General features: G+C 52.1%; 13 protein-coding genes across 33 annotated transcripts; 8 read left to right on the plus strand and 5 right to left on the minus strand.

Annotated features, from left to right (window-relative positions):
• The first annotated feature begins 9,783 nt into the window (after positions 1-9,783).
• LOC117639677 (calpain-1 catalytic subunit-like) lies at positions 9,784-13,130 on the plus strand. The gene is made up of 9 exons (XM_034375553.1): positions 9,784-9,981; positions 10,466-10,552; positions 11,320-11,489; positions 11,568-11,874; positions 11,960-12,045; positions 12,134-12,227; positions 12,311-12,422; positions 12,502-12,626; positions 12,714-13,130. The coding sequence occupies exons 1-9, from the start codon at positions 9,784-9,786 to the stop codon at positions 12,987-12,989; spliced, it is 1,455 nt and encodes a 484-aa protein (XP_034231444.1). The 3' UTR covers positions 12,990-13,130.
• A 108-nt stretch (positions 13,131-13,238) lies between these two features.
• On the plus strand, positions 13,239-15,144 carry LOC117639186 (INO80 complex subunit B). The gene is made up of 6 exons (XM_034374613.1): positions 13,239-13,427; positions 13,524-13,662; positions 13,737-13,854; positions 13,969-14,190; positions 14,280-14,449; positions 14,539-15,144. The coding sequence occupies exons 1-6, from the start codon at positions 13,382-13,384 to the stop codon at positions 14,678-14,680; spliced, it is 837 nt and encodes a 278-aa protein (XP_034230504.1). The 5' UTR covers positions 13,239-13,381; the 3' UTR covers positions 14,681-15,144.
• On the minus strand, positions 15,140-25,765 carry LOC117639185 (poly(A) polymerase type 3). 6 transcript variants are annotated; one of them, XM_034374610.1, is made up of 16 exons: positions 25,663-25,765; positions 25,467-25,576; positions 24,466-24,920; positions 23,689-23,794; positions 23,398-23,593; positions 23,047-23,305; positions 22,866-22,970; positions 22,599-22,749; positions 22,295-22,506; positions 22,011-22,216; positions 21,464-21,930; positions 21,305-21,374; positions 21,175-21,226; positions 20,898-21,089; positions 20,648-20,824; positions 18,778-20,575 (listed from the first exon to the last, which is right to left on the minus strand). In XM_034374610.1, the coding sequence occupies exons 5-16, from the start codon at positions 23,568-23,570 to the stop codon at positions 20,468-20,470; spliced, it is 2,172 nt and encodes a 723-aa protein (XP_034230501.1). In that variant the 5' UTR covers positions 23,571-23,593; positions 23,689-23,794; positions 24,466-24,920; positions 25,467-25,576; positions 25,663-25,765; the 3' UTR covers positions 18,778-20,467. The 6 variants fall into 6 exon arrangements, with proteins under 6 accessions (XP_034230503.1, XP_034230502.1, XP_034230501.1 ...); XM_034374612.1 differs by lacking the exons at positions 18,778-20,575; positions 24,466-24,920 and adding exons at positions 15,140-18,119; positions 18,205-18,293 and having other exon boundaries at positions 25,467-25,754; XM_034374611.1 differs by lacking the exons at positions 18,778-20,575; positions 24,466-24,920 and adding exons at positions 15,140-18,119; positions 18,205-18,296 and having other exon boundaries at positions 25,467-25,754.
• A 410-nt stretch (positions 25,766-26,175) lies between these two features.
• Positions 26,176-33,603, plus strand: LOC117639413 (ubiquitin carboxyl-terminal hydrolase MINDY-1-like). 2 transcript variants are annotated; one of them, XM_034375031.1, is made up of 11 exons: positions 26,176-26,519; positions 27,029-27,126; positions 27,204-27,722; positions 27,811-27,917; positions 28,028-28,218; positions 28,304-28,446; positions 28,529-28,564; positions 28,681-28,868; positions 29,188-29,292; positions 29,668-29,905; positions 30,024-33,603. In XM_034375031.1, exons 2-11 carry the CDS (start codon positions 27,052-27,054, stop codon positions 30,036-30,038), a joined length of 1,617 nt encoding a protein of 538 aa, XP_034230922.1. In that variant the 5' UTR covers positions 26,176-26,519; positions 27,029-27,051; the 3' UTR covers positions 30,039-33,603. The 2 variants fall into 2 exon arrangements, with proteins under 2 accessions (XP_034230922.1, XP_034230923.1); XM_034375032.1 differs by lacking the exon at positions 29,188-29,292.
• A 3,208-nt stretch (positions 33,604-36,811) lies between these two features.
• LOC117639456 (solute carrier family 41 member 1-like) lies at positions 36,812-51,808 on the plus strand. 5 transcript variants are annotated; one of them, XM_034375121.1, is made up of 11 exons: positions 36,812-37,130; positions 47,925-48,258; positions 48,364-48,543; positions 48,630-48,774; positions 48,861-49,007; positions 49,106-49,253; positions 49,335-49,543; positions 49,682-49,711; positions 50,195-50,343; positions 50,428-50,632; positions 50,709-51,808. In XM_034375121.1, the coding sequence occupies exons 1-10, from the start codon at positions 36,847-36,849 to the stop codon at positions 50,611-50,613; spliced, it is 1,812 nt and encodes a 603-aa protein (XP_034231012.1). In that variant the 5' UTR covers positions 36,812-36,846; the 3' UTR covers positions 50,614-50,632; positions 50,709-51,808. The 5 variants fall into 5 exon arrangements, with proteins under 5 accessions (XP_034231012.1, XP_034231013.1, XP_034231014.1 ...); XM_034375123.1 differs by lacking the exon at positions 36,812-37,130 and adding an exon at positions 40,637-40,857; XM_034375124.1 differs by lacking the exon at positions 36,812-37,130 and adding an exon at positions 46,426-46,544.
• A 2,272-nt stretch (positions 51,809-54,080) lies between these two features.
• Positions 54,081-70,658, plus strand: LOC117639801 (adenosine receptor A2a). The gene is made up of 5 exons (XM_034375719.1): positions 54,081-55,195; positions 67,248-67,459; positions 67,539-67,865; positions 67,950-68,178; positions 68,252-70,658. Exons 1-5 carry the CDS (start codon positions 54,622-54,624, stop codon positions 68,581-68,583), a joined length of 1,674 nt encoding a protein of 557 aa, XP_034231610.1. The 5' UTR covers positions 54,081-54,621; the 3' UTR covers positions 68,584-70,658.
• A 715-nt stretch (positions 70,659-71,373) lies between these two features.
• Positions 71,374-73,179, minus strand: LOC117639802 (kelch domain-containing protein 10). The gene is made up of 2 exons (XM_034375720.1): positions 72,237-73,179; positions 71,374-72,150 (listed from the first exon to the last, which is right to left on the minus strand). The coding sequence occupies exons 1-2, from the start codon at positions 72,993-72,995 to the stop codon at positions 71,653-71,655; spliced, it is 1,257 nt and encodes a 418-aa protein (XP_034231611.1). The 5' UTR covers positions 72,996-73,179; the 3' UTR covers positions 71,374-71,652.
• A 219-nt stretch (positions 73,180-73,398) lies between these two features.
• On the plus strand, positions 73,399-78,355 carry LOC117639800 (kinesin-like protein KIF11-A). Its single transcript, XM_034375717.1, has 17 exons — positions 73,399-73,665; positions 73,751-73,898; positions 73,976-74,122; positions 74,205-74,362; positions 74,453-74,602; positions 74,687-75,116; positions 75,224-75,406; positions 75,502-75,773; positions 75,852-75,988; positions 76,077-76,192; positions 76,264-76,446; positions 76,526-76,693; positions 76,809-77,069; positions 77,156-77,326; positions 77,408-77,630; positions 77,719-77,846; positions 77,945-78,355. Exons 1-17 carry the CDS (start codon positions 73,592-73,594, stop codon positions 78,143-78,145), a joined length of 3,150 nt encoding a protein of 1,049 aa, XP_034231608.1. The 5' UTR covers positions 73,399-73,591; the 3' UTR covers positions 78,146-78,355.
• Positions 78,356-78,498: 143 nt separating this feature from the next.
• LOC117639803 (alpha-tocopherol transfer protein-like) lies at positions 78,499-95,661 on the minus strand. Of its 4 annotated transcripts, none has more exons than XM_034375724.1 (9): positions 92,252-92,403; positions 90,015-90,118; positions 85,453-85,606; positions 80,439-80,533; positions 80,171-80,324; positions 79,680-79,873; positions 79,480-79,590; positions 79,254-79,404; positions 78,499-79,168 (listed from the first exon to the last, which is right to left on the minus strand). In XM_034375724.1, the coding sequence occupies exons 2-9, from the start codon at positions 90,072-90,074 to the stop codon at positions 79,134-79,136; spliced, it is 954 nt and encodes a 317-aa protein (XP_034231615.1). In that variant the 5' UTR covers positions 90,075-90,118; positions 92,252-92,403; the 3' UTR covers positions 78,499-79,133. The 4 variants fall into 4 exon arrangements, with proteins under 4 accessions (XP_034231615.1, XP_034231612.1, XP_034231614.1 ...); XM_034375721.1 differs by lacking the exon at positions 92,252-92,403 and adding an exon at positions 91,735-91,810; XM_034375723.1 differs by lacking the exons at positions 90,015-90,118; positions 92,252-92,403 and adding an exon at positions 95,534-95,661.
• Positions 95,662-96,473: 812 nt separating this feature from the next.
• On the plus strand, positions 96,474-100,796 carry LOC117639812 (fanconi-associated nuclease 1-like). The gene is made up of 12 exons (XM_034375747.1): positions 96,474-96,976; positions 97,108-97,203; positions 97,343-97,494; positions 97,568-97,787; positions 98,071-98,251; positions 98,537-98,776; positions 98,860-98,997; positions 99,063-99,276; positions 99,351-99,595; positions 99,668-100,094; positions 100,182-100,304; positions 100,387-100,796. The coding sequence occupies exons 1-12, from the start codon at positions 96,682-96,684 to the stop codon at positions 100,504-100,506; spliced, it is 2,451 nt and encodes an 816-aa protein (XP_034231638.1). The 5' UTR covers positions 96,474-96,681; the 3' UTR covers positions 100,507-100,796.
• A 214-nt stretch (positions 100,797-101,010) lies between these two features.
• Positions 101,011-106,173, minus strand: LOC117639815 (inosine triphosphate pyrophosphatase-like). 6 transcript variants are annotated; one of them, XM_034375757.1, is made up of 4 exons: positions 105,866-106,173; positions 105,099-105,216; positions 104,577-104,727; positions 101,011-102,057 (listed from the first exon to the last, which is right to left on the minus strand). In XM_034375757.1, exons 2-4 carry the CDS (start codon positions 105,186-105,188, stop codon positions 101,732-101,734), a joined length of 567 nt encoding a protein of 188 aa, XP_034231648.1. In that variant the 5' UTR covers positions 105,189-105,216; positions 105,866-106,173; the 3' UTR covers positions 101,011-101,731. The 6 variants fall into 6 exon arrangements, with proteins under 6 accessions (XP_034231648.1, XP_034231642.1, XP_034231643.1 ...); XM_034375751.1 differs by lacking the exon at positions 101,011-102,057 and adding an exon at positions 102,318-104,110; XM_034375752.1 differs by lacking the exons at positions 101,011-102,057; positions 105,866-106,173 and adding exons at positions 102,318-104,110; positions 105,727-105,861.
• Positions 106,174-106,268: 95 nt separating this feature from the next.
• LOC117639813 (golgin subfamily A member 1) lies at positions 106,269-113,412 on the plus strand. 3 transcript variants are annotated; one of them, XM_034375748.1, is made up of 11 exons: positions 106,269-106,417; positions 106,870-107,315; positions 107,393-107,481; positions 107,568-107,696; positions 108,632-108,922; positions 109,006-109,185; positions 110,623-110,970; positions 111,047-111,148; positions 111,220-111,375; positions 111,448-111,744; positions 111,845-113,412. In XM_034375748.1, exons 2-11 carry the CDS (start codon positions 106,877-106,879, stop codon positions 111,998-112,000), a joined length of 2,187 nt encoding a protein of 728 aa, XP_034231639.1. In that variant the 5' UTR covers positions 106,269-106,417; positions 106,870-106,876; the 3' UTR covers positions 112,001-113,412. The 3 variants fall into 3 exon arrangements, with proteins under 3 accessions (XP_034231639.1, XP_034231641.1, XP_034231640.1); XM_034375749.1 differs by lacking the exon at positions 106,269-106,417 and adding an exon at positions 106,481-106,623; XM_034375750.1 differs by lacking the exons at positions 108,632-108,922; positions 109,006-109,185.
• Positions 113,345-114,605, minus strand: LOC117639816 (uncharacterized protein C9orf85 homolog). Its single transcript, XM_034375758.1, has 3 exons — positions 114,446-114,605; positions 113,796-114,272; positions 113,345-113,698 (listed from the first exon to the last, which is right to left on the minus strand). The coding sequence occupies exons 2-3, from the start codon at positions 114,262-114,264 to the stop codon at positions 113,415-113,417; spliced, it is 753 nt and encodes a 250-aa protein (XP_034231649.1). The 5' UTR covers positions 114,265-114,272; positions 114,446-114,605; the 3' UTR covers positions 113,345-113,414.
• Positions 114,606-126,160: the final 11,555 nt, after the last annotated feature.

The raw sequence follows: 126,160 nt of genomic DNA on the forward strand, positions 1-126,160 counted from the left end.
CGTCCCGTACAGGTGCGAGAGAGACAGAGCGACGAAAGCGACTCTCGGAATCAGTGTGCTGGCGGAGGGACGGATGGGACGACTCGACGATCAGTAACTCTTAGGGCCAGCCACGGCTGCGTGCGCCTCTCTTAAGACCGTATTGCACTTTTCAAAGTTATTTGTTGTTGTTACTGCTCTTCCGTCCGTGAACACTCAATTTGAGGAGTGTGTTTTAGAGGCGCTGCCTGTGGCGGCGTAGGGGCGTGCACACCAGTGCGCACACACACAGAGAGATGACCGGTGCGCAAAAAGGGCACCACGCATGCCGTGGGAGAGGGAGGGGTAGTCATGCCATCTCGCCGGCCGCTGGTATGCTCCGTGTGTGTGTGTGTGTGTGTGTGTGTGTGTGTGTGTGTGTGTGTGTGTGTGTGTGTGTGTGTGTGTGTGTGTGGCCGCGCACGGAAAGGGAGACGCCGAGACTGACCGGCCGCAACGCCATGATGTCATCCTCGCCGAAAGGTACCTCCTCCCGCTGCCCCAGCTCCGGGCTGCTTCTGCGCAGCGGGTCGCTGGGCAGGGGCTCCACAGTGGGCCAGAAGACCGGTGGAGGCGGCCCAAACTCCAGACGCGTTTTGAGTCCCAGAGTCGCTAAATGGGACTCGAGCCGAACGTGTGACCCCACCAATGAATTGCTCTCCGAACGGGAATCCATTGGTGGGGTCCACGTCGTGTTCTAGTCTTTCAGCGACTCGGAGCTCAAAACGCCAGAGTTTTTTCCCCGCCCCGCTCCGGTCTTCTGGCCCGCTGGGGGCTCCCCCCCGTGTGAACTCTCTGGAGGTCGGGTCGGGTCGGGCCAGCGGGCGGCGAGGGCCGGCACACTGGAAGGCCAGGAAGGCCGATTGGCCAATGAGATGGGCCTTTGGCAGCCATGGGCCGTCCGGTCCGGGCATGAGGTCCGCGGCCCGGGAGCCCCAAAGAAGTCCTGCAAGGCCCGCTCCCATAAATAACCATCGAGCAGAAAAGCGCCAAAGCCACAAATCACCATCGCACTGACGCGCGCAGAATTTGGTCACGCCTACGTTGTCATGAGCGAGGGGCGGGGATAATAAATAAAAAAAGAGGAAAGTAGAAAAAAAAGAATATAAATAAAACGGAAATGAGAGGTGGTGTGTGACAAGTGGCGAGCAGGCCCGTATTACGCGAGCCGACCAAAAAAAAACCGCGTGCACGGCGTTTGCGAAGCCAGTCCGCCAGCCTTTAGAGAGTTTTTCACGCATTTCTACGAGTTCCTCTCGCTCTGATCTGCTGGCCCTGCCGGGCAGCTTGCCATCCGGGCGCGGGCAGAGAGCGCGCTCACACACACACACACACACGACATGGCGTGCCGCCCGCAGTTTGTTATTTCCCTAACACGGTCGTGCGGATCGGCGCGCCGCGGCGCCGCCTCCTTGCTTAGGGCGAGAGGCATTGACCTAGACCTCCCCTCCCCCTTCTCCCCCTCCCCCCCCCCCCGCGGATCGCCGGGAGAGCCTCCCAGGTGAGCTCCAGAAAGGAATCCAGGCAGCTGCAGTAGCTGCAGCCGCCTCCAGTTAGAGCAAAAACGATCCAGGGACGCGGGGAGGGGGGAGAGTCGGCAGCAGGGACGCGCGTTTGGTGGCCTGCACCCCGGGCGCGAAGAGACATGGTCGCTTCCCGCTCACCGCCTTCACCGGTCTTCTGGCCCACTGTGGACTGCAGTGCAGAAGAATCAAATCGGGATGAGAGTGCGGATGGCCACAGCGACATGTGAGCGTCGTCCGCGTCGTCGCCTCCCGAAATAGACGCGGTCATCACCGCCCAGCTTCGTCCAGCCCGTCCAGCGTGCCGGCGGCCTGCGACAGGCGGGTACGGCGTGTCAAACTGGACGGGAACCACTTCCCGGCAAATAGCAGGATAGCAGGAGGAGGGGGCCGAGAGGAGAGAGAGATAAATTGATAAAAGGCGCTTTGCTCGGTGAGGTTAGGTTTGCGGGACGTGATTCACTCAGCGCTAATTCGGGTGCTGACCAGGCGGACGCCGTTCCACACGTCGCGCCGTCTCTCTCGCACTCATGGGGCGGCCCGCATCGGTGCGAGAGAGACAGAGCGACGGAAACGCTCTACGGGATCAGTCTGCAGGTACCAGGTGGGAGGTGGCTCAGAGCATTGCAGGGAGGAAGGTTAGATTTGGGGCAGACGAGTACGGTGTCTTAATGTGCAAGAGACCCGTCAGGCGGTGCTTGAAGTTGTACGGGTTGCGTCTCTATCCATCACCACCGCGTTAACCTGGGATGGGTACCACGCACGGCGTCATAGAGGTTTCGCAACTAATTATCGCACCCAATACAGTGATTAACGATCGTTTAATTGGCCTCTGCGCAAAGCAAACGGACGTAACGTAACAATTAGCCAGGGCTCGCTCGGCGTAGAGAGTTTCTTTATTTTGGTCTCCCAAGATCACTCACTCGCCGCTTACTCTGTATTTTGTTCCTGTTGTTGTTTCATGCGTGTTTTTCTCAACACAAAATTGAGAAATCAAATTCGTTTCAACTATGACATTTTTCTAAAAGTGTGCCTTGAAATTGTGGTGGAAGCTCGGCGGTGACGTCAGGCGGAGGCAGTGCAGTGACCGGCAGATAGCCAAAGCCGGCCGTCGCGCCACGCCACGCCCCGCCCCGCCACGCCCCCATCTCCCTGGACGCAGTGTAGCTGCAGTGCCAAGGTGGGCGCACAGCGCAGGCAGGGGCACCACCGCCACGCAAATTCAATCGCATCATGTCCCCCCCCCCCTCGGCTCGCCAGGCCTGCTAGACTGGCCATTCGCCGCGGACAAATAGCGACCTTCACATTAGACCCTCTTCCTCGTCCGAGTCCTCGTCGCCGTGGTCGCCGTGGTCCGTGCCGTCGCGCGTGCAGTCCGGGGCCCTTCTTGGCTGCCACGCTTGCAGTGCTTGCAGCCTGGCGGTTTTTCACGCGGCCTCTTCGTAAGCCGGGGGGTATGGTCATCTCGGGCCTGCTTAACCCAGCCCACTGTGGCTAGCTAGTTTTCCGGTAAGTTCCCTGAAACTCTTCCCGCCGCCGCGGCTGTGGGTTAGCCCTGCGGCCTGGGTCGATGCGCTACTTGTTAATTTACTCTCGGCCCCCGGGGCGGCCAGGGCCCTTGCCAGTGCCGCCACCGCCCGGTGCATAACGGGGGCAGTATCAATTAATCCTGCAACCAGTGCGATAGCACACGAGAAGGCGGAAACTTGCCGCGATGCACCAGCATGGCACTAATGTCGGAAGGGTGGCCTGCCAACCTCAGCGTGCCTACTAGGTTAGGTTAGGTTGGACTAGGTTAGGTTAGGTTGGCCACGGCTGCTCCGTGCGTGGCTGTGTGTCCGCGGGGCCGTGTCCGCGGGGGCCGTGTCCGCGGGCCCAGCACGCCGAGCCTGACGTGACGTCACCACCGAGCTGCGCTGAGCTCACCCGCTCCTTCACCCGGCGGTACCTCACCACCTTACCTTCGGGTGCCTCAGCCTCACGGCGGCCTCAGCCTCACGGCGGCGTCGCAAGGTCGTCCCTGGCCGCTGCCTGCCTTGCCGCCCAGAGATTCCGCAAACGCCGCCGAAAAAATGGTCGGCCCCGTCGCGCCGGTTCAAACGCCATCCGTCATTCTTATTTACTTTTACCGCGTTCGGCGGGGGCGGCCGGGGGCGGCGACGCGGCGGGAAGGCCGGTGGCGTCACCGGGGCGTGCATAAACCCTCTGGTTTGCTCACTGAAAGTGGCCGGGGCTCCGCGGCACAGTGGGCCAGAAGACCAGTGGAGGCAAGCGTCCCCTCAAATTGGCGGAGGCCGTGTCGTGGCTGTAATTGCCACCCACGACACTCTACGGCATTCATTAGGACCTGCTCGGCACGGCACTGGCGCGCAATTAGTTTGCGTGTTAAAATTCTTCAAATATATTCCGCCATAGACTTTCTCAAAAACCAACTTAAGATTAAAGGCTTTTGGTGAGCTTCCTCAAGGCTTTTACAAAAGTTCCTTTGGTGCGTCTGGATGTTAAGCAGGCGCCGACAGGAATAAAGAGTCTTGTTGTTGTTGTTGTTGTTGTTGTCCCAAAAGACGGATGCTGGCCTTGCCAGGGCCACGGCAGGGCCTGCAAGTTTGGCTCACCTTGCCACAACTGACCCTCCTCCCCCTCCACCACCAGAGATGCGACGCTCGGCAGAGACTCTCGGGTCAAAAGGGTCAAGCGGCTGGCGGCGGCGGTATCGAGTGCGAGTGAGAGAGAAAGAGAGAGAAAGAGAGGAGGAGGAGCAGGGAATACGATGACTTCATGCGGATCGTGGAATCCGAACGAAGCAGGAAGTTTTCGCGGAGATAGATGCCCCTGCACACGAGGCGCCCGAGGCTGACTCCGAACGGCACGGTCTCGCCGCTCCGTCTCTCTCGCACTCACGGGGCGTCCCGGGCCGCCGAAGGGGTGCGAGAGAGACGGAGCGACTGCAGACGGTCGGGCGGTCAAGCGAAATGCGCAGCTGATGAGAGGGACAAGTGATAAATAGAGTGAGGCCGGCGTGCTTTATTGATGATCGCAGCCTCGGGGTGTCCGAGGAGTGTCTGAGTGAGTCTGAAAGGTGGCGCAGCGTTTGCGAGGACCGCGCCGGCCGAGTTTGATCGTTGGCCGCGCGGCCACGAGGGTAGCCCGTGTAGCCCAGGCGCAGGGAGGCAGGAACCATCGAGAAAACGCGACCCGTCTCGTGTACAGCATCCTGGAGTCAGATTCCTGCCGCTCCGTCTCTCTCGCACCCCTTGGACCGTGCGTGCTGGTCCCTAGGGTAACTGGGGCCCGCTCGGGCCGGGCGACACCTCGCGACGCGCGACCTTATCCCCTTGGTTACGGTGACCTCACCTGCTTGCGTGAGAGGTTGAGGCACACAGCGTGTGAGTGTGAAGGTGAGTGTGTGAGTGAGGGTGTCATCACGTCGCTGCGCACCGAGCCAAAACACGCTCGATAAAAATCTGAATCGACCCCAGTGTCCGCCACCGTCTTGGCCGGCCACACCGCGCCGTGACACACTGCCAGGTAAGGCTGGGGATGAAAAGGCGTCGAGCGAGGACGCGCGAGGATGCAGTGTGTAAACTGTGCCGTCAACGCCGTCCTGACGTCAGGCCGCGTCAGGCTTTGGAGGGTCTCTGTCGGCTAGGAGCTCTTTCTAGTTAGCCTGTCGGACATGGCCAGAGGTGATGTCAGCACACACAGACACACGCACACACGCGCGCGCGCACACATGCAGACAAACACACACACACAGACGCAGTGGTTCGATCCTGGACCAGCGAGGCAAAGCCATGGCGAAGCTGTGATGCGCTTCCGAGCTGACCCCGCACCCGCGCAGCCCATGACCCAGGGACACCGATTCAGGCACACAGATGAGCACACTCACACACACACACACACACACACACTCACACTCAGGGCGAGGGTGACGAAGCTACTTCGCGGTGCTTCGCGGCGCGTTGCGTCTCCTCCTGGAAAACAGCACCAAGGTCCTTTCCTCCCGGTGAAAAGAAAGACGCATTCTTTCGTCCCTCCGGGAACGACTCTCAGTCTGGCTTCTCTGTTCGCCACTCACTGCGGCGTGCGCTGCCGGCACTGCGAGGGACTTCCCCGTGTTCGTATACCGCTGGGTTTCCTTGTCAGCGTTTCGGAATCGGTGCTTTCCTGTGAAAACACGCGCATCACGCTTCGAGCTCTCGCTCTCGCCGGCGGAGGCCGAGAGCGCCTGCCAGACGCACGCGGCAGGCCCGTCGAGCGCCGCTGCCGAGCGGGTTGCCTACCTCTCGGCGCCCCGCTCGAAAAAAAAACAATAAACAAGACTGTTGGGTGAGGCTGATATGAATCAAATTTGTAACGGAGAAAAAAATGAAAGAAATGGCGGTGGCAGGTGGCAGGCCTTGTTCTGAATTTGCCACCCCTGGCGTTCGCGGCGTTCCCTCCCCTGCTGCGTGCCAGCCCGACCCGACCCTCTACGAGGAGGAAAGCCGAATGGCCGGAAGCACCACGCGGAAGTTGTGTGAGAGAGAGAGAGAGAGAGAGAGAGAGAGAGAGAGAGAGAGAGAGAGAGAGAGAGAGAGAGAGAGAGAGAGAGAGAGAGAGAAGAGGCTCCTTTACACTATTCTGAGATGTGCCCTCAAAGGGAAGAGGTGGGTGGAAGTCGGGGAGAGCGTTGTCGTGCGGCGTGGTGTCGAAGTAATGGGGTCGGTGGCGAGAGTGTTGCGTGGACTGGCACGCAAGACAGGGGAGGCCCCCCCCCCTCCCCTCGGGCACTTGTAGAGGGCTGCGTTTAAGAAGGCCGAACAGGAGGGGGCGGAGGAGGGGCGGAAAAAGGAAAGGAAGCGTAAGGGGTGGAGTGTGGTGCTCGAAGCGTGAACCACCCCGGCGGCTTGGCGGTGGTGGGCCCTGGTGGGCCCTGGTGGGGGCAGCGCGGTGGGGCCCATTGTGCCGCTCGGCCCGTGGCCAGTCCGTCAGTCCAGCCCTCCAGCTCCGGGGCGGAACGCGTCGACCGAGCAGCCCTACAGCCCCCTGGTGCGGGCGGCGGTACGGACGCGCGGCGAAGCGTGGCTCGCGGCTCGCCCGGGCCAGGCAGGCCGGCCCAGACCGTCTCAAGGGCCGTCCGGCGCGCGCGGCCACGCCGTCGGCCAGCCCTCGGCCAAGCCCTCGCCCTCGGCCAGGCGGTCGCGGTCGATGCGTGCGGCGGTGCGGCCGGCAGCAGCAGGTTCGTTACTCCGTCACTCCGTCACGGCGACGCCAAGCAGTGCAAGCAGCACGAGCAGCGCGTGGCCGCGGAGCCGCGGAACCGCGGTCAGCTGGGCCTCCCCGAGCACATTTGTTACCGTTTCGACAAACTTTGCTGCAATACTGCTCCCAAACTAAGGCGGCTAATCGCACTCCGTAACAAAGGTGTTGTAAAGGAAGGCCCAAAGAGTACCCACCCGTTGAGGGAGAACGATTAGGCGCCTTAGATCAGACGCAGTGGCTGCCTAAAGTCAGCCCAAACCACGACTTCTACACATTTATTACCGTTTCGACAAACTTTGCTGCAATACTGCTCCCAAACTAAGGCGGCCAATCGCACTCCGTAACAAAGGTGTTGTAAAGGAAGGCCCCAAGAGTACCCACCCGTTGAGGGAGAACGATTGGGCACCTTAGATCAGACGCAGTGGCTGCCTAAAGTCAGCCCAAACCACGACTTCTACACATTTATTACCGTTTTGACAAACTTTGCTGCAATACTGCTCCCAAACTAGGGCGGCCAATCGCACTCCGTAACAAAGGTGTTCTAAAGGAAGGCCCCAAGAGTACCCACCCGTTGAGAGAGAACGATTGGGCACCTTAGATCAGACGCAGTGGCTGCCTAAAGTCAGCCCAAACCACGACTTCTACACATTTATTACCGTTTTGACAAACTTTGCTGCAATACTGCTCCCAAACTAGGGCGGCCAATCGCACTCCGTAACAAAGGTGTTCTAAGGAGCCAAGAGTACCACCCGTGAGGGAGAACGATTGGGACCTTAGCGCGGTGGCTGCCGGCCCAACCCGACACAATTTGTTACCGTTTTGACAAACTTTGCTGCAATACTGCTCCCAAACTAGGCGGCAATCGCACTCCGTAACAAAGGTGTTGTAAAGAAGGCCCCAAGAGTACCCACCCGTTGAGGGAGAACGATTGGGCACCTTAGATCAGACGCAGTGGCTGCCTAAAGTCAGCCCAAACCACGACTTCTACACATTTATTACCGTTTTGACAAACTTTGCTGCAATACTGCTCCCAAACTAGGGCGGCCAATCGCACTCCGTAACAAAGGTGTTCTAAAGGAAGGCCCCAAGAGTACCCACCCGTTGAGGGAGAACGATTGGGCACCTTAGATCAGACGCAGTGGCTGCCTAAAGTCAGGCCAAACCACGATTTCTACACATTTGTTACCGTTTCGACAAACTTTGCTGCAATACTGCTCCCAAACTAAGGCGGCCAATCGCACTCCGTAACAAAGGTGTTGTAAAGGAAGGCCCAAAGAGTACCCACCCGTTGAGGGAGAACGATTGGGCACCTTAGATCAGACGCAGTGGCTGCCTAAAGTCAGCCCAAACCACGACTTCTACACATTTATTACCGTTTTGACAAACTTTGCTGCAATACTGCTCCCAAACTAGGGCGGCCAATCGCACTCCGTAACAAAGGTGTTGTAAAGGAAGGCCCAAAGAGTACCCACCCGTTGAGGGAGAACGATTAGGCACCTTAGATTAGACGCAGTGGCTGCCTAAAGTCAGGCCAAACCACGATTTCGAGTCCGGCAGTCGTTAGGTTGGCATCAATTGCAGTGTACTTTCCGGTCGGGGAGTTCGGGGAAGATGGTGGCCCTCTCGGCGGTGCTCCCTAGCCCGCCCGGCCTGCGCTGCGCTGCGCGGCCCCGGCGCTCTATCAGCGTGGTTTTCCCGCCCCCATAGATCCTCCACCGAGTCCTCCACCCACTTGGTCACGCAAGGGATGCGGCCCCCGCCCCGCCCCCAATCCCTGCCCGTCATGCATAAAGCACACGCCCGCTGCATGCAAGACATTAGATCGGAACAACGCCTCGCCTTGCCTCTCGCTCCAACTCACTGGAAGGTCAAGGGTCGCAGGGCGCGCCCACGGGTTGCCCACGGCTTGACCACTGGGCAAATCGCTCGCAGCTTCAGGGGCGCACTCGTTACACTGTTCCATTTTCGGGCGACGCGAAGTGAGATCGAATTGCCTCTTTTAGACCGCTTTTCGCGTAATGTTGGTTACCCGCTCGCCGTTTGCGAGACACAAACGCCTCAACTTTAGAGCTGTAAGTGGGGAGGATATTTCCTTTTTTCCCTTGAGCGCGCCGCCGTGCCGCGCCGCGCCGTGCCTCGCCAGGCCGCGTCCCTCCGCCACGCCGCCATCGATTGCTCGAAGGGCGAACAGCACACGAAAACTTGGTGTAAGTCGCAATGGGCCAGGCCAAGCCCGCCAAGCCGCCAAGCCGGCCCGACCCGAGCCCCGGGGCCCTGGGGCTGGGCCTGGGGCTGGGCCTGGGGCTGGGCCAAGGAGGCCGATACACCACTCTGACTCCGAGAGTCGTTTCCGTCGCCCTGTCTCTCTCGCGCCTGCACGGGACGCCCCTTGAGTTCGAGAGGGACGGACGGAGTCGGCCTGCAGTCTCGTCGATGCAAGTTCGCGGTGGACGGCCAGGGGCCAGGCCCGCGCTGCGGCCTTCGGCTTCAATAATTCACAGCGGCGCCCGGACTGTCTCCCTCGCACCCTGCGAAGCGCTCCGTGAGTGTGACAGAGACAGCCTACTGAGATCGAAATCCAAAGTAAAAATAAAGGCGGCCACTTCGACACGTCACCCTGTGGGTCTGTGGAGGGCGATGCATCGGCCGGCCGTGGCGCCAAAGTCGAAGCCGAAGGCGAAGGCTGATCGGCGGCTAGCGTGCCGGACCCACATCCCGCCCCCGCCCCGCCCCGCCCCGCCTCGCCTCCACCCCAACCAGGCCCCAGCCGGGCAGGGCGCCGACTAGACCCCCAGCTAGCACCCCGCGCTGCCCCGCCCCGCCCCGCCCCCCGGGCTGCAATGTTAATGTCTTGCGATAAGTCGCCGCGCAAAGAAGTCAAGGGAAGTGGGCAAAAGGAGGAGACGAAAGACTTGGTCGGCGGGCCCGGACGGTGCGGGAAAGGGTTCCCATCTCGCCCCGCTCTCCAAAGCCTTGACGAGGACGTGCTTCTGCAGGTATGGGGTGCGCCTCCAGCTCGTACTCGGCCGTCAAGCTGTCCAGCAGCCTGGGCAAGGGCCTGGGCAAGGGCCTGGGGGTGACGCCGACCTCCAGCACCAGCTCCAGCGAGCACGACGCCGCCAGCCCGCTGCACCTGCTCAGCGGGCCGCGCCGCCTGTCCATGCGCCCGCACTCCCTGGAGACCCGCATCCTGCAGGTGAGCCGCAGCCGCGGGTTCGAATCCCGCCCGGGGCCGCACAGCCGAGCCCTTTTTCTCGAGTGTATTTCGCGTTTTTCAATGTTCTCGCCGAGCAGCCCGGCTCAATAAAGCCCTCGGCGTGTCCTGCACACTGCGCGCAGAGTGCAATTTCCCCGAATGCAACATGTGACAAGTCCCGCGTTGAGTTACTGCGCGCTGTCGGCGTGGTAATGAGTGGCTGGCCGCGGGGCTGGCCTCCGCGTTGCACTTTAGTTTATCAGAGCGGGGCACGCCAAGTCCGCCGCGCACGCCAGGAAGGGGTAGAGGGCTGTGCCAATTTCTACGAAATATTGTCCAGACGAACAACCAGCACAAAGATTCCGAACGGTGCCCCCGTCGCTCTGTCTCTCTCGCACTCATGGGGTGTCGTAGGGGTGAGAGAGAGAGCGAAGAAGCACAGTGAGGACAGGAGCTCCCGGACCAACTTCCTCGCCTGTTGCAGATTGACCAGGTGGACACGGTGCTGCTGGACCCGCCATACAGCAGCGAGCCTGAAGCCCCGTTCGTGGACGGCCAGTTGGGGCTGCGGGTGAGTAGCGCTCAGCACTCTGGGGCGCTGCACTGTCGGAGTCGGGCCTACGGTCGCAAGGGGAATGACCCGGCGATACTCCAGCCTTCGAAGTCGCTCGGGCGCAGAGTATCGCCCGGTCATTCCCTGCGACTGGCAGCGTCAGCGCGACGCTTCGAGGTGGTCGAGGAGTGACAACCAGAAGGGGCTTCTTCGCAGGACCTCTCGCCCTCGTCCTGGCCGCCGGGGGCGCCGTTCTGCGACGCGGACTTCCCCGCGGACGGCGAGGAGGTCGGGTCGCCGCCCGGGACGCGCTGGCTCCGACCGACGGTACGCACGCCCGCCTCCGCTCAGGGGTCGGAAGCCCGGACGCGTTTCGAGCTCCAGAGTCGTGTGACCCCACCAATGGATTGCTCTCCAAACGAGGAATCCATTGGTGGGGTCACATGTTCGATTAGAGTCCCACTTAGCGACTCTGGAGTTCAAAACGCGTCTAGAATTTTGGCCGCCTCCTCCGGTCCTCTGGCCCACTGTGCGCCGCCAGCAGGAAGCTGTCACCGAGTCTGGACTGTGCAGGAGCTGGGTGCGGGTGGTGCGGGCAGCGGGCCGCTCTGGACGGGGGAGTGCCGAGGGCGCCTGCGCGTCGGCGCCTTTCACGACCGCTGGCTGGCGGAGGCCATCGCCATCGTCTCCCAGAAGCCCCAGTTGCTGGACAAGGTCGCCGTGCGCCAGCTAGCCTAGCAGCTCGAAAGCCCCGAGCCTGGTCCTCACTGCTCCTTCTGCCCCAGGTGTTCGGCGCGGAGGTGCCGGGGGTGCAGGGCGCCGTCCGCGTGCGGCTGTGGCGGTTCGGGCGCTGGGAGACGGTGCTGGTGGACGACAGGCTGCCCACGCCCTACTGCATCTCCTCGGACGCGCCCGGCGAAGTGTGGCCCGCCCTCTTGGAGAAGGCCTTCGCCAAGTACGGACTGGACCAGAGAGGGCGCGCGTCGTCCCGCTCTGAGCTGAGTGTGTTTCTGAGGACGGCGGTGCGTTGCAGGATCCACGGTGGCTACTCCGGGCTGTCCGGCGGGGACGTGCTTTGGGGCCTCGAGGACCTCACCGGGGGCGTCTCCCAGCGGCTGCTCGTCGGCGGCGGGGAAGGCGTGTGTGACGCGGCGTCTGCCGACACGGCGGCCACCAAGGCCGGCAACCAGGGCCAACAGGGCCAGCAGGGCCAGCAGGGCCAGCAGGGCCACCCCGCGAGGGCGCGCGAGTCTCTGTACCTCCTACTGTATCGCCCGATTGTTCAAGCGCTCCGAATCGGTGCCCTCATCTCTTGTACACCGGTGCCAGTTCAAATTCACGTAAGTTCCGTTCTTTTCTTTTGACTTAAAAGAAGTTTATTGTGATTGCTATTCTGTGAAATGCGATTTCATTGCACTGTTTCAGAATCACGAAGTACATATTAGCATAGTAGTGGATACAAAGTTGACAATCAGAGGTCCTCAGATTTGTGTTCATGATAACATGAGAAGGTAAGCGAATAAAAGCCATAATTTGAGAAGGCTGTAATGTTGAGTGGTTGGTGTGATTGTGGACTAAAATTTGCTTTATTCGGAACAGTGTTTCAAATCATTGGATGGACCTAGAGGGCTTCGCAGCAGCTTATACGAATATCATTGTCACCACATTGGATACGGGATCAGACCACCTACAGGTTGGGTGTGAACAACCCATTTTGATGATTCAGTCTTAACTTCATTCATAACTTAATTTAAAATGCAATCTAAAATTTTCTAGGTTGAAGAAATATTTGGTTGGTGGGAAGCAGGAATAAGCGCAGGAGGCAGTAGGAATAACTTGGAAAAATTTGCAACCAATCCCCAATACATTCTTACAATCACTCAACCAGGTAAAATAAAGCAACCACCCTGTGTACATGGAATCCATTTAGTCTTGAAATATTTTTAACTATTACCTCGACTTCACAGATGAGCATGAAGAAAATAAGGATTTTGGCCGTTGTTCTCTGTTGCTAGCGTTGATGCAGGAACATAGAAGGAGCGCACGTGCATGTAGACCTCCAATGTTACCAATAGCGTACTTTATTTATAAGGTATAAGAGCTCTGGGTTTATGCATTGAAAGCTCAACAACATTATTTTTATTTAATTGTGTTTATTATTCAATTATTTTTACAACAGGCTGATACACCAGGAGAGCGACTCAGTGCTGAATATTTTCTATGCGTTCCTGAAGAGGTAGATACTGGTCCATTTGTCAACAAGAGAGAAATAGCCCATCGTGCAGAACTAGAGCCAGGAAACTACATAGTGGTCCCTGCCACATGGTCAGCTGGCTATCAAGGAGCCTTCCTGTTGAGAATTTGCACATTACGAAAAATAACATTCAAAGCTCTCCCCCCTTATGAGCCCATAAGTGCAATGCTCCCAACATGGGTGCCAGCAACAGAAATTTGAATGCCAAAAATGGAAGTAGGGGTTGCAAAATAAAGACAGGGTAAATGTGGGAGAAAAATCTACTTCCTCAGCCAAACTTGTGATATGGTTTCAAACTCATTGTTACATTAATAAATAAATATAAAATATAAAGCATGTGTTTCTTTACTTATTCTGTGGTGCCTACAATTTTGGACCATCCTCGGAACAGCTCTGAGCAGGTTTGAAATGATGGCCGAAGCGCGCCAATTTCTACTATTCACACTTGCGTTACTATTCGCACTAAATTCAAGTTCATGTAAACACAAACATAATCAACATAATGTGATGTATTTCTTTGCAAAGTGACAAGTCGCACTATGTGCATAACACGAAATATCTTCCCCGATTTCAAGGAATTTTAACGTCAAAAGATGGGTAAACGCAAAGAAATACGAATGGAAGAGCAAATAGATGTTGGTAAGGTTAAGCTAGGTTTAGCACAAATGTATTAAATGTTCTATTTCAGCGACTGTGTGAACGATAATGAATAATAATTAAATCTTTACATCTCAGGTACGTCTGAGTCATCACACAGAAAGAAACACAAGAAACATAAGCATAAAAAGCACAAGAGGTCAAAACATGAAGAGGTTGACTCCCCTCCTTATGAAGAACCTCCACCTTTGGTTATTGCTCCTGCTCCTATCAAAGGGTAAAGTTTGTCAAGCATCTAATTAATAATCAAGTGTTGATCATTTTTTTTAAAAATTCTTATTCTCTGTTAAGTATTAGTGACAAAGCAATACCAACCAATAAGAAAAGCAAAAAGTCTCGGCGGGATAGCGGAACTTCAAGTGAAGAAGAACGATGGCTTGATGCGATTGAATCAGGAAAGCTAGAAGAGGTATGTTTGATTTCCTCTGTCATGTTTGTAAAGCTGATCTGAAATAAGACCATTTGCAAGAAAGATGGTAGATCACCACTACTGATTGCTATATGTTTGTAAAATTGCTTTTAGGTCGATGATGAACTTATGAAAATGAAACCAAAGGATCCCAAGCTTATGACTGCACGTCAACGAGCCATGTTAAAAACTGAGACACCCAATACTGAGGAGACCCTATTTGCTTTACCATCAGGTTACAAAGAGAAAGTTATGACTGAAGAAATGGCTCAGAAGGCAGCCTTGAAATCACAACGTCGTAAGCAACAAGCAGATGAAAAGAGGGAAAAGGACAAAGTAAGAACCTTTCTATTCAAAATCTTTAATTTTAGCACTAGTTTTGTACTCCTGTTTTTAAGCCAGCTGTTTTAATTTTGATTTTTTAGAAAAAAACAATGGAACGCTTATTAAAGAAGCAAGAGTCTAAAGCAGGCAAGGCAGGTCAGAAAGGGAAAAGTAAAAAACAAGTTCCTCGTATTTCTTACCACATTACTGCAAATATTTCAACAATCAACATACCTTTAGGATTTGAATTCCCTCTGCAACCAGTTGTCAAGTAAGATTACCATGTTGACTTTTAGTGGATGTTGTGAGTTCATAAAATTTGATCAAATTTTCTATTTTAACTATAATTTTAATTTACAGACAAGAGAAACCTGATATTACGTATTGCGGTGTAGATGGCTGCTCTGAGAAAAAGAAGTATGCCTGCTCTAGAACTGGAATCCCTCTCTGTAGCTTAGCCTGCTATCGCAAAAATCTTTCAGGTACAGAGTTTGATCATTAAGTTTAAGTCCTCACAATTATAGTACAATTGTGACTTTTTGTATGAATTAAGTGTCTAATTTGATTTTGTGATAATAGTTAAGTAAATCTTGTTAACTGGTACTCTCCAAAACTCAAATACAATATAAAATAATTACAGAATGTATTAATGATGTGTGACGAGACCTAATGGATGTATGCACCACATTGGGTAATGTCTTATTTATATCAGATTCTTATTGTCAAGCTGACTTTTTTATGGGAAAAATAACTCCCTACATTCATGAAGTAATTGCAAGAAAACCTTGGACTTGGTCTAGAGTTTTCTTGTCCATTCATTTATTCGTTTTGGCTCAGACTTACTTCACAATTTTATTTCAGTTGATGATATAATTCACAATTCAAGTGTGTGACATGAAATCAAGATTATTTAGTTTGATCTTTCTTATTGTAAGGGGGAGGTAGTAATAAATACAAAAACGATGATTCAGTGTTCTTTTTATTTTATTTTTCCCCTTTTAGACATGTTACAAGACAATTAAAGGATTCTCTGAAAGAATAGTACAAGAAGTCCTATTATAACATTAACTGTAGTCTCACAGAACCTGGAGGCAAAAAGAGAAGCATCCTGACGAACTCCGTGGAAAAAGTTAACATCTGGATTATATGATGAAAACGTTATGGAAGATTTGGCTGAAATTTAGTTGACTGAAGCTAGTTAAGGACCCTCATAAGAGAGCTGCTAGCTTTCAGTATGAGCCATGACATATTTTGAATTCTCAACCCTGACCCTTATCACAGGGAAGAGAAAGAAATGGAAAGGAAAACGAAAGAATGACAAATATATGACAGTCCAGAAGACCACTTCAAGCCTATTTAAACACATGGTAAATCTCTTTCATAATTAGGACTTGTGACTCCAAGCTTTTCTTAATATGATCCAAAGCACAAGGTGCCAACAGAACACTTGCAAAAGTCGACATGTCAAGGTACAATGGACAAGGAGTGGAAAGAAGAATAAAAGAGAAAAAGGAAAGAAAAAACAAGAAACCAGCCATGTTTAAAACTAACACAATGAAAATACCTGAAAATTAGAAAACATGAAAATGACTTTTGAGAAAACATTAAACAATAAGCTGCATCTCAAAATCTTTCCCAGCTTGCTTTTATGTATAAACAGGATTAAATACTTCTGTGAATTCTCCTAAAGACCACAGCAGTCAAACAAAAGGAACATGTATGAACAATGTAAGACAGGTCATAATTGTTTTTTAACCACAAAGGCTAACTGTAACAGTATGAAGAGCAAGGAATGAGATGAGGAAAGGATACCTGCAAGACCAATAATACTATATGTAGCTCTTTAGAGCACACTGGAGACTGGAAGAAAAAGAAGATTGTGATCTAGATTGTTCAGCATGTGACAATTGAGACTGAAATCTGGAAACATACTAACATGCATCATACAGTACTGTACAGAGAAAAAGATTGCTGAACATCTAAAAATCACAACCACAAAAATAGCTCACAAGTGCTGCAGCAAACAGAGTTAAGTATGTGGAAGGACACATGAGATTTTAATCACTACCCAATTATGTACATACATCCAATTCACAAGCAGTCAAAAAAATTGCCCTATGAACAAACTGACATAGGATTGAACAGAAGGTCCATCCAGACCAATGCAGAAAAGTTAAAAACAATTGAGAGAGAAATTAATTAGGCAATAGTTTAAAGCACCATCTTTCCCCCTTTCAACCGTTCTGTGCTTCAGCATCTTCTGTAGTGTTCAGTTGATAAGCTTGGGAGTGAACAGAAATCAAAGAATCAACACCTTCAAAGAAAAATGGAACAAGGCATGGTCTTTTGGCAAGTACAGTACATATCATTATCAAATTGCACAGCTGTCACCTTTCCAGACAACTCAGGTCAGGAGAACTCAGTCAAAACAAGCCAACGGGATAGGACAAGGACAGTTCTTAATTGCAATATTAAAAAAAGAAAAAAAATAATAAATAAAATTAAAACTGATGGGGCGCTATGAGATGATACAGTGACACTTAACACTCTCTTCACCAGCACACCAAATAATTTACAAGGAATTACTTCAATTCAGCGTCATTGATCACACAAAACAAAATAAATTGGTGGTTGTTTTCACAGAGTGACATGATTTCTGTGAATAATTAACAAAAAAGATTTATCAAAAAAGTGGGTAAATAATCCAAAGTAACTAATTTTAACTGTGTCTAACAATAAGAAAAACACTTCATGCCACTTTTGTACCTACTCCAAATGATCTAAGTTACAAAAGCCAGTGGCAATCTTTAAAATTTTTTTTTTTTATGAATGGCATTTTGCAATAAGGTCAATGAAAGATACTCACTAAGTCTAGCCAAGAGGAGTAAAATGTCTCATACTCCAGAGGTATCAAATCCAAAAGATATAGCGCACAAAGTCAATTTTAAGAGAGACTGTGGCTGGAAAAAAAACCTTAATCTTGCATTATTTGTGTTGATGAAATAGATCATTCAAAAAATGCATTGATCCACACACATGTGCCCTTAACTTTTCATTAAAATCAAAACAGGTTACAATCCAAAGTACACACCAATATTTCTATCAAAATTCTGAAATTCCGTACTTTTGAGTGCATTGTTATTTCTGCCACAAAGTTTCACAAGAAGCTTGAAAGGTAGTCATTAAAAAAAAAAAAAAAAAAAAAAAAACAAGCACTCAAACATGTACAACAACAAAATTAACACTTCACCTATAGATACCACCCTTGACTACTATAAAAGGAGGCATTATGTCACTCATATCACCATTGAGCAACTATACAGAACCATCAGATATAAGCTCAATACTACACCAAATATACAAAGAACTCAAAACCCCTCCCCCTTTTTATCTTTTTTTGCCATTTTCTTTTTTGAACGAGTAAGGATCAAGTAGAAAGAGACTTTGATGAAGAGGTTACATTCATAATCTTTAATATTACATAAATTCTCATGACATAAATCCATTGTTGAATTTTTAGTCACTACGTCAAAGAATAATGGAAATAATGCCTTTTCAGCACATCAGAGCACGCCAATACATGGCAGGTTAGCTCCTTTCCACATTCAAATTATTTACATTTATGAAGTGTACAACTTCACATTTCTTCTTGAACCTTAATAACTTAACAAAATAATTTCCTAACTCATCTCAAAATAGTCTTTGTACAGGCTACAGATGATAATATGATGAGTGCAAGATCACCTGACTAATTGTTGGCTTTGTATAAATTACCAACTCATAATAATATGATAGATTTACATTTTCACTTGTGACAAGCATTTGCTTGAATGGTGAACAATTAAGTCAAATGTACAGGTCCTCAATGAGGAATCACAGGCTCTTTAGGAGGGCCAATAGACATTCCTTTCTCAGATTCATGTGCTTTTGTAAGTCTGGGTCTGGAAAGGACATGGAAGATGGTGAGGAGGTCGGTAATGACCAGAGATAAGACAATTTTGATGGCTGATTGCAATCCATACTTACTGTGGTTTCTTGAACTCAACAGGGTGAACATCACCCTTCTTGATTGGTCATGTACAGATGAATCCTTCATGTAAAACACTTGATGTGTCCTGCTGACAGAGAAGAAAATAAATTACATCTGCACATCTTTCACATAAAACCTACATACTGACTGAATGGCTGACCAATCACAAAACAGGTTCAATGCTTTCAAAATTGACATAAACATTCTTGATTCAGATGCATCACTTGACTAGGCTGATGGTTTAAATGTAATCAGATTACAATACTATAAAAACAAATGCAACAGCAGTTTTGAAGTAAAAGCTACAGTTCTCCAGCTACTCAAAAGAATCCCAAGACTTTTGACAGCAGAAATGTTCAAGTGATTTCTCAATGCTGCCCTGCGACATAATCTGATGATGATCAGGTGATGTTTTGAACAACAAATAGCTGTTTTGATAATATTATTTGGTGCAATATTCACAAGCTCGTTGTTATATAGCAGTTATTGGGAAGATAATAAATCAACTCAACCATAGTCAGTTGAGATACCAAGTGTAATGCAGCCACAAAAAGCAATAACCACACCAATTCAGGTTACAGGTACGATAATTTATTGTGAAACATATCACTGCTTGAAATCTTCATACAGCGCTTCAACAAATATTTGTCACAAATGTAAGTTTATATCACGAAAAACAAGAAAGGTAGAGAGATTACACAACAGAACTTTGGAATCATAAACAATAAGAAAGAAAAAGCAAAAATACAAACATATAAATTTGAAGAAAAGAAAGATTTAGAAATAGTGAAAATTTAATTAAAACCCAGCATTAGCTATAAGCTCCTGTTAACTGCCAGATTTACTACATTGAAAGTGCGTTAAAGGAGATAGCAATCAATGTGACATTCTGTGTTTTGAAGCGAAAGCCACAGAACACACTGGAGCTGAGTCTTTAGAATTAATAAATACATCATGCTGCAAAGTATTTAGTTGAAGGTCAATTTGACAGTTGACAGGAGGTGGAATGTCAATGGCCTGAATTAAATAGATATTGAACATAAAACAACAAAAGTTCGGACAAATTCTGGGAGAAAAGATATGACCCAAGTTAAGATCATTAACAACGGTGCACAATAAACAATTTACGTGCATTTCTTAGAATACATTGTCAAAAGAAAAAACAGTCAGTTAAAAGAGCACAGTTAGCTTACTAAGTCTTTCACCATCACCATGAGGGAGAAGAAATGAAAAATAGCACCAACAAGATTTCAGAATGCCAAGTGCACTCCATTAAGTCCAATTTTCACACTTTAACTTCAATGGTATTAAAATTAAAAATACAAGATACAAAAGTTATGCCAACAGAGAATCAGTTACCAAATGTATTAGCATGTTACAGTCTAAAAATTAGATGCTAGGTTGTGTTTAAAGCTTCATCAAAAAACAGCCAACAAGAGATCAAAGCATTCCACTCTTTATTTAGTGTAAGTGGTTAAGTTAAAGGCTATAATATGATCATTAGCAGAAAGAAGTGGAACATGATAATGGGAATCAGACCTCCTCACTCAAACTTAAAAAAAAAAAACAGTGATAATCTGAAGCAATACCATGCCACTTGCCATTGATTTTCACGAGAATGATTAAAAGTTAACTCTTGATCGGACCAAAACTTCATTCCCCACAAGAAACAAAACCCAACAGTACAAACAATAATAGACTTATAAAGAAAATGAAGATCATGAATGGTCAGCTTAAATAATAAGAATAACTGGGAAGAGAGATAGGACAAGATAAATAAAAATGGCAAAAGAGTTAGATAGGACGGACATTAATCATACCGCAAAGTTAAGTCACCAGAAATTAGCCTTTGTAGATAGAACTAACGGTGAGGGAGCAATTTTGTATCAAAGTACTCCATGTTCACTCAAGGAACTCATAAATTGTTATCTTAGTCTCAACATCTAACAAAGTTCAAATAAAAATAAAGAAGAGGACATGCGACACGATTTCTTACAATGTACACCTAAAAAAATAAGGTGTTTTAAATTAAAGGATTTAAATTTAAATGTTCAGAAGTGAATAACAAATCAGAACTCAGGAAGTTCTATGACAATTACTTTGCCTGTCTCTTCTCTTCACAAACACGGCACCAGTCAATTATTACACTAACACTATGATGAAATCAGCTAAAGCACTTCCGTAGAGATCAATGTTCAACAAAACTGAGGCACACTCTACCTCCTTCACAAAAATTTGATACGCTTTGAATTTGAATAGTCAGAGGGAACCTAAGTAATGGTCATCTTCACAACATGAAGTTGCTAGAAGTCTTTTATGTTGCTTGGAAATCGGATCGATGATAATAAAAGTGGAGGAAAACAAAAGCTTGACAGAAACAATTTACACACACTGGTTAAGACAAAGTCGTTCAGTATTTATAGCTATAACATGGCATACCTCTTTTGTCAGTGCTGCACTATTGCTGGCTCCAACTATCTGAGAGCCTGCTGTTTCTGTACTCTTGTGTGTTTCACCAATGTTTACATAGGTATTTGAAGATTCGTCCAAGGAATATGAAGTTGAGTTTGAATCTTCTCCGCCTTGTACTATAGACTGATTAGGTGATTCATCTCCCTGAAAGCACGATGCATGTCCAAACTTCACAGAAGGAAAAGGAGAAACTCAATAGAATTAAGATGATGTTTACCTGCCCACTGGTTTCATCACCCATCTTAGCCTTTTTAAAATAGCCATCACACGAATTTTCAGAAATTCGCTTCTTATTTGAAGCACCATTATTGGCAGTACTGGATTTGTTGGATTCACTAGTTGGGGACATCATAGGTGTAGCAGTTCCATTTCTTGGAGTTTGTGAAGGATTTGAGTTTGATGTACTTGTCTGAAATTATATATACAGATTATTAGGTGTTAAGCCTTAAACCATAACATGGGACACTTAAAGAAGAATGTAATGTTTGAGATACCTTGCGTTCTCTTTTAAGAAGATTAGGGGGCACATAGCTTTGCAGTTGTTTCCTACAAAGAATGAAATTCAATGAAAACGGATGAATGATATGGTAATAATCAACCACAGTTATGACAATGATTCCATACCTTTTCACATAGCGGGCTTCAATTTTCATACCATCTTTCATCATTTTAATTTGCATGGCTTGTCGATGGACTACAAAAAGGAGAGCATAAAGACGAAACATGTCGAACCAAATCTTTTGAAATTAAAAGAAAAGAACCATAATACAACATCCAAATTACCTGTTTCAGTAAAAGACTGAATGTCATAAGTGAGATCCACGTTCAAGTGCTCAGTCTTCTCAAAAACAAGTCCAATAAACCACATAGAACCTAGTCCTTCTTTCCCTGGTTTAGATGATGTGTTGGGTGTGCTTGGTGGAGGAGTAGGTGTTGGAGTTGTTACTCCTGGACTTGTCACATTGGGGGCCGGAGGGGTTTCAGCCACAGGATTACTGTCTGAGACAGCTGTTTTTTCGGTTACTTCAGTGCTGCTAGTGTCTGAAGGACTTGGTGTTGCTGGTTGAGCGGTTGATGATTGTTCATTACTTTCATAGTGAGGAAAGCACTCAGGATTGACATGAGCCAACTTGATATGTTGATTGCGCTCCAAATTTCCAATTAAGTGTCGAATTTTGGATTCTACTAAACCACTCCACTCAAGCTGGTCTTCAGGTGTGTCAGCACTTGCTAAAAGCACTATGTAATGCCTGAAATTTACACAAACAAAGTCATTCTAGGAAGCAAACAGCAAAGAAACATAATGCCCACTCTTAAGAGCAACACTCACTTATATTTGGTAAAAAAATTTGGAGGTTCAAATAACTTGTCCCATGTAGCACGACCAACCATGATATCATCTGTGATAGCAAGTCCGTTTTTAAACTCATCTTCCATAATAGTCCGGGTGGACATTGAAACGTTGAAAGTGGAATTTTGTTGAGGATATGCTGGAGTGATTATAGGCATGAGGTGATATCTATCTGCTATGTTTACCTGGAAACCAGAGAAACATGTAGTACAATTTACAATTGGAACATCAATTTAAAAAAGTGGATGCAGAAAGAAACTTACACGAGGATCCCATACTGTGAAGCCCAAGTTAACAACATCCAACTGTTTCAGCAATACTGGCTGAGGCCATTTCCATTTAGAAAATACCAAAAAGAATTTGTGAACTAAAGTAGCAGCTACAGCATTAGGATATAACTGACATGTCCGTGCCACAAGCATAGCCCATGACACACCTCCAAGGTATCCAAGTGCATTACTGTAGATACCATGTTCTGAGAGAAAACAGAAAAGAACAAACGTGACAGTAAGATCAGTAATCTACAAATGATTATTATAGGAGTTATTAAAAGAAATATTAGCTCACTTTTGGCCCAAAGCTTAATTGCTCTTAAAGCTAATCTGAAATTTTCTACATTAGGAACAAGACGAAGGATTTCATCAGTTACTCTACATCCATTTAGGCTTCTGACACATTTTGGATCGAGGTTTTTAAGGAGAATATCCTCTTGAAGATCCTGAAATAAAAGAACAAACACAATTTAAATCATCAATCAGAATTGCAAGGCCCACTGCTGCCAATAAATAGTGATGCTTAACCTAGCAAAATTCTGAAAAAATGTAATAAAATTACCATGGAGTCAGGAATTTCCCTAAGAGCTAGTCTAGCAAACAACATATCAATTTCTATTCCATCAAAGTTCATCTTTATGACTGGCACAAACGCCTCTGGAACAGCCTGAAAAATAGAATGGGTTGAGATTCTTATTCTAATATGGCCACATACAAGGAATTTGATTCAAACCAAAGCTCACCCGAAGATCAGTGACCTCCTTTTGTTCTTTAAGTTTATCGAAGAATGAAGTGAAATAATCAGACCGGTCTACATGTCTTGGAGCTACACAGAGTGCGTCAATATCAGCACCTTTATGATGTACACCTAAACGGTACGATCCAAAGGTATAGATTTTCCCTCCTACTTGTTCAGCAACATTGGGAGGCATGTTGCGGTTAATACTTGTTTCTTTAATCCATTCTTTCACTAAGTTATTTAGCTTGCTTAATATTTCCATCCTGAAAATAAAAAAATAAACAACATTGGCAACTTTAAGTAAATCAAGGCAGGCCCAGGAATCACAGGCAACAATGTTGAAACAATGACAGACCTATGATTTAGTTCTTGCTCAGTCACTGAAACATTGTAAAGCTCAAGAGTTTCAATAAGTTCATCAGTCCTGTCGTGATCGAGCTGCTTGGGTCCAGCCATGGTGATGGCTGACGTCATGCCAAGTGTGCGCTGTTGCTGAGACATGTTTTGCTGCTGTTGAGGTGACCACATTTTTGTATTTATGAGTATACAATCTAAAAGAGGAAGATCAGACAATAGCATTTAAGAGCCAGAAGTTAAACACCATAATATATTTTACACCTAAAAATAACAAACCAATTCAACATACCTGGGAAAAACCAAGTATTGAAGTCAGACAACAAGCCAACTCGAAGGATGAAGGGATTAGCAATCCCCTATCTCATAGTATAAATTAAAATTGATAGGAAATCCATCTGAAAATGCATCAAATTCATCAAACTTATGGTATATCAGAAAAGTAGAAACAAAAACTGGTTGGCTGGGGCCTAACGCAGTCACAACCATAGATTCAAATGCCGCCAGTAACAGTGAGTAACTGTAACATACAATTTGAATGGAATGTATTCAATCCATTAATATAAGCATCTGTGCAAGGGAAATATGCCAAGCAAATCCACAGCCAAGAATGGTCAGAAGACTCAAAAATGTTAAGCATAACAGGCACTACCTTACAGATTAACCCCAATCATAAGCTGATGATTTTAGTGCTTTTTTGTAGAATTCTACGGCCCTGCAAGATGAGTTTGTTGACGAATCTCTCACTAACTCAGTTCAATTGTGGATTGTTGAAGGAAAGTACCAAGAATATTTCCAAATTAGCAGAATAAAGAAATGGAACAATATAAATATAAACAAGGTTTGCTTATAAGTACACTGAAGACAATTTAACTACTTCAGACCAGCAAGATGACTAAATTGGATTTTAATTGGCCATGAAAGAAGCAACTACCCATATTTGTCAGTGGTGAGAATTCATATCCTTAATGTAATATCTTAATATATGTACAAAGTGAGGAAATTTGTAAGTGTTTGTCTAGACCAAATCTAATTTGCATGCCACAAATGCATAAACGACATTACTTACACATCACCTTGTAGAATTTAAATTGTCACTGACCAAACAAAGCAAATTTTGATCAAAACCAATACAGGTTTCATTTCAAACCAAACTTTATAAAACTTCTTGTACTTCCAGAATTTATCTTTGTACAGGAGTGAGACTAGTAGTTATGTCAGTAGATGATCCTACAACACTACAGACAATTTTGGTCTGGTGTTACAAGTTAGCTTCTCGCACGATCTTCTTCAGCTGCTCAATGTTCGAGGACAATTTGTGTATGGCAACTTCAAGCTCATGCTGTCTTTTCTCTATTTTCTTCAATTGTTCAGCATTATTCTCCATACTTCTCAAAAGTGCTTCCCCTCTAATCAGGTGCCTTTTCACGTCAGGCTTTTCGACAATCTCTACACAAGGGACACATTGCATTGCAACCAATCATAGGTCCTCCATGCTGGTGCTTCAATGCACAAATTGGAGTCCTGCTGAGCAAAGAATTGACTGTCACTGACTGAGACAAAAGTACCAAAATGCCTACCACATTCAGAAGTTCAAAACATAGGAAACAATGAAGAAATCTGTCTTTGACTGGATTTCAAGATTGCAATAATCATTTGGCAAAGGAGTTGCACTTGACCATTTTATCAATCACACACTAGCTGACGGTTCCAAATTACACCACATAAAAGATGCTTAGAATTCTCAACAAAACTGGGGATGTTAAAAACTGTTGTCAGTGCCAATTGGAGATCTGCTGACAAAGACGAAATTGCTCACACCACAACTGATGTTTCAAGAATGGCGAATTAAGACCAGATTTCTCACACACACGCATTTGATTTTTGTTTCTCTCATTGAGAAATGGACTAAAACTTCAAGAAAACATAAAGACGTTGTCATCAAAAACAGAACGCGCTGTGGAAGGCAGCACTACGCTGACGGTACACAAATACCAAGATCCTTGCGTGTCGAAAACAATTATACAGACAAGACGAAAATGCTTAAAAGTGTCAAAGCACGATACTCACAATATCGACCTTCCTCTGGTTAGAAATAAGGGTAGAAGTTTCTTAATACCGCCCCTACACGGAGTCAGAACCAGCACAGGCTGAAGCCGATTCGTGATTACGGTTGGCTCCTACACACGTTCAGGTTTTTAAATACAAAATCTGTAAAGCAGCTTTCACTGAGCACAACATTGACGGTGATTCAGATAAATCTCACCGCGAATGTAACACGAATTGAGTGAATTTGGTCCCCTGACGCACACAGTCATACAAAAGAAGATTCACAATGCCAATATCCAATATGGCGTCGCGATGTCAACAATGTTAACACAACAACGACAATTCTCTAAGAGAGGAAGCCTTTGAATCGAAGATCGACATCTGTGTTGAACGGGTTATTTTGAATGGGACAAACTAAAAAATGTCATTGAATATCATATAACGACCCCAAATCATCTGAAATAAATAAAATTAAAACAAAATTCGTCTTCACTTTTAGTTGGCACCCCTATCCAGCGCCTTGTCAAAATATCCCATGGGAGAAATAATGCCGTGTTTAAAAAGTTGATTAAACGAAAACGAGGCGTTTCTAATGGTTAAACAGAACTCGCTTATACGCCATTAGAGCACGACTTAATTTTGGCCCCCATCCACTCATTCACAATCTGTCCTCATGGACAAAACTGTCCACGCTCCTCAACTGATGCCAGGAATTCAAACTTCCCGCCTCGAGGGATGAGGCTAGCCAAATTTAAGAGGGAGGGAATGTGAATGGGCGTGATAGAGAGACGTTCAAGTTCATAGTATTGAGTTTATTTGTCGTGAAGATAATCGCGTTGTTCATCATTGTCATGCCCAGCAAAGTGAAGGGTACCCAGTAAATGTTTGAAATCAGTCGGAGGCGACAACAGTAGCTGGAGGAAAATGTCCGTGGAAGGCCAATAAATCTGTCCCAGTGACGTGCTTGTGTTTTGGTTGGTTTCCATCAACGAACCGAGTACCTCCTCCCCTCAGTCTGTCGCGAACGCTTCATTGTCATTGCCACGCGGAATTGACATGATTGTAATTTAATCGGTAAGTACTTTGGCCCTCCCCTATGCTTTCGATTCGGACGCGCAGTCGCTGCGACCCTGCGCCTCCCTTTGTTTTCTGTGCCTCTCAATTTTGAACCTTGTAAAACCCTACCCTTACCTGTGACTTGGCTTGTTTCGGATGTCCTCAGTCATACTCCTTAACTTTCTTTCTTCGAATGGTCAGAATTTGAACCATAACGTACGATCGAATTGATGAAACATGGAAGTTTCTAAACTGACGTTCTAAGACCTAACCCAACTTTCCGACCACTTTTGTGATTTTGCGTCGTATTTCGTCGGAAAGGGCTGTACATGTCAAGAGTTGAATTATGCTGAGGAAATAATATTTTTCAATAAATTTCAACCAATATTCTACCTTGTTCTCTCTCTTCAACGTGTTGTTATTGGTGTACTAATAAACAGAAGTTTGGAGGAGATTTTCTCAATGAATGTTTGATTTGGTTTGATAATAATACAAAGGGAAGTGAGTGAATAATCTGCCTGCATTAGTTGCAGGACAAGCCAACGCCAACATGGATGAGTCATCCCTGGACATTCATCCTGCCAAAGGCTTCACAGATGAAGTTGGGAATTGTCAACCATCTGTGGTAAGTATTTTTTCTACTCTAATGAAAAGAACAAAATCACCGTTAATTGTACTCCATCTCTTATTTCTTACTTGTAGCTTCAGTCTGAGTCATCATCCTCAAATTCCTCACCTGCTGAAATGGGAAGAACTGCCATTGCCTCTGCCATAAATGAAGGAGACACTCAATCCAGCGGCGCTCATACAGCCAAAAGTATTTCGCCTGCTTCACCAGATAGTACAGAATTAAAAGTACAAATTTGCACTTCTCAAGAAGATGGTGTTCTAGAAACTACAGCTCAGAAAATGAACTCACTATCAATTGAGCCTGTGGCCAGTTCTGAAGCCAACATTAAGACCAGCAAGAAGTCTTCATCAGAAAGCAGCCCTGTCTCATCAAGTAAAGGTCCTGAAGAATACCAGTTGAAGTGGATTATGTGGCATGAACACAAAACTCCCATCATAACACAGAACCAGAATGGACCTTGCCCGTTGATAGCTATTGCAAATATCCTCCTCCTTCGGGGTAAAATGAAGCTCTCGGCAAATGCATCAAGTATCACGTCGGAGGAACTTCTGACTCATGTTGCAAACAACATTGTTGAAAGTAGACCAGAGGTGACATATTCAACATAGACATCGATTTATTTTTAGCTTTTGACTAACTTGAGTCTTTCATTAAATTTCCTTTTATTATTTTTTTAAGGATAATTCTGAAGAGATAATGCGGAACTTTGAACAAAACATGCATGATGCAATGTCTCTGCTCCCTCAGCTGCATTCTGGCCTTGATGTCAATGTTAAATTTACGGGGTATGTTCAGTGTGACTTTGTGTCCCTGTGACCATTCCTTGAAAATATTGCTACTCTGGGTCAAGCCTATCATGTCAATAACAACCATTTTTCTCTCTTTACAAATGTAGGGTTACTCATTTTGAGTTTACTGAGGCATGCACTGTGTTTGATTTACTCGACATTTCCCTGTACCATGGCTGGGTTGTCGATCCTCAAGCAACTGAGACGGTAACAGCTCTAGGACATATGGGATATAATCAGTTAGTGGAGATGATCATTCAGGATAAGATGGCTGATGATTCTACTAAAGTTACCAGAGGTATGTATATTCTGACTTGAATTGCTAACTCTGGCCGACTTATGCTTCAGTTGTTATTCTCTTCGTTCTCTCTTTTGCCCCTCAGCTTTATTGGCAGAACAATTTCTTGAAAGCAGCGCCTCCCAGTTGACATATCATGGATTATGTGAACTGAACTCTGTTATGGCTGATAATGAGCTGGCTGTTATCTTCAGGAACAACCATTTCAGTACAATATTCAAACGAAGGGTATGCCCTCTCAATTGTTACTAAAACATATTGAATTCCCAAAAGAGGAGTACATCATTTGTTATTCTCTCCTTGATTTTAGGTTCCAACATCAAGTAGACAGCAGAGCACTCAACAAGTAAATGCATCATGAGAACTTGCCTTCTCTCTTTTCTCTCCTTTATTCTAACTCAATTTTTTTGCTAATAATTTATTTTTGTCTGAGACGTTATTTTTTTTATTTATGTATTTCAGGTGCAAAATGAACTTTTTCTACTAGTGACAGACCAAGGTTTCCTCCATGAGTATAATGTGGTTTGGGAAATGTTTTGCAATATTGAAGGCGACTCCATGTTTGTGGATAGTGACTTCAAAAATGTCCCACCAAAGACAACATCAGATTTCTCCCCTGCAGCAACAACTATGTCTCAGATTGATCAAGAGTAAGTAATGCTTTAAAATGCTGCAGTGCAAGTGTGATCAAGTACACGTCCTATTTGGGTTCAGATTGAGTGAATGCTTCCACCTCCTGTCCCTTCGCAACTGTCCTCTCCAGTTTCCTCCCAGCTCCTTGCCTTTTCCTTCTTTTAATTTTTCCTGTGCCCATTAAATGTGACCTTGGGATTGCATGTTTCGGAATGCATTTTTTTGTTTTTGAACACTGCAAATTTCTTGTCTTGTCTGTAAAATTATTTTATTGTTAGTGTTGGGTTTGTGGAGTTGAATGTAATGGTGGCATTGGCTTCAACTTTCCTTGTCTAGCTATATGGTGGCTTTGGCATTGCAAGAAGATATGCAGCGTCTTGATGAATCATGGGATGATGTTAAAAAGTCTCATCCCGATGAGGACCTGTCTGAACTTTCAGAGTGAGTCTTGCCAGTTAATTTCTTTAAAAGCATGTTTACTTTCTGATTTTCAATTTATTTTCACACTGTGGCATTCAACATAGTAGAGTTGGGCAAATATTGTATGATGTTCATATTAAATTAAATGATGGCAAATTTTCTTAAAACATTAAATTTTAGTCAATCCACTTTTTTAAGTGCATGAATTTAATATTAGACTATTTGTTGAACTCTTTTACTATACTCGTGCCCTGATTCTTCTGATCAGATGTTTTGGATCAACAGACGCTTTTCTGATATTGATGCTCTACTTTACTGTCTGGTTTGGGGTAAACATATGTTCAATAATCATATAACGACTCTTATTTTTCTTTTGTGTTTGTTTTAACTTAATAGTGAGGAGTTGGCTCGTTTGCTGCACAAACAAGAGTTGGATGGAGTTGCAGAAGAAGAAAGAGTTAATAAACAACTTTTGGAGCAGACACAACAGGCCCCATTGAAAAGTTCTCAGGCATCACCACCATGCTCTTGCAATCCATCTGAATGCAATCATGGAACCCCTGTTCGCAGTGTTGAGACCTGCTCTCCTAATCCAGCAGGTTCCCCCACATCCTCATCCCACAAAAAGAATGCTGTGAGTTTCAGCCCAAATATTTCCACTCCATCGTCTTCATAGACTTCCATTATATGTTGTAAATATTGTATTGCTTTGCATTGTACTTAACATGCTGCTTTTACTGTATGTGTTACAGTGCTCGGTGCTCTGATAAATGCTTTCCAGGCCTGCATTTACCTAATGCATGGCTTGGAGGTGAAACTACGAAGGTAACAAGTGCTCTCACGCAGCAAATCAATTTTGTGCATCTTCAGGGGCAAAGGAGGAATATTTTATCTGAGCTATATTGAATTGGAAATCACAAGCTGATTTGTTGCCTTGTTTTGTGTCTTAGTTAATGTTAAGTGTATAGGCTGGCGACTTCGTTTACTTGTTATAGTGCATGTAATATAGCTTTAATAACATATGGAGCAGATCGACACAACCAGCACATCTGCTATTTTTTACAAGCTCCGTGCTTGCTCTTTTTAAAATCCTTTTCTGGATATATTTTATTTTTTTCTATCTGCATTTCAATTTGCTTTTTAATGTGAAGCTGTTACTCTACTGACATGGTTGAGGGCTTTCATTAACAAAAAAAATAACTGCAGGAGTTTGTGACGAAAGCAACTGCAACCCTTGTTTATTAGTCTTTTCATCATAGCCACCGGCTGAAAGAGGAGAAAATATTTGCAGTTTTGCATTGAAATCCATTGTGCTTTGTGTCAAATAATGTGTCCCACTTTCATTGAATCAGTTCTGACCTGTTCTCCAGAGGTGGTCATTTGGACCTTCTTGTTCTTGGCTGAGTGCGGCCGAGCCTAGTGCAAAAGTGCAGTTTCATCATAGTGACTTTTGGTCATTGCTGTTTGGAAGGCCAGGCTTGGAGCTTAAATCATATATTTGGCATTTATTTGTGAACCTCCAAACAGCGCTTTTTGTTATTGCAAGTTATATTGTTGAAATTCATCTGTAGGTTGTCTTGGTTAGATATTTGTGGGCGCTGCACTGAGAAATAGAATTAAGCTTTTTGATTAGTTGTAATTCTAAGTTCGTTATAAAAAAGAGATTTTACAAATGTTGATATCTTCAAGTTACTCAAAATCTTTGTGTCATGTTTTGAGTGTGCCAGAGGTGTTCATTTTATCTAAACTTCGATTGATTGTGATGTCCTAGATCTGTAGAACCTACAATGTTTACCTATCTACCAGTAATTACTCTATCTGTTAGATTTCAGATTTGTTTCTTCTGTTGCCTTGTGTGGCATATTGTTGGATCAATGTTGTTGGTTCTCGGGATAGCTGTTCAATTGATGTTTCAGAATGACACCAAACAAATAGCTATGTGCCTTATTTAAATTTTAGCTCTTCTTATAATATAGTGAGTGATAATATCATCTGTTGAATCATAAGAATTTTTATCTATTTCGTGTGTTATATATATATGTAGCCAAAGAAATCACTTAATTTTGTAAACCATTTTGATTACTCCATGTGCTATAAAATTTAATTGTGACTAGCTGACCTGTTCTGTGATGAATATGAGCTCAGCTGACAAACATTATCCCCCGTTAAGTAATTACCTTGTCTTTTTTGTTTTTCCCCTTCATGTAGAAAGTGCGTATGGTATGTGTGAATTTGTCTGGCTAGTTGGTTGAAAGTTATTGGTAACTTATGCAATATGCAAACAGCAATATTTATGAAAAATGAGTTGAAATATGTTTTTCACATTAGAGTGCTGTGAAATATACAGGGTATATTTTCATGATTATTTGTCTGTGATTTTTGTCATCAATGAAGATTGAAAAGGTGGAGTACACTTTGTATACTGTTAAAACTTTTAAGAAGCCCTGCTATGTTTTAAGGGTGCTTTTAGCTAACTACAGTCTCTTTTTGTTAATTCAAGTAAGCCAGGTTCTATTTTGCTAAAAGACCTCTTCACACATGCAATTTGTTTGTCAGCTCAGCTCCTAAGCATCTTGTTTGAAAAAGCAATATGTGATGGTGTTGTGTTCATTGCTTGCTAATGTAAAAGTATAGTGAACTTCAGGGTTAAAGGAAATAATTCCTTCTGATTATAAGATTCCAAACCATTGTTTGGAAGGTATAAAATATTTTACAAGCTATGCAATTACTGAATGAATGTAGAGCTGCTATGTCAATTTAAAACAAAGAGTGAGCAACACCACGTGTGTTTTATCGCTGTTTAAAACAACAACAAAAAAACAGTTAATTATTTGAAGTATGCGGCCTTGTCCTGAGAGTTGTACTGTTGCCAACCCATTTTTTTTTTTTTTTTTTAATCGGACTTTGTTAATTGACAAAGAGTTTTGTGAAAAACAACAAATTGTGTAACTTGACCCTACATAGAACAGGATCGTTGTGCTTTTTAGTGCATAATAGATGTACTGGCAAATATATTAAATGATGAATGAATAAATGTTGCCACTACATGAAGTGTGATGATTATTGTTTTTTTGTTTTGATTAAAATTTGTTTCTAAAGGAACTAGTGGATGTTTGTAGTGCTCTTGTTCTGAGTGAGATAGATCTTTTCAATCAATTTTGTTTTCTTATGCCTCCCTCTTATCTTTTGTTAATTAAAGGGTGTATGTTCGTCTTTGAATGTAGTAAGTTATTGGAAAGAAGTGTTGGTTTTAGAATAGCTCCTTAATAAGATTTGTGTAAGTTGCCTTTTTCAAAAACTAATAAGAAACAAAAAAAAACCTTCTTTCAAAAAGGAAGGTTATTGTAGAAACAGTTTTATTGATTTGAAATTCAAGCGTGCATAGTAAATGCTTTCTACAATCAAACCACATTTTGTACTTGGTTCACACTAGAGTCTCATGCTGAGCCTTCTCATTTCCATATCTCTGAACTCACCTGTGGACGCACCCTACTCTTGTGTCTCAGTGATTGCCTTATTATAAACAGCTTGATAAATCCCTCAAAATTGATTGATTACAATCGTTCAGGATTAAAGGCATACTCTAGAAGATGAGGTGAAAATAGCGTCAATAGATCACTCTGTATTTACCACTGTAGATTTATTCTTTGTCAAATTTTTCCTTGCCAATGGAGAGACATTTAAAAAGTGGTATAGGACAGTCTATATGTGAGATGGTCTCCTGCAATTTGTATGCACTTAATTTCTAACTTTCTGTTTCTGTTCTTTGTCATTAGCTCAGAAAACCGTTTGGGATTGGAAGCTAAACATTTCTATTTAATATTTCTGTATAAACTGTGATGAATTGCTATTCAGAGTTAATTGTACCACATTTAATTAAGCTTTTGAATACCTAGTTAAGATGTCTGCCAGAAAAAGATGCATGTAAGTCGCTCATTGGAGGTCTTCTAGTTCAGCAAAATGTCCTACTAAATCAAGTAAATGTACCAACTCCAAGCTTATCCCTTATAATTCATGCACCATAAGTGCCAGTGTTATGCAAAGATGTTAAAAGTCAGTTATAATAAATTATTTTCAGTATTATGTATACTTAAAAATTCAGAGGTATGTTTTGTTAGAGTTTTTAAGGTAGCTTTTGAAGTAAACCTACTATTTTTATGATTGTCTCATCTAGTCAGATTAAGTTAAAGACAACTCAAGGAATTGAATTGTAATTCAAACTGGATGATGTGTCACGTGCATGGTTATTTGTGGATCCGTTACTGAGCTTATTTTCTTCATACTTCTTGTTGCATTCAAAAATTTAAAAAATAAACAAAATTAATCAGCAAATTCTGGTTTGTTTCTCTGGTCATCTCCATCACATTATTCTAGCCTTCTTCTCGCACTTACATATTTGAGTGGAGGAAGTCAAGTCAAGAAGGCACCATGTCAGCTGGGTTGCCTAGCCATCCGTTGACAGGGGCGCTGCCCGCGCTCCCTCAAAGACCGCGACTGAGATGACTCCGGCGCGGCGATGCCTAGCGGTCCGCGTCAAGACAAACTTCCCGGTGAGAGCCGATTCAATTTTCCCGCGCGAATCGTTGGGCCTTCCCCGCCGCGGCCTTCCTGGCGTGGGGCTTCCCGGTGTGGGCACTGGAAGGGCGGCACTCCCTCCAGCACACTGGAGACGCTCCAGCCCGGATGGCGGACCTGCGGGCCCGCCTGGAGTGCCTGGAGGTGTGAAGGAGAGGTGTCACTATTTCGGTCAGGGTCCACTTGATGGCCGGCTTGATAATAGCCACAATGGTGTCGCAGTTTATCCAATCAAACGCGGCGGCCCCATGGATGCTGCCGTGCCGGGGGAGGGGGAGGGGGGGCTGGGAGTCGGGCGTCACCAGAACACGGCACGGTGGCGAGCACACCTCAGCGGCCCCGCCATCGCCACCTCCTGGGGGATGCAGGCAAGCAGACAGAGCTAGGTGAAGTCCACGCCGTGCGCAGACAGCCCTCTCGCTCTCTCGCACCCCCAGCGGCACGCCTGGCACGCCCTGCGAGCGCGAGAGAGACAGAGCAGTGTAGGCCCGGCAGCCACGGCAGCGCGCATCCTATGCTAATCCCGCTAATGCCGCCCGTCAAACGACGAAACGAGACCAGTTTTCACGAATTGACCGTCACGGAGTGTCTTGTGTCTTTTGCCGCGGCGTGGCGGCGGCGCGACGCGGCGCGCCAAACTGCTGGAACGGAGGCGGCGGAGCGGGGCGGGGCGGGGAGGTGCAATTTGGTCACGAGAAAACACGGCGTCACTTCCACATCCTGGCTGCTTAGCAGAGCTTAGCCCTGGCTTAGCCTTAAGGCTTCGGATCGCTGGGCGGAGGGGGCCCTGCGGGGCCCTGGCGGGGCCTTACCGGGCCGAGGACGAAGACGAGGGACGCGAGGCGCGGCGCGGCGGCGACCAAGACCGCGACCGCGACAACCCCCCACGCCGCCGCACCCCGCGCCAGACCCCGCGCCGCGCCCGAAGGGAAGGACTATCACAGCGACACCACATGACACAGTGATAAATCTTAATCCCGCCTTCGCGCCTTCGCGCCTTCGCGCCTTCGCCCGGACGACGGGGCGGACGGGCGGACGGGCGGACGGGATCGGGCGGAGGGATTCATGGACGCGAAGCGCGAAAGCATGCACGACGCGGGGCCGGCCTCGCGCCAGGACGGCCAAATGTCTGGAAACTTATTTGGGCTGACTTTGGCCGACCACTGCTTCCAATCCAGTCCGGCTTATCGCACTCCCTCTACAGTGCGCCGGTATTGGACCTTCCTTGGCATGTCCTTGCTAGGGTGCGCGAGCAGCCGTCTTGGTTTCGGAGCAGCGTTGTCGAGCGGGGAGAGGAACAAGCAACACAAGTGCACGCGAACCTGCCCCAGTGGTTCCTGCCTTGCCCTCGGCCTGTCCTGCCCTGCAGCCTGGCACTGCTTGTCGCGCTGTCTCTCTCGCACCCTTGCGGGGCGCCCCATGAGTGCGAGAGAGACAGAGCGACGAAAGCATTGTTCGGAGCCAGCCTGCTGCCACCGCCGCTCTGGGAGAGACAACGTTCCAATTGGCCGCGCCGTGTGCCACTGCGCCCGAGACTGCGCCCCGTTGCCCCTGTCGAGGACTTGGTCTGGCCCTGGACGCCGGCCCCGGACGCCGGCCCTGACCGGTCCTGGACCGTCCTGAACGCACGCACGCCCCTGCAGGTTACGGCCTTAACGCGCGACTGAGCCCGAGCAGTCTATCGGCCGCATCAACTCAAGTCTCTGGCCTTCGCCCTTTATCTTTCATTTGTCTTCATCCCACACCCTTTGTCTTTTATACTACACACTGCTAAGAGGAATGTCAACGCTGTCATGCTGTGTGTCTCGTAAAGAATAAGGTGACATCATTTCCCTCAAATTTCCTATTTCCTTTCCATTTTTGAATGTATTGGTAGAAATACTGTACATCCAGTTGGAAAATTGGAGCTCCTCGTTCTCCGTCCACGACCCCAAGTCACACTGTCGGGAAGGCCACCCGTAACTTGAGTCGCAGGTTGCAACTGGTGCCGTCAGGGCGACTGACGGCAGTGTAGCGGCGGTGCAGACATTTCTCCGCTAGAAATGGACTTTTTCACCCACGCGGACACCGCGACCACACCGCGACGCGTTGCCTCGCATTATCCCTTTTCGCCATCCCCGCGCTCGTCCCCGCCATCCCCCATTACCCTGTTTGCAGACCCTCTGTCTCCATGATTACCACCCCGCCCCTCCCCCGCAATCCGTTCTCCCAATCGTCTACCCCTCCCCCTCCCCTCCTCCCCTGCCCCGGTGCCCCGGTGCGCCGTGGGGCCGTTTGGCGTTGGGCCGTGCGGCGTGTCCGAGACCGTCCGAGACACAGCGTGTCCCAGACACAGTGGCCGTGCCGTGGACGTCGCGCTGGACTCGTCGGACTTGGACTCGGCGCTGCTCCCCGCGGACTCGTGCTGGCCCTCGTCCTGGCCCTCGCGCTGCAGCCCAGCCTGCCCAGCCTGAGGCTGAGCCTGCCCACTGCCCAGCGCCGCGGCGCGTGCACCAGTGTAGTGGCGCGGACGGGCGTGTGACTCGCTCGTCACCACCACGCCGTAACGACCACGCCGTCGTGCCGCGAGTGCGCGCGCCCCAATCACGCTGCAGCACCGACCGCGTGCCGCGAGCTCGACAACCACCGCAGGCCGCAGGTCCGCAGCCCCGATGCCCGCGGGCCGACGAGGGCTTGCCGGGCACGTGCAGAGGGACTGAAGTACCGCCGCAAGGGGACGGCGCGGCTGGGCTGCCGACGGCGCTGACGGCCGACCAGGGCCAGGGCGGCCAGGGCGGTCCGACGGGGTGGCTCGGGCCGCGCTTGGCCTCGCCGAGGGCCGCGTCGAGGGCCGTGGCCGACTCACCCTGTACTGGCCCGCTCGGCCAGGATGGACAGGACTCTGTGCGGCGAATGCGTGCCGAAAAGGACGCCGATGACGTTCCCAGTGCCGTGCCCGCCGCGTCCGCGTGCTCGGGGGGCCGTGCGTGCAGTGCGGGCAAGCACCACGAGCAGTGCGAGATGACGTCCGCCGCGCGGCAGCACGCCCATGGGCCCCAAGGGCCCCACCACCAAGGCGCCCACCAGGGCAACCTCCAGGGCCACCTGCAGGGGAGCGTCCAGGGGAACGCCCTCGGGAACGCCCACGGGAACGCCCACGGGAACGCCCTGGGGAACGCCCACGGGAACGCCCTGGGGAACGCCCAAGGGAACGCCCACGGTAACGCCCACGGGAACGCCCAAGGGAACGCCCACGCACCGCCGGCCTGCAGCTGCGAGTCTAGCGGAGACGGAACACACGCAGGGTAAGTGGCTCACTCGAGCAGCCAGCAGCGAGCTAGTGTGTACCATGTTTTGCCGTTTTTTGCAAGGCCTGCAGTTGCATTTATATATTGTTGTGGTTGGCTGAGAGTGAAAGGAAAAGCCGGGGGAGGGGGCACTCAGTTGAGCGAGTACAGTGCACACACGAAGTACTGCCGAGCGGGTGTTCCAGACTTGAGGAAACAAGGTTTCTTCCAACCAATTTTTTCGCAGCCTCCTACTGACCCTCTGAGGCGTCCAACGAGGCATCAACACTTGGCGTCCCCCGCGACGACGTCAACACGGCGACGACGCTGGCAAAGGGGGGAAGGGGGGGGGGTAGTAGTCAGCGGCGCGTCCCCCGCGCCCCCGCCCACGCAGCGCGTGCGAGAGAGAGAAAGAGAGAGACCGGGGTTGACTGGTTGACCGGGCAGACGGGGTTCTCTGCGTTGACTGGGTCAGCGGCGGCCCAGCGTAACCTCCGCAGTTCCGCGCCGTGAGTGTCTTGTCTCGTCACCAACTCAACGTGTGACAACTGTGTCCTTGGTGACAATAACAAGAACCGGCGCTGTCCGGCCGGCCAGGCCGCGGTCCAGGCCGCGGTCCAGGCCGCGGTCCGGGCCAGGATGGCGTCGTCGCGTCGCGTCGCCGCCACAACGGCGTATCTGCGGCCAGGGCCGCGCCGCGGACACCGCCCCCGCCGCGTTGCGTGCTTCTTGACGGCCTGCTTCGCCAGCTTCGGCGTGCGTCGACGAGCCGCTCAACAGGATGCGTGTGAATCAACCTCGACTAGGAGACGAGGAGCCCGCGCCCCCAATCCAAATTAATTTGAATCTGCGAAAAGCAAAGCGCGGTGCGTCCTGCTGTGATGCCTGCCCCTTGTCTCTTTAACTTTGAAAGACGAGGAAATTTCGCCGCTCAGTTCCATTTTGGCACGCCTGCTTCAAAATCTGCGCGGCCCAAGCCGTGGGCTGTGCCGAGCTGTGCCGAGCCAGGATGGCTGCGCTGGGAGACGCTTGCTGGACGCGGTGACACAGTGCTACGTACTACGTGGACGCTGTGCCCGAGGCTGTCTGTCTCTCTCGCGCTCGGAGGGTGGGCAGGGGGTGCGAGAGAGACAGGAAGCTCTGCGCCGCGCACGCCGTCGCGCCGTCGCACTGCAGCCGTGAATTGCGCGCCTTGTCGCGTGTGGCGTCGGAGTTCCCCACCGAGGCGTGCAGCCGCGTGCAGCGTCCCGTCTCTCTCGCACTCATGGGGCGTTCTGCAGGGGTGCGAGAGAGACAGAGCGACGGCCCGGCGTCGGAAGCGAGCCGCAGGCAGCCAAAGGCGTGGCCGCGGTGGACGCGGCGCCGCGCACCTCAGGCGGCACCTCGGACCGCGCCACGCCGCGCCTGTGTTTCGATGCGGCACGCTCCGTGAGTGCGAGGGAGACGCAGCCAGTCTTTGGAAGCAGTGTGCCGGGCCGTGAAGGAGCAGTGAAGGACGGCGAATGGGCGCGGATTGGCCGCGGACACACGGGGCACTGACAGTGCACGGTGGGCCAGAAGACCGGTGGAGGCGGCCGAAGTTCTAGACGCGTTTTGAGCTCCAGAGTCGCTAAATGGGAGTCGAACCGAGCGTGTTACCCCACCACTCTATTCGTCGCTCGGAGAGCAATCCATTGGTTTGGTCACACGTTCGGTTCGAGTCCCACAACGCGTCGAGAATTTCAGCCGCCTCCACCGGTCTTCTGGCCCACTGTGCAGTGGGCCCTTGCGCTCGCGGGGCGTTCCGTGAGGGTGCGAGAGAGACAGAGCGACGAGAGCGCTGCGCGGAGTCACTCCACTGTGAATGTCACGGCTCGCCCTTATTGGCAGGTTGGGTTGCGCAACAGTGGGGAGGTGCGCCGAGGAGGCGTCCGGGTCGCGTTTCGGTGTTTCGAGGCGGCGTTTCGATCGCCAAGTACTATTGTGTGCATCACGACCTGGCTCCGTTTCGCGTGGCGTCTTGGCCAGCGTCTTGGCCGCGCTGCGGACAGCACTGTAGTTGGGCGGCTCCTCCCTGCCGCCGTACCGCCGTCCAGTCTCACTTCCTGACACCTACTGTATCTTTTTAAAAGTTTTACCCCGCGGTACTGTATCGTGGCTTCCAGCCAGGCCTCGTTCAGACCAAAGACACCTGTCCTGCAGGCTGCGGTGGGCACGGTTTTTCGTGGAGTTACTTCCGGCAGAATCTAGCGCCTGCATGGTAAGCCCCTGACTGGTTTACACCTCTAGCTGATGAGGTACTTGCCGAGACGAGTCTCGATGGCGGTTCTGCATGGGTTGTCGCAGGCGGGAGCAAGTGGCTGGGTCACGCCGTTGTCCGTGCCCTGCCGCCCTGCGCCCCATGAGTGCGAGCGAGACAGGGCGACGCAAAGCCCTGTTCTGCCCGGCGCTAATACCCGAGTACCCGCTTCATGCTCGCCCCAGGCTCGCCCAGGGTCAGGGCCAAAGAAGCCTCTCGTCTCGCCCTCGCGCCGCCTGGCGCCGCCCCGGGGCCCAGGACGCCCAGGCTGGCCGCCCGGCGCGGCGGCGTGGCGCATCATCGTACTGCAGAGTACTCGCGTAGTTTGAATCTTGCAGAGACGACAAGTAATGCGTGCGGTGGACTGATCGACATGGGCCGCCCAGCTGCCCTGCCCGGCTCCTAGAAGCAGGCAGCCAGCGTGTCAGGCTGGCAGACGCAGCACCACGCGGCGCGCCGCGGCACGCAGTCAGAGGTCATGGGATCGTTTACCTGCCGAGCGATTCCAGAGGATCGTTTCATCGCTCTGTTTCTGACGCACTCATGGGGCGTCCTGGGGGGAAAGAGAGAGACGGCCTCTTCTTTTGCCTGCGACATGTCAACGGACGTGCCGAGGCCTAAGGCGGGGCCGTGCGGGCCGGACCTCCCGGACTCTGCGGCCATAACCCGCGCCCAGGAAAAGGATAGAATACCGAGGGAGTCTTCTCGGTCTCGGTCGGTTTACAGTGTTGCCACGATGGTCACGTGACCCGGGCGTGACGTGGGGAGATAGACGGTGTCTGGGCGGGGCGGCGACGCTTTGGTTGCTTTTGTTGTGTCTCGGACGGTTGGCCATTTGTCACCTTATCCCCGACAGCGGCAACAACAACAACACCAACAACAACTACGGCCCCTTATCCCTTAGTCCATTCCCTCCCATCCGTTCCAGGGGTTCAAGTCCTCGTCATGCCCATTCATTTTTCAGATTTTCCATTTTCGTTTTGTGGTCACAACGACCACACGCCTGTCGAGCCGAGCGACGAGCTATCCCGTCGATTCAAATATCCGCCGTGTGCGTCTGTCAGTCTGTTGCGGCGGCCCCACCCCATATTTGCTCATTCGGCAGCTGATGCCCCAATCGACTGCAATCGTCACTTACTCCTCTTCTGTTTCTTTTTTTTTCTTTCCCGTTTGGTGCGGCGGCGCGGTGCCACATGTGCATACACAGCGCGGCGCAGCGCGTGCCCGATCGGCGGCAGATATCATCAAATCTCAGTGTAGGCGCAGCGAAGCCGCAGCGGCCCTCGCCAGTCGAAATGTAACGGCCGGCATCGCGCGGCACCAACGGCAGCGGATCGACTCCCAGTAACGGATTACGGATTAACGACGGTCCTCTCGGCGGACGACAGAGTCCCTCGGCCTGCCCTCGGCCTGCCCGCCAACCGGAAACGCCTCCAACATGTTCTCCGGAAGTGCCCTCGTCAGGAGGTAGGGTCGCGTAGGGTCGGCTTAGGCCGGGTAAGGGTCGGCCTAGGTTAGGTTAGGGTCGTCGTATGGTAGGTTAGGGTCGTCGAAGGTTAGGTTAGGGTCGGCGTAGATTAGGTTAGGGTCGGCGTAGGTTAGGTTAGGGTCGCCGTAGGTAAGGTTAGGGTGGGCGAAGGTTAGGTTAGGGTCGGAGCAGGTTAGGGTCGGAGTAGGTTAGGGTCGGCGAAGGTTGGCGCTGCTCCTGACCTACGACAACAATGGCGGCTGTTGTCCACGGCCCCGGGGACACCCATTACCCATATGGACGCGTGGAACTAGTTTGGCGACCGGGCAGCAGTCTCATCAAGTTTTTGTTTTCTTCTACTTGTTTGTCCATCCGCTGCTTGGGCCGTACAGTAGGTCGTAGGAGCCTTTCTCTGCTATTTCCACCTGGAGATTCTCCTGTGCTGCTAAACACAAACAACAAAATTTAAGCTAATTTGGTGCTAATTTATTGGGACGCTGGCGGTCCTCGAAGCAAGATGATTGTTTTATAACGTGACTGGACCTTCCAGAGAAAAGATATGCCGAGCCGGTGGGGGGAGGGACCGGATCGCGGGTCTTCGCCCTTTGCGGGTACCGACGCCGGCCCCACCCAGTCTCAACCGTTTTAAAGCAGGTTATTATTAGCGTTTATTAAGGTGTGCGTGGTTTGTGTGAGTCTGCGTGCGCCACAGTGTTTGCACGAGTGGAAGTATTTGGTTGGCGTTTGCCTCTTCTCTAGTCTCTAGTCAAGGCCGCTTCGGACGGACTCGAAGAAAGCTTTCCGTGCCAGCCAGCCTGAGCCAGGCTGCCACGACGGCGATGTCTTCATTTGCACTCGGTTTTGTACTGTGTTGCCTGCTGTTCTCGGAAAGCGCAAAGACAGCCTAAAAACGGCGTGCTGGCGGTGCTGGCGGCCTTACGTCATGAGTCACACTCGGACCGTTCGCGCGCGATGGTTCGCGCTTCGCGGCGTTTACCAATCAGCCAATCAGCACAGCGCGCTCAGGCCGGGCAGGCCAGGCAGGCTCAGCGAGGAGTTAAAGCTTTGCGGCGGACGGACGGACGGACGGGCGGACGGACGGCAGACTGATTCCGAGAGTCGTTTTCGTCGCTCTCTGTCTCTCTCGCACCTACAGGGTACGCCCCATGTGTGCGGGAGAGAGAGCGACGAAAACGGCTCTCGGAATCAGTCTGCAGGGCGGAGAGCTGCAGCAGGCGGCTGCGGCTGACTCTAGCTGCGGCGGCAGAGCGCCTTGCAGGTAGGCCTCCCCTCGGCCTGCGTCGCAGGGGTGCAGCGCGGGCCGGCCCGCCTCGCCCCTGTCATCGCTGCCTCGCCTCGCGCAGCGCGCAGCGGTTCGCCGCTGTCTCTCTCGCACTCCGGGTCTCGAGCATCACGTTGTTCGTCTCCGTTGCCTCGGGGCGTGACCAGGCTGACCAGGCTGGCCAGGACGGCGACGAAGCGCCGAGGCCGTGACGATAACTCCGTTCCAAACGTCCAACTATCGCGGTCGGCGCGGCGGTGCAGCATGCCGATTCCGACAGTCGTGTTCGTCGCTCTGTCTCTGTCGCACCTATGCGAGGCGCCCATGAGTGCGAGAGAGACGGAGCGACGAAAACGACTCTCGGAATGAGTCTGCAGGCTCCTGGCTCACGCGGCCAGGCGGCCAGGCGTCCGAGTCCAGCCGTCCGTGCAACCGACTCGCGTCGCGGTTCGTTCGCGCGTCGCCGCCTCGGTCGCCGCGTCGCCGCTGCCCTCGGAAAGGCCACTTGCCAACTCGCCGCTGCTCGCCGCACGCGGCACCGCGGCACCGAGAGTCTCCGAGATCGGGAGGGTAACACGCTATTCTGGATGAGGCGTACGTCGACCTCTCGACCCCCCTCCCCCTCCCTCGCCCCGCTCCACAACGGCACCCGCGCGTCGCGCGGCCAGCCCAAGGGCCAGCGGGCCAGCCAGGTGTGGCTTGGATTTTGGGCCTCGGACGCGCGAGCAGGACACGGGGTGGGCCAAGGGCAGACAGAGGGGGCGTGGGGATAGCAAGTGGTGGAACGCAGAGCCGCGGAGCACGGCGCTGAGGACGAGGCCGAGGCCGCGCCAAGGACGCGGAGTGGAACGAGAGGCGTTGACGGCTAGGTCGCCACGTGCGGCAGACGCCGCCGCGCCGCCGCCGCAGCCTGACTCCGCACGGTGCGAGAGAGACGGCCCGACGGTCCACTGTTCGGAGTCAGGCCGAGTCAGGCGGGGTCCTCTGCTTCAGCTTCACGGACTTGACGGCGGCGGCCAGGTGGGCCAGGTCGCTCGGGTCACCGCGCTGCAGTCCGTGCAGTCGCCACCGCGTCCCGGTCCGACCTGTTGGCCTGTTGCTGGGCGGAGGGTGGCCATCCTGCCGCCAGGCTACGCCAGGCCAGCCTCGGCGAAGCGGCGAGCCTTGGTGACCAGGTCCAGGTCCAGAGGGAGAGAGAGATGACATTGTTTGCACCGCGCCGCCTCGCCTCGCCTCGCCTCGCCCAGTGGCCGCGCCTGCCGCGCGCGCGAAGTTCAGCATCCTTATCGTCATCCCGACCCAGCCTCCAGACCCGTCCCCGTCCCGTCCAGGTTGCCGTCCCGGACACCGCTTCAATGTATGTGTGAGTGGCGGAGGGGGGCGAGGAGGGGCAGCTTATGGGCCGTACAGGGGAGCGACTACTATACCGCCGCGACGTAGGGCGGCTGGGCGGGGGAGATCGGGACCACCCAGCCAGACACACGCACACACACACACACACACACACACACAAACACACACACACAGAGCGCTCTTGCCGGCTGCTCTGGCCGGGTGCTGCTTTTCTACTTGTGTCGGCTCGGCGGTACCCTGATGGCGGTACCCGTCGCGTATTCGTGCAGGGGCAGACTGCTGTAGCGCGCTGGTTTCCGCGTTTCCTCGTTGGAAATCCATTTTCCCCGGACCTCGCCCGCCAGTCCGGCCAACGAAGCAGGCCCTGCACTTTGATCGAGGCATCGCATTCTCACACTGACCGCCTCCAGTGCAGGCGCCCCGGAGTTCGGCGGCCGCGGGGCGACTTGACTTGACTAAGGAATCGCAGTGTTGTTCCTTTTCCCCTTCCCTTTCCTTGAAGAGTTGGCGCCAATTACGATGAGACGTGAACGCCACACGAGTCGACGACCTCAGCGAGTGTGTGCCACGCCACTGTGGCCGCCGCCCCGCCCCGCCCCGCCCCGCCCCGCCCCGCCCCGCCCCGCCACGCCACGCCGTGGGCAAGTCAGTGCACTTGCCTCTTAACCAGGCGAATGGCCGATTCATTTTACTTCTCTCCTTTTTTACAAATCCTGCCCTCCGTGTATTTTTTTTTTGTTTTGTTCCTGGCGGTGGATTGCGAGAGCGAGCCGGCCGCATCGTCGCCGCCCTAGGGCGCGTTTCGGACGCAGCCCCTGGACCAGGACGCCTTGCCTCGCACTGCCTCGCACTCGCCTTGCTTCTCCTCCTCCGAGTCCTCCTCGTTCCCCTGGTCCCCCGTTCCGGAAATGGCGAGCATTCTTTCTCGGCCCGCCGGGCCCCGAAGGCGCGAAGCGGCGAAGCGGCGTAAGCCACGGTGCATACACAAAAGACAGTGCAGCACCGCGAGAGCAATCCATTGGTGGCGTCACACGTTCGGTTCGAGTCCCATTTAGCGACTCTGGAGCTCAAGACGCGTCTAGAGTTTTGGCCGCCTCCACCGGTCTTCTGGCCCACTGTGCGTCGCTCTGTCTCTCTCGCTCACCTCTGCGCCCCGTGACGCCCCGCGAGTGTGAGAGACGCAGAGCGACCACAATGGTCGGCCGGGTTTCCCCCGGTTTCCCTTCCCTTCCTTCCCCCGATTCTCCATGGCGACTTTTTCTTCCTCCCCGCGCCTGGATGTCGGGTCAAAACAAAACACTGCGTCACACTCCGGCCGTGTCCTTAGCATCGCATTGCGGTGTGGTGGTGTGGTGGTCCGCGGAGTGGCGGCCCGAGTGGCGGTACGGGCCGAGTGGCGGGCTCCAAGCCAAGACACCCGTATCGATTTTGCATGTCGCGTCCGTCCGTCCCTTGTCCGCCCGTTTCACTCAGCATGCTGCTTCCGAGAGTCTTTTTCGTCGCGCTGTCTCTCTCGCACCCCTGCGGGACGCCCCACGAGTGCGAGAGAGACAGCGCGACGAAAACGACTCTCGGAAGCAGTCTTGAGATTGGCTGGGATGGGCACGGCGTGGCGTATGGAGAGAACGTTCCGGACGCAGCCCGAGGCGCGGGCTCGCGACAGGACGACTCCGAGCGGCGCCTCCCCCGTCTCTCTCGCAGCCCAACGGAACGCCCCAACGCCCCGCGAGTGAGAGAGTGACGGAGCGAGGCGCAGGTTGGCGCAGGTGACACGTGCGCTAGGATTCCAGGTCACTCATGCCAGGAATCCATCGACCTGCCTGCCGGCTATTAGGCTTGTTTTACTTCGTGTAGCAGTGGAGCGGCCTGGTGCCCCGTCACTTTCAGAGCGTCACTTACCTTGCGGACGGCCGCTTGCTTTCAGTTTGTTTCGATAAAGTCTCCATAAATGAAATCTAACATACACGTCACTGCAAAAATGACTATTCCATTCCAGTGCAGACTCCACGTGAGTCTATTTCTGCCACTGAGTTTCCCCCTCCCGAGCTATAAGCCTTTACAACTGTCACGAAAGTGTCGGACGCTGGCTGGAATGGCTACTTCAACTTCGGAGACTTTCTGGAGACTTCAGCCATTCATTTGCCTACAGGCCTCTGTACAATAATTTCCGAACACCATATAGAGCACCATCTCAGAAGTTCGTTATTGGCCACATCTCACAGAGACCTCCCTAGTCTTCCTTCCGGGATACTCCAGCAAGGGCACAAGGATGCATATTTCAGGTTCGCTTCTCCTGGCGGTGGCCTGGCGGTGGTCCCTAGAGGCGAGGTAACAGTCCCCGCCTGGCACAGTTGCTCCTCGCCATGGTCCCAGACAGCCTAGACGCTGCAGTCACGCTGTTTTTAGCACTTGCCTGCCTGCAGAGAGATTCCGTCTGTCTCTCTCGCACCTGTGCGGGACGCCTCATGAGTGCGAGAGAGAGAGAGAGAAGCCTGCCGCGGAATCAGTCCGCTGGCGGCCAATGTCAATGACACGGAAATCATTGAAGGGAAGAAAAGGGAACCACGCGGTCCCGTTCAAAAGCACCAAGCGACGCGCGACACACTCGGCTAGGGGGGGGGGGGGGACCAAGGATAATCCGAGCCACCGCGAACCGAGGACCCGAAGCAAATCCGAAGTGTTCGGTTTCGTCTTCGGCGGCGAGGCGACGAGAACGGCGTCCCGAGAGTGCTGCGCGAGCTGCGCGGTGGCGCCACCTTCCCGGCGGGCCGGTAGAACTACCGAGGGAGGGGGTGGGGACGGGGTGCCGCGACGGGGTGAGGGGGTGGCGGAGAGGGGTGCGGCGACAGGGTGCGAGTGAGAGGGCGGGACGAATCGAACCTTCCCGCCGCATCGCTCTCTCTCGCTCCCGCAGCTCGGCGCCCCGCCTGGACACGGAGCCGAGCCGCGCAGCCGCGCCGTGCCGCCGTCGCCGTCCATTCATTCAGTCAGAAATGTAACCGTCAACGCGTAGGAGCGTACCCGGAATGCGCTATTCTGGTCATTCCTTGAGTGAGTTTCCCTTGCAATCTCCGTGCCGTGTCGTGTGTGACCCACTTGTAGTTGCTGCGGTGTCGTTTTCCGTGCCGTCGTCGCGCGGAAAACTGGCAAAGCGTGTGATCGCGGTGGAGGCCGTCGGGGCCCCGCACCCCTAACCTCTCCGCAGCTGCAGTGCCTGCAGTGGTGCAGCCATGGTGCAGTGCAGCGCCCCGCCGACCGCCGTGGCGCGCCGTGCGGTGTCAGACACAAAGGGGATGTGCATCGCCTGCAGCACAAAGGGCTGGGCCGGCCGTGCTGGCCTTGCCGCGCGCCGCGGCCCTGGCCGTCCAGGACCTCGACCAGGGCCTCGTCCAGCACCCCGTCGTGCCTCCTCGCGTGTGCAAGCGCAGGCTGCACGCGTGTCCGACACGCGCTGCCCCCGGACAGTGACCTCCCCGGGCCCCGAAGGGTTGGCGGGGTCGACACGTCCTGGCTGGTCCTGGCTAGCCCTGGCCGGCCCGGAGTCTGGGGCCCCTCTTGGGTCGCTAGGCTGGACGGCTGGACCCTACCCACCCTCGCGGAGCCGCCGGACGGCCGATGCACTGTGCAAGGGGCAGGCAGTAGGCAGCCGGCCCGGCTGACACGCGTGCGGGTTGCCTAGGGCCGTGGCCGAGGGGCACGGGCAGGGGCAGCGGCAGGGCTTGACGGCGCGGCTCGGCCACGCACGGCGTGAGGCGTGAGCCGCCACACCGGAGCGGAGCGGAGCGGATCGAAGCGTATTGGGGACGCAGGACTCAGGACGCACCCCGTCCAAGCCCTCGCCCTCGCCCTCGCCCTCGCCCTCACATGGCGATTCGCACTGCACTGCAGTCCATGTTTCCTCGTCCTTATCTCTCTCTATTGGGTGACACAAGTTGCGTCACCCTCTCGAGACGATCGGCGTTGCACGTTAATTTTGGCCGCATCCTGCTGCAGATAAGCTGCAGTTTCAAGTGTCCTTTGGTGGCAGAGCCACAACACAAGTCTGGGCCTCAGTATGGCAAAGTCCTGGCCGGGTTATGTAATCACTGTACCAAACTGGCAGAAGCCTTGGCTTCTTGTGTGTTGTCATCTCACTTGGTGGCTTGGACTGTGTTGAACTGTCCTGGGGCCAAACACTGGAAATGCTTCTCAGAGGGTTGCGTGCTTTGAGTTAACTTCAGGTTATGGCATCTATCCCTTGTCAGGTGAATACACCAGCTATTATTGCTACGTTGGTGTTGTTGTTTCCATCGGTCAATCAGGATTATCCCTGTCGTTAGGTTTTCCCTTGTCAAATAGATTATCAGGTTGATGATCGGTCACCCACCAAACTTGACCATATTTTCTAGATTTCTTCTTTCAAATTTTAGACACTCTTTTTATTTGTTTCAGGGTGTGCACAGGAGGTCATGGTCCAGCTGCCTTAAAGGGCCGTTACTCACAACTGGGTTCAACAATGGCGGGGGGAGACGAGTCTGTAGAGCTGACATTAGTCGATGCCCTGGAGGGGGTCGCTGACTCGGAGGGAGGCGGGAAACGACTACCAGATGTGGTGGTGGAAACAAAGATACTACCAGGGAATGGCATTGTCCATGATGGTCCCATCCCACTTCAAGATCCTCCTAACATGGAAACATACTTCAGCATTGCAATCCAAGTTTTCATACCATTCCTCATTGCGGGATTTGGTATGGTTGGAGCTGGCCTGGTTCTTGATGCTGTTCAGGCAAGTTTTCAGACCCCTGTTCCTTCAGCAAACTTGTCAAAACTATTTGCTCTTATATCATCATCATTAAAAATTTTAATCTTACATGTATGTCTCTGATTCTAGCACTGGGGTGTGTTTGAGGAAATAACAGAAATTGTTATACTGGTGCCCGCATTGCTGGGTCTCAAAGGTAACTTAGAAATGACTCTGGCATCACGCCTCTCAACTCAAGCCAACTTGGGTCATATGGACACATCACGACAACAATGGAGTATGATTGTATCGAACCTCACCCTCATCCAGGTAAGCTACATGGAACTTACTTACAGTACAGTGTCTGTTTTACAATCATTTTTTCAACTTCATGTTAAAAATCTTTGAAATTTTAGTGCCAGGCCACAGTTGTGGGTTTTCTTGGATCCGTTGTGGCAATAGTAATGGGTGGACTCAAATCACACTCAGTGGAGCTGGACCATGCTCTCCTGTTGTGCGCCTCAAGTCTTGTCACCGCATCTATCGCCAGCTTTGTACTAGGTAATTTTCCAATAAAACTACTGGGTTCTTTGTCTATACCTACGTTTAGTATTATTTGAAGAATAAAATTGTTCCTTTTTTCCTAGGTCTTATAACTGCTGCTGTCATCGTATTTTCAAGACATTGCAATATAAATCCTGACAATGTGGCAACACCAATCGCAGCAAGTCTTGGAGACATAACTTCTCTATCTCTTCTCTCCTATGTATCGACAGAGTTATACTATTGTATTGGTAGGTTAATTTTGGAACAATTTCAATTTTCTGAAACATAGTAACAAAAAGAAAGCAAAGAACTATGTTAATGTCGTTCTCTTTTTTTTTTGGTGCAGGAAAGCAAGATTGGGTGGCACCTCTAATAATCATGACTTATATAACACTTGTACCCCTTTGGGTTTACATCGCTCAAAAAAATAAACAAACACGAGAAGTGCTTTACACTGGATGGACTCCAGTTGTTTTGGCAATGATGATCAGCAGGTAACAAGATAGTTCTGTTTTCTATTGGAAATTTAATTATCTGAGATGACAGTGTTTCTTATCTTTCATTCTTTGTTTCAGTGTTGGAGGTCTCATATTGGATTATATGGTCTCAAGATTTGAGGGCATCGCAGTTTTTCAACCAGTCATCAATGGCGTGGGAGGCAACTTAGTTGCAGTTCAAGCCAGCCGAATTTCAACTTCTTTGCATCGTCATGGCCCTGTTGGAGACCTGGACACGCATAGGGATCCAATCTTCATCACACCGGTGGCTGGGTTCTTTGGCAAAGGTACAAGCAAAACCTTAAAACAATAATCTCTTTATCAAGTTAATGCTGGCTTTTATGCCTTTAGGATTATTTCTTAAACAACTTAAAAAGGCGTAGTACTTCTTTACTTTATTAATTTTCCAATAACTAATTTTCTAGCTAACATTGAAGAAGAGAGAAAGATGAAAGGTAATCAGCCTGAGTAGAATCAAACAATTGTGTTGGTAGATTGTGGTGCAATCTTATATTGCTCACCAAAAGCTTTACCTGGGTAGTAGCTGCGACTTGAGGTGTGGTTTAATAGGTAGCAGAAGAGTGTTGTTAGGAACAGGTGGAGGAGCGTAATTTGAATAATATTCAGTAATGCAGTAGTTTGATGCTATTCATAGTTGTTGGTATGCTTGTAATTTGATACTGAATGGTGATAAAAATTATTACCAGTGTACAAAGTTAAGGAGCATGATTCATTTTCAGGGCAAATGTCTAAATTTCAGCAAATCTAAAACTTAAAAAGAAAAGGATTGAAAATTGTCAAGTAGATGTAATTTTGTCAGATTAAGAAAGAAACAATGCCTTATTTTTCTTTTTTGTTTTGATTTTTTTGTCATCGAGTCGCTATCCTATCAGGGTTTGTCATTAAGATATTTTACCAATTGCTATGTGATTTTTCAGGTACTCATTCAAGAACAACGCGAGTCCTCATGAGTATGGTTGTCCCGGGTCACCTCATTTTCATCTACACTATTAAATATATGAAAGCTGGTCACACCTCTATGACTCCCATGTTTGTAGTTATTTACTTATGTGTTGCTGTCATGCAAGTAAGTTCCACTTTGCCTCCTTGTAATGTAAGGACTTAAGCCATCCGTCCATTTTCCCATATTGATTGCATTAATTTTCTCCAGGTTGCTGTTCTACTGTACTTGGCTTACATTATTATCCACTGGATGTGGAAAAGGGGAATTGATCCTGACAACTCTGCCATCCCCTACCTCACTTCCATGGGAGATCTTCTGGGAATCAGCTTGCTGGCGGTTGCTTTCCAGTTTCTGTATCTGGTTGGAGACGGAGACTTAGATGTTGGCGACTAATCTTGTTTGAGGCATCTTGGTAAGATTTGGCTTCCTTCATCTTGGGTTATTAAGCTAATGTTTCAAATACTAATGTAATTTTCATACCCTTGTAGATAAAAGAAAAAAATATCTAAAGGGTTTGGTGCCTTGATATGCAAGATGGAATGGCTGTGGAAGATCATAAACCGTCAATTTGTTTTTTAATAAACAGGCATTTAAGACTGTCACATGCTTGGATGCTTGGCGTACAGTAGTTACATAGCCAACCATTTGATAGTCTTCTGCTATGTTTCAAACTGTAGAAGGGCTCAAATGTGGTACAAGATGAAGAGCATGTTCCTCATTTCTTTTCCAACTCCTCACTTTGCTGAATGTTATTTTGACTTAAAGTAATATGCTTGATTTTTGAACTAAGGACTTGCTCATTCATTTGGGAAATAACATCAATTTCCATTGTGTACCAAAGACGTGCCAAAAAGTAGTTGTAAGTTCAGAAAGAACAGGATAAGGGAAGCAGCAGGCCTGTTGTCCTTAATTTTCCAAACTTTGTAGCCTGTTTCTTTCCCTTAAAATTAATTCAGTGCAACTTCCCTTGTTTTGTATCCCAGAATGCAATCGTCAAGAGAGTTAAAGCTTTGATGGCAATAATCAATTTAACTTACCACCCAGTTTTGGCTATGTTTTGTCAATCACTGTAATGACCATAATGTACTATGTGTTGGTTTGTGCAAGCCTTTTATGGTAAGACATGAAAAAGGAAGTTCTTTATTCAAAAATCACATCAACTAAATTATTGTGTTGTAATTTAATTTCTTTTTTTTTTTTTTTTTTTTTTTTTTTTGAGTGTGGACTGTTTGATGATAAAATGCAGCGAAGTGCATTTTTCAAAATACAGAATGTGTGTGTGATGTTGAATGTGAGTGTAAGTGTATAAGTGACTACCTGTGAGCATTTGTTTCTGTTAGAGTTTTCTTGTGTTCCTGTGTCAGTGTGTGTGATTATGCAGAACAAAGGCATCTCTTAAAATAACCATGATTTGAATGGTTGTATGATATTACTTGCAATCGTTTTGCATAAGGCCTCTATGAAATATCTTCCAGCCATGACATGTAATAGTGTTAAGCTGCGAATAATTTTAACTCGAATTGTTCGTGATTTTGATGTGATCTGAAAATAGTTTGTATCCTGGTTCCTAATAAAAATGTGTAACTTATTTTCCTTTTATTATAGTACTTCAGAATGGTTACTGTAACATTCACACATATTTTATCTCCTTTCATGTGTGTAAAGTTGGCCCCATAAACTTGTTTCCATAAACTTTCAAATTTTTGCAAGTTTGCATGGACTCCTTTTCTGTTTAGGACCTTTATTAAGTAAATGCACATGAAGTTACTTTTCGAAAATGTAAAATTTAGCTTAGTTACCTTTCTCCATGGTTGGTGCCTGCCAACTATTCTAAGTGGAATTAACTTAAGCCCCTTTCTTGGTACTAGCATAGTATGCAAAATACTACCTTACATGGAAACTAACAATTACAAAAGCTTTCATGAAGAAGTAGATCAAATGAGAAAGGTTACCTTATCTAGGTAGTATAGTTGTGCCTTCAGTCCATACTGTTGTCAACTTCATTTTACGAACCATGTATTGTGCCTTGGGTAATGTTGACAAGTTTGTGCACTTGTCGTTTTATTCAAAAGCTGTAATCAGCCTATCTGTTTTTATCTAAGTGGACATTCTAAAATGCGAAAAATGATGGTGAACATGTTGTTCCTTTGTATGGATCTGAGAATATCCTGTGGCTTTCTCTTATGCATGCATGATCTATGCAAAAATACAAACTATTCGAGATTTGTTTCAAGTAAAGTAAACTATCTTTTGTGATTTTAATTCTATTGTCATGTTTCTAGTTTTCAAGAGGTGTAGCATTCCGCTTGAAGAAGAATTTGATTTTGTCATGTATTCTGTGACCCAATCTTTACGAGCACATTTTGATAAAGTGAGTTTTTAATATAGAGACAAAATCAGAGCTTCTAACATTATTTTTTTTAATTATTGAGGTATTTATACAGCAATGTGATGTCCTGTCTCTGTCTTTCATAATAAATGTAAAATTCAATGGCATCGATGAGTAGATATGGTTTGGTTATTGTGTTTTTCTTTTTGTTTCCAATCTCATTTCTAAATGGTTTGAACCTCAAAGCACAGGGGGACGAAACTTCTGCCATATTTATATATTTTTAAACTGAAAATTAAACAGGCTCCATGGAAAAAGTGCAAAGGCTATATTTTTCCTCTTTTTTACATAGTTGAGAGCCAAAATTTGCAGTGTCCTAATCTGAAACTGTAAGTCCCGAAGATATTTTTATGGAAACCACCGTGGCCGTTGTAAGGAATAAACTCTTGTTGGAAATCCATTTTGTTGTCCTTGACTTCCCTTCAACCTCCCAAAACCGATTCAGCCCATAGTCACGTCTTCGTCTTGTCTACAGGTGTTTTTCATGTTGAAACTCAAAGAAATTATTTTGAGTTTTCATCCTTTTTTTGGAGGGGGGGGCGTCTCCTTGTTCGCACGTGCACATTGCCGTTAAAAGGGCCCAATGATATTGCTTCGTGCATTTTCCCGTACTTAGCGGTGCCGGTGCGTTTAATGACTGGCAGTCTCGAGGGGAGGGAGGGGCTGTGTCGCTGTCGCCGCTGGCCACGCAGGGAAGCCCAAGGCCCCAAGGGCGGGTGGCGCTGCGCAGGGCGGGTCTAGAGCCGGCGTCCGCGCGCGAGGCGGGCGAGGCGAGCGTCCCCATCAGGCCAGGCCCGCAGGCCGCCCCATCAGTCGCGAGTTGCCAGCGCCGAGGCACGGACACGGACGCTGCAGTAGCCCACCGCCACGCCGAAGCGCGAAGCCCGCCAAAGGCTTGCCGCTGGAACCGCAACGCTCCGCACCGCGTCGTCGAAGCTCGAAGCGCTCGAAGCACCGAGAGTCGTGAAGCCGCGGCGTGTGGCGGGCCACCCCGCAGCACCAGACCACCACACCGGCAGACTGCCCCCCGGCCGCCGACAGCGCTAGCGCCGGCCCGCGTCGCCGCTTGTCGGTCCCAGGCATCTGCATCTGCAGAGATAAGGCCAACTGTTGACGGCCTTTGCCCTCCGCGAACCCTTTCCCTCTTTCGCCCTTCTGCTCGGCCTGCTGCTCGGCCTGCTGCTCGCCGGAAGTAAAGTGCCCCAGTGACGGGGTCGACGGGGTCCTTGGCCACGGCGAGGCCGACGTGCGGCATGGCGGCGGAGGACGACGCCGGCCTGCGAACCCTGCGGCGGCGCCCTCGCCACCCTCTGCGCCCTCGGCCCGGACAGACCGGGCGGGCCGACACGGCGCACCTCGGGGACGCGGGGCTTGGAGGCGACGCCGAGGCCGCATCATCGGGACGTCGGGCAGCGCAGGGCAGCGCTGCGCAGTCATAAGTTGGGCCGGCAGTGAAGGGAGGGCCACGCAGTACGCTCGGCACGGCACTGCGAGGCGGCCGGGGCGTAGCGAGCGTAGCCGTATGCAAATCAAGCCCGCGGCGCGCGGCCCGCGTCGCGTGTGTCTGTGCGTGCGTGTTTGGCGTTTGCGGCGGCACGGCCACCGGCACGCTCTGCGCACGCTCACGGCACGGGCGTGACTCGGCCATCAGGCATCAGGCAGTGGGCAGACCAGACAGCGCCGCGGTGCGGTTTCGTTTTCGTTTTCGCTGCGCTGGGCCCAGGCAGGCAAGCCCAGGCCGCGGCCATGGCGGTCGTGGCGGGGCGCGGCGGCCCCGTCTTCGCGCTCATCGGCTCCACATGCGGCATGGCCGAGGGCATGGCCGAGGGCATGGCCGGCACCCACACCGCGGACTGCAGTGCACACACGGACTGCCGGCAGTAGCAGCCTACGCCGGCCGGGGCGCCGCGGCCTAGGCCGGCCACGGAGACTGACGGGGGCCTCGAGGCGGAGGCCGCGCGCGTGAGTGCCAGGGAGTGCCATGGACATGGGAGCATAGAGGCCGTGCCACCATGGCCGTCGACGACTCCGACATGTACCTCGGGTTCGACGCCGCCAACGCGACCATGACGGCCACGATGACGGCCACGGCGGTGGACGACGCCGGCGGGGGCTTCGCCGGCCTGCTCAACGACTCGACGTTGAGTCCGTCCGCGGGCTCGGCGGGCACGGCGCTCCCCGACGCCGTGACGGTGGTGGCGGCGGGCGGCAGCCTGGCCAGCCTAAAGCAGCTCAACGTGCCCTACGCGGCGTGCGAGGCCCTGGTGGCCGTCGTGGCCGTGGCCGGCAACGCCCTCGTCATCCTGGCCTTCCAGCGCGAGCGCCGCCTGCGCCGCCGCACCAACTACTACATCGTGTCGCTGGCCGTGGCCGACCTCCTCGTCGGCCTGCTCGGCATCCCCTTCGCGCTGCTCGCCTCGGTCGGCCTGCCCCACGACCTGCACGCCTGCCTCTTCACCGTGTCGCTGCTCGTCGTGCTCTGCACCATCTCCATCTTCTGCCTCGTGGCCGTGTCCGTGGACCGCTACTGGGCCATCCTGCACCCGCTGGGCTACTCGCGGAACGTCAGCACCAGGAAGGCAGTCGGTGAGTGTTTGTTTTACTATCGGCACGCCGAGTCGTCGAGTCGCTCTGTCTCTATCGCACCCATGGCGCTCTCCGTAAGGGTGCGAGAGAGACAGAGCGACAAACCGTTCTCCTGACTCGCTCGGCCGATGGCGTGCGCGTGCGCGTGCGGTGCAGTGCGAAACCTCCCGCCCAGAGAGCCTCCCTCTCGGGGGCCAACAGGTCCCCGTTTATCGCGCTCTCTCTCTCTCTATCGCCACCTCGCGCAACCGATCCAAAATGGCAGGCTGTGGTGGGTGCCGCAAAGGGTGCGGCCCAGGTGCGACCGACCCTGGCCCGCCCTGGCCGCGGCGCGTCGAAACAGCGTCATCGGAGGGCGGCCGTTTGAGCCGCCTCGGCCGCCTCGGGAGGCAAATGGGGGGACGAGGAACGAGGCGAGAACGCCCCTCACCCCACCCACCCCACCCCGCCCCCCCCGCCCCGCCACCAGCGTCACGCTCTATCAACAGGTGCACCGCGCCGCCCCGCTGATAACGGAACAGCCCTACTTCACAGTGGCGCGGTCATAACAGCCCCCTCCCTCTCCCTTCCGCTTTACTTGACGGAGCTCGTCAGTGTGCAACTTTTTATTACGGGCTTTGTTTTGTGTCCCCGTCGTGCCTCTCGCTCTCACCCCGCGCGCGTGCTCGGAGCGCGGCGCTTGGCCTCCGCGCTCTGTCCTCCTCCCCCAGCCGAAACGGCGTGCCCTGGTCGCCGTGCCTCGCTCGCACTCACGGGGCGTCCTGAACCCCGAAGGGGTGCGAGAGGGACACAGCGACGAGGCTCTGTTCGCATTCAAGCTGCTGCTTCGCGCTCCGCGCTCCGACTGCCTCGCGCGTGCTGTTCTGTCTGCAGCAGAAAATTAGGCGAGGGAATGGCAGGCATGCGTGGCACTGGCAGGCCCCGACAGTGCCCCGAGTGCCCCTACAGTGCCCCTACACCCCGACGGGCCCGACACCCGCGCAGAGTGCGGCAGTGCGGCCGACCGAGAGCGGTTTGTCGCTCCGTCTCTCTCGAACCCTTACGGAGAGCCCCGTGAGTGTGACGGGGACAGAACCATCGATTCCTATGGCTTCTGCAAACTGTCGCAAGTCGCGGAGCGAAAGGCGGAGCGGCGGAGCCGTTAGGGTGAGTTGGAGGAAAGCCAGCCAGCCTCCTTGGCCACGCCGAGCCCAGCAGACTGAGAGTCGTTATCGTCGCTCTGTCTCTCTCGCACTCATGGGGCGTCCCGTACAGGCGCGAGAGGGACAGAGCGACGAAAACGACTCTCGGAATCAGACTACAGCCCAGTGATGCCTGAGCCTCCCACGGAGGGCCGCCGGCCTGCAGAGCAGAGGGGCTCGGCGGGGCTCGGCGGGCTTCACGAAGGCACTACACTAGTTAGCTCGCTTCCGAACCTACTGCTGCAGAGAAGTTGGCCAGGGAGGCTCGAAGAGGATTCCGGCCAGAGAAACAGCCGAATCGTAAATTAGCAACTTGTTCGCCCTCTCCTCATTCCCTTATCGCCACGTGGATAGACAGTCCTTGAGAAGGCGGAGGGCTCCAGGCCTGGAGGCCCGCCTGGAGGGCAGCAGTGCTAATCGCGTTAACCCGAAGGCGTCTGCTCAGCCATGGCTCAGCACGGCCCGGCGAGGCAGCACAGGTAGGGCTGTGTTCGATACCAATCGAATCGGTCCCGATTCGATTTCACTTGTTGTCAAAACTGGCCTATTCAAAAGCGAATCTACTGAAAAATTCGACTTGATTCTAAAAACTTTGAGCAGATTCGATTCAACTCGATTCGACTTCCATACTTCGACGCACTGGACGGCGCTTGGCTGCTCTGGCTGCGCGCTGCGCGGCGCTGCGCATGTGGCCGGGAAGTTAGCCTAGATTCTCGTATTTCGTCCCTCGCGTCGCTGCGCCTCGCTCCCTCGCCGAAAGGCCGAAAGCGATGCCCCGGCAAGGCTAGGCAGCCCGCATGCCTTGCCGCCTTGCACATCGCACGCACTCCCCGCCTCTATAAATAGACGCCGCTCTCCCCGCGACGTTCGGCGGCGCCGGAACCGCGTAAGTCGTGGCGAACGCATGGGAGATACGCTTTTCGCCGGTGTGGCTCCACAGCCACTTGAAGGAGGCGGCCCATCGCAGGTGCAGCTCAGGGAGCCTCTCTCGAGGACGCGCCAACGGGCCTGGGCTCCGTCCCGAACGAGTTTGTCATGAGATGGTTAGGTTAGGTGAGGTTAGGTTAGGTTAGACTTGGTCGAGCGGCTACAGACAGACTAAACCGCGCGGTGTACGAACTGCCAGCTGTCTGTTTCTCCCCCACCAGGCCCACCAGCCGCTCACCCTCATGATGCTCATGCCGGCCATGTGTCCACGCCGCGTCTCAGAAAGCCATGTCGCCATGTCCCTCTTGAAGCTCGTGCGCAACTCAAACCGCGCGCCCTATCGGTGTAGGAAGTTTCGCCGACTCGAGCCATCGTCAAAGAGAGCGAAACAATAAGCACACAAAACAAAACACAAAAAAAAGGTTGACCCAGACCCGCATGCCAAACACGTCAGTGTGTGGCCATTAATTTCCATGGCCAGTCTCGGAAAATATTTCCCGCAGGGAAACTCATTTCCCGCCATTTCTGTGTGTGCTAATTTCATTTTGTTTTCCCTCAGAGCCGAAGCCGAAGGTCCCCTAAACTTCCCCTGTTTACGCTGCCATCGACCTCCCCCCCCCCCCCTCCCCTTTCCTCCCAGTAAGTTAATACGTCCTCCTGCCCCATCTTCCTCCGCACACGCCGCTCTTTGTCATTCATTCATAGTTCATCATGCTTTCATTCACCATTCATTCGCACTCATTCCTCACTATGCAATCGCCATTCATTCATTCATTCATTCATTCATTCATTCATTCATTCATTCATTCATTCATTCATTCATTCATTCATTCATTCATTCATTCATTCATTCATTCATTCATTCATTCATTCATTCATTCATTCATTCATTCATTCATTCATTCATTCATTCATTCATTCATTCACCCACCCATTCATCCATTCATTCATTCGTTCGTTCGTTCATTGCCTGTAGTGCGACTGCCTTTGGCTGCTTCGCTTTATTCCGCGCGGTCGTGCATGGGTGAAAGGCGGCCCCCGCCGGGCCCCGGCCAGTGATAGAGGCAACTTGGGGGTGGGGAGAATTCGCGAGCCGCGAGCCGCGGGCCCACACCGCGATACGAGCAAAGCATACCAATGATACAGGCGTCCTAGACAGCGGCCGGGCGAAGCCGGGCGGCCGCCGCATACCCACGCACGCCCGCTCCCCTCCAATCCCTGCTCCCTGCTCGATGTTCCTGCGTCGAGGGCTCGCTGGCCCGCCAGGCTCATGGAAGTGTGTGCCCAATCATGGCGGTCATGTGCGGCGCCCCTCGTGGTGCCCGTCGTGGGTCACTGTGCTGCGGCCTGTGGGTCATTGGGCCACTTACTCGATAAAAAAATAAAAGAACAAAAAAGAAAAGGAACATTCGCTTGCTTGGAATTGCTCCGCCATGGCTCCGCCGCCCGCCACCGGCGTCCTTGGCCGGCTGGCAGTTTTAGTTGCCGCCTCCGCCGGCAGACGGCGCTGCGACTCGCTAGCGAGTGGCTTTGGGAGCGGAAAATCAACGGACGAGACCGGCAGCTAAGCCCCTTTGAGCCCCCGTGAGCTCTTTTGGCCCTCTGAGCCCCCGGCGCCCTTGCAGTGTCTAGCGGGGGTGGGGTGGGTACCCCCTCATTATTAGCCCAGGCTTGCCGTACCAACACTGCACCGATAAATAAGTCCAAGTTACACCAACGGGGAGTCTGGCGCCGAACACCAGACAGTCTAATTGGAAGGAAACCGGAATCAGACGTTCGTAGTTACAGACACCAGTAGTTACAGGAGTAACCGCTGTTTACAGTGCAGCGTGGCAGGGCGAAGTGTTTCTGGGGTTGCCAACCGCTTGACTAAGAGTTCGACGGGATTTCCCACGGGAGAGCCCACACGGCAACAGTCGATCAGAAAGATGCTAAAACTTACCGCTCCCCCGTTGGCACCTCTGCCCGCTCTGCCCCTCCCCCCTCCCTCCAGCCGGGTCGTCAACGGCCCGGCCACGGCACGGCATGGCACGGCCGGCACGCCGCCGTCCGAGTGGCGAGTGGCGGCGAGTGCGAACGTGGTCCGCGTGTCATCACGTTTCGCGCACGCGTGTGAGTCACGTCCCGCCAATCGGCGTCGGGCCGAGCAGTCTGCCTTCGTCGCTCTGTCTGTTCGGAATCGGACTCGATCCAAGTCAGGAGTCCGGGCCTGACCGCGCCGACACACACAGCGTGTTAGCCAACCACTGAGCGCCCCGCACTCCACCGTGCTGCCATGCACTCTCAACCCGCACGCGCCTCGGAAGGCAACCCGTTCCGTCTCAACGATAAGCCTTCGACAAATTTGGCTGGCCCACTGGGGGCTCTGCACTGCAGTGCAGTGGACGGACGAAGGCCGGACTCGCGCGCATGGGTTGCGTGCCATCAGATAGGGCTGGGCCCGACCGGGCCTCGTTGGGCCACCCTGGGCTAGGCCCGCACCGTGCTGGCAGTCGGACGAGTCGACTCATTAGCTCATTAGGGACCGCAGGACTGTCTAGAAAAATCAGAAATTTTTCTGCAGAGAGCATTTTTTTGGCATTACTCCTGCCAAGAGCCTGAGAGACGGGCGGGGGTTGAATGCGCTTCGTACCTAGTGGCCTAGTGGCCTACGCTGTAGTGCCGTGGCTGTCCTTTTATTCGGGCGAGCCCTCGGGGGCGCCGATGAGGGCAGACCCGACCAGCACAGTGTTTATGGTGTATGTGAAGCAGCAGTGCGCGTCGTTTTGTTGTTGTGGCCACGCGACGCGTCCCGGGGAGGGAGAGTCCGACACTCTGTGAAGGTCCCGGCTCGCCGCAGAGTCCTTGCCGTAGTTCGCCGCCATCGTCGTGAATATCCCTCAGCCCCTCCCACACACACACACACACACCGCAGGAAAGTTGCATCTAAATGGAAATGATGAGCAGCGAGCGGTCCATGGTCGCTCCGATCTAAGGGAAGTTTGGGCGCAGGGTTGACCTTGGCGCGGATCGGGAGGCCGCGGCGTCGGCTTCGTCGGGTTTTGGTTTTACGAGGCGCCAACACAACAAGTATGCCACCCAGGCTCGGACTGGCCCCCAAAAGGCCCCGGCAGATAAGACGGCAAAAGGCCCCCGATCATCATAGTTTTTACCCTTCATGACCAACTTTGTGAGTCTACCGCTCCCACACAAGTTGCGGTCAATAGCCTAGGCAAAATCGTTGTGGTCAACGTCTTCCCGATACAGGGCATGAAAGAGTAGGGTCTTAAGAATACTAGGACGTCGAGGGAGGCCTTTTACGGCTACTAGATTGGACACAGTGGCCCCCCAAAGTCAGCAAAATCGGCAAATTTCCGAGATTCGACCACTTTTTGACCAACTTTGGTCCCAAAATCGTTGCGGTCAAAGGCAAAATCGTTGTGGTCAACGTCTTCCCGATACAGGGCATGAAAGAGTAGGGTCTTAAGAATACTAGGGCGTCGAGGGAGGCCTTTTACGGCAACTAGATTGGACACAGTGGCCCCCCAAAGTCAGCAAAATCAGCAAATTTCCGAGATTCGACCACTTTTTGACCAACTTTGGTCCCAAAATCGTTGCGGTCAAAGGCAAAATCGTTGTGGTCAACGTCTTCCCGATACAGGGCATGAAAGAGTAGGGTCTTAAGAATACTAGGACGTCGAGGGAGGCCTTTTACGGCTACTAGATTGGACACAGTGGCCCCCCAAAGTCAGCAAAATCGGCAAATTTCCGAGATTCGACCACTTTTTGACCAACTTTGGTCCCAAAATCGTTGCGGTCAAAGGCAAAATCGTTGTGGTCAACGTCTTCCCGATACAGGGCATGAAAGAGTAGGGTCTTAAGAATACTAGGACGTCGAGGGAGGCCTTTTACGGCTACTAGATTGGACACAGTGGCCCCCCAAAGTCAGCAAAATCAGCAAATTTCCGAGATTCGACCACTTTTTGACCAACTTTGGTCCCAAAATCGTTGCGGTCAAAGGCAAAATCGTTGTGGTCAACGTCTTCCCGATACAGGGCATGAAAGAGTAGGGTCTTAAGAATACTAGGACGTCGAGGGAGGCCTTTTACGGCTACTAGATTGGACACAGTGGCCCCCCAAAGTCAGCAAAATCGGCAAATTTCCGAGATTCGACCACTTTTTGACCAACTTTGGTCCCAAAATCGTTGCGGTCAAAGGCAAAATCGTTGTGGTCAACGTCTTCCCGATACAGGGCATGAAAGAGTAGGGTCTTAAGAATACTAGGGCGTCGAGGGAGGCCTTTTACGGCAACTAGATTGGACACAGTGGCCCCCCAAAGTCAGCAAAATCAGCAAATTTCCGAGATTCGACCACTTTTTGACCAACTTTGGTCCCAAAATCGTTGCGGTCAAAGGCAAAATCGTTGTGGTCAACGTCTTCCCGATACAGGGCATGAAAGAGTAGGGTCTTAAGAATACTAGGACGTCGAGGGAGGCCGTTGGCCGCAACTAGATCGAAGCAGTGGCCGCTCAAATTCAGTGAAAACGGCCACTTTCGGAGATTCAATCACTTTTTGACCAACTTCGTGACGTTACTGGTCACAAATCCAAAGGCCCCGGCAGATTTTTCTGCCTGTCTGCCCTGGCCAGTCCGAGCCTGATGCCACCCTCCTCGAGCCGGCGCGTCGCGGCGGGGCTCTGGTGGATTACACCCGGCGCCGCCATTTTCAAATTTTGCCGCGCTGCTTTTATGGCGGGAGCGGAGCTAGCTCGGCTTCCGTGGAGCGATTATCGTCCTCGCGGCTGATTGCTGATATGAATGGCGACCCTGGGAGAGGCGCCCGGCCCGCGCCCCGCGCCGCGGCGTGGCGGCAGTGTGGCAGTGTGGCAGTGTGTCAGCAGTGTGGCGGTCTAGTCCGAGGTCTAGTCTGCGGAACCCAGCACGCTGAGTGCTGCTGTGCCACCGCCACGTTGTGGGTGCCCGGCCCGACTTCCGAACCCCTACCCCCGCCCCCTCCCCTCCCCGCAAAGAAGGCGGACACGGGCGGGGCCTGGGCGGGGTGGACGCAACTTTGGCAATAATGGCACTGGAGATCGCTAGCGGCTAGCGCTAGCGCAGGGCAGGCCAGCGCGGCCAGCGGCGACGTGGCAGCGAAATGAAGATGAAGGCCGTCGCTCTGTCGCTCGCTCCGCTTGTTTCGTTTTCCTTCCCCTTTTCCTCCGACTGTCGACCTGTTCATTTTAACTAATTGAACTTGGCGTCAGCAAAGCTTAAATGTTTTATCAGCGACAAAAAAAACAATGCGAGAAAAGCAGCATTGTTGATAAAGGCGATTTGAGGCAAAATTGGCGGAATCCGTCGCCGGGTCAACAACACAAGACAGGATTCCGCCGACCCAGAAACCGGTTCCAGGGACGCGGTCATTGGGATTTGACCGAGCCGCCGCGCCGCCGCGCTGCTGGACTGTCTGGGACTGGAAATAGGCCGGTTTCGAGCGTTTTTGTTTCAGATCTTTTTGTGTCTGTACCGAGGGCAATGACGCTCCCCGAGGCGCGAGACGAGCGTCCGCTCCACTGGGAGGCATGAATCAGCAGGCGAGCTCCTTTTGCAGTGCCGTGGCATGCCGTCGCACATGGACGATCCGAGCACTCGACGGATTCAGTTTCGAGACAACTTCGACTAATCGAAACGATCGTATCGATTCGTCAGAACCGTTCCAAAATTAGGCCTAGCTTTCATTCGCAGCGACATAATCAATGTTTTGAAATTGTGCGCTGGGGTTTTCCTTTTCTTTCTCCCTCCCTCTCATTGGTGGGTCCTTCGGCCGGGTGCGAAGGGAAACCAGCATACTAATTTCGAGAGTCGTTTTCGTCGCTCTGTCTCTCTTGCACTCGTCGGGCGTCCCGTAGGGGTGCGAGAGAGACAGAGCGACGAAGGGTGAAACCTGGCCCGCTGCTTCCCGGGGCGAGCGGCGGAGGGATGAAATGAAAGTCGAGCTGGGCGTTCATCTTCGGCCCACCTTATCGGCAGCCAATCTTTTTTCTCTCTCCTTCTCGCGCGACAGTCATTGCGTTACGATCGCCCATCCCGCTCGCACTAACGGCCAATCAGCTTGCAGTGTTTGCGCGCCGCGGCGCCGCAGCCTCGACCGCCCCAACAGCGGATCATAAAGCAATCTCCTTGCGGCCCGTCTCGGACTTTACCGCCGACGGACTATAACGCCGCCCGTCGCACAGTGGGCCAGAAAACCGGCGGATGCGGTCTAAACCCCGGACGGATTTGAGCTCCAGAGTCGCTAAAAGGGACTCGAACCGAACGTGTGACCCCACTATTGGGTTGCTCTCCGACCGAGGAATCCATTGGTGGGGTCACACGTTCGGTTCTAGTCCTGTTTAGCGACTCTGGAGCTCAAAACGCGTCTAGAATTATTTCGCAGAATTGAAGCTAATTTTGGGGCGTGCCGGTCTGCGACGAGGCACGTCGAGCGGCGAGATGGACGGGCAATATGGCTAATTAGGTCCGTATTGAACCATGCGTGCCGACAGCGTGACGCCGTGACACCGCGACACTGTAGCGGCGTCGTGACCTGGAAACGTCGACACGTCACCGGCACCCACCTCCCTGACGGCCGGCCGGGATGCCCAGCGAGCCTGCAGCGCGCGTCAGCCTGCGAGCCGCCAGTGTAGGCACCCCGCCGAACGCACGCGCTCGACGGCACGGCCTACCCGGCCCTTCGCGGGCGCTCCCCGCCCCGGCCCGCCACGGCCAGGGCTGCAGACTCTTCGTTCTCGTCGCGCTGTCTGTCTCGTACTCATGCGGCGTGCCGGACAAGAGCGAGAGAGACAGAGCGACGAAAACGACTCTCGGAATGAGTCTGCCGAGGGCAGCCCAAGGGCAGCCCTAGGGCAGGCCCCCGAGGGGAGTAGACCGGCGGCACGCCCCGGCAGGCTCCACGTCGCTCTGTCTCTCTCGCTCTCACGGGGCTTCCCGTAGGGGTGCGAGAGAGACAGAGCAGGCCGGCCTTGAAATTGGTGGCTGGGTTGAATGTGCCCCTCCATTCCGTGTCGCCGGCCGTGCCGGCAGTACAGTGTTGACACGAAATCACCGCCATTTCAATAATTTATGAATGACGATGGCGGCGCGAGCGCGCGAGCGCGCGAGCCTCCCGGCCCGGACTGATTCCGACAGTCGCTCCCGTCGCTCTGTCTCTCTCGCACATATCCGGCACGCCCCGTGAGTGCGAGAGAGACAGACTCTCGGAATCGGTCTGCCGGCAGAGCCACTCGGGACTCCGCGCCCTTGACGAGCCCAAGGCCCGAAGCCCAAGGCCCGAAGCCCAAGGTGCGGAAGGGACGCGAGGCGGAAAGGGCTGCGGCTAGCCGGGGAGGGGGGGGGGAGGAGGCGTCTCGTCTCTCTGTCTCTCTCGCGCCCCTACAAGGCACGCCCCTTGAGTGCGAGCGAGACAGACCTCCCACTCGGCCTGCAGGGCGAAGGGCGCGGTCAGACGCAACTGCATGCGACGGAGAGGTCAAGGCGCACCTTTGGAGTGCCTTTGGCGTGCCCGGGAGGGAGTGTGTGGGTAGGGCCAGACGGTGTTCTTGGAGGCGACGCGGAGTGGCGCGGTGGCCACGGCCTCCGTGGCCACCGGTACGGCCAGGGGTGCGGCATAGTGTGCATGGCGTGGTGCTGCTGGATAAAAATGGCAGCAGTCCCCAGGGAGAAACGCAGGTGGGACATCGTGTGTGTGTGTGTGTGTGTGTGTGTGTGTGTGTGTGTGTGTGTGTGTGTGTGTAGGTGAGTGTGAGTGAGTGTGTGTGTGTGTGGTGTGTGTGTGACTCATTGCAGGTGCCAAAGGGACTGAACGGGTCAGCGCCCCTCCCCCGATACCCCCCCCCTCCCCCCTCTTTCCCCCTCCGGCCTAGCCGCTTGGGCGTGGTCGCAGACGTAGACCAGACTGGTGGCTCCTTGCGATGAGATCCCCGCACAAACTACTAACCATTACCGTCACACGAAACGCGAAAGGGCAATCCGGCGAGGTGAAAATGACAAGCGAAAGGGCATTTAGTAATGATTCCCTTTTTGGGCGTCTCCTTCGCTTTTCCCCATCTCCGCTCTCGGCTGTTGTGGTTCAAACCGGCCAAGCCCTGCTTTTCTTTACATTTTCGCTGCCGACTGCTAGGCTGGAGATTTACGCAGTTTCACTGTCGGTACTCGTGTGGCACAGCATGGTTTAATTAGGAAAGCCGACGCGCGAAGCCGCGCGAAAAAAATAACAACAACAAAAAATAAACAGAGTAGGGCGACGGAAGCTGATTTACTGCAGACACCGGATAAGCCCTAAAACAAAGCTGCCCTCCAATGTGGAAAAATAACAAAAGAAAGTTTGAACGAAGACCAAGAAACGCGCTGGCCGAAATAGTGACCCGTATCTCATTATTTGTTCATTTCCCGTGGATGGCGCCGGAAAGTGGAAAGTATCCCTTCTGGCTCTTCTGGCCCATCGGGTTTCCTCCCCATTGGCTGCCGCATGGCTGCCGCACTGGACGAGACGCGCTGTCGGCCGCAGTTTCCGCGGTCCAAGGCCTCTCGCATCGGCGCGCTCGCCCGTCCGGCCCGCGGCCCGGGCACACATTTTCAGCCTCCAGCCTTCCACCCGTTCGGCCGGCACTGACATATCGCTGCATCGCAGCCCCGGCCCTCGGGCCGCCATGTGCCAACGGCAGCCAGGCGCAGCAAGAACAGGGTAGTCAATATCCCCCCGCCATGGCGTCGAATGATGTCATTTTGATGTCAAAAGGAGCCGTATTTGGATAGAAACCGCTCGCTTTCGGCGTCACTTTGGCTCCTTGACCGGTGTTCTTCGGGCCCTCCAGAGACAGAGCGAGGATGCGCTCAAAATGGGCCTGGTGCCGCCTGGGCCGAGGCCTGGGCCACACGTGCTGCCTGTTCCGGCCTCGCTCGCCGGCCACACCATGCCGCACCTCATTGCGACCGGTCGCCCGCCGCGTCCGACCGAGGTCGCCGCCGTTAGGATATATGGCCACCCGGGAGTCAGAAGGCTTGGCGCCGGGGCGGGGTGCTGGTGCACCGGCAGGGAAAAAAGAGGGGAGGGGTTGGTCGCTCGACCGGCCGCCAGCTAGAGGCTCTCTAGCGTCACGTGCTGTCCTTCCCCTACAGTGCCACCGGCACACCGCTACTCCCCTATTATCTACCCCCCGCCTACACTGCCAAGCTCCACGGCCACCGGCCAGTCCCCAACACTTGTCTGCTCCGCCTGTGATGTGACGGGCTACCTGGTCAGCCTCGCACCCTGCCCGCCTTCCTCCGAACCGCTGTGCCGCCACCCCGGCCGAACGCCGCCTGCTGCAGCCTGCTGCCGGCTCGGGATTTATTTGGCCTCCGCGGGGCGCAAAGTGAAAATTGTCGCTAAGCCCATCTGGCGCGGCCCGTTTGTGGACCGTAAAGACAGGGGTGGGGCGGGGCGTGGTGGGGCGTGGCGGGGCGTGGCGTGGCGTGGCGGGGCGTGGCGGGGCGGGGCGGGGCGTGGCGGGGCGTGGCGGGGCGTGGCGGGCGTGGCGGGGCGTGGCGGGGCGTGGCGGGGCGTGGCGTCCCTGGGCAGCGTCACTATCGGACAGCGCGGTCAGCCCTTAAAGGGCCGTTTTCTCGCGCCCCGCCCCGCACAGCGCGCTGCCTCGGCGCTGCCGGTCTAACCGTATTGCCAATTCCATAGGTTATTTGGTCCCTTGGCGGCGGTCACGGAGAGCGTTAAGTGGCAACGGAGGGGAGGGGGAGGCGGCCGCGTGAATTTTGAGTGGCTGCGTGCCAGAGTGGCTGCGAAGCTAACGTCAGTAGGAGAGCGCGTGGTACACAGGCGGAGCTCGCCACCAAATTAGTCACCAAGTTCCTCGACTCTTTTTCGTTCAATGCTGCATATACATGACTCCTCTGTTGCTTGTTCGTGACAGGCATCATCTGCGTGTGCTGGGTCGCGGGGACGCTGGTCGGGTTCCTGCCCTTGCTGGGCTGGCACAGGCCGGGCGCCGAGCGCGAGGAGTGCTACTTCACTCGCGTCATGGACTACAACTACCTCGTCTTCCTCTACTTCTTCACCATCATCTTCCCCGCACTCATCCTGGCCGCCTTCTACGCCCACATCTACCAGGTGGTGCTAAAACAGGTGAGCAGCGAGTGAAACCGGTAGCCGCTCCGTCCCCTGCTGACTTGCTCTACTTGCTGCTCTCTTCTTTTCTTTCAAGCTGCGGCGCATGGAGCGGCAGAGCCCCGGCGTGGGCATCCGCGGGGGCGCGGTGTGCGGTGTGGGCGGTGGCGCGGGCGGCGGCGCGGGCGGTGGCACCATGCTGCGGGTGCTGGGGGCCGCCCGCAAGCGCGAGGTTAAGGCCACCCAGAACCTGTCCATCATCGTGCTCTTCTTCGTGCTCTGCTGGTTCCCGCTCTACACCATCAACTGCGTGCAGGCCTTCTGCCCGCAGTGCTACGTGCCGCCCGCCGTGCTGGACTTCTGCATCATCCTCAGCCACCTCAACTCGGCCGGCAACCCCCTGCTGTACGCGTACCACCTCAAGGTGAGGTTCCGCTTGCTGCACGGGCACAGCCCGGCACAGCCCGGCGCAGGCGGACCAGACTGAGCCCTCCTTTGTGATCCGCAGGACTTCCGCGCCGCGCTGCGCGTGCTGCTGCTGGGCCCCGGCCCCGGGGCGGACTTGGCGCTGGACTTCGGCCCCGGCCTGTCGACGGGCACCTCCAGGACGCCGCTGGCCGGCCAGAGGACCTGCCTGCCCGCCGTGTCGCCGTCGCCGTCGCGCGGCCCGCCGCCGCCCATGCCGCTGGCCACCATCTCCAACTCGCTCGCCCCGCCCCAACTCAAGTCGGACAGCTGTAAGTCATGGCACGAGTGCCTGTTGATGGCAACGGAGGGTTGTTTACGGACGGTGTTCTTCTCCTTGTGCAGTGTGGTCGCTGCAGCCGCGCTACGTCCCCGCGCCGCTGTCGCTCACGCCGTCCCGGTCGGCGTCCCGGTCGGCGTCCGACTGCGGCTCGGACTCTGACGCCGACGTCGGGGAGGCCAAGCCCTCGGCCAAGCCGCCGCAGCAGCTGGACCTGTTGGACCACCCCCAGCAGTCTCCGCGCTCGCCGAAGCCTCGCCTGTCCCCGCTGCGCGCCGTCGGGGAGTTCTTCTTCAACTCCAGCCTGGGCTCGGGCTGCGCCTGGATGGAGGACGTGAACGGCAAGGCCTCCTCCGCCAGCACTGAGCCGCTGGACCTGGAGCTGGACACAAGCTGAGCCCGAGGCTGGGCCCCTCCGCGCGGAGGGAGACTAGCGGGGCGAGACTGCCTAGAGTCCCCCCCGCCAGCCCCGCCCACCCAGATGCTCCGTCGTGCTCCTGCCCCCCGTCGACCCACGCGCTTCTCTCGCAAGGACAGTGCGGTGCTTGGACACTCGTCGTGACCAGGGTCCTGGACTTCTGTGGACAACCTTTCAATGATCTCTGGAAATGCCAACGATTGGTTACGACGGTCTCTGGAGTTAGCCTTCTGGAACAGTCCCACCTCTTGTTGGGGTGGGGTGTACTTACCCAGATAAAATGGCCAAGCATTAAGGCATTAAGTTAAGGCGCCGTGCAGCGTGTTTCTTTGTTTTTAAGTGCCAAAAATGCTTGATAGTTTTTCATTGTGAACTGTGAATGTGTACTCAAGTGCGTGTATTCATGATCTCAGAAGCTTTAAGACATGTTGTAGAATTAAATACCCTAGGTTTTAAAAAGCATTTTAATCGATCTTTGACTGCTGCTATAGTAGCTGTTTTGTTAAAATTATTCATGCTTCATTCCAAAGGGATGACTGTCATTCTAGATTAGCTGTCATTGCTATGATGCTCAGAAGACTTTCAATCAAATCACCCTACAAAAGCATATACGTTAGTAGTAGGAGTAGGTTAGCAAAATTAGGAGACATTTGTAGCATTTCAATTTGATAATTTAATAGATTTGAAAGTTTACACAAGGTCTTTCCACTTTTCAGAGGTAATAAAATTATAAACAACACTCACAATACAAGATGTTATCTCACACCAACAAAACACCATCGCAGTGACCACCATGTCGCCCTGGATGCATCTGACATTACTGCTAACATAATATGCAAACCATGTCGATCTTTTTCAAATTTTATTGATAATCCACAATATATATTACAAAGTTGTCTTTTAAAACTAATCACATTTATTCCAAATATACAAACCCCAGAAAAAAATATCCCGACAAATAACAGTAACACTGATAAACCCTACAATTTTTGGTAAAGTGTAGAAAAAAAAAACAAAAGTTGAAAAATATCCTAAAAAAAAGGCAATCCATGACTGACATCTTACAGATCTGATCAAACAAAAATGTTTGCAAAATATTGGCTAGGAACCCATGTAAAAACAAAAATATATACAACGGTACTGTAAAGCTGCAAATGTCAAAAATTAATTAAAGTCTTATAAAAAGTAAACCATCATTCAAGCAACATCAGAGCAGGTAGTTCTCTGAGACTAATCCAGGAGTAAGAAAGCTCCACATTTTCTCTTGAATGACAGTGTCATCACAGTGTTGAATTTTCAATTCATTACAATACATGGTGATTAGATTCAATAATCAGTGTTGAAGTGCAAAATACAAAGTACAAAAGTGTAACTAGACTTTTGAGTCGCCTACAGAGGTTGGTATATATGATGTGGCACTGAAAAAATAAATTGTACAGGACAAATAAGAACTGAGAATTTCTTCTTTGAGATGTCAGATCTTCTGGGCTTAAAAGTGATGATAAATTACTGAATAAAATAAATTGACAAGATACAACTAGCACAAGCTGATATTATTATAACAAGGATCACAAAACTTAACAATATCAAACAATTTTTTGGAATTAAACCTGCTTTTGGGCCTTGATAAACTATGCAAGTTAGAAAAAGACAAGTAGATCTTATCAGAGATTTTCAAAAAGTAGTATTGGTTTAGAAAAACTTGTTACAAAATACGGTATTTTATCAGGTAGATTTGCAATCCAATGGCCTTTTATCCTTTCTAACATTAACTGTCATGTAATTGTTACTTTCCTAATATTTAGGTTGGCACAATAAATCAATCTTCTTGTTTTATTTACAATGTGTTAATAAGGGTTATTGCAGATTCAATTCTTACAGCATTTGTCTTTACTCTCAGGCCTCCAGGTTCATTCATGATTTTATTGGTGACATGGTAATGGCAACACTTCTGGGTCTTAAATGAGTTTCTGCACATGACATTGAAACACAAACAACCGTTTTTGAAATAGAGAAAAATTACCTGCACAGCATGAACTTGTTAAAAAAAAACCCAAAAAAACAACAGGTCCAATCTAGAAGAACGCGTCAAAAACACTACATTTTCACATGCGTTCGCCACATTCAATTTTCTCCGACAGTACAACATGAAACATCCTGTCTCTAAAAACACACAATGCACAAGGGAAAGCAGAGTTCTATGGCCTCGAAATCTGAGAAAATGGAAGGATTCATCTGCGTGTGTGAGAGAGAGAGAGAGATGATAGCCCGGCGACAGGCGGGACAGGCGCGACCGGTACCGGCGCGGAGTGGAGTGGAGCAGCTCCAGGCCTGGCCATGCCCTGGCCTGGCCTGGCCCACTTCAGGCTGCCGTCGGCCCGGCCGTCAACCCCGGCCGCTCCAAGGCCAAGGCCCGGCCAAGGCCCCCGAGCCGCACCGATCATGCCTGCCGCCGGGCCGGGCCAGGTCTGGGCGCCCGGGAAGGGCATAAGAAGGACACCCTCACCTCTGTACAGCAATGACAATGACATGAGCAATGGGAAGTTGGTACTGAACTGTCTCTAGATCACAAACAATTTTCCAAACAGGCTCAGCACAGCAGTGATATGAGCAAAATGACGTAGATACTGATCTGTCCGTCTATCACAAACAATTTTCCAAACTTTTAAGCATGCATCAACCATTTGACTGAAACCGTTTAAGGCATTTCACTGAGGATAGTGCAGAGGAACACTAAGTTTGCACAAATTGAACTTTTTTTTTTTTAAATTAAAGCTCAAATTTCAAGGAAAATCATTTTCAAAGGGCAAGAAAAGAATGATAAAATGTTACCAGTGTTTTGATGTCATTTGAAAATGTTGTTTGTTGCAAATAATCAAAAATTTGGAAGAGATGGTGATTTATACCATGATGATGCCGCCAATAAAGCAAAAAAGATATTATACTGTATCAAGCTAAATTATTGTTCATTAACTTATTAAAATTTCATCTCCTCCTCTTGACTCACATCACAACAATCACGAAAAGATTGACTCAAAACATATATATTTAATAATCCAGCCTATCAACAAATTCCTTTGGGAACCCCATGTTAATAAGTTTGTGTCGGGGTTCACTAGCTATTCTGGGGCTATAGTAAAGAACAGCTTCCCAAGAAATCTCTGAGAGCTTTGGAATTCGAACCCAAGCAGCACACACCTCATTGGTTCGAATTCCATTCTCCAGAATGCCGCCAAACGTGAACATTCTTCCTGCTGGAGTAACTGCAGCCGAGTGAAAATACACTGGCCTGGGTAGGACACATCTTGTCATGAAGTGCCACTGCATGTCGTTAAGGTCCAAGCGCCACACATCTCCGTACATTGTAGAGCCATTGTAGCCCCCACTAATTATCACAGAGCCTTTTTTAGTGTTGAATTCAGGCGGGAGCTGTACACATCCATGGCAACGTCGAGGAGCAGGGAAGCCGAAGTCGCTCAGGCGCTCATCTGGCTTAGTCCGGATGGTCTCCCAGCTGTTAGTCTCCAAATTAAGAGCTGGTATGTCCTACAAAAACAACAAAAACATATTCAAATATAAATAATATCATCAGGTGGTATTTATGGTAACACGAACAACCAAAGGTAACTTACTTGAAAGCCAAAAGAATCGGTAGCTGTGCCACCTCCTAATACATAAATTTTCTGGCCATCAAATGCTAGTTCATGTCTATAGCGACCCTCAGGTTCATGTCGACTGAGGCCCTTGCAGATGTACACTTCTTCCCACACTGATGTGCGTAGATTAAAACGGTGAACATCAGAGTTGTACACAAAGCCAGTTGTTCCACCCATTGTATATAGCCATTGACCATGGAGCACCAAGGCCTGCCCATATTGTGATGAAGGTTCTTGGCCTTTAACAGGAGTAATTGGTTTCATCTCCGTACCTCTGATTATGTCACAAAGATAAAGACTGTTGCTGCACTTGAAACCAAAAGGTACTCCAGTGCCACCATACACTAGCAATATTCCACCGTCTAGGATAACAGCATTAGATGCCAATTCTCTGGGCATGGACGAGTGGCAGGGGAGCTTCCGCCATTTGCAGGTGGCGAAATTAAATCGCCACAGCTCTTGGAAGAGAGGCTTGCAGTCTTGCCAGGCCGGGTCATCTTTCAAGTCTTCGTCCGAGTCCGATATGTACGGATTATAACCTCCAAAAGAATACAGGTTTGCCGAGTCACACACGACGCGATGTCCACTGCGCGGCTTTGGCACCGGCCCGTTGCTGACGTCGTCATCAACACACAAACGAAACTCAAAAGGGCGAAAACCGTAACTTTTTTCCGATTTTGAAGCCTTCAACCCCATATCCGGACTCAGTGGAGAGTAAGTGTCACACATCATCATATTATCCACTCAATAGCGGCTAGGTCGCCAGACCGTGACACATTGTGGAACCATGGGCCACTCTTTCCAATTTAAATGCTCTGAGCAGTCTATTATCCCTGCGTAAATCAGAAAATAGAAATGAGGCTATCGCGACGTAAACACGAATTTCAGTTCACAGCTAGAAGCAGAAAGACTACGTTTATCTTACCACATGTGCACCAACATACCAACACAAATGCCGCTGCTGGAAAACTTTATAATTGCAACAGTTCTTTGATTATTTCTCTCACAGAAATTTTTTTAAGGTTTTTTAAGATGATTCGCTTGTCGAAGTAAGTTGTCTCCTCAATTACTGACACCTCCACTTGTTTTATATGTTTGGTTGGTGCTGCCGCAGGCAACCGTTAAACTGAAGGCGGCAGTGAATGACAAACGAAGAACGGCATATGAAATAAAACTTCAGTTTTGGAGCGGTTGGAACGTCTACGGCTAGAAATTTCAAATTGTGTTTTATCATCTAGTGTTGTGCGTTGCGCCTAGCCGTTTACACTGCATGCTCATTTTCGTTGTCTTTGTCCATTCTCAGTTTCGGACTCTCATTTCTTAATCTCAACATGTCTGCAAAGAAACCCAAAGGTCCTGCCAAAGTGCAGAAGAACCAGTACATGCAGGTGTTTGTGCGGTGCAGGTTAGACAGTTTGTTTTGGTGCATTTGTTCACTGCATTTGACTAAGTTCTTGTAATACAATCAAGATTTCTTCTCCTCATTGCAGGCCTCCAAATGACAATGAAGTTAATCAACGTTATAACTCGTCAGTTGACATTCAGGGACAGAAAGACATATCTGTTCAAGACCGATGCAATTCCAAAATTACCAAAACTTTCTCCTTCGATAAAGTTTTTGAGCCCTCTGCTACCCAGGTATAAAGGTTCTAGTTTTAATTCATTGATCCATCACCTTTGCACGTACTAACTTGGTACTCTTTTACGGTTTTTAGACTGATGTCTATCAGGCTGTTGTTGATCCTCTCATCAAAGATGTTCTAAATGGATTCAATTGTACTGTGTTTGCTTATGGCCAAACTGGTAGTGGAAAAACATTCACCATGGAGGGAGATATTGGCTCAGATAAAATGTTTGCTGCAGTGAGTTTCAGGGATTGATTCTATTAAACTACTTATTGGTCAGCCAGCATAGTATTACACTCATCTTATTTCTTTGATTTAGGACTCAAGGGCAGGTTTGATTCCAAGGGCTGTATGTGCTCTCTTTGATGAGTTAAGAGTCCTTCAAGTGGAATACACTGTCCGTATTTCTTTGTTGGAGCTTTACAATGAAGAGCTGTATGATCTCCTTTCTCCTGATGAAGTCCCACCGAAACTCAGGTTTGTCACACCAAATAAATGACACTTAAACCATTCTCTCATTTTAAAAATTATTGTAAATCATGTTTCATGTACATCTAATTGTTTCAGACTGTTCGATGACGTTGCTAAGAAAGGTTCCGTCATCATTCAAGGTTTGCAAGAGGTGATGGTACACAATCAGTCACAAGTTCTTGATGAACTTCGCAAAGGCTCTGCTAAAAGGCAGGTTGCTGCGACTCTGATGAATGCTCAATCAAGGTGTGGTTTCCATATATCTAACTTTTACTCGCCATATATTTCACCCACATGTTAATGTGATAATATTTTAAAATTTACTTACAGTCGGTCTCACACAATATTTTGTGTCACTGTTCATTCTAAAGAAAACCCAGTTGATGGAGAGGAACTTCTGAAGACAGGAAAACTCAACCTTGTTGATTTGGCTGGAAGTGAAAATATTGGAAGATCAGGTTCCCTCGACAAACGAGCACGTGAAGCTGCTAGCATCAACCAGTCATTGCTAACTCTGAGTAGGGTTACTGCGTGCTTGGTGGAGCATCAGCCTCACGTCCCGTATCGCGAGTCAAAGTTGACAAGACTCCTTCAGGACTCATTGGGTGGACGTACCAAGGCGTCTTTGATAGCTACTATCTCCCCTGCTTCCTCCAATGCTGAAGAGACTTTGAGCACTCTTGATTATGCTCATAGAGCAAAGAGTGTAGCCAACAGACCCGAAGTGAACCAAAAAATATCTCAAACTGTTGTAATGAAGGTACATTGCAGAAGTATTATTTTTCATCTGCCATATATCACCTTTTTCTAGATATTTTAAAAAGTTAGTTTGTGTTGGTTCTTCATGAGGTTTTTGCTCCTACCTAGGAATACATGGATGTCATTCAGGATCTGAAAAAGAAACTTGAATTGACGCGGAATGGATCTGGTGTTTATGTGAATGATGAAAACTACAAGCAGATCGTTGCTCAGACTCAAGAAAAAAATAAGGAGATAACTGACTTGATTTCTAAAATTCGTTCTGTGGGTCTACTGAAAAAAACAACTGAGGTATGTGTTTTAATGTTTTTGAAAAATTGATGTTTATCCCTGTAATTTGATACTCCAAAGCAGGCTGCTTGATGTCTGGTTTGTTTGTCTGGCAGGAAACCTACCTTGCTTTCACTAAAATGCATGAGAATGAACTGAAAAATTTAGAACATGTGGACAATGCCATTGCTCAAAACACTGAAGAAATTGGTTTTGCCAGTCAAACCCTTACAAAAGTTAAGTGTGAAAAAGATGAAGCAGAGAACCTGCTTGGCAACCTAGTAGACAAAGAGAATGAACTGCTGAGGCAGGCTGAGCAGCTCACAAATGTCGTTGATGTAACTCAATCAGATAGCTGTAAGATCCATGATAAATTAGAATTTTCACGGTGAGTATATACTGTAATTTAAGGACCATAGACATTGCTTGATCCTCTTAAATAAATTGCCTGTTTGGATTTTTTCAGGGTTGTTTTGGTGGAAAATGAGGCAGTCTTGAAGAAAATAAGGGAAAGAGGCAATTTTCACCGAATGGCTACTCTACGATTGTGGTCCTCCATCGTCGCAAATTCATCAAAGCTGGAAGAACTTGAGAATGCCATAGGTTGGTAGTGTTGTTACAGTGAAACATATAAATTGGTTTTTTGCTTCCCACTATGAATTATTTCTTACCTGTTTTTGCCTTGTGTTAGACTCTCTTCCAGTAACATACAGGAGTCAACTTGCCGTGGTGAGAGACTCTATTCAGAAGTATAAGGATAAGACCAGGGAGACTACCAAGGAATTAAACCATCATTTAGACAAAGCGGTAAGTAGGGTGTCATGTGTAATTAATGCTATATCTTGGAAACTATTCACCATCCCCTTCATTCCTTGTAGAAAGAAATTCAGAACAGAAGCAATCAAAAGTCCAATGAAGATCTAGTCAGGTTGTATCTTAATCTGGTTAAAACTGTGGAAAGTACTGAGAAAATACTCCGAGCTGTTTGTGATGACTTTAAGAACTTGATCTCAAATCTTCCGAGCCAAACCTCATCTTGTGTGGATTTTCTGAATGAAAGTGTAAGTAGCTCCTAATGGCACCCGTTTTTATGTGCACTATTGTTCTGCTCTGTATCAAAAGTACAATTTTTAAATGCAGGTTCTCAAATTGAAAGAGGTGTCAAAGAGCCAAGTAACTGAAATGGCAGAGCATTTTGATAAAATTTGTCTGGAGACTGATTCAAACATTGAAACTGTTTGCAAGTTGATGAATAACCTGCTGGCCTCACAAAAAAAGCCCATAAGCAAAATTACTAATAGGGTTGAGGTAAGTGTTGACAATATAAATACGTAACAATTTGTGTTGCAGATTTTTTTTTTTTGTTTTTTCAATTGTCTTGTGTACACTGATATTAATCAATGTTATTTTTTAACAAAATTAGTCAATGATAGAAAGGGTGAACAGAATTCGTTCAATTTGCCTGGAAGAGCATGAAGAAACTACAGCTCACAAGGTGGACTTGTTAAAGTGTAAAGAAGAAATTGCAAGAAAAACAAGTCTTGTTTTGGAGCATTCAAGTGCTGCAGTAGAATTTCTTCAACAGCAGCAAAATGATGTTGCAACTAACTGTAAGAACATGGATGCTGTGTTCCGTGATAGCAATAAACCACTACTCCAGGGATACCAAGACTTTGCCACCTCTGTCAGTATAAAATATCAATTAAATGATAAAAATACCATTTGTGGTGGATTTGTACTTACATTTGCCTGAATTTTGTTTAACTTTAGATGAACAACACTGTTTCCAAGAGTGTGGAGACTGTGGAGAAAGCTGAGGAAGAAATAACTAAACTTCTTTCATGTGACCATCTTACCCCATGGAAAGAAGCAGTGTCAGAGATTATGGACAGTAGATCTGAATGCCTTCAATATATCAACAAACCACTCGTTGGTTGGAAGGTTAGTTGATTGACTGGATAGTATGTAAGAACTTCTTTAGGTTTGTGGCTTCATATAATTTTACCATTTTATCTCGTACAGGACGTGGCCCAAGAGACTGAGCAGCTGGATCACAATTTGTCCTTGGAATTCAAGGGGCTCGAAAATATAAACCATGACTATGTAGTAAAAGGAAATGAAGTTCTTGGTATGTTCCTAAAAGGTGCTCAATCAGCAAGTTCTGAGATCTTAGAGCAGCTTGAAAACGGCAAGTCTGTTGTGAACCAGCTGTTGTCTGAAGAGATTAAACATGATGTGCCCACTGGTAAGTCATTACCTTCTAATAAGATTGAGATTCTTCCATTTTTTCTCTACAAACCAATTTACGTTTTGTCTTGTCATGTTTGCTTCAGGCCGAACTCCCATCAGAAAATCTTATGGTCCTATTCCTGAACCCACTGGCTTGCCATCCCCTATTACTCGTAAAATCAATCCAAGAATTCAGAAAGCAGCATGGACCAAACATATGCGTAGTCCCAGGGTATGTTGTTCTTATCCCGATTAATGTTCAAATTTCTGGTTTCCTGTTACTCCTGTGTGACCTTCCTGCTGCTACCTGCTGTTTTTTTATGTCCACAGAAACCACTGCTTTCTACACAGAGTCTGCAAGATGTTGAGGACTGCAACGCCTCTGACTCTGAAGTAACAATCATCAAAAGGAAGCCTTTAGAGACTAATGTACTTCAGAAGGCGTCGTCCCTTTGTGATCTCCGGTCGCATGCTGTCTTCCAACGGCCTAGGATCCCTAAAAAGTTAAACCGAAGCAGAAAAGTATTGTGAAATTAAAATGAGTTTTATTGTATATTGTTGCTTTTGCAACCCATTTGCTGGTAAATGTATTGATCCTTTTTTTTAAATACGTAAGGTTTTGTAGATTTTATATTTTTAAGTTTATTGTACACCGAGTTTTTTATGTACTTCATGACGATGAAAGATTAAGATGAAATCAATTGTGCTTGACCTGTTAATAAATTTGTAAATAATACTGCATTTGCCTGATTTCTATGCAACCCATATTTAGAAAAACTTGATTTGCTAGGATATTTCCATTCAGTTCACATTTTTAATCTTTTCAACATATCATATTTTGGACACAACTTTGGCACAGATGTTGAAGAAAATTGGACAGTGGGTAAAAGTCATCAGATACAGATAAAATTTATTCTTGTAAAATACAGTGTTGCTTTTGCTTTCATGGTACACATGAAGTCTCTTCCGATTTAGGAGAATAAGGAAGCACAAAAGAGATTGTAGACATAAACAAAAATAAATTCTTATAAAAATAATATAACCACTGATAGCAAGTGCATTACATTAATCAAAACTGCAGAGAAAAGTTTACATACTTTGAAACTCTAAATACTTTCCCCATCTTGCTGAATGATCAAGCAAAATCAAGCACTTGCAGTGAGGCTACCTCCCCTAGTCCACACTTATTTGTTCTCAATCACAGCCACATATTTAAAATCTTGTTGGACTTGACACATGTCCCAACAGAATAATATAAAACAAATCATCGAGTACACTCAATATTAAATTATAATGATTTTATAATTAAAATATATTCTACAAATACATGGATTGAACCAAATTCAAAACATTTGGCACATTGTGCCTGAAGCCTACTAAACCAACCTGTACAAATCATTTAGAGAGCATGATCGGTGTTTCTAGTAGCCTTTGATGCCAGAATATCTTACAGGGAATGGGATTTTACCAGTTATGGTTGAGCTCTCGTAACATATCCACACCATTTGAACAGACTCGTCTACTTTTTTGTAGTGTAACCGTTTTGAGCACGCACTGCAACAAAACAAAAGTTTCGTAAAGAAAAATTATTTGGACAAAATCTTTATACGCTATTCAGAGCATCAGTTTCCAGACTTACGTTCGTAATGGGAGTCGTAGTTGGACAGGAGGTCACAGAGTTTTCCCCCTGGGAAGTCCGGAATGGCAACTCCACCACCGTAAGCTGTGGTCAAGCATTTTGCATCTACATGGTTTAGCAGAGACTGTCTGTCAGTGCCATGGAAGTGGATCTAAGACAAAGAAATTGAAATCAGTTGTGGGATTCTATAAACCTGTAGAGTGTTCAACGTCAACTTTCCACGCACCCTATTCCGCAGTTTAGCATTAAGCAGAGGCTTGAAAATGGCGAACACCATGTTAAACACGTAGGGTTGGTTTACAATGTGTACCCCCTTCAACCGGACGGGGATGCAATCCTGAAAATGAGGAAGGGACATGGTTAGACCAGACCTTAACACAAACACAGGTGCTCGTTGGGTGGCCTACCCCACAGGCGGCTACCTACCTGGACCCAGTCGACCACGGCCTTGGCGAAGCCGGGCGTGAACTGCCACACGTGCGACAGGGAGAGGCCGTCCATGTCCAGGATGACCTGCACGCCGGAGACCTGCGTCCGCGGCTCCGAGATGGCCGCCTCGAGCACCACCATCACGCCCTTGAAGATCTCATCCAGCGTGCACTGCTTGGGCTTCCACTTCTCTGCAAAGACAAAGGCACCAAAGGCTGGTTGTAAAAGGCCGTTCCCCAACACTGTTCCGGTGACGCACAGTGGTCCAGAAGACTGGTCCGGCCAAAACTATACACGCGTTGAGCTCCGGAGTCGCTAAATGGAACTCCAACCGCGCGTACGACCCCACCAATGGATTGTTCTCCGAACGAGGAATCCATTGGTGGGGTCAAGCTCAGTTCGAGTCCTGTTTAGCGACTCTGGAGCTCAAAACGCGTCTAGAGGCGCCGGTCCTCTGGGCCAATCCACTGTGTGGCGGGGAAACTTACTTCCGGCCTCGATGAGCAGCACCCTGCGGCCCAGGTGGTCCCTGGTCGGGAACACCGTCAGGATGCCCTGCTCGAACACGTTCCGCTCGCGACTCGGGATCAGGCCCGAGCAGTACTTGGGGTACTTCACCTTGAAGCGGAAGAAGTTCTGCATCTGCGAAACCAAACGCCAGGGCGAGTTGAGAAGCACGGCGGGAGACACTGACATTGACCTTGACAGCGAAAAAAAAGGACAGCTGCGCCAGCCGAAGTTTCATTTCAAACTTACCCGCGTGTAAGCGCTCTCCGGGTAGAAGTGGGTGGGCCTCAGGAAGGTGAGCAGGAAGTTCTCCTCCTCGTAGGGTACGTCCAGCTCGGGGTCGGCTGCGAACAGAAAAGGATGGCACTGAGTAAATTTGAACAGAACGACGTCAAGGACGAGAGGGCAACGACTCGGACTCGCAGCGATTGACGTACAGCCACTCGGCCGCTCGAGCAGACGCTAAGAAACAAGTCGATATTTGTTGGGGATCCGGTTTGGTGTACACGCGCTATTCGGGTCGTTCCAGAGGTCAATATGGGACACTGTTGCCGAGACTGAAATAAAATTCAGCCCGACATCTATTTGTTTTCAATTCAGACGTTCACATGGCTAAGAGACTAACTAGGGCCAAGAGACTAACGGTTAACTGGGGCACTGCCGCTATGGTTAGTTACTAACCATAGCGGCAGTGCCCCAGTTCGTAGCATCTCTTCACTCGAGGCCTTCATGGTGCCAGGAGGCAAGGTCACCCGAAATACCTGACCGCCCAATTGCCGCCAACTGGTTTTCTGGTTTCCGACCGCCAAACCAAGTTCACCAAACCGCCAAAATATTCCGCCCCGCTGACTTCTTTCTGGCATCCCACATTTATTTTCTCTGCAAAAAAAAAAAAGTTCTTCCCAGCAGAACGTCGACCTGCGTGGAAGGCAGCTGCATAAGAGACTGCGCGCGGAAGTGGCCCTGATCGCACTCGACTGCCTCAGACGCAGCAGGCCTCTCGCCCGCACGGGTGCGAGAGAGACGGACAGACGAAGGGATCGCCATTTGGAATCAGCCTGCAGTACCACTCAGTGCATTACGACATGGGTTCCGGACTAGTTACACTAGTTACCCTAGTTCACTGGTCGGACCGCAGACTTCCACTCCAGGACGACTGCTGCTCCCACCGGCCGCGCGCGTCCCTACACTACGAACACGTTTCCGCGGCCAGGGCATTCCCAGCCGTTCCCCGGGCATCTCCGCTCGATTCACGGAGAAAGAGGCGGTGCCTCAGTCGGAAATGAAAATCAATTTCTTGATGGGCTCCACTGCAAAATGTCTCTTTGCACAAGGGTTCCAAAATGGACAGGCCTTTTACCTCCGAGAGGGAACCAATGAAAACTGCGAAGGAACGACCCAAATCGCATTAATCAGCGAATGAGAGAACGCGTCGGCGAATGAATGACTGGCAAGGAAATTCCAGGGGGCGTGGCGGCGGCGCGGCCGAAGAGAGCAGCAGCGTCAGTTGGAAAGTGAGAGTGGGACCGCGCAGAGCCAGACTTGGGAAAGAAAGGGGGGGGGGGCGTCGCGACGCCGCGAGGGGCACGCGGGCCCCACGCCCCACCCAGCCCGCGCGCAGCCGGCCAGCCGGGCCAGCCGGGCCAGCCGCCGACGGCATGGAGATGGAGAAGAAGGCCGTGGAGGAGGAAGCTGCAGTGCCATGCCGTCATCGGCGCTTCCCCGGGCCGCAGCGCAGTGTGTCAGAAGAGCCGAAACTCTCGACGCGTTTTGAGCTCCAGAGTCGCTAAACGGGACCCAAACCGAACGTGTGACCCCACCAATGGATCCCTCGTTCGGAGAGCAATCCATTGGTGGGGTCACACGTTCTGTTCGAGTCCCATTTAGCGACTCTGGAGCTCAAAACGCGTCCGGGATTTTGACCGCCTCCGCCGGTCTTCTGACCCACTGCGCGCACTCCGACGCCAGCAGGCAGACGAGTCGTTTCGTCGCTCCGTCTCTGTCGCTCTCATGGGGCTCTCCATGAAGGTGCAAGAGAGACAGAGCGAGCCGCCCGGCAGCAGCCAAGCCGGACGCGGCACGGCCGGTGTTTGGCCGAAGATAAGCACAACGGTGGTCAATAATCAGAGCGATAGCGACAAGCCCGTCTCGTCTCGCCGGTGGCGGCTAGGTAGAGCAGCTAGCGCCAGGTGGCGTCTGTCTCACTCGCACCCCTGCGGCACGCCGGCACGCCCCCACGAGTGCGAGAGAGACAGAGTGACGATGGTTCGAAGTAGGCCCGCCTGGCAGTGTACTGCTCGGGGCGGACACCGGCACAGTGTTTCGGCCGCGCGAAAACACGAAACCCCCACGGCCAGCAAGAGAGAGACGGGGAGAGGCCCATGGACCTATGTGAGCCTGAGCCTCCTATTCCGGGAGGACAGATAAGTCTGCAGGTTTGCAGCGCCAAGGACGTCTCGCTTTTTACAGCAGGACGTATTCAGCGCGGACAAAGGCGCCGCGCGCAGCCCGGCGGCCTTGAACTAGCAGCACACTCAGAGTCGTCTTCGTCGCTCTGTCTCTCTCGCACCCACACGGGACGCCCCACGAGTGCGAGAGAGACAGAGCGACGAAAACGACTCTCGGAATCGGGCTGCCGGAGGGAAGTTCCGCTCCGCTGGCGGGGAATTCGAAAGAATTCCAACAAAGCCCCGACACGACGCTCGCGCTAACCACCCCAGCGAACACGGAGTGGATTTGCCAGAGGTGGCCAAATTTCTACGCGCGTTTTGAGCTCCAGAGTCGCTAAATGGGACTCGAATCGAACGAGTGACCCCACCAATGGATTGCTCTCCGAAGGAGGAATCCATTGGTGGGGTCACACGTTCGGTTCGAGTCCTGTTTAGCGGCTCTGGAGCTCAAAACGCGTGCAGAGCTTTGGCCGCCTCCACCGGTCTTCTGACCCACTGTGCAGCGTCGCTTCCGCTTCCGCTGTGGGTCTTCTTTCTGGCAGTGCCGCGGCTCGGGTTGCTGTCCTTGCATTTCCAGCCGATAGTGGAGCCTGCTCTAGATCCCTGGGGGCGTTGCCCGCGGCAGCGCTGGGCCTGGCTGGGCCTGGCTGAGCCCACTCACAACGCGTCGCGACACTGATACCGCACAGTGGGCCGGAGTCTCGGGCATCTGCACTCAGCAGGCCGCTTCCGAAGAAAGCCCTGTCGCTCCGTCTCTCTCGCACCCTGCTCCGGGACAAGTGCGAGAGAGACGGAGCGACGGCCTGGCTGCAGGCGCTGCAGGCCGTGATGCACTTCCCGACGATGCGTCAGGGTCAACCAACACGGCGACCTAAGGTCCTTTTGTCACCCCGTCTCTGTCGCACTCATGGTGCGTCCCGTTGGGGCGCGAGAGAGAGACAGAGCGACCACTGCAGCCGGCGGTAATCTCAATCTCGAGTAGTGCGGCATGCATCGTCGCCAGCACGAGGTAAACACGAGCTGTCACCCTGCAGGCTGATTCCGAGAGTCATTTTCGTCGCTCTGTCGCTCTCGCATCTTCACGAGGCGCCAAGATGCGAGAGAGACAGAGCGACGAAAACGACTCTCGGAATCAGTCTGCTTGTCTTCTCCCTCTATCTACCTATCTATCCGCCTTGGAAATCAGTCCGGCACACCGCAAGAGCCGCATTCCCGGCCCGTCGCCGGCGTGGCCCTCCGCCCACGAGCTTGAGTGACAGCTGCACATCCTGGAGGCCTGCCCGGCGGCCTGGGTTGCGTAAGACGGCACCGCCCGAAGGCACCTGTCTTTCCCTTTACTTTGTTTTCCAGGGGATCGGAGTCACGTGACAGGCCAGCAGAGTCGTCTCTCTCGCACTCATGGGGCGTGCCGTAAGGGTGCGAGAGAGACAGCGACAAAGCGATCTTCTGAATCCCTCGGCAGGCTAGGCGTCAACGTGCTGTCAGAACGGCGGGACGATGCAGCGTGCCTCTCAAGGGCGACAGGGCAGCGACTGTCTGTCTCTCTCGCACTCACGGCGTGCCCTAGGGGTGCGAGAGAGACAGACGGCTGCAACGGCGGCCTGCCAAAGCCGCGGCGCGACGCGTTGACCCTCGCGACGGCACGTGGCGGCAGCGACGCGACCAAGACGAAGTAGGCCTTCTTGGTGCCGGCGGCGCTTGGCTGCGGTTTCCTGCAGGACCCCCAGGACCCCCAGGACCCCGCTCTACAATTACGAGAAAGCGAGGCGGTGCCGCGGCGCCGCGGTCTCGGTGCAGCATGCAGCGCGAACGCCGCGAACCAGGAAACCAGCAACGCCGAGCAGCGCGATCAAAGGGTTCCGACAACTCGCATAACGCCTCGACGCACCGCGGCCATCCGCAGCCATTTGCAGCTCGTTTAGCCGCGTTTAGCCCGGCCGGCGGCAAAGGGAATCATTTTGACCCGGCCTGGCGGACGACACTCACTGCCACACTGTGGGAACCGCAATCTAACGCCGTGGCTTGCCGTGGCTTGCCGGCAGCAGACTGAGTCCGAGAGTCGTTCTTGGTCGCTTTGCCTCTCTCGCACCTATACAGGACGCCCCGCGAGTGCGAGAGAGGCAGAGCGACGACAACGCCTCTCGGAATCGGTGTGCTGGGAAAGTAGGCCTGTCTGTGTCTCCTCCGATTGACAACGACAACGCCGGGCCGCAGGTGCGCGGGCGGCGCCATGCGGGGCGGGGCGGGGGCGGGCAAGGGGGCGGGGGGCCACCTCGGCAACCCTCCCGGAGGGTCGGCCGGGGTCAACAAGCATAGCAGCGAGCGCGCAGCCGCGCAGACGAGGCCGCCAGCCCGTCCACTAACAGACTGATTCCGAGCAGTGCCCCCGTCGCTGCGTCTCTCTCGCACTTCTGCCGTGGGCCCCACGAGTGCGAGAGAGACGGAGCGACGTCCACAAAGCGGGCGGTCATCGTGGTGCAGCCTGGTGCAGCCGATGCGGGACGCAGAGAAAGCCGAAAGCTCTGGGGGATATGTTAAGGGAGCAGGTTTCCCTCCTGGTCGCGCAGAGTTCCAAAACAAACAATGGAGCGTGAACATGGACATCGCGTGCGCTAGGCGCCTCCAGGAAGGACCTTCTGCCACTCGGCCGGGATGCCCATTGACACGATTCGCACACCTGGCAGGCTGATTCCGAGGGTCGTCTTCGCCGCTCTGTCTCCCTCGCACCTGTACGGGACGCCCCGTGAGTGCTGGAGAGACAGAGCGACGAAAACGACTCTCGGAATGAGTCCGCGCTGGCCGTCCGTACTCACCTTTGAGCAGCTCCCGCAGCTTGGCGACGGCCTCCTTCTTCTGCTCGGGCGTCTCTCGCAGCTCCAGCCGCGCGCGCTCCTCGTACTCGTCGCCGAACTCCTCGCTCTCGAAGCGCAGGACGAACTCGCCCATCTGCAGGAACAGACTCTCCGCCTCGTCGGGGGAGATGGACGTGCACCACCGGTTACTAACACCCATCGTGGAGGACGCACTCAGGCACGCACACAATCACACACACACGCGCGCGCGCTGTCGCGGCGCCACTGGACGGCAGCCAACAGCTGATCCGCAGCCGGGGAGCGGAGACGCGACGCGAAGCGAGGCTGGAGAGGAGAGCACAGCGGACGCGCCTGGACCGGAGGACGCGGAGCAACAACTGGCTGGCGGAGCGGAGCGGAGCGGCGGCTTGGAGTGGAGCGCAACGCAGCACCAGCCAGCACCAGCAGAGCACGACGGCCAGGCACCAGGCAGGCCAGGGGCAGGCCGGCACGACGCGGCCGAGCCAAGCCAGGGAAGCCAGCCGAAGCCAGCCAAAGCCGCGGCACTGCTCACTCACTCACGGCACACTCCACTCACTCCACCAGGCCGTGCCGTGGCCAGCCGCGGCGAGCCCCGCCGGTGTGTTGCGGTCGAAGGGCCTGGCGGGGCCTGGCGGGGCTTGGGGCAGAACCGCGGCGGCGGCGGCGGCGGCGTGGAGGCCCCACCCCGCCCGCCCCGCCACGCCCCGCCGAGACGCCCGCCAAGCCTTCGCCCTGCTCCGCCCTACGGCGCCGTAACGACGTAACACATTGCAGCGTCGTCGGCGTCGTCGCAGCATAACCAGAGCACTTCATTGTGCCACCCTCTCGCGCCGACAGCCGCGCGCGCGCGTGTGCGTGCGTGCGTGCGTGTGAGTGCGTTCGTCACCTCACTCCTCACTCCAGATGTACCAAACGAACAGAATCACATCTACGTTGCAAAATAAAAAGCACACACATATAAACAGAAATGTCTTCGTAACCCCCCCCCCCCCCACGGACCTCCGACAATACCGACACTGCAGCAGAGGCGACAACAACAACAACAGCAAGTAACGTGAGCGCGGATGGCGTGCCGTTTTATCTGTGATCCGAAATGTTGTGCTCCAAAGCACAGCTCGAAGATGGGGCGTGTATTTTCTCCACGCGGTCCGGGCGTCGCGACGCGATAGTGCAGTAGTGGTGCACACCGGTAGTTGATACACTGGAGACACAATGGGCGCGCTTTTGGCACTTCCCTCCCCCCTCCCCCTCCTTTTCCGATTGCAGCCGCGTGCGTGACTCATCTGGTGACGAGTCCCCCGTGCGACCCGGCGGACCCGGCGCGTCGTCGCCTCAGGCTCTCTCTCTCTCTCTCTCTCTCTCTCTCTCTCTCTCTCTCTCTCTCTCTCTCTCTCTCTCTCTCTCTCTCTCTCTCTCTCTCTCTCTCTCTCCGTACGCCGCCGTTGCCCCCGCGTACACGACGACCTACGTCCCGGAACGCGCATCCTAAAAGGTGCCAGGTACTTTCGGCCTTCGGGGAAGGTAAAAACGTACGTACTTTCGGAGAAGGTAAAAAAAATTACGTCCCCGACAGGTCGTCAGCCGGGGACGTTCATGAGCGCTAAAGGTGACTCGCTACGCGGAACAGTAATGTACAGTCGGCGCGCAATGGTTTCGAGCAGAACGAACCGGACGTCACATTTTCAAAATTCCGTCCCGGCCGCGGTTTTGTGTCCTTAAGCATATATTAAGGCAAATAAAAATTTAAAAAAATACAAAATAATTTTTTAAAAAATAAACACGCGACAAAAAAATGAAAATTTGCCAAAAAAGTGCTATAAAATGGCATTGCGGCTCTCAGGGAGGGAGGCCAGAGTGCGAGAGAGACGAGACCACACCGTTACACGCGGAAGATGAGACGGACAGTCGTTATTTACAGCGCGGCCGCTTGGCCTTGTCCTTCCCTCGCCTGCAAGGCCTGCTTCGAAAACGCACCGCTGCACTGAGCGCTATGCCTCACGCCGTCTCTCTCGCACTCTGTCCCGGCCGGCCATCGCAAGACAAAGAGGGAAGAGGGACCGAAGACAAAAACGCAACTGCAAGCCGCAGACCCTCTAAAGAAACTCGCCCAAGGACAATCTCTCTAGGAATAGCTGGGCCTAGAAATAACAAACACCCCACGACTGTGACGCGCGGTCACAGCGATACCATATTATCAACGCGCCAATTATCTAGTTGTTTCTATCTCGAGGCGCATGCACGCGACGCGGATTTCTTTTCGGCAAATTTATTTAATGAGGGCCAGTCGAAGCCAACGTCAAGTCTGAGCGAAATGGAGGAAAACGACCGCGAGGACGTCAAATTACACGTCCTGGCCGACGAACCAGGAAGGACCGTCCTCACACGGCACACAGTGGGTCGGAAGACCGGCGCAGGCGGCCAAAACTCTGGGCGCGTTTTGAGCTCCAGAGTCGCTAAACAGGCCTCGAAACGAGCGTGTGACCCCACCAATGGATTCCTCTTTCGGAGAGCAGATCATTGGTAGGGGTCAAACGTTCAGTTCGGGTCCCATTTAGCGACGCTGGAGCTTAAAACACGTCCGGGACTATGACCGCCTCCACCGGTCTTCTGGCCCACTGTGCGGCACCGGCAACCTAACCGCTGCCCCAGAGGCAGCTCCTGCGAGGTTCCGCGGCGGCATTATGAATTTGCGTTGTCCTAGTTTTCCAGTGGAGCGTGGACGCGACTTACGAGGTGGGCGTCGATGGGGCCGTAGCCAGACGCGTCGGAGCCACCCCGCTTGCCGACGGGCTGGGTGGCCCGCTGCAGCACCTCCAGGCCCACGGCGCCCATGGCCTCCGGGCCGTCGCGCTTCAACACCAAGCACCCCGACATGGCTCTGCCTGCTCTGCCTGCGCTCGCCGTGCAACGCGGCCGAGAGAGCCCAGCACTACAAACCGGCCGGCGAGCGACACTTTCGCTTTTATAAGCACCGCCCCGCCGGGGATGCTGGCCGGCGAAAAAAATAATGAAGGAAGAATTGGACGACGCGACGATACGGAGAATAACCAAGAGCGCCTGTGCGTGTGTGTCTGTGTGTGTTTACGTTCACGTCGATGCGGCGGCGCGGCGGAACTGTGTCAGGGATAAGGGTCAGCAGGGCGGGGTCGGGCACGCTCCCGGTAATCTCGCCGCATCGCTGCATCGCCGCATTGCCTCGTGGCCTTAAAGTCGCGCCTCGCGCTTCGCGGCCGCCGATGAGCCGATAACGGGCCGATAACGGGCCGATAACGGGCCGATAACGCGCCAGGCGATACCCCGCGCTCCAGAGACCTGAACGCGCACCTTCCTTCCTGCGGGCTCCGGGCGCCATGCCACCGGCGGCACTACACGACGGCGATACCCCGCGCCCTGACCGCGCTGCAGGTTGGGTTGCCGCCTGACCGGCGGCAGCCGCTGGCAGCCGCTAGCGGTGGGCGCACAGTGGGCTAGAAGACCGGTGGAGGCGGTCCCATTCCTAGAGATCCAGAGTCGCTTAGTGGGACTCAGCCGAACGTGTGACCCCACTAATGGATTGCTCTCCGAACGAGGAATCCATTGGTGGGGTCACACGTTCGGTCCGACTCCTGTTTAGCGACTCTGGAGCTCAAAACGCGTTAAGAGTTTCGGCCGCCGGCGCCGGTCTTCTGGCCCACTGCGAGACGGTGTCCCCCGGGAACACCTTGCCTTGTGGGGACGGGGACGCGGGGCATTGGCAATCGGAGACGCTTCGGCCGCTGCGGGGCTGCGGGGGCGTCGTCGGTGTCGCCACGCCACTGGCCTCGCGAGGCCCCCGTCGTCGGCCCGTCCGGGTCCGGGAGAAAGCACCACGGCGTGGCTTCGCGTCGCCGTGGCGTCGCGCGGCCCGATGAGAGCGTCGCCGACCTCCAGCACGAACACGAAGAAAAGTGCGGCTTCACCGGAAAAGCGAGACACAGGTGAGGGCGCACTCGGAAAACAGCAGGACCCATTCCAGCAGCGTAATGACTAGAGCAACGTCGTAAACCAACCAACCAACAACCATCAAGCGATGGCGGCGTGCCTGTTTTTGGGCGCGGTCCGCCGCCGGGGCCCGCGTCACCGTCGCCCTCGACGCGCCCCCGGCCCCGCCGAGTCTCCACTGACTAAATACGCCTTTGTTGTGACGGCGCTCTCTCGCTCTCTCACTCCTCGTCCTGTCCTTCTCGCCTCCCATCGCGACATGCCCAGCATGCCGACTGGAACAACGCGCGCATATCATCAGTTTCGCCGACACGTGGCGCATGCACACCGCCAAACAGCGACCAAGACAACAACAACAACAACAACAAAACAACAACAAAACAACAACAAGAAACCAGCAACTGTCAACCCCTGTGAGATGACCGGACGCCTGCGAGGTAGGCAATGCCCTCCTGCAGACTCGCGTGTGTTGCGGCGCTGCCCACCCGGCGGTTCGCAGGCGCTCCCCGGCCGGCGCTCGACTTCCTGGTGACTTGACTTGTCATTTTCCCATCGAGAACACCCATTTTCATTTGGCTTACAGTCTTGAGGCCGTCCAGCACGTCGGGCCACGTCCACGAGGTCCCCGCCTTGGGCGCCATGCCGCGCCGCTCGTCCACCTCGTCCACGCACGTCCACCGCGACACTGCCAAAGCACATGCATGCAATCCTTAGAGGGGGGAGGGGGAGGGGGGAGTCTGTTTGGTTCCATGTCCGAGCCGCGCGTCGCCGTCCGGGGAGGACGAAGACGAAGGTGACCGTCACGACAGCGACGACGTACTCGTCCTGCCTCGGCGTTCGCCCCGCGCGGCCCCGCCCTTGCCTTGCCTCCGCGTTCGCCAGCACACTGGTTCCGAGAGTCGTCGCTCTCTCTCGCTCTCACGGAACGCCCCGTGTAGGTGCGACGGAGACAGAGCGACGACTCTCGGATTCAGTCTGCAGCTTGCCGCCGATAACATACATTACGCGACGCGCTTCTCTTTGTGTGCAGGACTTCGGGAAGGGCGGACCCAACCGTGGCCCGTGGCACCCACACAGTGTAGCACAATGGCCGCCTTATTTTTAGCCACACCGCCAAAAAATAAATTTAAAAAAAACTATTGTTTTTCCGTTTAGCGGCGCGGCGGCGCCAAGTCCTGCGGGGCCGTGACGTGGCGACATCCTCGCCCCGCCTGTATTGACCACTCGGTGACTCGGTCCAGAGAGCAAACCGCTCCAGACTCTCCGGAGAGGAGAGCCCGCCGCGCCAAGGCCAAGGTCGGCGAGTGTTTGACTGTTTGACTTCCGCTCGTCTCTTCTCCCGTTTCCCCGCCGGGGAGGCCGATTATCGCATTGGGAGGTCCTTGATCGACGCACTGCGCACAGCGCACGCGCCGCGAGTGCGAGAGAGAGAGGCAGAACGACGCTGGGAATGAGTCTGCTGTACATCACGCTCGTGACGTTATCGGGCACGGCGATAGCGTGCTGCCGGTGCGACGCGGTGCGAAGCGCCACAAACTCGCTCGCCGGGCAGGCAGTGTAGTGCCCCAAGCTGACGAGCGTCGTCGGCGCAGTGGCGTGCGGTGCTCCCGGGGGCACTCATTAGCCGGGACGACACGACGGGCACGGACGGGACGGGGCGGGACACCTGATCGAGGTGGGCCATCCATCCCAGGGGAGAGTAGCTCACCGCCCGAAAATTACTTTTTGAAAGCAATAATGTTTGGATCACGACGACGTTTGCGACGAGGGAGATGTTTTCCAGCGTGGCAGCAGAGGGTGCGTTCGAAAGCACCAACCTGCCTCTCTGTCACTTTATCACCAGTCCGCGGGGAGAAGACAGAGAGAGGGGGAGGGAGAGAGAAGATGGCGTGGATTGAGCCGTTCTGTCTACGCGACTTATCGTTGTTATTAAATCGGCCGGCCGATGAGGTAAGGTCAGTGCTTATCGCGGCGACCGTTTCGGGAGGAGGCGGGGCGGGGCGGGGCGGGGCGGGGCGGGGCGTGCACCTGACCTTGTGACAGAAATCGATAGGGCGGGGCCGCGAAATCACTTCAGTGGGCACCCAGCGGGCCGACGACCACAGTGGAGTGGACATGGAACCAAACACACACACAACGCACTCAGCGGGCCGCGGGTCTAACGACGCGCCACTCGCCGCCGACGGCGTGGCTCTTACAGACCCAGCGGCGGTATGCAAAGCATGCGCAATGGTCTAGACCCGCGGCCCCCGCGAGTGCCCCGCCTTGCAGTGCAGTGGCGGCCAGATAAATTCAATTAACCAAGGAGGGTGCCGGTCGGATCGGAGTGGATGGACGCGACCCCACGCGACCCCTTTAGCATGCCTTTGATACAAAGTGCGATAATCCGCCTTAATTCGGAAGCAGTATTGTCTCAAAGTTGATCAAAACGGTCACAAATGTCATTGAAAAATCGTGTTTTGGGCTGACTTTAAGCATCCACTGCGTCTGATCCGAGGCGGTATTTCGTCCTCCCTCAACGGGCAATTGGTCTTTGGACCTTCCTTTTGCATGTCTTTGTTACGGAGTGCGATTATCTGCCTTACTTTGGGAGCAGTACTGCCGCAAAGTTGATCAAAACAGTCACAAATGTCTGAAAAATCGTGTTTTGATCAACTTTGCAGCAATACTGCTCCCAAACTCAGGCAGATAATCGCACTCCGTAACAAAGGCATGCTAAAGGAAGATCCAGAGACCAATTGCCCGTTGAGGGAGGACGAAATACCGCCTGGACGCAGTGGATGCTTAAAGTCAAAAAGTCAAACAGTGGCCGCCTCACCAAAGCTCCGCCCTAATCAAACCGACGCGTGGAGGACGAGGACGGCGCGTGCAGGCGATGCAGGCGAAGCAGGTCGACGCCGTGGTGCGGAGCGGTGCGGAGCGCTCCCCCTCGACAGTGTGCGTCGTGGCGGCCAAGGCGATGTCTGCCGTGTCGGCCAGCGAGCTCTGAGCCACCGATGCGGGCACCGTGGGGCCCAGCTTGGCGCAGCTTGGCGCAGCACAACACAACACCTGCTGACTAGCACTGCCGCCGCCGAGCCGCGCCGCGCGCGCAGGGGCTGCTCGCGGCTCCTGGGCTACGCGGCTACGGGGCCACATTCATCGCCCTTGTCCCCGCCCCGCCCCGCCCCGCCGCCCGCCCGCCCCGCCCCGCCCCGCCCCGCCCCGCCCCGCCAGGAATCCCCAGGGGGCTCACCTCCGCGCGGCGGGCCCGGCGGGGGAGGGGCCGCGCGCCGCGACGCCGGGAAGGACCTTTGACGCGAGGCCTCTGCCGTCTGCCCGCCGGGACGAGAACAAACTCCAGTGTCGACATTGGACTCCAGGCCGCATTACCGCAGTGCACTGCCCGCTGTCTTCTACCTCCACCGTGCGCGCTGTCTCTCTCGCACTCGTGGGGCGTGGCGGAGGGGTGCGAGAGAGACAGAGCGACACTCGCGGTCATCAATCGGTGTTTGAGTGCGCGCCGAACGGCCGAGTAGCGGCAACACCTGCAGCCAGACGAGGTTACCGCCATGCCGCCGCCACTGTGGCCAACGTGTTAGCGCTGATGCAGATTGCCAGATCCGACTATCTCCCCGCAGGCTGGCCCGCAGGCCGGCCAATTCGCGGGATAATTTCCTCACGCGTCTCGGGTCCCGATGTGGGCCTTGGAGCACCTTATGGCCCGCTTCAGCTTCGGCCCGCCTTGGCCCGTCTTTATGGCCCCCAGTGTGACTGCTCCTCCGCCGAACGTCGCGGCGCGTTGGGTTGCCTACCCTGGAGCGTCCGGGCCAGTGGGCCAGAAGACCGTTGGGGGTGGTCTCTGACGCGTTTTGAGCTCCAGAGTCGCTAAATGGGACTCGAACCGAACGTGTGACGAGACCCCACCAATGGATTGCTCTCCGAACGAGGAATCCATTGGTGGAGTCGCACGCTCGGTTCAGAGACTCTGAAGTTTTGGCCGGCGGCGCCGGTCTTCTAGCCCACTGTGCAGTTGCTGCACTTTCTGCCGCGTTCTGCTGACAGCAGCGGACCGATTCCGCTCGGCGTTTCGTCGCTCCGTCTCTCTCGCACGCAAAGCCCCGTGAGAGCGAGAGACACAGAACGACGCAGGCCCCTCGCTGGTTCCAGTCGTCCGAGCAGATTCTCCTCGTGCATGGCCGTGGCGCTGTTGGCCCGGCCAAGCGCGCCAAGCGTCGTCAGCTGTCGGCCATGGGATGAGAAGCGTCAAGAGAAAAGGAGGGGGGGCAATGTCCCAAATTGCGCGCAAACACACACACCTAAGGAATGCCAAAATTGTTCACTCTTGACTTGAGTACGAAGGAGCTTGGTGCGTGATAGCACGTGTTGCATTTCCCGTCCTGTCGAAGACTTGGGCCCAACGACCCCGGACTGTCCGTCGTTTGCAGTGGGACGGCATGGCGGCGATACTCCGCGTCGCGCTGGTCGCGCTGCCCGGCCAAGGCGAGCCTGTTGTTGCGTCACGGAGCGGGCATACCCCTCGCGCGGGGGACTCCATGCCCGGTGCTCCAGTGCAGTTCGAAGGCCTCGCTTCTGTCTTTCTCTCTCTCGCCGACACGGGACGGCGGAGCTCGAGTGCGAGAGGGACAGAGCGACGATGTGCGGAATCAATCAGCTGAGAATGTCGGCAATTTAAAACCAAACTGGCAAGGCAAGTGCCATTGTTTTGATTTCGAGCACGTGACTCCACAGTATTCCCAATCACATTAACGCGTACAGTGCGGCATTCCTGCATTATAATCATATTCGTTACTGATCGAGGCTGGAGCCGAAGAGCGCGTTTTTATAGCGCGGCTTTGGATTGGCGCACTCAAACGCATTCGCACTGTTTCCCTCCTGGCGCACTTCCTCAGTGGACTCACCTCGGGACTCACTCACTAGGGGCAGCCGGTTTGCACTTATCGCTTTTCTAGGCCGTTTCACTAAACTGATTCTCACGTCGACGGTTACCCGACATGCGAAAATGCCCTCCATAAAACAGAAACCAGCACCCCAGTCAACGAAAATTAGGGGACAACCTTTTTGGTCCCGAATCAGGAAGCAAGCCGGCACGAACGCCATGGGCAATGACTGGCAATGACCGAAAGGGTAACGACTTCGGTAATCCGGATGACCCGAAATTTGGAGGTAATCCGGGGTAATACTGCGTAATCCAAAGGTGACCCAATATTTTTTTGTTGAAATCCGGAGGTAATCCGGCTGACCCGAAATTTACCAGTCGTTACCCCCTCGGCAATGACTGATGGACTCACTGACCCCCAGTCGATCTGCTGGGACGTGCTGGGATACTAAGACCAAAACAACAACAGCAACAAAACCAGAGTCGGCAGCCAGCTGGATACCGGAAACAGGCGGAAACAGCCTCCAGCGTCGGCGAGTCTAGTGCCTTCCCGCCAGTGCCGGCCGGACGAGACTGGGCTCAGCGAGGACTGTTTGTTTTTATTTTTACAAAAGTAAATCCGTTTTATTTTCCATCCTTTCGACCCTGACCGCTGGGTGTCTAAGGAAAAGGTCACTGACAAAGGCCACTGCCAGGGGCGGCTAGGCTCCTGGAATTCCAGGGGAAGTCGCGCCTATTGTCACCCCCAGGAGGCACCCTGCAGCGCCCTGCGACGTCATTCATCCCCTTTCGGCCTTTCCTCACACTGTAAAAAGTCCATTAGTTTCAGTTGTGTTGACTGTGGGGTACTTTCATAGACGGTCGCGTGGCGGCGAGGGATCGACTCTTTCCCACGCCATCAGCTGCCATGCCCGGTGCACTCGGCCGGAAAAAGAGTCCCACTTGTCTCAAGAGGTGTATTTGCTCTACACTGACAAACCCAAACACCAGAGCGACTTTTTCGGCTCGACCGAACTGCCACTTTGTCGTCATACTCCATTTTATTCGAGCGAGTCCATTTTCCCCTAACGATACCGGAAATTGAATTTAGAGGAGAGGACGAGGTACTGGAGTTTTACTATAGTTTACTGTAGTTATAGGCGGGAAGGCCAGGGAAGACCAATGGACTCCAGGACCATCTGTGGCCTCGCGCAGGAAGTGCATATAATCTTTAAAACTTACATCTTCCCCCTCGACCTTCCAGGAGCCGTATCCGCCGTCCCGGGTCCGCGATGCCACCTTCGTCATGGCGGTCGATGCTATTCCAGAGTGCACGGCGCGGCGGTCTGCTGGAACCACTGGAACTACACTGCAGTGCACTGCACGCCGTGGAGGTGGTCTCGAGACTGGCCTATCATTGCGATCCGTCGCCTTCAGCCGCCAGCAGCCGCCACAGCACGCGAACGGTGTCCCCCTCCCCTCGCCCCGGCTCCAAAAACCTGTGACGCTGCCTAGCACTGCCTAGCCCGCCGTCTGCAGACTCATTCCGAAAGTCGTTTTGGAGAACATGGGTGCGCCTCATGGGTGCGAGAGAGACAGAGCGACGAATCTCGGAATGAGTCTGCCGGCCGCGTGCTGCCGCGTGCATGAGGGGACCGAGGGGACGACCTTTCCGCGGAGGGCGTCCGAAGTCCGCAGCCTCTACACTGGCTGGGCACGCCCCACGAGTGCGACAGAGACAGAGCGACGAAAGGAAGTCAGCTTGCTGGGACGCATCCGAAAAAGGGCGACGACGCGGCACGAGTGTGTTTGGGATAGTCGTGCAGGTCCCATCTCCCCCTCCCCTCCCCTCCCCTCCCCGTACCGCCAAAGTAGATCCGAACGACTGGAGTCGGGTCGCGGCACCGCCGTGACGACCCCATCCGTCTCGTGTCTCATGTCGCTCCACTGCCAAGTTCACTCCACTGCCAAAACACGGGGAACTCAGTCTTTTCTAAAGAAAGAGAAAGAATAATCACGGACTTGTCCGGACACGCTAGCGGAGTGTTTCCGAAACGGAAGTAAAACCCAATCGGAGGGTCAAGGCCACACCACAATAAGAGCCGCGTAAGGTCCAAGTATGAAATTTGCGACCAAAAGAGAGCATCGATATTCCTCTCTCGAAAGCAATTGGAATGAGCAGGGATGCTGTTTGCCGGGATGGCTGGCAGTGGCTGGGGTGGTGGCAGCGACGCTCCGCCCGGCGGTTGGTTGGCGCTGCGGGGTTGGCAGCCCTGGCGTAAACAAAGGGAGTTCTGCGTACTGACCGCGAGTCGCGTCAACGTGCACACGCGCTGCCGTCTTGCACACAAGTGTGCTAACGTGACCGCACGCGCTGGCACGCGTGGAACATGGCTGCATCCACCGCATCCACGTCCACGGGACACACGCAGGCCGACGATGACGAGGACGTGGCCGCGGCGGCGGGGCTGAAGCGGTGCTGGGTCGTCGTGGAGAGGTTACCGGCGGCACACCGCGCGAACGTCAACGGTGGCGGCGCGCCCGCCGTGCCCGCCAAGCACGACCACGCCGGCTTGACCAGGGAGTGCAGCGTGGTGCTGGAGAAGCTGGACCTGGGCAACAACACCACGTGGACCTTGGACAGCGTCGCACGCGCGAAACGCCCGAAGAAAGCGACGGCGAAAGGTAAGACGGAGAGCGTTGCTCTGTCTCCCTCGCACTCACGGGCCGTTGCGCTGGGGTGCGAGAGAGACAGCAAGCGACGGCACGGTGCGGGATCGGTTTGCCATGTTTTAATGTTTGATTGTGCCTCTCAGGGGTGCAGTGGGACACGCGGTTGCGTCACGAGAAGCGGCGACGGGCACTGAGAGACGGAGCCGTGCAGAAAAAAGCGGCTCTGCTGGTCACTCAGAGTGAGTATTTAACGACGAGGTGCGAAAGACGGGCTGCGTTTTTGCAGCCATAGTGCGCCTGCCTAAGCGAATCGAATCGAAACGAAACGGCCGAGAGGAAGCGGTGGCAATGCATGCGTAATTTGTTGTACGCCGACAGGGAGTGCTTGGAGGAGAGGGCGCGCGCGAGGATGGAAGACGGCGACGGCCTCGACGGCCAAGAGCACGACGACCTCCTCGACGGCCTCCGAAAACGCGGCGGCCGACGAGCACAAACTGCTGTACCTGAGCACGTTCGGCGACCTGGTCAAGGTAAGCGCCAGTGCAGTGGCTCAAAGACCGGCCCACTTCGTGCCGGGAAAGTAATTTGTACTTTGTTTGCTAGAAACTGGCCGAGGAAACCGGGGACTGCTCTAGCACCTTGGCGGAGTACGAGCGACAGGTGCTGCGGCAATGGCTGCAGCTGTCGGCGGAGACGGGCGCGGTCTACTTGAGGCTGCTGGGGCTGAAGGAGCCCTGGATCCGCGGCAGCCAAGTGCGGTGCCAGGAAGGCTCCATCCTGGAGCACTTCGCCGCCTTGGCGCAGACCGGCTTCGTCTCCAGTGGTGAGTCTCTGGCTGTCGTACCGTGTCACGCACAGTGGGCCAGACCGGTGGAGGCGGCCAAAATCCTAGAAGCGCTTTGAGCTCCAGAGTCGCTAAGTAGGACTCGAACCGACCGAACCACCAATGGATTGCTCTCCGAACGAGGAATCCATTCATGGGGTCACACGTTCGGTTCGAGTCCTATTTAGCGGCTCTGGAGCTCAAAACGCGTCTAGAATTTTGGCCGCCTCCGCCGGTCTTCCGGCAAATCCACTGAGTCACGCCCGGCTTTTTCATTCCCCAGAGTTCCAGTCGGCCGACCTGAAGCACATCTTGGAGCTGCTGCGCAAGGACGAGGTGGAGGCCGTGGCGGACGGCCTGGTCACCCTGCCCGCCTCCTCCAAGCGCAACAAGCTGTCGTTCGTGCGCGCCGTGCAGCGCTTCAGTGTCGAGACACCGCAGGCCCTGCCGCGGCTGCAGGCCAGGTATACAGTGTACCGTCCGAGACCCACAGTGTGCCAGAAGACCGGAGGGGTGGTTAGAATCCTGGACGCGTTTGGGGTCCAGAGTCGCTAAATGGGACTCGAATCGAATGTGTGACCCCACCAATGGATTCCTGTCCGAAAGAGGAATCCATTGGTGGGGTCACACGTTCGATTTGAGCCCTGTTTAGCGACTCTGGAGCTCAAAACGCGTCTAGAATTTTGGCCGGCTGCTCCAGTCTTTCTCTCCAGTGGACTCATGACTCATTGATTCCTTCCCTGCTGCAGGCTGTGCGTGGCGCTGGGTGGCTGCGTGCGCGTGCTGGCCGTGCCGCGGCAGCTCGTGGAGCGCGTGCTGCTGCTGCTGGCGGCCTGGGCGCCGTGCCCGCCCGACGGCGACCGCCTCCGCGCCGCCCGCGCGATGCTGCTGCGCCCCGTGCCCCAGCCGCTGCGGCTGGAGGGGCTGGGCTGGCGCGGACTGCCGCCCCCGCTGCGGTGCATGTTCACCACCCGCCAGCAAGCAGTGGCGTGAGTATAGCGTTGCCAACTAGAGGCCCAGGGCTCCACTACGGTTGCCAACAGTGGCCGAACTGAACCGCTCTCGTCTCCAGGTGGGAGTCTATCGCCAGCCACCGGACGGACTTGGAGGAGGCGGTGAAGCAGAGCCACTGGCCGAAGGTGGCCAACGTGACCGAAGAGCTGCTGCAAAGCTACCGCAGCCACCTCGCCACCTGCAGCTTGAACGACGAGTACGTAGCCAAACCCCATTTCTACCGTTGGACAACGTTTCCGATCATCGCCGGCTCTTTTACAGCGTCGCGAACCGCACGCTGGGCAACGCCCTGGCCGAGGCGCTGACGGTGGCGGCCGAGACGCTGGTGCGCTCCTGGGAGGAAGACAAGAAGACCCTCGCGCTCACGGTGTACTGCGAGCTGCTGGGCCAGCGCCTGCACGCGCAGGAGAAGAGGGTCCTGTGGGTGGCGGGCCACACCAAGCTGATGCAGGCGACGCCCGACGGCCAGCATGCAGTAAGAACGTCGTTGTTGGGCCCCAAGGCCGGCCGTCAACACGCGACTAACGCTGTTCTGTCTTTGCCCGCCAGGCGGCCGAGCTGCTCATCGGAGAGCTGGAGGACGGCGGCCATCGGGGCGCGCAGCGAGCTCACCTGGAGCGGAGCGCCGCGGCCTTCCTCGCCTTCGTGCAACGGCCGCAGGGGCAGGGGCGCGGCAGGGGCGACCAGGCCGACCTGACGGAGGACGTGCGGGCGCGGCTGGCTGAGCTGCTCTCCGCCCCGGTAGAGCTGCAGGACCTCGCCGTCGTCAGGCTGACGGCCTCGGCCCTGCCCGGGTAGGTCCCGATCTGCAACACAGTTCCGTCGTGTTGACGCGCGCGCCGCGACTAACGAAATCGCGTTTGCAGGAAAAGCGCGTCGCTGAAGAAGGTGTTCGTCTTCCAGCCGGCGGCCGGCGCCAAGAAGCAGCACTTGTCGGTGGAGGAGCGCGTCATGGCCAAGTACGCCAAGAGCGGCGAGTTCCCGCTCGGCCTCGACGACGAGGGCGAGACGCTCGTGTCGCTCGCGGTGCTGGCCTTCTGGAACGCGGTGTACGACGGCGGCGTGGACGACGCCTGGGGCAGCCCCTGCCAGGACAGGCCCCTGGACTGGGCGACGGACCGCTTCTGGGTGACGCGGCACATGGCCATGGAGGAGCGCTGCGACGCGCTGCTGCAGCACGCCGACGCCGAGGGACACGCGGCCGTCGCCGCCGACCTGCTGGCCGCCAGGGACGCCCTGGCCGGCACGCCCAGCCTGGTGCGGTGGCAGCTCCTGCAGGAGCTGGACCTGGAGGTGGGTAGCAGTGAGCAGCGGTGGCAGGAGCGTGCGCTCATTCGCAGTGTGCTCTTTGTGTGAGTGCTAGGCGTGTATGTGTTGCAGGGCCTTTTAAAATGCATCTCTGTTCCACTCTTCGTGGCCATTTGCCGGAGACTGCTGAGTGACTTCTCCTCGTACAGATCGGGATTCCCCGACCTCCTCCTGTGGAACCCCACCGAGTCGAAGGTAAGTAGGGTCTAGCTGGCGACATACACAGCCCCTACTTTTGGTTTGCGGGTCACTACACTGCAGCTTGTGTTCCGAGCAGAGCCTGTTCGTGGAGGTGAAGGGGCCCAAGGACGAGCTCTCCCTGCATCAGGCGAAGTGGCTCGAGTTCCTCAAGCAAAGCGGCGCGACAGTGGCTGTGGTGGAAGTTCGCACCAAATGAAAGCGGCCTCTTGGAGAGGTGAGCCAAGGTCGACTGCTAGAGACCCGCACGGCCGCACGCACGAGAAAAAGGCGCCTGCGCGGAGTGGTGCCTTATTTAGGGCGCCTCATTACAAGTTTCCGTTTTTTAATGTGTTAAACGAGAACGTTGTTGAGGTAAACCTTGTTTCTTTTGAAGCCATTGTAAGACGTGAATTCTCTTTTGAATGTAAATTTTGTTGCCATATCTCAAATATTTTATTTTGTTTTAGTCTATGGAATGTAATAAATAATAGACCTAATCGAACATGGCATCATCGGTATTTATTGATGGAACCACAAGATTCACTGGGACTCATCAATTTGCACAATGTCGAAGTAGGTGGAAAGCCCCTGCAGGATAGGCAATATTCCGCCACTGCACTGCCGTGGTCGACGGGCTTGCCTACCCTGCAGGCTGACCGGCTGACCCAAGGAGGCCGAGGAGGGGAGGCTGGACAAGGGTATCAGAAAAAGGAACAAAATGTAAAACAACAACAGTATATTGTCGGTTAACTCTGCAATCACTTAACAGGCAGAAAGCAGTTCCTTCGACAAGACCCAATTAGCTCTTTCCATTTAGGACAACAGAAAGAGATAGCAGATGTACAGATTACCATGCAAATTTTCAGCTTTACAGCTATTCATATTTTAAGATACAAAATTAACTTGGCACTGGAATGCTCGACTTTCCTGGTCATGAAATGGATTAATGGGAACTTGGTGCATCTGTTTGTTTCTTCTGATTGATACCACAGGGAGAACATGAAATTGTGTGCAGGAGCTTTGCCTGCAGAGCTCCCTCAAAAGATGCAAGGGGTTTTATATAACTAAATAGCTCCTACAACACATCAGCAAAAGTTACACCAATACAGCATGCAAACAGCTTGGGTGAAATTTACAAAGTAGACAAGGGAAATCTCCTACAATACACAGACTAAATTCACTGATAGACCAGATACCAAGAGTAAAATTAAATAAATTAGACTGCGCCTATGCCAGGAACAAAATAATTAGTTTGCATTTATCACATCAATCAAACTTACAAATATAAATGTCTTAATTTCAATAAGAAACTAAACTTTGGGCGAGGACTCCTAATTCCAGGAGTACTAGCAAAATGTGAGTTTATCTAGGAAGACTGGTTACAGGGAAAGAAAGGAATGTCATCAAGTCAAGACATGCCTCCTCCAAGTCAAGTACCACAATTAATTGCAAAAGTGCTCTCGCATTTTTGCCAAAGCTTGACTGCGATGAGAAATTTTATTCTTTTCTTCTTTAGGCATTTCAGCAAATGTAAGACTGTAATTCTCAGGTTGAAAGCAAGGATCCCAACCAAAGTCGCGAGGACCGCGAGGACTGACAATGGTCCCATCTGCGCGCCCTTGGAAGAGAAGGACAACTGCATCATCGTCAGGGCTTGGACAAAAGCCAAAAGTGCACAAAGCATAAGCCGACTTGTCTTCCCACCCGGCCAGCATGCGGTGCAGTCCCTCTGGCCCCAAAGAATCTTGAAACCACTTTATATAAGGACCTGGTAAAGCAGATGAGAAAACATGGTAAAACCTAACTGAACTGTAAGTGGAGGTCCTTGGTTGAGAAGTGTTAAGACAAACCAAGAAAAGCACAAAATGGGCATCTTCCTTGGATTTCAGGAAGGAGACCTATCTACCTTGTACAATGGCTACCAATAGTAACACACAACACTAACCAGCATGTTTTTCCAGGGATATGTCATCAGTCTTACACATTTTATATATTAAATAAGGATAAAGAAAGAAAAAACAAACAACGTTTTGAGTCTGGGGCTCAAATAAATACTCTCTTTTGTGGTGTGTATTGAAATCACATTATAAATGTGCGCTTCCTTTCCATCCTCACTCTCACACATCAGCAATATTCTACCTACTATCACACCATCACATTGTTTCAATTCAGGATCATAATAAGGGTGCCAAAAGCAATATTAACAGGTGGAACATCACAGCCACCAAAAGAACAAATAAAATAAATCTACAAATAAGATCAGATAAAAATAATTATTATACATACAGTACAATCAAAATAAGTATGATATAAATGATAAATCTAGCATGACAGGTGCATCTTGTAAACTGATTTGACGTCATGGTATCTTATTTACATTTAATTAATTGATAATAATTCTACAAGTTACATCAAAAACAAATACCAGCAAGGACATGGTAATTAACAAGAACAGAAAATATCCTATTTTCACTTTCATAGGAAACAAAACTTGGCCTCTTAAAATCATGATTTGACCTTTAAATAGACAAAGATTGAAGGTTAACATGCAAGATTACCTCAAAAAGACAAAATTTAATTTAACTCAATGCTGAAAGAAAAATCTGACTGAACAAGCTAGGAACCAAACTCTACTTTCCACTCAAATTTCATTGGGAAAAAGAATACACACAGAGAGGGTGGATGCAAGTGACAGCCACTGGAACTTCAGTTTTCGGATCTTTCAACCACAACTCTGACGGGTCGACACAACTTCAAGGAGCGCCTTGAAGAAGCATTCAGGCCAGTGTTCAATAATGCAACCTTCTCTCTGCGTTGTTGCTTATTGAAACAGTACATGTGAGACCAGCCACTATCTGATGGACTTGAGGATCTTGAGTTTGTACTAGAATCATCCTGATCCCAACTTGCCATACCACAATGTCGACGTGGAAACCGTGATGAACTAGTGTGGTATCTCTCTCTGACTTTACAGTGTTTCTCCATGTGTTCTATGCTCTCACTAGGGTTGTCAATCATGCCACGGACAGTATTTTTAAGAAGCAAAGAGCCAAGAGGAGAGGATAAAGGTACAGAACAATTTCTCCTCATGCATTGTTTTGAAGCTGCTCGTCTTTGACGATTCTGAGTAGAATTATGTATAATTCTTGGGCCTCTAGTGGGCTGCAATCCTAAGTATTGCATAACCTGCTCTTGACTTTGCCAACTAGTGACATTATTACCAATATGATGCTTTTCATGGATTCTTACATCCATACAGGAGGAGAACTCTTGGTCACACCAACTGCACAAGTATATATCCATTTGCTGCTGCTGACGATCTACCAAAGTTCTTTTTGGCAATAAAGTTTTGCGAGGGCTAAGAGGAGCCTGATCATAAACCTGATTAATTTTTCTCATTGTGATAATGTGCTTCCTACTGGCCAGATGAAATAAGCTCACTAGTCCTTCTTGAGTATCTCGGATTCTTATGTGGTTTGGCCACATTGAATAAAGACGTGTGCAAAACCGTAGCATGTATTCAGCACCATGGTATGAATAGCACCTGCAAACTAAAGTCTTGAGCCACGGTTTCCATCGGTCTGCAACAGCTGGCACTTTTCGTAGAGGAAAGGTGAATGGGAATCCTACAGGCCACCATGCTGGTGCTCTTCCTGGTTTAGCACCAATGCTACACTGGACCATAAAAGGAATGAACCGTTCCAACTGCGTCTCCGTGATTTCTTCCAAACATGTTGGATGTCCTTCAGCAAAGAGGAGTGGGAGGTTGCAGATGATAGTTTCCCGCTGCACCGATGGATGTGGTTTGCGTGGAACACAACCTACCCCACAAGGGGAAAATTTGTTATTTTCAGTTCAAAAATGGCATCTTAACCTTGGAAAGAGTAAATTTATCCAGAGAGGCTCAAAAGAGTATCTTCTGGAGGACCAATAAAATTGAAATTTGCACTTGAGTAGTCTGACACCATTGAACAGATGAACACAAAATTTGGTAAGAAGGTACCCAAAGAGCAAGATATTAATTGGAGTGCTTAGAACACTAAAAGTTAATCTAAAAAAGAAAGTTGAAAGCAAGTAAGATGCCTATTTTAAGTGCCATCATTATCTTTTCCTATTTTGATAGTTTTTGACCACTTTCAACCAAAGGACTAAGAAGCACAATTCTCTCACATGTAATTTTTCAATGGCAGTTATCGGATTTTAATTGTGATTAGAGATCATTTATCTTTTTGATAAAATACCTTAACATGTTCTAAAAATTTCTGAAATAAAAAAAAAGCAACTTACCTGGTAGGCCACCCATTGCATTGAAGCACAGGCATGAATCTTCTACAAGAGCTGGTCCATTTACGATTTTAGCTGCTGCCTTCGCCTTCTGTTTACAAATGAAGTCAACATCTCCTTGATACTCTGGCAAATCCAGCTTCTTGGAAACCAGCTGGAAAACAAAGAGAAAAGAAATGACAACATACAGAAAAAAATAACAAGGGAAGTTGAGCCAAACCCATGACACATTGTTAGTCAAAAGCTGTCAAAAACTAATGGAGAGGGGTAACTAGACTTGATTTTCCATCTGCCTCCCATGAGACTTCAACTATGAGCACTGAATGACATGTATTCAACAGGCATACATTCAAGCATTCAATCCTTACATTACCGGCAAAAAGTTAGGTGAAGATGAGATTTCTCCCTCCTACACATGAACAAATGATGTAACTTCCACTATTTACATGACAAATCTTTTTTTAATGGCGTAAAGGGGATAATATGCCCAGCAATAATTTTTTATACTGAGGTAATAGATCTTACCTTGTGAGGAAACTTCTGACCAAGAATTTGGGCCACTTCTTCGAGCTTCTTGGCATTACCAGTGACAAAGACAACTGGTTGGTCCCCCATTGCTCTAAGATTCAGAACCCTGAACAGCCTGCAATCAGTGAAACAGAGAAAATCGTAAAAAACAATTTATTGATTAAAGCTCAAAAACCATGGAAATTGAAACACTGAGACTTTAAAAGGTACAAAGACAACTTGAGGACTACACACGGAAATGCACTCTAAATATACATTGCCTTGAGAAAAACAATCAGTCAAGGTGCTGTGACAGCCAAGATCTGATGGTATAACCTAACAATTGTAGCAGGTTTAAAAAAGGACCTTTAACTCGGGCCGCAAAGACAGGCCACCGCAATGGAACGTTGGGGGCGTCTATTGACAAACTAGTGAACGCAAGCGTAGGTTCTTCGATACGCCCCGGGGTGAGTTGCACCCCAAGGCTTGCTGGCCTTCAGCCTACTGTACTGCACTCCACTGCACTGCAACCCCCTGCAGACCCGACGGCGCCAATCGCCCCCCGCGGCTCACGCCCCGCGATGGGCCAGCAAAATGTGGCACGGCACTCGCAGCGAGGACCAGGCTCGGCAGCAACAACATTTACCTACTTCGCGAAGCATTCAATCTCTGTCCTGCTGCCAGGAAAAATAAGCTCGGATCCACCACCGCAACAACCCTTGGCTGCTCCACTGCAAACTGCCCACAACTGGCTGGCAACACAAGTACCAACTACAACCACTCACCTAATCTTGCTTTAAGATGCTCGGGGATCACCCACACGAAGGAAGAATCACCCGCCGGCTCCGGGTATTTTGTCCGAAGACAACAGGGCTGACGGCGTATCCTGACGTGATCCTGGCGGGTTCACCCGGAGTTCACCGTCCTCGAGCCAAACGATACCCCAGCCGTGCTGCAAATAGTGTACCCAGCCTTATGGGTCCCACTCAAAGCATCGCGGACTTGTCAAGTCCAAACCATGGGCAGATGCTTCATTGTTCTGCGAAAAGGTTAGAATTTTTGCACACAAGATCTGCGATTTTGCGTTCCTGGTCGATTCCGTTGAAAGACTAGGTGTAAATGCAATAAGCAAAACAGGCCTACTGTGCACCCAGTTCAAATCATGTTATATACCCGCCGACAAATATTCGTGCGTATAACACCCTTGTTCGCACTATCGCGACCGTCGACCGTCTGCTACAATCAACATCAACAACATCAACATGTACATATGTCACCAATTTAAATGTTGATTCACTGTTTTGATGCTGTGAAATAAATCAAAGAGTGAAGATAGAGTAAGTTTATCCTGGTTTATTGTTTTCCCAGAAATGGGCGTTCGTAAGTCACGCGATTTGATGACGGATAGCTGACGTAACCACGACCATGGCTGCTTGTCTTGTTACGGCGTTTGTCGCTTTAAATGTCAGGCCTTTGATTAGTTACGTGAATACTCACCTTATCTTTTTGTTCTTTTGAACACATAATCGACTGTTATTCTATGGTTAGCATTCGTCATTGTTAGGTTAGGTTAGGCTAGCCCACAATGTTGCTCAGAGGTTGTCACTTGCTGAGTCAAGTCTAAAGTTTCAATGATTTCTTCAGCACCATCCTCGCAATGATCACAATTTCATGTTAAGATTTTTTGGCTCCTTGATCTCTTTTTCTTCCCAGTACATCTGGAGCAGATTATGTGACATTTCCTGATGGTTGACATGCTCCTGACAAATCCTCCGTTCCTTTCTTGCAGATCCAAAATGTTTAAAGGACTGAAGAACAAAATCCGTGAAGAAACCGGTAGTGATGTTTCCAAAATAGGCCCCCTTCTTGGTGGAGCGTCTCAAAAGTCAGCGGCATTCAAGGGAAGACATTCTCGTCAAGGATCCACATCCAGCATTGGCAGTTTATCTGTTGATGGTATTCGTGGAGAAACTTCTTACTCACCAGAACCCTGTGAAAATGTAGCTGATTTAACTCAGGAGGACTTAAAAGGTTTGCCTCAGAAAGATGTGAAGCTGGTAGAGAAAAGAGAAGATGAGTGGAAGAGGAAACTGAACAAATTGGAGATGGAGTGGAAGAGAAAACTGGATGACAAAGAGAAAGATTGGAAAAAGCAGTTAGAAACCAAAGAAGAAGAAAAAAATTTGAAAGATAAATCTATTGAGGAACTCCAGAAAGCACTTCTGTTGGCAGAAGGTTGGTCTCCCAGAAACCTTAATTTTGAATATAAATTTTCTTTAGATCGTTGAATCATTCCCTCCTTTCTTTTTCAGAGTTCAAGGAAAAGTACTGTAGATTTCAAGAGGAGAAAGAGCAGCTAGAGGGTTTTCAAACTCAGGAAATGGCAAAAATAAAACATTTGGTTAGTATGGTTTTCTTTATTTTTATTGTCACTGGATCTTCTTTTATATCTCTGTTCGACTTGTAATTTTTGTTTCTGTTTTTCAGCTTCTTGCCAAAGAGAGGGAATTGTTGGAGAAAGTAAACACAATAAAGGAAAACAGTGCTCAAATAGCTACACTGAAATCAGAAGTTAGTCGTCTGAGGCATTTTGAAGAGGAGATCAGCAATGTTCAGGTATGTACTGTATACTAAACAGCTGATTTCTCTGCTCCGGCCAAATTAGTTGTATTGCTTTCCCCCCGGCTACATGTTGAACACAAAGTCTGCTAATTTTATTTTTGACAGCACATTCATGGTAAATTTCTATCGATCTTTTGGTCTGCCTACTCCTTTTCATCTACAGTTATTACTACAGCCCTCATGCTCACTCCATTATCATTTGTACAAGAGTGTCTGATCCAAACTCACCTGGAATTCCCCCTTTCCAAAAAATTTCGAATGGGTTTCTTCCAGTGGCACATCTTGCACTAGGTTATTGGAGGTGACTGAAGCAAGGAAACATTCAGCAAACTGGGATTTCCTATCTATTTCTCTTAGCCAATTCTTGGTCTGAGCTGCTGTGCAGTGCCACAAATGTAACTGTTTTAAATGTTTCCTCTTCTATCTCGTCTATGTATTGAATATAACATAAAATGTGGCACATCTCCATTTTAAGATTTTGGCTGCATGACACCTTCTCGCCTTTATTTGGTGCAAATTATGCTATCAGATTATTTCAGCTTTACGCGATGTTTTTGAAGAATATCTAAAGAACAGACTAGCATGAAGATCATTTTCACTCTAGGCACTTACTTACCATGTGAAGCACAAAATGAAGCTTATTTTTGTTTATTTCATTTAAAACACAGGTTTGTTCCTTTTTTTGGTTTTGTTTTTGCATCTCTGCACGGCTTACAAAACATCTGTCGACATTTCACTTCTGGTTGCTTTCTTCTTTCTGTTCTGCATGTCTTGACTTGGTTTCAGTCAATAAGATTTTTTCCACAGTAGATAAACTGTTGACATTTGTTTTTGTATGTAAAGTATGATACCCATTAGTTATTGTACTGTGTTTTATTTATTTTTATTTACTTTTCTATTTTTCTTTTTTTACAATCTTTTTAATTCAGGATGAAATGGAAACATTACGCCACTCTTCTGCACAAGAAAGAATGACTCTTCGCAGTGAGCTTGCACAAAGTGAAGAGAATGTTCGTCATTTAAAAGATAGGGTTGCAGTCTTAGAAAGAAGAACAAGTGCTGACTGTGTAGCTCTTGGTGCTCCATTATCTGTCGATGAAAGAGTCCAAGGCCTTTTAGGGGAACGCACTCTTTTGGAAAGACGGCTTGAGGAAGCCCATCTGCATTTAGCAGATATCAAATCATCATGGAGTAGCAAAATAACTTCATTAGAAACTCAGGTTGGTGTTACCCATCCTGTCTCTATCCTGAAAATGTTTTGAGCAACTGTAGCTTTTATATGTGATTTTGTTTCTGTTTGTAGGTTGGGCGTCTTTGCCGGCAAGCTGCTGAGGAAGGTGCTGAAAGGCGAAGGGCTGAGAAAGAATGTGAACGGCTTGAAGAACGCATTCAGCAGTTGGAATCAGAAGTTGCCGGTGCTGCTGAATCTGCGGTGGAGAATAATGCATTAGTCCAAGAAATAGAACACTTACGGAATGAACTCGTGAGTAATCTTACAATATGTTTTCAATTATTTTGGATGATGACATTATAGAATTTATCAGCGGTTTGGATCATTGTAAGGTTTGGAACATTGCAAGCTCTAAGACACTTCAACATTTTGTGTCTTTGCTGGCAATATTTACCAACAATTAAATAATTTGTGTGGGTTGTTGCATGAGCATTTATTGTGTTGCTTCGGTGCAATTTTATATTTGCTATTAAGTATCATTTAACACACTAGTTTCTTGGACTTTGTTTTGCTTTATCTTAATACCATATGGATATGCACTCTGGTTTTCTCTCTATCTTTCTTGCACTTACTTCAATTCTCATAAAAGTTATATCCATTTCATCTTATCATTCATAGTGTGATATTTTATTGTGAAGTAGACATTTCTTTCAACCTCAAAGAAACAGGTGAAATGTTCTCTGTTTTAGACTAGAGGGTAGTAGCAACGAGCCACTTCATAAAAACAATGAGTCTAGTCCACATAAGATTGCCACGTGAAGATCTGTTGTGTTTCAGATGGAGTCATCGGATGAAGAAACTACTTGGTTTAACAGTCAGACTTTTGAGTCCAAGAAGTAGTCAAAAATTTAATTTTCTGCAGCATGCATGAAGAAGATATGATGTAACTTAGTTGTTAAGTGATTCTTTTTTGTTCAACAAGGGTGGTTTTTTTAGTCAACTACTGCCTCTGGTTTTTGATCTCATTTGAGGGGAATAAAGTCATGAGAGGTTTTCTTGAAATGCATTCTGTCATGGTGTTATTGGGTCCAACAAGTAACACCATTTTTTTAAAATTTTTCTTACTTGCATGTGATGCAGTTTTACTGTTTCGCCTGAATCACTTTTATTTTATGACTTGTCTGTTGTTAAGTAGATTTGATCATTGGGTTTAGTTTTAACCAAAGGCGTAAAAGTATTATTTCAAGTATTTTTGTGTTCTTTGTTCATTATTAGTACTCACAGTACATTGTTTGTTGGCTTTGATATTTTATTGTTTGTTATTAGTGAGATACTGTAATTTATTTTATGTTTGTTGCTGCACTTATTTTGTTTTTAATTGACACAAAATAAAAGTATTGTTTGGGTTCTGTAAGGCACATTTTTTTTTAGAACCATTGCACTAACACCACTCTAGAAAGGTTTTTGATAATAATGTCCTGTTGCATGCTGAGCTAGTGCTTAACTAATATAACTTAGAACATTTGTAGTTTGTGTTTCGTGAGGATTGATTTTTTTGCTTTGGTAGTACCATTTGAGTCCTCACATCAATATTTTCGATAAATAAATGTTACATACCCACCTTTTCTCATAATTTTAAGGATTATATGTACTAAAGTACGAGAAGGGAACAGAGGGATCAGACCAGGACCTTCAGTGTATCATGTCTTGTCAACTGCTTCGCTGTTTCAGTTTGTTTTTCATTTACAGGATGCAGCTAACAGAGAAAAACGTGACATTTCGGGGAAGATGAAGGATACTCAGACTTCACTGGAAAATGGCTTGAAACGATTACAGGAAGAGATGACTTCAGAACAAGACAAAATGACTCAGCTTCAAGCAAAGTCGGAAGCAGAAGCTAAGGAACTGAAAGAGGAGATTGTTGAGCTTAAAGCTTTATTGAACTCTGAAGCAGAAACCTCCCAAAACCAGATAAAGCAGCTGGAGCAGCAGCTAGCTGCTGAGCGATTAAAATGTGCTGAAATTTTTGGAGCCTTAGACAGAGAAAGAAGTGAAAGGGAGGCAGTTGTCCTCAAATCATCTGAAATCTCTCACCAAGTATGTGTTTACAGTTTTCTTGTCACTCTACCATATAAAATTTGATCTCTTATGTCCAACTGACTTAATTTTTCAGGTTGAATCATCGAAACATCATATTCAAGCACAAGAGGAAGAGATGGAAGGCTTAAAGAAGCGTCTTGAGATACTTGAGGGGACTTTGTTAGCAAAGGATGAGGTAAGAGTACATTTTGCCCCTTTCTCGTCTGCAAGCCACTTCAAACCACTGATGTGTATCTTGTTCTACAGGAGATAAAGCGTATTCAACACCAAATTGAGAATGCAACTGCACAGCTTAAAGAAGTAGAACAAGAAAGAGATAAATACATTTTGACGTCCAATCAAGAAAAAGAATTGAGAGAAGCAGTTTCTGAACTGGAATCACAGTTGCAGGAAAAAAACAAGGTAACCAAGACATCTTTATCTCCTAGCTTCTAAACAGACATGTTGAGTTACATGTTTTTATTTACCTTACAGAATATAAAGCAGCTTCAACAGAGGCTTGGGGATATGAAAAAAACACTCCAGAGGGAGCTAAATATTCATCCTGGAACTTTTGGGGGAGAATCAGGAAGCAATGGCACGACCAGTAGTGGCTCAGCCTCTGAAGATGCTTCTGCGGCTGTCCTTGCGCCGAGTTCCAGTCATCAGGTGTCTCAGAGACGCTTGCAACAGCAGGCAGGAGCCACCTCAAGTCCTGTTGACTACAATGACGTTAACTTCCAATATCTGAAGCATGTGCTCATCAAGTTTCTGACCAGTCGGGAGTATGAAGTAAGTCATCCGATTGTACAATTTCATCTCAGTTTGGTTTCATTTATCCTGCTTTGTGACATTAATAAATTTTCCTTTGCCTTGCATTCTTTTTTCCCAGGCAAAACACTTAACAAGAGCAGTAGCAACACTTTTACATTTTTCTCCAGAAGAAGAAAGGCTCCTTAGAGAAACTGTGGAGTGGAAAATGTCCTGGTTTGGATCTCGGCCTCACCTTGGGATTGGTCAGAAAGCAAAAACCATTCCACCAAGCTAAATTAATTGTATTGAAGCTTCTATGAATATCCACCTAAAACAATGATATGGCCAAGGCCTTCCCTCTTGTTGGAATTTAGCATAACAATTGTTCTATTGTTGAGTAAATTAAATGAACTATCTTAAAGTAACTGTTTCTTGTAAAGACTGTTGAGATTTTTATTTCCTGTTTAATAGCCTTGTTTGGTTGTAGTTTGTTTTAGAATACACTATATGTATTGTTTTTGTGAACTCCTTTATGTTTTGTTCCTACAAAATTATCACATGAGAATGAAGTCCTCATTTTATGGTGTTACTTGATGTGTTCATAAAAGTCGTATGTGATCAGTTCTATTATTGTGTGCAGAAAATTTTGATTTTGGGGACTTTGTGGTGCCATGACTAATATTGTTTTCTGCAGCTTATTGGGTTGTGCCAACTGATGGTTTGTAAGTGGCAGCTTATGTTTCACCATTTTACATTTCACCAATCTGTTGGGCCAACTTAAGTAGTTTGCCCCATTTAGTCAAGAAATATTTTGCAAATTGTGCCATCAACTCTCGTCAGAAACATTACCAGTGGTCTGAGTAATTTTTACTTTACTTTCATAAATCTATGACTCTTCATTTTATTCCAGTCCAAATGAGCCAGCTCTCTTTTGGTTTGCTAGCTTGAGAGTCAGTCAATCAAGGTCAGACTCAAGCAAATTTGTTATTGTTAAACACCCAATTTTTTAAAAATCATCTCATAGCATAGTTTGCCTGTAAAGTAGGTTTTTTGAGCAGAGTAATGATTAACCATAACTTGATGTCATTCCGGACAGGTAAATGTGAAAGGTTGAAAGATCTTCCGTCCTATCTATTTCGTTATTATTTACTTTTACTATAATATGTAGTTTTTTGCTTTATTATTTTAGTGACATAACTTTAATAGGGGACCAAACTGACAAACAATTTTGGTTGAATGTCTTTATAAGTACTGTAGGTTGTATGTAATGGAGAACTCCTGTGTGTAAGTTTCATCAAGGAACTACAATGTACTATTCTGTGGTTACCAGCCTTTTACATTCCAGTGTACCAATTAGTCATTTATCAAACCATGATAACTTTTAGCTTGTACTCGTACCATTGGGGTGATATTGTGCAATTAAGAAAATTGAATAATGTTACCTAGTTGAATGTGTGATCTGTATGACTTATATTTTACTACGTTTTATTACAGTATTTATGGGTCTTAATGATAAAAATTTCAACCAAGGTGGAATTTAAGTTTACCAGACGTCTATCAGCTATGTGACTGATGTATTGGCAACTGTTCTGAAAATGGTTATGTCTTTTTCAACAGAGGCCAATCTCATACCACAGTATCGAAATGAAACAGCTTCAACTTTTTACTGAAGAAAATATATTACATATAAACACCTTAAAAAATGTGGTTTACTTTTTAGTTACACCACCTTTACCCTCTATTTCATCATCATCATCATCACTGTCATCTTCATCATCATCTCCATCTCCATCCTCCTCATTTTCACTGTCTTCAAAACTATCATCAGAATCTCCAAAATCATCGAAGTCATCCATGTCATCTCCATCCTTGCAAGACAGTTTCAAACGTTGCAAAAATGCCATAAGATCATGCGTTGTTTTCTTGGTATCATCCTCTTCACCATCTTCTCTCGGCAAAGTATCTTGTTCATCAGACTTAGCATTGGCATCATCTAGAAACAAAAAAATTGAAACAATACACTAATTAATATAAAACAAAAATAAGAACATTGAAATACTGAAAAGAATACAAGATAAGGGTGATATTACCTTCTGATTTCTTTCGATCTTTCCGAGCTTTCTTTTTGCCTTTCTCAAGAAATCTTAAAAACGTCCTCCGTTTACGTTCGGGGAGGCTCTTAAGCATAGCTTGCATCTCGAGATCTAATTTCAAACGCTCCTCAGCAGTTGGAACTGGTTGAACTAGTTCCTCCGCTTTACCACACTTAGGACACACACCAAGCTTATTGGCGCAAGGTGAGCACATAGTGTGGTATGCATGTTTCACACATTTTTCTAAGCACTTCACACAAGTAGATGGGAATTTCATAGGTTTAAATTTCTTGTACTTAATCTTCCACTCCAGAATACCTTTGCATCGCTCACAAACATTACTAATTTGAATACTATTTATGAATTTTGTTTGAGGTGTCTTGTCGTGCAAATCGTTCTTGTAGGCCCTCGTATTTTGATACTTCTGGGGACGTTTTCGAGTGGTTTCTCCCCTCTTGGAACTCATAATGGTATCTGAAATACAAACGACAGGGTACTTCAAAGAAATGGCTATGATAACACTGATATTTCACATGCTACAACAGACACTGTAGGTTATGTTTCTTCATGTTTAACGTACGTTTAGCAACCGACGTCCAACAAAAAGACATTTACTTATCTCCATTACTTGGATAGGATGAACTCACCTTGAAGGAGGTATGTTCCGAATCAAATCTATCGCCCGGTGATTAGTGCAACGGAATGTTTACTGGGAGATCTAACCTACAGGACATGCCGCGCCACGCCAAGCAGCCTACTGCTACAGCAGCAGCAGACGACAGACGGACAAGACAACAGACAGCTGACGATCGGCAATACCCCTTGTGCCCCCGTCTCGTTATGCGCGGGGTATATCCACAGCCATTGCAGGGAAAGCCACACCAAAACCACAACCTTAATACAAAACCGTCGGGTAAAATACCACATACCGCTTTAAATATGGAAATGAAAAGAAAGAAAAAGAAAACCGGTTAGGAAACACGTGAAATTTTTCCAAATACATTAAAAATAATTTTATAAAATGTCCAAATTACGGATTGTTTGTATAGTTTCTCAAGGCACGCATCTTCATGTTCACAACGTGGCTCCGCAACCAACCACTAGCCTACCGGCCCACTAGCCAGCGGAATGCGAGAGAAAGAAGAGAAAATAACCAAGACGAAAATAGAGAAAGAAAAGATGAGGAAGAAGGAGGAGGAGTGCGTTATCTCCTTTTCCACTCGGATAGGTCCGCCCGAACGCTGTGAACGCAGCCTCAATGGTCACATGATTGACCTATTCTCCCCTCCGCCCTCTTTTCCACCGCCCGCGTCCCATTTCTCTTCTTTCTTTACTATTATCATTGCCTTCCCTTTCTCGCGCACACACTCCCGACAGTCCCCTGTGGTTCTCCCCCCCCCCCCTCTCTCCCCGTCCCGGTGAGGGGTTACGACTTGGCCACGCCAAGCCGGGCCGGGGATACGGGGCACGATCGCACGCAGGCCGGCTGGCCCTGGGCTTGGCCTGCCGCCTGATGCCGAAGGAACACTTTGTCGCTCTGTCTCTCTCGCTCTCATGGGGGCGCCCCGTGTAGCCCCGTGAGCGCGAGAGAGACAAACGATGCTTCGGCCGGGCAGCTTGGCCGAGCACGTCGACAATGCCCGGAGCACAGAGGGGTTGTGTCAGGCTGTTAGGCCGGAGCCCGACGGCCGAGCCTCGGCCCAGCCTCGGCCCAGCCGCCAAGGCAGTAGCGGCGACGCGATTTATTGAACTTTGATGGCAGGTGCAGTATGTGACTTGGACGACGAGCGATCGGCTCGGCTCGGCTCGGCTCGGCTCGGCTCGACACTGGGGCGCAGTTGGGGTGCACTGTTTGATACACATTCACTCCTAGTTGCTTTGATAGGCGTTCCAAAACGTAAAGTAAAAAAAAAGGGGGAATTCTTTTTGCACTTGCTTCATAAATGCCTCTGCTGCCAGGAGACGACGTATTGTGACCGTCCCAAGCCCAAAATTTGGCCTGGACTTCCCCGCGCTGGAGGCTGGTAAACGGCAACCGAGGAGATGACACGGCCGGGGAAGATGAGCAGTGTCTGGCGAATAGTGGAGGGCGAGGCGAGACTAGCCAAGACGAAGGGGCGGGCTCTCCTTACAGGCATCGGGCCCGGTCGGCCGAACCCGACACCGTGCTGTGGCTGCGCGGCCTGCCCGGCCCTGCCTGGCTGCCCCCCCATCGCGCCGAGGCTTATGACAATGCACGGACGGACAATGGGGCCGGCGCCGAAAACCGCCAAAAAACGGATCTCGGTTTCTCGAAAGCGGTTCGAGAGCCTCGGCGGCCCTGTCATCGACGCTTGTCTTGTGGGTGGGGGTCGGGGCCGAGGCCGGGGCTGATAGGCTGGGGCGAGAGCCAAAGATAAGGGGCTGCTTGGGTTCGGCTCGGCCTTGCTCGGCTCGGCCTGCTCGGCCTCGGCCAGCGCGTGAAACTCCACTCGCCCCCAGCGTCCCGCCCTGCGTCCCGCCCTGCGTCCCGCCGCCCTGCAGACTGATTCCGAGAGTCGTTTTCGTCGCTCTGTCTCTCTCGCAGGGACGTCCCATGAGTGAGAGAGAGGCAGAGCGACGAGAACGACTCTCGGAATCGGTCTGCTGGCACTGGCTGGCAGCACTGGCAGGTCACGGCGGCCGGGGCAGCAGGAGTAGCGCGGGCCTCGACCACCGGCCCGCCCGGCCCCGGCCCCGGCCTCGGCCAAGCTTTGGCCTCTTGCTCGGCCCCGGCCCCGGCAGAGCGGACCGGACACGCAATTTAAGGTCCGTTCCCCGGTGGGAAAAGCTCGCTAATCACTAGAGCGAACGGACAGACCCACGGACTGGCAGCAGCAGCGAGGGAAGGAGGGGAAGAAAAAAAGGGGGTGGAAATAAAAAAGGAGAGAGGGGGGGGGGATGTCAGACGTGTGGACAGCCGGGCTCGGAGTCTAGCCGGGCGAGGCCTGGCCGGTCCGATGAGTCTTGAGTATTCGCCGCCCAACCGGACAAGCAACTTCCCCGAATTTCCCGCACCGGAGGGAAACACGCCTCTGTCTGTCTCGCTCGCTCCCACACGGGGAGCCCCGTGGGTGCGAGAGAGACAGAGCGACGAAACGGGCGGCTGTTCTGCCATTGAATGGCGCGAATCGCGTCGAGTCTCAATCGCGTCCCGCGCATAAAAGGCAACGGGCCGGAACGGCGCAGCGCCGCGTAAGCTTCCCAGACGCCGGCCGAGCGAACTACGCTCCAATTACACTTTCTTAGAAAGGAGGAGAAAAAAAAAGGTTTGAGGCGTCGGTATTTGAACCCACGCCAGTGGAGGCTGGTCCAAACTGCAGAACATTGACCGATCTGACCCCCCGCGCTGAACCTCCTGCCTGAAAACTATGCCAATGAAAATTTTAAAAATAAAAATAAGACGGTGTTGGTGTTTGAACCCGCGCCGGTCAAGGATGGCGCCATTGGGGCAGCGCAACATTGCCCCCTCGGCATGTTACGGCGGAACTGTGCTCAGGTTGGTTATGGTTCCTGGTTCCCGCCCCGGACCGCGCACGCGCTTGGCGGGGCGTGGCGGGGTGCGGCGGGGTGCGGCGGGGCGCGTGGGTCCGCTCCTTACAGGCTATGCATACAAATGCTCCCATTTGAATGCTAAAGACTACTGGACCAGCAAGAAGCGCGAGGAATGAATGGTCGTGCGAAGTGCCCCCCCCCCCCAAGGCCGGCCCCCACCCCCGCCAAGGCCACCTTGACCACGGTAAGGGAAGTGCGGGCCGAACAAAAGCAACAACAACAAAAACAACAAAAACATGAGCTGCGGCCAATTTAAAAGAAACGCCACCGCGGCGCGTCGTTGGATTAAAACCGAAATTCCCGCGGTTTTGCGTGGCAAAGAAACGCAGCGTCGTTCGTACTTCGTGCTTGGCAGTGGCCTAGGCACTGGGATGGTGTGGCCGGCGAGGCCGTGGAGGCCATGGAGGCACGGACGACGGCGAGGCCGGTCGACCATCGCGCAGCCCCACGAGATCCTCCCCATCCACGCAGTCGCAAACAAATGCCTCCATAACTACTTCTTCTCCTTGTAACCTGGGTCCACTTTGCTTTTGAACCAGTAATGGCCCTCGGGGCCGGCCGGGGTGGGGGTAGGTGGGGGGGTAGGTGGGGGGAGCGGAGGCTGCTGCTCCTGGTTTGCTCTAACTTGCTTAGCAGCCTTGGGGAGCAGCAATAAGACATTAAAAGAATTACAAAGTGCAATAAGTCCGTGGAGGGCGAGGCGTGCGAGGGAGCGCGGTGCGGCGCGAGCATGGCGCGAGCGCACGGCAGGGTAACACTCCGCAGGTCACTGCGTTGGCATCCATTTTGACTCCTGCGCCGTCCACCCCCGGTGCGCTGTCTCTCTCGCACCGACAGGGAACGCCAGAGAGAGACAGCGACAGTGCGGCGGCGCGGCGGCGTCAAGCCTGGCGCCCGCGGAGTCCAGGGTAGGCCAGCCCGGCGAGCAGCGGCGTGTCGCCCCGCCGCCGGCTGCCTACAGTGCAGGCGCTCGGCGCGGAGGCGGCAAAGCGAAGCCAGTGAAGCCAGCGAAGCGGGCCTGGGCAAACCAACCCAACCGGGGTTCCAAATTCGAGATTCGAAATCACCGCTCCCGACAACTTGGAGTGGCGGAGGCCGTGGTGGCGCGCGGCGAGATCTCCTCCCCCACCCCTCCCTTCCGCCCGGGTCGGTCAAGACCTGCCCGGGCCGGGAGTCTTCGAGGAGTCTTTACTGGACCATAACGGGTGGACGAGGCTGACGCCAAGTCGGTGGATCGGGGAAGGGGAGGGGGGCGGATGACCGCAGTGCCGTGCCAAAGCTGATACACTGGACAGCAGGAAGAGAGCGCGCTCTTTCACTCCGTCCCTCCCCGCTCCGCCCCCCCCTCCCACTTTGTGGAAACGGAAAGCAATTAATTGGGTTTTCCACAAGTTTGGTGCCCGGTGATGGCTGGACGCGGGGCCGCTGGGGGCCGCGATTGGGGCAGGGGGGGGAGGGGGGATTAGGGAATGCAGCACTAGGGAGCCGAAACACGGCGCGGAGTGACGGAAAAAGAAGTATACTGCCAAGACCCGCTTGCATTGAAAACAAAAAAAAAAAAAAACACAAAAGTCTCTCGTCTTTGAAAACGGAATGAAAGCCAGTGGCTTTCGTGACAGCAATGCGAATTTGTAATTGATTGCAATGATTCCCATTTTGGCCGTGTCGGGTTTCATTTCAAAAGAGTGGCGCGTGTTGTCCGTTTCAGAGGGGCTCCCTCATGTTGAGCGAGACAGGGACTGAAAACAAAACCCCCTGGGCTGGCGTTCTGGCACGTGACGCACACGCAGTCCCCAGTGGAGTCATTCCGTCGCTCTGTCTCTCTCGCGTGCCAAAGGGACGCCCCAGCAGTGCGAGAGAGACAGAGCGACGAGAGCGACTCTTCGAAATCTGCCGGCAGCCTTCAGCCTCGCCCCGTCATGAGTCGCGAGTGCTCATGAGCCGCGGGTCGCATATTGCTTTGAACATTGCACCGAGTACGCGAGCGGTCTGGGTTCAACCCAGAGCGACGTGGCAGTGCCATTGGAACCGAGCTGCTCGGTGTGAGGTTCTCGCGGCCACGCTGTACGCCACGTCGCACAGTGGGCCAGAAGACCGGTGGAGGCGGCCAAAGACGCGTTTCGACCTCCAGAGCAGTGGCGTGCGCAGAAATTTTGAAAGGGGGGGGTCGGGCCATGCTTTTTGCCTACTTACAGGGGGAAAGTACCGCAATTTGCCTACCTTCCAGGCGGCTGTCTAGTGGCCAAAGGGGGGGGTCATGACCCCCCTGACCCCCCCCTGCGCACGCCACTGCTCCAGAGTCACTAAATGGGACTCGAACCGAACGTGTGACCCCACCAATGGACTGCTCTCGGAACGAGGAATCCATTGGTGGGGCCACACGTTCGGCTCGAGTCCTGTAGCGACTCTGGAGGTCAAAACGCCTCCGGGATTGGCCGCCACCACCGGTCTGCTGGCCCACTGCGCACCTTGTGCGAGGCCAAGCCTTGCGGACGAGCCGAGACAGGCCGAGCTAGCTTGGAGGAGTGCAGTGGGCATGCACCCGTTGTTACATCGCCGCCTACACCGGTGTGCTCTTAGGTGCAGGGTTGGGGGCTCCCCGTGGGCTTCCCCGTGGGCTCCCCCGTGGGTGGCCACGGTGTTTAATGAACACAGACAATGCATTAGCAGCGCAGCGCGGCCCGGCCCAGCCAGGCCCGGCCCAACAAGGTTTTGCAATGTAGCCGTCGCGTCCCGGCCAAGGACAAGACTCCTCTGACAACGCTCACGTCCTGTCGGGCGCGGCGGCAAGGCCTTGCAGCGTGCGTCGCGGCCCGCCGTCCGCCCCGAGGCACGACACACCGTGCACCAGGCCCAGCCGGGCACCAACCCCGACATCATGTCCCGGACTTCCCTGCGGGGAATCGCCGTTGCATCCGTCCGCCCCGCCCCGCCCCGCCCCGCCCCGCCCGCGGGTCTGACAAGATTAACCGCCCAAACCTCTTCCTTGCCCCGCCCAAACAGCCCGCGCCACCCGCCCGGCCCCGCCGCGGGTCTACGAAATGATAACAACGCATATTGCCTGAACTTACTTTTCTGCCCCCGACGACGACCACAACTAAAACATCACTCCGCAGCTCCAGCGCCCCGGCCGCTCAAGGCACTGCTAATGTAAACAATTGCATAATTGCGGCTGAATACTTTCTGGGAAGTTGCCACTGCCGCTAAGCTCCCCTGCATTCCCTTCCTCAGCGGTCCACCTCCCGTGGCCATCTTTCACCTGCATAAATTACTCAAATCAATTCGATACTACAATAAAATTTAGAATTCCTTCATTTGAATGGCTGACTTCTTGACTCCGGCGTTTCTCTGCACGCAGCCGTTCCGTCCTGCATTCCCCCTTCTCTCTCTCTTCTCTCCTTTTCCTCTCTCTCTTCTCTCTCTCTCCTATCTATCCCCGAAACTGCATGCCAATGGAAATCGATGCTATGAACTTGTCACTGCTCCCTCATGGTGCAATGGCCTGACGCCCCTTCGACTCAGCGGCGCATGTTCTCTCTTGCAGCAGCCGTTGCCGTCCTTGTTACCCCCCCCTTTTCCTCCTCTCCTCTCATCTCTCTCTCTCTCTCTCTCTCTCTCTCTCTCTCTCTCTCTCTCTCCCCACTGCTCCACTGCATGGCCTAATGGCATAATCGCATCGCTTGCTTGTCCTGCTCGCCGTGCTATGGCCGTGCTATGGCCGTGCGCCCCGTGTCGCCTCGCGGCGCAATCGCGTCGTCTCCTCGGGAGGCCGCCGTCCTCCCCCTCCCCTCCCTCCCCCCCCTCCTCCCCTCCCCTCCCCCTCCCCTCCCCTCCCCTCCCCCTCCCTCCCCCTCCCCTCCCCCTCCCCTCCCCCTCCCCTCCCTTTTGCTTCTCATGTCCTCTTTTGCCTGCACTGTTTTCTTTGGCGGGCGTTGGCCGGTTGTCGGCCCTGGCGGCGGCCCTGCTGCGGCTTATTATCCGGGGGCGCCGGTACAGGGGCAGTGAATTAATACGCGGCGGGGCGGGGCGGGGCGGGGCGGGCGCCGTTTGCCGCCGCGCCCTGCTGCCTTCGGTGCGGTGCGCGCCCCGCGTCCCGCGTTCGGCCAGCGCGTGTTGACAGACGGACGGAACGACGGAACGCGAACGGCCCGCCCCGCCCCTCTCTCCTCTCTCTCTCTCTCTCTCTCTCTCTCTCTCTCTCTCTCTTTCTCTCTGATACACACACACCGCAGTCAAGTGGCGGCGGTACACAGTAAAGTACTCGAATGCATCCATGATGCATGCTGCGCTCTGTGTGCCCTGTCTGTACCCGCTGTGTACTGTGTACCCAATGGACGCGGGACTGGATGCATTTTTGCGCACGTTTGCCATGCCTGCTGCTCTGCTGCGGTCGCCGTGCGAAAGTGCTGCTCGCGCTGCTCCTCACGATGCCGTCTCTCTCTCTCTCTCTCTCTCTCCTCTAGCTAGCACTCATGGCTTGGCAGCGCGCAGCTTCCCCGGCCGGCCGGCAGAGGGCGCTGGCAGCGTCTGGCGTCGCGCGGCTCGCGCTCCGCAGATACGCTGCCACTTGGTACGGAGGGGACGCGTTTCTCTGTTCCCGAGAGGAAGAGGCTGCAGGCCAATGATATAGGAATAATTTTTGAAGGGGCCAGACCATTTCTTCTTGGTCGGCCCTAATTACGAATAGAATACGTCAGGGGTGGTGGTGCTGAAGTGTGAAGCGTGGCGCGCTGTGGCATTTCTGTCGCTCAGGCAGGCAGGAGGGCAGGCAGGCAGCTTGGCGGCACTGGACGCAGTAATTACTGTACGGGCTTGCCGCGCGTTGCCGGGCGTTGTAACGGAGTCCTGTTACCGTTTCATGAGCGCGCTAGCGTGGCTGGCGTGGCTGGCGGTGCGGCCCCGGCTGGCCCAGGGCCCAGGGATCCAGGCCCGGTCCGCTTCCACCCCCGCCACGTTCTTGTCCCTGCTCCCCAAACAGCGACGCTGTGCCAGCGTCAAACAGCGAGGCTGTGCCAGCCTCACACAGGGAGGCTGTGCCAGCCTCACACGGCGAGGCTGTGCCAGCGTCAAACAGCGAGGCTGTGCCAGCCTCACACAGGGAGGCTGTGCCAGCCTCACACGGCGAGGCTGTGCCAGCGTCAAACAGCGAGGCTGTGCCAGCCTCACACGGCGAGGCTGTGCCAGCCTCACACAGCGAGGCTGTGCCAGCCTCACACAGCGAGGCTGTGCCAGCCTCACACAGCGAGGCTGTGCCAGCCTCACACGGCGAGGCTGTGCCAGCGTCAAACAGCGAGGCTGTGCCAGCCTCACACAGCGAGGCTGTGCCAGCGTCAAACAGCGAGCCTGTGCCAGCCTCACACAGCGAGGCTGTGCCAGCCTCAAACAGCGAGGCTGTGCCAGCCTCACACGGCGAGGCTGTGCCAGCGTCAAACAGCGAGGCTGTGCCAGCCTCACACAGCGAGGCTGTGCCAGCGTCAAACAGCGAGGCTGTGCCAGCCTCACACAGCGAGGCTGTGCCAGCGACAAACAGCGAGGCTGGGCCAGCCTCACACAGGGAGGCTGTGCCAGCCTCACACAGCGAGGCTGTGCCAGCCTCACACAGCGAGGCTGTGCCAGCCTCACACAGCGAGGCTGTGCCAGCGTCAAACAGCGAGGCTGTGCCAGCGTCAAACAGCGAGGCTGTGCCAGCCTCACACAGCGAGGCTGTGCCAGCGTCAAACAGCCGCGAGGCTGTGCCCAGCGTCAAACAGCGAGGATGTGCCAGCGTCAAACAGCGAGGCTGTGCCAGCCTCACACAGCGAGGCTGTGCCAGCGTCAAACAGCGAGGCTGTGCCAGCCTCACACAGCGAGGCTGTGCCAGCCTCACACAGCGAGGCTGTGCCAGCGTCAAACAGCGAGGCTGTGCCAGCCTCACACAGGGAGGCTGTGCCAGCCTCACACGGCGAGGCTGTGCCAGCGTCAACAGCGAGGCTGTGCCAGCTCACACGGCGAGGCTGTGCCAGCCTCAACAGCGAGCTGTGCCAGCCTCACACAGCGAGGCTCTGCCAGCCTCACACAGCGAGGCTGTGCCAGCCTCACACAGCGAGGCTGTGCCAGCCTCACACGGCGAGGCTGTGCCAGCGTCAAACAGCGAGGCTGTGCCAGCCTCACACAGCGAGGCTGTGCCAGCGTCAAACAGCGAGCCTGTGCCAGCCTCACACAGCGAGGCTGTGCCAGCCTCACACGGCGAGGCTGTGCCAGCGTCAAACAGCGAGGCTGTGCCAGCCTCACACAGCGAGGCTGTGCCAGCGTCAAACAGCGAGCCTGTGCCAGCCTCACACAGCGAGGCTGTGCCAGCCTCAAACAGCGAGGCTGTGCCAGCGTCAAACAGCGAGGCTGTGCCAGCCTCACACAGGGAGGCTGTGCCAGCCTCACACGGCGAGGCTGTGCCAGCCTCACACAGCGAGGCTGTGCCAGCGTCAAACAGCGAGCCTGTGCAGCCTCACACGGCGAGGCTGTGCCAGCTCACACCGCGAGGGCTGTGCCAGCGTCAAACAGCGAGGCTGTGCCAGCCTCACACAGCGAGGCTGTGCCAGCGTCACACAGCGAGCTGTGCCAGCCTCACACAAGCGAGGCTGTGCCAGCTCAAACAGCGAGGCTGTGCCAGACTCACAACAGCGAGGCTGTGCCACTCAAACAGCGAGGCTGTGCCAGCCTCACACGGCGAGGCTGTGCCAGCGTCAAACAGCGAGGCTGTGCCAGCCTCACACAGCGAGGCTGTGCCAGCGACAAACAGCGAGGCTGTGCCAGCCTCACACAGGGAGGCTGTGCCAGCCTCACACAGGGAGGCTGTGCCAGCCTCACACAGCGAGGCTGTGCCAGCCTCACACAGCGAGGCTGTGCCAGCCTCACACAGCGAGGCTGTGCCAGCGTCAAACAGCGAGGCTGTGCCAGCGTCAAACAGCGAGGCTGTGCCAGCCTCACACAGCGAGGCTGTGCCAGCGTCAAACAGCGAGGCTGTGCCAGCGTCAAACAGCGAGGATGTGCCAGCGTCAAACAGCGAGGCTGTGCCAGCCTCACACAGCGAGGCTGTGCCAGCGTCAAACAGCGAGGCTGTGCCAGCCTCACACAGCGAGGCTGTGCCAGCCTCACACAGCGAGGCTGTGCCAGCGTCAAACAGCGAGGCTGTGCCAGCCTCACACAGGGAGGCTGTGCCAGCCTCACACGGCGAGGCTGTGCCAGCGTCAAACAGCGAGGCTGTGCCAGCCTCACACGGCGAGGCTGTGCCAGCCTCACACAGCGAGGCTGTGCCAGCCTCACACAGCGAGGCTGTGCCAGCCTCACACAGCGAGGCTGTGCCAGCCTCACACAGCGAGGCTGTGCCAGCCTCACACGGCGAGGCTGTGCCAGCGTCAAACAGCGAGGCTGTGCCAGCCTCACACAGCGAGGCTGTGCCAGCGTCAAACAGCGAGGCTGTGCCAGCCTCACACAGCGAGGCTGTGCCAGCGTCAAACAGCGAGCCTGTGCCAGCCTCACACGGCGAGGCTGTGCCAGCCTCACACAGCGAGGCTGTGCCAGCCTCACACAGCGAGGCTGTGCCAGCCTCACACGGCGAGGCTGTGCCAGCGTCAAACAGCGAGGCTGTGCCAGCCTCACACAGCGAGGCTGTGCCAGCGTCAAACAGCGAGCCTGTGCCAGCCTCACACAGCGAGGCTGTGCCAGCCTCACACAGCGAGGCTGTGCCAGCCTCACACCCCGCGAAAGGCTGGCCAGCCTCACACGCGAGGCTGTGCCACCTCACACAGCGAGGCTGTGCCAGCTCAAACAGCGAGGCTGTGCCAGCCTCAACAGCGAGGCTGTGCCAGCCTCACACAGCGGGCTGTGCCAGCTCAACAGCAGGGGGCCGTGCGGGGTCAGCCCAACAGCGAGGGTGTTCCAGCCTCACACAGCGAGGGTGTGCCAGCCTCAACAGCGAGGCTGTGCCACCTCCAAAAAGCGGGCTGTGCCAGCTCCAACAGCGAGGCTGTGCCAGCCTCAACAGCGAGGCTGTGCCAGCTCACACAGCGAGGCTGTGCCAGCCTCAACAGCGAGGCTGTGCCAGCCTCAACAGCGAGGCTGTGCCAGCCTCAACAGCGAGGCTGTGCCAGCCTCAACAGCGAGGCTGTGCCAGCTCAAAAAGCGGGGTGTGCCAGCCTCAACAGCGAGGCTGTCCAGCCTCAACAGCGAGGCTGTGCCGCGTCAAACAGCGAGGCTGTGCCAGCCTCAACAGCGAGGCTGGCCACTCAACGCGAGGGTGTGCCAGCTCAACAGCGAGGCTGTGCCACCTCCACAGCGAGGCTGTGCCAGCTCAACAGCGAGGCTGTGCCAGCCTCAAACCCCGCGAGGCTGTGCCAGCCCAACAGCGAGGCTGTGCCAGCTCAACGCGAGGCTGTGCCAGCCTCACACAGCGAGGCTGTGCCAGCCTCAAAAAGCGAGGCTGGCCAGCTCAAACAGGAGGCTGTGCCCGCTCAACAGCGAGGCTGTGCCAGCCCACAAGCGGGCTGTGCCAGCTCAACAGCGAGGCTGTGCCCCCTCAACAGCGAGGCTGTGCCCGCCTCAAACAGCGAGGCTGTGCCAGCCTCAACAGCGAGGCTGTGCCCGCTCAAACAGCGAGGCTGTGCCAGCTCAAACAGCGGCTGTGCCCGCGTCAAACAGCGAGGCTGTGCCAGCTCCAAAAAGCGAGGCTGTGCCAGCTCAAACAGCGAGGCTGTGCCAGCCTCACAGCGGGCTGTGCCCCTCAAACAGCGAGGGTTGCCAGCCTCAACAGCGAG

Source organism: Thrips palmi, unplaced genomic scaffold (assembly GCF_012932325.1).
Source record: "Thrips palmi isolate BJ-2018 unplaced genomic scaffold, TpBJ-2018v1 HiC_scaffold_11, whole genome shotgun sequence".
Lineage (NCBI taxonomy): Eukaryota > Metazoa > Arthropoda > Insecta > Thysanoptera > Thripidae > Thrips > Thrips palmi.

What these genes read in the sequence shown, in the direction of transcription:
- LOC117639677 (XM_034375553.1), top strand. Translation starts at nt 9,784, where the DNA reads ATGGGGTGCGCCTCCAGCTCGTACTCGGCCGTCAAGCTGTCCAGCAGC. An exon ending in TGGAGACCCGCATCCTGCAG is followed by an intron (nt 9,982 to 10,465) that starts GTGAGCCGCAGC and finishes CGCCTGTTGCAG; the next exon opens with ATTGACCAGGTGGACACGGT. An exon ending in CGGTGCCAGTTCAAATTCAC is followed by an intron (nt 11,875 to 11,959) that starts GTAAGTTCCGTT and finishes GCACTGTTTCAG; the next exon opens with AATCACGAAGTACATATTAG.
- LOC117639186 (XM_034374613.1), top strand. Translation starts at nt 13,382, where the DNA reads ATGGGTAAACGCAAAGAAATACGAATGGAAGAGCAAATAGATGTTG. An exon ending in GCTCCTGCTCCTATCAAAGG is followed by an intron (nt 13,663 to 13,736) that starts GTAAAGTTTGTC and finishes TTCTCTGTTAAG; the next exon opens with TATTAGTGACAAAGCAATAC. An exon ending in AATCAGGAAAGCTAGAAGAG is followed by an intron (nt 13,855 to 13,968) that starts GTATGTTTGATT and finishes AATTGCTTTTAG; the next exon opens with GTCGATGATGAACTTATGAA.
- LOC117639185 (XM_034374609.1), bottom strand. Translation starts at nt 23,570, where the DNA reads ATGTGGTCACCTCAACAGCAGCAAAACATGTCTCAGCAACAGCGCACA. An exon ending in GAGCAAGAACTAAATCATAG is followed by an intron (nt 23,306 to 23,397) that starts GTCTGTCATTGT and finishes TTTTATTTTCAG; the next exon opens with GATGGAAATATTAAGCAAGC. An exon ending in GGGAAATTCCTGACTCCATG is followed by an intron (nt 22,750 to 22,865) that starts GTAATTTTATTA and finishes CTTTTATTTCAG; the next exon opens with GATCTTCAAGAGGATATTCT.
- LOC117639413 (XM_034375031.1), top strand. Translation starts at nt 27,052, where the DNA reads ATGGATGAGTCATCCCTGGACATTCATCCTGCCAAAGGCTTCACAGAT. An exon ending in GGAATTGTCAACCATCTGTG is followed by an intron (nt 27,127 to 27,203) that starts GTAAGTATTTTT and finishes TCTTACTTGTAG; the next exon opens with CTTCAGTCTGAGTCATCATC. An exon ending in GACAGCAGAGCACTCAACAA is followed by an intron (nt 28,565 to 28,680) that starts GTAAATGCATCA and finishes TATGTATTTCAG; the next exon opens with GTGCAAAATGAACTTTTTCT.
- LOC117639456 (XM_034375121.1), top strand. Translation starts at nt 36,847, where the DNA reads ATGACGTCCGCCGCGCGGCAGCACGCCCATGGGCCCCAAGGGCCCCAC. An exon ending in TATCGCCAGCTTTGTACTAG is followed by an intron (nt 48,775 to 48,860) that starts GTAATTTTCCAA and finishes CTTTTTTCCTAG; the next exon opens with GTCTTATAACTGCTGCTGTC. An exon ending in GGCTGGGTTCTTTGGCAAAG is followed by an intron (nt 49,544 to 49,681) that starts GTACAAGCAAAA and finishes CTAATTTTCTAG; the next exon opens with CTAACATTGAAGAAGAGAGA.
- LOC117639801 (XM_034375719.1), top strand. Translation starts at nt 54,622, where the DNA reads ATGGCCGTCGACGACTCCGACATGTACCTCGGGTTCGACGCCGCCAAC. An exon ending in CAGCACCAGGAAGGCAGTCG is followed by an intron (nt 55,196 to 67,247) that starts GTGAGTGTTTGT and finishes TGTTCGTGACAG; the next exon opens with GCATCATCTGCGTGTGCTGG. An exon ending in TGTACGCGTACCACCTCAAG is followed by an intron (nt 67,866 to 67,949) that starts GTGAGGTTCCGC and finishes TGTGATCCGCAG; the next exon opens with GACTTCCGCGCCGCGCTGCG.
- LOC117639802 (XM_034375720.1), bottom strand. Translation starts at nt 72,995, where the DNA reads ATGATGATGTGTGACACTTACTCTCCACTGAGTCCGGATATGGGGTTG. An exon ending in CCGATTCTTTTGGCTTTCAA is followed by an intron (nt 72,151 to 72,236) that starts GTAAGTTACCTT and finishes TTGTTTTTGTAG; the next exon opens with GACATACCAGCTCTTAATTT.
- LOC117639800 (XM_034375717.1), top strand. Translation starts at nt 73,592, where the DNA reads ATGTCTGCAAAGAAACCCAAAGGTCCTGCCAAAGTGCAGAAGAACCAG. An exon ending in TGGATTTTCTGAATGAAAGT is followed by an intron (nt 76,447 to 76,525) that starts GTAAGTAGCTCC and finishes TTTTAAATGCAG; the next exon opens with GTTCTCAAATTGAAAGAGGT. An exon ending in AACCACTCGTTGGTTGGAAG is followed by an intron (nt 77,327 to 77,407) that starts GTTAGTTGATTG and finishes TATCTCGTACAG; the next exon opens with GACGTGGCCCAAGAGACTGA.
- LOC117639803 (XM_034375721.1), bottom strand. Translation starts at nt 91,795, where the DNA reads ATGCTAAAGGGGTCGCGTGGGGTCGCGTCCATCCACTCCGATCCGACC. An exon ending in TGCTGGACGGCCTCAAGACT is followed by an intron (nt 85,607 to 90,014) that starts GTAAGCCAAATG and finishes TCCCCCGACGAG; the next exon opens with GCGGAGAGTCTGTTCCTGCA. An exon ending in CTACGACTCCCATTACGAAC is followed by an intron (nt 79,169 to 79,253) that starts GTAAGTCTGGAA and finishes GTTTTGTTGCAG; the next exon opens with TGCGTGCTCAAAACGGTTAC.
- LOC117639812 (XM_034375747.1), top strand. Translation starts at nt 96,682, where the DNA reads ATGGCTGCATCCACCGCATCCACGTCCACGGGACACACGCAGGCCGAC. An exon ending in ACGGCCTCGGCCCTGCCCGG is followed by an intron (nt 99,596 to 99,667) that starts GTAGGTCCCGAT and finishes TCGCGTTTGCAG; the next exon opens with GAAAAGCGCGTCGCTGAAGA. An exon ending in TGCAGGAGCTGGACCTGGAG is followed by an intron (nt 100,095 to 100,181) that starts GTGGGTAGCAGT and finishes TATGTGTTGCAG; the next exon opens with GGCCTTTTAAAATGCATCTC.
- LOC117639815 (XM_034375751.1), bottom strand. Translation starts at nt 105,188, where the DNA reads ATGGGGGACCAACCAGTTGTCTTTGTCACTGGTAATGCCAAGAAGCTC. An exon ending in GTCAGAAGTTTCCTCACAAG is followed by an intron (nt 104,728 to 105,098) that starts GTAAGATCTATT and finishes TTTGTTTTCCAG; the next exon opens with CTGGTTTCCAAGAAGCTGGA. An exon ending in TGCAATGGGTGGCCTACCAG is followed by an intron (nt 104,111 to 104,576) that starts GTAAGTTGCTTT and finishes CTTGTGGGGTAG; the next exon opens with GTTGTGTTCCACGCAAACCA.
- LOC117639813 (XM_034375748.1), top strand. Translation starts at nt 106,877, where the DNA reads ATGTTTAAAGGACTGAAGAACAAAATCCGTGAAGAAACCGGTAGTGAT. An exon ending in CATCTGAAATCTCTCACCAA is followed by an intron (nt 110,971 to 111,046) that starts GTATGTGTTTAC and finishes TTAATTTTTCAG; the next exon opens with GTTGAATCATCGAAACATCA. An exon ending in CTTTGTTAGCAAAGGATGAG is followed by an intron (nt 111,149 to 111,219) that starts GTAAGAGTACAT and finishes CTTGTTCTACAG; the next exon opens with GAGATAAAGCGTATTCAACA.
- LOC117639816 (XM_034375758.1), bottom strand. Translation starts at nt 114,264, where the DNA reads ATGAGTTCCAAGAGGGGAGAAACCACTCGAAAACGTCCCCAGAAGTAT. An exon ending in AGATCGAAAGAAATCAGAAG is followed by an intron (nt 113,699 to 113,795) that starts GTAATATCACCC and finishes TTTTGTTTCTAG; the next exon opens with ATGATGCCAATGCTAAGTCT.